We start from the raw sequence: 138,681 nt of genomic DNA on the forward strand, positions 1-138,681 counted from the left end.
GTCATTGGCGGGGGAGGGGAGGGAAGCCATCCTGAGCCAGGGGGGAGGGGCCTGGTGCTGGGTCAGGGGCACCGAGTCTGAATGGCCACCTTGTAGCCACCTCTAAGGAAGAGAAGGCAGTGCCCCCGGGGGGTTTGAAGGAAGGGAACAGAAGGCCAAGCCCGACCCTAAAACGCTAGCTGTGTATCCTCCCAACGGAACAGAAACCGGAGAGTGGCCCCCGGCTGAGTCCAGTGGACAAGATGGGTGGACCCCACAAAGCAGTTTTAAACGTTTAGTTAATGTTTTTGTTCATCGGGAGGAGCACTGGTTTTCCTGTCGAGCATCTGAGAGGCAGGACTTCCCCCTGACTTTTCTGGGAGAGGGTGCTTTCCTGTTCCTTTTCATTTTTCTCGAAAAGGGAAGCTGGGACAGCTGCCGAGTGTGGGCATTTTGTGGTCGCAGAGGCGCTGCCGCCGTGTCATTGTGGGCCCCGGGAGAGCTAAGGCAGTGTGGTTCCCCCACACTATTCTCTCCCGACAAAGAGGAGCGTTTCTCAAAGTGGGTTCCTCGGAACACAGATCCCACGGCGTGTTTCTGAGAAATCAAACTCCGTGGTCTGATGGGGTTCGAGGGATGCCACGTGACGACCATGTTATATGGTGACTCACGGTGCCCGTTACCATAGTAAGTCCTGCAGGAAGGGACGTTGTTTAACTTCGTTTAAAATAATCTTTTTTGATCCCAGAACTCTTCTTGGCAGAAAACCAATGAATACAGAAGACAGTTTGACAACTCGTCTTAGCCTTTCGTCTGGAGTCATCCTGCTGGGCAGGGGGCAGAGAGGTGGGACCTCTGTGGATATCCCAGAAATGTCCCGGCCTGAGGACTGACCAAGCCCCGCCCCCCCCATCCCCGCCAACCCCACAGCCCCTCGCGACCGGCTGAGGCGACCGCTCTGCCCTCGAGGATGAGCTACCAGCCTCTGCCCTTGGGGATGAGCTACCAGGCATCGTTGTTTTTTTGTTAATCCTCACCTGAGGAACTTCTTTCCCATTGATTTTTAGAGAGAGAAAAAAAAAACACATTGATGTGAGAGAGGCACATCGATTGGTTGCCTCCCACACGTGCCCTGACCAGGGCCAGGGCTTGAACCTGCAACCCAGGTACGTGCCCTTGACCAGGAATTGAACCCGAGACCCTTCGGTTCATGGGCTGACGTTCTAACCATTGAGCCCACCTGCCAGGGCGGGCTACCAGACATCTTTACCCCACGGGAGGGGACCAGGCAAGGCGCGTGCAGGGATCGGCTGGTGACCGGCTGGTGTGTGTGTTGGGGAGATGAGGGAGGCGTATGGAAGCCAGAGCAGGGAGGTCCAACATGTGCTGAAGCGTTTGGTTTACGGGAAGGGCGGTCGGAGCCCCCCCAGAGCACACCGCCCGCTACAAACCTCCGGGACCGCCGCCCGGGACCCGCTGTGGGAGGAGGGTCCCGTCTGAGATCTCTTCTTGCTGTCCCCCTTCGGGGGAGATGGGGGCATTTTATGATCCTCTCTTTGCCTTTTGCTGAGGTGGGGGGGGAACTCTCTTTCTGAGGGAGAAGTGTGGTCCCGTGTTGTGTTTTGTGGTGTCTGCAGGCTGAGAAAACTTAACACCTGCATAGCAGTGTGACCATCAACTTTTTAAAAATACATATACTTTTACTGATGTCAGAGAGGAAGGGAGAGGGGGAGAGAGAGAGAGAGAAACATCAACATCAACGATGAGAGAGAATCATGGATCGGCTGCCTCCTGCATGCTCCCCCCCCCCCCCGCCACTGCCACCACTGGGGATGGAGCCCACAACCCGGCCATGTGCCCTGACTGGGAATTGAATTGTGACCTCCTGGTTCATAGGTTGACACTCAACCACTGAGCCACACTGGCCGGGCTGATGACCAGCTTTTCAGGTGGGATGGGACCTGCCTCATTGGCCCACATGCCCATCGGACAACCAGAGCAGGGCCCCAGCTTCCTTGCGACCAGGCAGCCACATGCTCACGGCGCCACGTCTTCCGCCCCCGATGCCAGGTGCCACCTGACCCCGGGGCGTCCTTCATCTCCCTGCCTTCCCTTCCTCTAGGAGCTGGTGGGCGAGGTTTTCAGAGAAACGCTCAGCGAGGAGGAGGAGGAAGACTTTCGACTGGAAGGTACTGGACTGCATTGCTTTCTTCCCAGCGGGCAGGGCGGAGGGGATGGGCCGTCTGGTCTACCACATGCCCGGCACACCCTCCAGAAACCTGTGGTCCAGGAGGAGGGCAGGACTCTGGGGCGGAGGGCTGAGGAGCAAGAGGGAAGTGTGGCTCCCACAGTCCAGGCCCAGAGTGGAGCCAGGCCACGTGGGTCCCCGTCCGGCCCTGCCGTGTGGCCGCTGTGGGGCCTCGGATGGGCTGTTCGACCTCAGCTGCCCCGGAGGGAGTGAGCGCAGTGGCTCCTCACGGGCCCCACCCACAGCGTCAGGCTTGCAGTGAGCGCTCCCTCCCGGAGCTGTGCTGGTCCCCCTTCTCCGCTCGTCCCCTCACCTGGAGCACACGCGTGTGGGCACTCCCTTCCCCCCTCTCCTCCCCTCCCGCCTCCCCTCCCGCCTCTCCGCTGTCACGCCTCCTTTCCTCCAGGGGAAGCACCGCGTTGAAGAAGGAACTAGGACCTAGAGGAGGGGTTGGACGGGGTTGTCGGTGGTCAGGTTGTTCGGCCCCTTCCTTCGAACGAAGGCTCACACAGGAGCCCGGGCCGTAAAGCGGCGGGAGCGGGCGCAGACACCCGTCACGTCGAGAAAGCACGTTAACCTTGACGGAGCAAGGCCGCCGGGCACCGCTCTGTACGTCCCTGTGCACACGTGTGGATGCTCATGTGTGTGCTGCCGTGTGGCTAGAGGCCTAGACAGACCAGAGCAGCCGCTCCCGGGCGCGGGAGAGAGGGGTGCAGGGGACCGTGGCGTTAGCTGTGACCCACGCGTTAACTTTTACGAGAATGCCACCCCAGATTCCTTGGGAAACGAAGGGTGAAAGACGGCGTTAAACGGGGGGACACAGAAGTAAGTAAAGCCAGGAGAGTGGCTGCTCTGGCTGCTGCCCGAGGGAGACTGGGGCTGTGGCTCTCTGGCGCCCGCCCCCGGGCAGGGGACCGGCTGTGACCCGCAGGCCACTGCACAGCAGGCAGGTGCTGTGGTTCTGGCCGCGGGGATGCACCCACCTGGCCCGGCGCGGGTGGGGGTGGGAGGCTGTGGGTGTCCCTCTGCGCGCTGGCCAGGGAGAGCTCGCGGAATCCTGAATCTCTCCTTTGTCTTCCTGTTGGCCAAGTTCACTGCCTCTTGGCGGGCTGGAGGGCTGCGCACGGGAGGAAGAAAAGGCCATCTGAGGCAGGAAGATGAAAAGAAGCCTTTAGCCATCCCGGGAGAGGCTGGCTTTCGCTCCCGCGTTGTTATGTAAAGCCGGCCCTAATCCAGCGTCTTAGCCGCCTTAACCGGCCAGCTGGGAGCACGCACATGGGGTGGGAGATTAAGGCCGGACCGGGTGCGCAGGGCCGGGCTGCGGAGTTCCTTTTGAACTGTGGGGAGAAAAAAGTCCACATCGAACCCAAGCCCCAGCCGGTGGGGTGTGGCAGGGGCGGCACGCGGCTCGAATGGGGCGCAGGGTGGGGGGTGATGCTCTAACCACGGAGCACACCGGCCAGCTCAGGTCCACCTTTCTTGATGACGGACCCATGGCGGTTTGGTCATTTCCTTGTCCAGTTCAGGCAAAGCCTCTTTTCAAAGCCTCTCCCAGTCAGGTGACCCTCCCCCTCCGCCACCAGGCCGGGTGTATGTTCCCCTCCAGCCCTGGGCCAGTCCACCCAGACGCCCGGGGGGAGGGCTCAGCCATCCATTGCGCTGCACAGCCCTGGGCGGGCCTCTAGTCCCCTCACGTGGAGCTGGAAAGCTGAGGATGGAGAGGGGTGGAACCTGTCAAGGTCACACAGCCGACCGAGGACAGAGTCCCGGCCGCGGAGTCCTCATTCCGGTACCGACTGAGCACCTGAGGCGGGTGGGGGCCCTGGAGTCTGAGACAGGGAGGCGCTCGCTGGAGAGCAGCAGGGACTCCCACTGTCCCCCGACGGAGGGGGCAGGTGGGCCGGGCGCTGGCTCCTCTCCCGCAGCTCAGAGCCATCGCCCCCTGCACCCCGCAGGCCCTGGAGGCCCGGGTTCGGCCCCACGGCAGCTCCGCTCAGGTCCCCTCTTCCTGCAGCCCCGCCTGCACCACGGAGACTGCCGCCGTCACATCCCGGGAGGCGTCCCTAGTTTCAGGTGGCTCGGCGTCAGGTTTGAAAAGCTGAATTTCATCACCGGTTCCAACTTGGGTGGGGGTCGGGGAGGGGGAAAGGGACATGATATTTTTAGCCCAAAGAAGGCTTTTTCCCCTCTCTCTCTGTCCCTGCCCTGGCGTGGCCCCCTCCCTCCCTGAACAGACGTCCCTTCTCAGTCCGATTTGAACGTCACGGCCAGAAGCCATGCACCTGATGCTGCAAGGAGAGAAAAAGGCCAAAGCTTTGGTTGGGAGGGTTTCTCCCCCGCTTTTTTCTTTTAAATTTATATTTTTATTGATTTCAGAGAGGAAGGGCAAGGGAGAGAGATACAGCAACATCAATGACGGGAGAATCATTGATCGGCTGCCTTCTGCGCGCCCCCCTACTGGGGATCAAACCCGCAACCCGGGACTCGAACCAGCAGCCTCCTGGGTGATGGTTGGTGCTCAGTCACTGGGCCACGCTGGCCTGCTGCTCTCGTTTCCTGTTGGTGATGATGACGAGAGCTGGATAGTGCCACAGGCTCTGGGCTACCCACTGGGGCACCCGCCGCTGAAGGAGGGGCCAGTTAGCTGAGTAACGGCTACCACGGTGTGATACGGGCTCCCTGCACAGGAACCCTAACCTCGTTCTGGGGGGCATGGAGGCGTGCTTCTCGGAGGTGGGGAGGCCCAAGCCGAGGACCCGAAGGATGAGCAGGAATCGGAGAGACAGAGTGTTCGGGGGGGGGGGGGTCACAGTGTGAGGGTGGGGCAGGGCAGGAGATGCAGAGCAGTTCCAGGGAGGGATGCGCTGAGCGGCAGTCATGGGCGGGCGTTCCTTTTTAGAAGGGAAATGGCTTGGCCAAGTTGCTTTTAAAAGATGTTTTTATTGATTTCAGAGAGAGAGGAAGGGAGAGGGAGAGGGAGAGAGAAACATCCACGATGAGAGAGAATCGTGGATCGGCTGCCTCCTGCACGCCCCACGCTGGGGATGGAGCCCGCAACTAGGGCAGGTGCCCCGACCGGGAATCAAACCCTGACCTCCTGGGTCATAGGTCGGTGCTCAACCACTGAGCCACACCGGGCTCGAGTTTGCTCTTTAAGCTCAGTCTCTCCCTTTGTCAAACGTGAGCAGCGACACACCCTGCGTGGCGTTAGTGAGGGGAGCCGGGGGAATAATGTGTGTTCCCACTCACTTCGCCGGGTCCGGGGTACAGCCCTCGGCCGGGCAGATCCCTGCGTCTCGGGGACCCTCGCTTCCCGGGGAGAGCCTCCTGCCCAGAGCGCAAGAAACCATTTGGCCCGGAATGCACACACAATCCCTTTCTCTTTTTACACGCAGCAGATTAGCCGCCTAATTATATTTGGCATCGGCTAATATTAAAGCTCATCTGCCTCCCCTCCAACAGCTGCTGTCGGGGGGCTGGGGAGTCAGAAACATCCCGGCAATCCACCCCGAGATGGAAATATTTGTGGCCGATAATCTGTGCGAGGACCATTAAGAAGGGGCGGTGGATACGCTCGGGCGAGGGTGCGGAGTCCAGCGAGGAGGCCGTGCCTGTGTTAAATCTGACATCGTGCTGAGCGCACGCCAGGCAGCTAGGCCCGGAGAGGTGCCCGCCATGCCTCGCAGTGTCCCGGGCATTTCTGGTCTCCGCTGGGGCTGATGTAGTCACTACCCTGTGTTCTAATTTTGCGTCTTCTTGCAAAGTTCAATGTCAACCAGGCCTTTCTGGATTGTTACAGTAAGCCGGCCTTTGCTGTACCATTCAGGGTCTAGATTTAAATATATATACTAGTATATATGTATTTTTTTATTGATTTCAGAGAGGAAGGGAGAGGGAAATAGAAACATCAATGATGAGAGAGAATCATTGATCAACTGCCTCCTGCACGCTCTCTCCTGGGCATGGAGCCTGCATCCCAGGCGTGTGCCCTGACCGGGAATCGAACCGTGACCTCCTGTTTCCTAGGTCGACGCTCACCCACTGAGCCACGCCAGCCTGGCTAGACGGGATGCGTTTGGACAGCATCCTGCTAGGGACAAATAGCGTTTGTGCAAATCAGGAGCAGGGGCCCCTCCTCACCCTCTTCACGACACCTTCGCCATCTGTTCCAAAAATGTCCTCGCCACCCACAGATGTACGCCGCCCAGCACGGGCATACGCTCCTAGAGCGGTACCGTGCACGGCCTGCTTGGCACAGCCAGGCTCCCGATGCCCCCAGAAGACTGCCCCCGAGCGAGGCGAGGGAGGAAGAGCCCAGAGGTGCTCGTCCTGCAGAGGAGGGAGGGGGGTGCGGCCGGTCTCTCTCACTTCGCAGCCTCCCTCTTCCCGTGCTATTAGGTGGTGCCAGCTGTCAGCACCTGGTGCTGGGTTGGCCGTGCCACTCCGCACCCTCCTGCTCCCCAGGCCGCCGCTGTTTGCCAGGGTAAACAGTCCCCGAAAGTGGCCGTGGCTCTCCCAGCCCGCCGTCCCCAATGAGCCCGGGCCTCCTTTCCTGGGGCCCACGGGTGGGGTGCCGGATGAGTGTTTAAACCCGGATCAGAGTAGCCACCGTCCTCTCTGTCCCCAGTGTCCCCAGCACTCCTCTCTCGCTCTGCCTCCCCAGCCCCTCCCTTTTTTAAACGGGGGTGGGGGGGGGGCGGGGTGGTAGGGGAGAGGGAAGAGGCTGTCTTTGATCTCCGTGGAGGAAAAAAGTCTGTTCTGTTCAGGCTTTTGGCTAACACAACAAACAGTGTTTAAAATTTAACTTTGCTTAATTAATTAGTAATTCTGTTTAATGCTGTCTGATCTCCCTCCAAAAGGTATTCTGAAGCCTGAGAAGGGAACATCAAAGGGAGCGGGTGAGGATGGTCAAGTAACGCATTTAATCTGGCAGTTGCTGGGGGTGGAGCGATGCCAGGCTGCAGGAGGGAGGGTGGGGAAGCATCATCGGTAAACACAGCAGCTCGGCTCCGGCTCCGCTCCTCGCGGCGGCCGGGAGTGAGGAGGGACCGAATGAGGAGGGACGGGGAGCCGTTTTGGAAGAAAAGGGCGGCGTGGCTCCGTGGGTGAGCGTCGACCTAGGAACCAGGAGGTCACGGTTCCATTCCCGGTCAGGGCACAGGCCCGGGTTGCGGGCTCGATCCCCAGTAGGGGGCGTGCAGGAGGCAGCCGATCTATGATGCTTCTCTCTCATAGATGTTTCTCTCTCTCCCCCTCTCCCTTCCTCTCTCTGAAGTCAATAAAAACATATTTAAAATATTTAGAAAAAGCAAAGGAGCCTCACCCGCTGCACCAGACTCCTCTGAGCCGAGGGCGGGCTTGAAGGAGGCGGCGGGGACATTTCTGTCCATGGCTGCCATGCATGGCTGGGCAGGCGGTGCGCGCACCAGGGTTCCCAGCGGAGCAGGTGAGCAGCAGGTGGAGCCGGGTGCCCGGTGCGGGTGAAGGCTGCGTTCGCCTGCAGCGCGGGTCGCAGACTTCTCTGTAAAGGGCCAGGAGAGTACGCGTTTTTGGCTCCGTGGACCAGACCGTCTCTGTGGCAACTACTGGACTCTGCCATTGTGGAGGGAAGCAGCCATACACAGTGTGTGTCCGAGCGACTGTGTCCCAATAAAACTTCATTTATGCCAACAGGAGGCGGCAGGTTTTGGCTCATGGGGGCGTGGTTTGCCAGTCCAGCGCTCCGTCACCCAGGGGAATCCAGAGGCAAGACAGGCTTTGCTTTTCTCCTGCTCTGTCCCTTTCCTTCCTTCCCCTCCGACTTCCTCCTCTTTCACATGAGCAGTATCTCCTGTTGCGGCTGTGCCTGGCAATTGAAGCGTGATCAGACTCCCCCTGAAATGAGGCCCCCCAAGAGATCATCTCTGGGAAAACATGTCCCTGAGCTGCACAAGGAGCAAGAGGCAGAGAATGGGCTCAGAGCCTGGTGCCAAAGCCTATCTCCAGGCTAGTTTTCTTCACTGAGGTTGGACCCTGGCAGCCTGTGGTAGGCACCGTTCTCCCTCCTCCAGGCCACCCGTGAGCCAAATGATGGATGGTGGATGCATGGATGGTGGATGGATGGATGGAAGGATGGATGGATGCTAGATGGATGGATGGAAGGATGGATGGATGGTAGATGGATGGTGGATGGATGGATGGAAGGATGGATGGATGGTAGTTGGATGGTGGATGGATGGATGGAAGGATGGATGGATGGTAGTTGGATGGTGGATGGATGGATGGAAGGATGGATGGATGGTGGATGGATGGATGGTGGATGGATGGATGGTGGGTGGATGGATGGTGGGTGGATGGATGGAAGGATGGATGGATGGCAGATGGATGGTGGATGGATGGATGGAAGGATGGATGGATGGTAGTTGGATGGTGGATGGATGGATGGAAGGATGGATGGATGGTGGATGGATGGATGGTGGGTGGATGGATGGTGGGTGGATGGATGGAAGGATGGATGGATGGCAGATGGATGGTGGATGCATGGATGGATGGTAGATGGAAGGATGGATGATGGATGGTAGGTGGGTGGATGGATGGATGGATGGATGGATGGTGGATGGATGGATGGATGGATGGATATAGATGAAGGATGGATGGATGGATGGATGGATGGGGAGGTGGGTGGAGGGCGATTTGTTCTGCACAGGGATGGCTGGGGGCGGGTGCTGGTTTGGCCTCGTTTGGTTCCAGTGGGTCCATGTGGAAGTAGAAGCATGACCCCTGAGTCCCGCCCCTGACCCTGGCCTTGGGGTCTGCAAGGCTTTGATCGGTGGGTTCTGTGACACCCGCCTTCTCTAGCCATTGGGTAGGGGGCAGTGAGAGGGTGAAAGGCCATCTTTGGGGGCGCTGCCTGTCCTTGTTCCTGGCCCCCAGGGCCCCAGGGCAGGATGGCTCCCAGTCCTCCTACCCTTGTGTGCCCGGCCCCTGCTGGGAAGGACCCCCTCCAGGGGTGTGTGGGTGGTTTTCTGAGCCAGGATGGGATGAGGCCCTGCTGGTGAAGGGAGGACAAGCCAGGCCACTCTGATCTGCAGAGAAGACGCGCAGCGGGGGAGGGGCGGGAGGGACGTCGCCGGGAGAGGGGAAGGAGGAGAGGCAGGGGAGGACCTGACGGAGGACAGGCTGTTTCTGCTCGGAGGGGAGGAGGGGGCCCCAGAGGAGAGAGCGGGACAGAGGTTTCTTTTCTTTGGGTTTTATCAAGTGGAACTTGAAAGGCAACATTGAACCTGAAGGTGGTTTTCTGATAACTTCCCTTTGAACTTGAAGTTTGGTCCCGATAAGTCTGGCCGGCTTACATCTCCAGCCAGGACCTCCGCGCAGGAGGCAGCGGCTTTGAAGATGGAGCTGGCCTGTTTCTCTTTCTTCCTTTCCTTTTTCTCCTCTGCAGCCCCCACCCCGCCCTCCGGAGTGGTGTGTGTGTGTGTGTGTGTGTGTGTGTGTGTGTCGGGGGATGGGGGGGTGAATAAAGGATGTTGCAGGTCATGATAGCAGCGTGTCCCCCGTGGGCAGAGCGTGGGTGTGCCCTGGAAGGGGCCCCCTGGAGCAGCTGGACAGCCCTGGAGGGCAAAGCAGCTTTGACTCCAGCAGGTGGGCCAGGGGGGCAGGGAGGGGCCCCAGCACGAAGCCTCACGCGTCCTCCCTTGCCTCCCCCACAGTGGCCCTGCCCCCCGAGAAGACCGACGGGCTGGCCAGTGGAGATGAGAAGAGGATGGAGAAGCTGAGCGAGTCCTGCCCGGGCTCCAAGAAGCAGCTGAAACTGGAAGTAAGTTCCCTTCCTGGCGCTGGGCCTGGAGTGAAGGGTTTTCTCTTCTCGGTGGTGCTCCTCCTCCTCCTCCTCCTCTTCCTCTTCCTCTTCTTCGTCTTCGTCTTCTTCCTTAAAATATATTTCTATTGATTTCAGAGAGGAAGGGAGAGGGAGAGAGAGATGGAAACATCCATGATGAGAGAGAATCATGGATCGGCTGCCTCCTGCACGCCCCACACTGGGGATCAAGCCTGCAACCCGGGCACGTGCCCTTGACTGGAATTGAACCTGGGACCATTCAGGCCGCAGGCCGGCGCTCTATCTGCTGAGCCACACTGGCTAGGCTCGGTGGTGCTTTTTGAGGAGGAAGCTGAGGCCTGGCCCGATGTGGAGGCCGCTCACCTCCTGCGTGGACAGGAGAGGGAAGGCCCAGGTCTGGACGTCCCACACCCTTGGGAGCCCGAGGGGGCCTGTTTCTGGAGGGGCAGCTGCCTGCCCGGACTGTTTGTGGTCCCTGGAGAGGGCTCACCTGGAGGTGGGGGGTGGCAATAGCTGCTCAACCTGCCTCTGAACTTCAAACCCGGGCTTCCTGTGGAGCTAGTCAGAGGGGCCCGGGAGGGGGAGTCAGTTAAACTCTATGTGTGCATGCATGAGTGCGTGGGCATGCATGTGTGTGTGTGTGTGAGCACATGTGCGCATACGTGTGTAGTAAGTGTGTGGGCGAGCACGTGCGCACATATGTGCAGGTGTGTATGTGTGAGCACGTGCATGTGTACATGCAGGTGTGTGCGCCTGCGTTTGTGAGTGTGTGTGTGTGTAGGGGTGTGTGAGCATGTGTGCACATGTGTGCAGGTGTGCATTTGTGTGGGCATGCATGCATGTGTGTGCAGGTGTGTGCATGCCTGTCTAGGTGTGCGTGTGTGAGTGCGTGTGTGCGGGGTGAGGGCTGTGCCGCCTGAAGCAGTTCCTCAGAGCAGAGCGGGCACTTGGCAGGTATCAGACGGACATGTCACAACTGAGGGAAGAGCGGCTTTGAGCTCAGCGTGGCTGCCAGAGCGGCGGGAGGAGCTGGCTGTGCGCGGCAGAGGCTGGGGGCAGGGCACGGCGCCTGGCCACGCTTTCTCCAGTGGCCGGGGGCCAGTGCCACCCGCGTGGGGCTGAGCCTGTCCGCATGCCCCGCCGGCCGGGGCAGGACGAGGAACAGGGTGGTCTGGGCCTCTCTGCTTGTTTTCAGAGAACCTCGTGGATCAGAAAGGCCCTTTCCGGACTCCCTCTCCCCGTCAGCGTCCTTCCTAGAACGCCCTGGTGGTCAGCCGGCCCCGCACGCTTCCCCCAGCGGCAGAGCTCTCACGCCCGCTCAGGGTCCCCGTGCTTAGACTCCTCGGGTGGGAGAGCAGTATGACGTCACTGTATTAGGAATCATTACAAAGAGGAGCAGCTACTAGCATTCATCGGGCTTTGCTGTGTGCCAGCCAGTTTCCACACTTGTTTCCAGCTCCCCAAAGCAGACCCCGAGACAAGGGTCCGGGGGTGATCCCCGGGAGCAGGGAAGGAGGGGAGCCGACGAAGGTTAAGGGCAGGTGAGGCTCAGTCCCACAGGTGCCCTCAGATTTGTCCTCTGGAGAGGCGTGGAGGCTGGGGTACCATCCACCACTCGCCCCCCACGCTGGGCACGCCGTCCCTGGCTTTTCCTTCCGGCTGTCCTCGACACAGAAGCCGGGGGCTGGAGGTGGGAGGTCGGGACTTGTCTCCCACGGCTATGAGCACCGAGGGCGGAGGGCCAGGCCAGTGACTGCTCCCGACAAGGCTATGAGGGCGACACCATCGCTTCCGTAACTTACACAGGGAAACTGGGGTGCAGGGAAGCCGTGCCCAGGCGGAGGGCACGCAGCTGTGGAGGGCCGCGTGGGCTGCCACCTGAAGTTGGCTGGGCCTTTAGTTCTTTGTGCCCACCCCTCTCCTGCCTTTTGGTCAGGTGGCCACCCTGGGAGCCGCAACACGGCTTCCCAAGTTACTGTGCCCTGTGTGTGTGTGTGCGCGTGCACGCGTGTGCATGTGCGTGCAAGCAGGTGCAGGTGTGCACAGGCTGCACATGTGCATAGGTGTGCATGAGTGTAGGCGCATGCACGTGTGCAGGTGTGAGTGCATGCAGACATGTATGTGTGTGTCTATGCATGTGTGTGTGTGTAGGCATGTGGGCAGGGTAGCTTCTACCTCTGGGTTCAAGCTCAGTCTTCCCAAGGCCACAGAGCCCTCTCTCAGACCCTCCCCCGGTGTCCCTTAGCCTGTGAGGACCCAGGCCTGTCTGGCACCCATACGGGCATCTCTCCTCAGGCCAAGCCTTCCTGCCCAGCCTGGCTGCTCTCCCTGGCCTGTCACATCTTGGTCATTACTCTGCAGTGGGAGGGGCAGCCCCGTGGCCTGGCCTCCAGGCGTTCCAGCCGCTGGGTGACAGCGCGCCGTGTGCTGTCTGTCTGTCCGTCTGTCCAGGAGCTGCAGTGTGACGTGTCCGTGGAGGAGGACAGCCGGCAGGAGTGGACCTTCACCCTGTATGACTTTGACAACAACGGGAAGGTCACCCGCGAGGTGAGTGTGCCCGCCTGACCCCTGGCCATGGGCCGTGCCCTGGGGCACAGGGGGTGCTGGTCCTGTGCCAGGTGACTGCCCGTCCCCTCTGCGAAGGCAGGGCCTGTCCCTGCAGGTGAACTGAAGCAGGAGGGTGCAGGGAGCGGGTGTGGTGGGAACCAGGCTAGGCAGGTGCTGAGCCCCGAGGCCTGCTGGGAAACGGCTTGTCTCAAACAGGCAGCTCCCACAATGCTGGTCTGGCCCCGGATGTTCTGGCCCAGCCCCGCAGAGGGCTTGGGTAAAAGTTAAATTAGCGCAGGCAGGAAAAGTGGAAGTAGATCAAGGGGACTCCATCAGAATGTAAACGCGGTGCCCCCGAGGACAGGACCTGCGGAGTGCAGGGCAGCCTGCGGGATGCAGGAAACATTTGCAATCCTCGATCTGATACAGGAATAACAGCCAGAATACTGTGTATGGAGAATGCCTAAAATGTCACATAGGAAATGAAGTAATTCTATCAAAAATGGGCAAAGGACTTGAATAGACTTTTCTCCAAAGAATATGTACCAATGGCCAATCCGCACATGAAAAGCTGCTCAGCGTCACCGATCATCAGGGAAATGCAAGTCGAAACCACCATGAGACCCCACCTCACACCACGAGGATGGCTGCTCTACAGACAAACAAAAAACAGCAAGTGTTACCCGGCTGGCGTGGCTCAGTGGTTGAGCGTCAGCCTATGAACCAGGAGGTCAGGGTTCGATTCCCAGTCAGGGCACATGCCCAGGTTGTGGACTCCATCCCCAATGGGGGGTGTGCAGGAGGCAGCCGATCCATGATTCTCTCTCATCATGGATGTTTCTCTCTCCCTTTCCCTTCCTCTCTGAAATCAATAATTATATATATATATATATATATATATATATATATATATATATATATATTTATTTATTTTTTAAGAGAGAAAATAAAGTAAGTGTTGTCGGGCAAGTGGCAAATTTGGGACCCTGTGCACTGTTGCTGGGGATGTCAAATGGCGCAACTGCTGAGAGAAGCAGCATGAGGGTCCTCAAAGCATGATACACAGAACCCCCATGGGACCCAGCCCCCCACTTCTCAGTATGTGTCCCCCGACATTGAAAAGAATGGTCCTGAAGAGATAGATGCCTGTACATCCACGTTCATAGCTCCATCAGCCACAACAGCCCCAGCGTGGACACAAGCCAAGTGCCCGTCGGCCGATCAGGATAAACCCACGGCGGGCTGCACCTGCCGTGGAATATTACTCAGCCTTGAAAAAGGGAGGGGATCCTGGATCTGCTGGCTGATCCTCGAGGACATTATGCCAAGTGCAACGAGCCAGCCACTGACGGACAGATGCCGTGTGATTCTGCTCATAAGAGTTGCCCACAGGAGTCAGACACATAGACAGTGTAGAATGCAGGTTGCCAAGGGCAGGGGGATGAGGGGGATAGGGAATTGAGAAGAAAAATGAGTTGCCAGTATCAGAGGTTCTGGAGATTTAACAGGAGGCTGGACCTGGCTCCTCGGAGATGCTCTCAGCCTGTGTGGCCCTCGGGCGGCCGCCTGCTGTGGGCGGGGCCAGCACACACCTGCCTGGCCAGGGCGGTGCTTGCGGGTGGGGGTGACGGGACGGCCCAGTCTGTCTGTGTCCGGGCAGGGTCGCTGGGCAGGTCATTGCCACCCGAGGCTGTGGCCCGGAGAGCGCACATCCCCGCTGCAGACACGCTGTGCCTAAGGCCGCGCGGTTTCTGCTTCCCTCCTGCCGCCAGGACATCACCAGCCTGCTGCACACCATCTACGAGGTGGTGGACTCCTCCGTCAACCACTCCCCGACGTCCAGCAAGACGCTGCGGGTGAAGCTCACCGTGGCCCCCGATGGGAGCCAGGGCAAGAAGAGCATCCTTCTCAACCACCCCGGTGAGGGGCGGGCGCTGGGAGCTACCCTGGGGGCAGGTGGGGTTGTGGCAGGTCCTTGAGGGGGTGGGGTTTGGGTGGAGAGAGGATTCCAGGTGGAAGGCCCGAGGGAGCACAGCCCCGAGGGAGCACAGCGCGGCTGGGCAGGCGTGTGGCCGGCAGCCTGGGCAGAGGCTGTGTTGTGTTGTGTTGTGTTGTGTTGTGTTGTGTTGTGTTGCGTTGCGTTGCTTTGTGTTGTGATGGGTGGGCCGGCTGTGGAGCACAGCCCTGCAGTGTGGGGAGGAGCTGAGCAGGACCGGTGGCTGTGAGACCCCTGGGTCTGGCCCTGGCTCTGAGAAGCCTGGCCACCGAGCCATTGGGCAGCTGCTGGGGCCAGCAGCTTGGAAAACCTGGGCAGGACCCGGAGGCTGGCCGGGACAGGATCGAGCTGCTCACCGGGCTGTGTCTGGGGCGGGACTCAGACCTGCAGAGCACCAGGCCCAGGGCGGAGACCAAGCCGGCGGAGGAGCTGCGAAGCTGGGACAAGAAGCAGCGAGCCCCCCTCAGGTACGGCGGGCAGGGGCGGGCCGGGCAGCCCAGGGCACCTGAGCACGGTTAAGCACCAGCTGTGTACTGCGTCTGAGGGATCCCGAGCAGGAGGCTTCCCTCTGCACTCTCTTCAGGGGCAGTGATTTCAGGCGACAGGCTCACAAAGTTTGATTTTTAACTGAGTACTGCCCGACTGGCGGTTGACCTATGAACCAGGAGGTTGCGGTTGATTCCCCGTCAGGGCACAGGCCCGGGTTGCGGGCTCCATCCCCAGGAGGGGGCGTGCAGGAGGCAGCCGATCCATGATTCTCTCTCATCATGGATGTTTCTCTCTCTCTCTCCCTTCCTCTCTGGAATCAATAAAAAAAATTTTTTAAATTAAAAAAATAACTGAATGCAGGTCTACATTGCTCTCTCCAAACGCTTTAGGCCAGAGACGTTTGGCATTTGGCGTTTGCTGGTTTGCACAGGTGCTCAGGGTGTATTCCTTACGTGTGATTTTGGGGTCTGGGCGGCACCTTGGGGTTTTGCACGTTGGTGTTTCTGCGGGCAGAGGTACGAGGACCCACACCAGGTGGCATAAAGACCATGGCTGCCCTCTCCTCGCTTAGGGCCGGCGTGGCTGCCCAGGGGGTTAGGAGAAGCCCTTGCTTTCAGGCACTGGGGCTTCGGGACTGCGCACGAGGCCCTCCTGAGGCTGCAGTCCCTTCCCCGGTGCTGGTTCTTTAACTTCCAGGAGGGAAGGAGGAGCGGTGGGAGGGGAAAGGGGCTGCTTAGGAAGCATGGAGCACAGGGCAGTGAAGCGCAGGGCTGTCTGAGACAGGAGGTACGCTGATTCCTAAGTGAACATGGAAGGGAAGGTCTGGACTTTGAGAAGCAGCAGCACAGGGAACAGAGAGAAGGGGGACGCAGGGGGCTCAGCGTGTGTGGGCAGGGGCTGACGATCACAGGTACCTGGGCTGGCTGCAGGTGGGGGGCTCTGCTGGGGAGAGGGGGGCGGGAGGGGGGACGTGCAGATCACCGTGGCCCTGTGGGAGGAAGGTGGCCTCCGGCGGCGCCTCTTGCCCCGCCCTTCCATGCACACACAGGGAAGGCCCGCTCGGGGCCCTGGGCTCTGGGGCAGGTGCCAGCCTCAAGTCCCCCGGCTGGGAGGCTTCTGCCGCCCACACCCCCTAGGGAGCAGGCGGGAGCTAGGCTACCTGTCTGGGGTATGCGGCAGGCACACTTGAAGTCTGGCTTTGGGGCACCCTTATGTGTCGACCAGTAACCCCTGACCCTGCTTTGGGCCTGTTCCTCCAAGGAAGCCCAGGGAGGCCAGGGAGGGGCTGTCTCCATGGACCACTTCCTCCCTCACACCCTCCCCAGGACCAGAGGGAAATCAGCAAAGGGTCCAGGAGGATTTGCCCCGTGGTTTCCCAGGAAGCTGTGGGGCTGTCCCCTCCCTGCCTGCCCCCACCCCAGCGCCCCTGGCCAGCACCCGTCACTCACTTGCCTTCCTGTGACAGGTTCCAGGGGGACAGCCATCTGGAGCAGCCGGGCTGCTACCACCATTGCGTGGATGAGAACATTGAGAGGAGAAACCACTATTTAGACCTCGCTGGGATAGAGAACTACACGTCCCAGTTCGGGCCTGGTAAGGCGGGCTGAGGCGGGCGTGGCCAGGCCGGCAGGTGCGTCAGGCGGGTAGTGGTCACCGTCCCCCCTGGGCTGGGGGAAGGCACGGCTTGGATGGGACAGGTTCCAGATGTTTTTGGAGGCGATGACATTAAAAACCTTAAAACAAAGTAAAGGAATGCCTAGCTGGCGTGGCTCCGTGGCTGAGCATTGACTCATGAACCAAGGGGTCGCTGGTTCGATTCCCGGTCAGGGCACATGCCCAGGTTGTGGATTCAATCCCCGATTGTGCAGGAGGCAGCCGGTCCATGATTCTCTCTTGTTGATGTTTCTATCTCTCTCTCCCTCTCCCTTCCTCTTTCTCTAAAAATCAATAAAAGTATATTTAAAAAAATAATTAACACAGGCACAAAGCGAACCAAATCAGAGTATCTGAGGGCTTATAACACAGTGAAGACCAGTCGTCCCACACCCACCCTGCCCTCCTGCCCTGCGCCCCTCTCCGCCCAGGGAGGACCCCACTTCCCTAGCTCTGTCTGTATCAGCTCTCGTCCCAGCTCTCGCTGAGACCAATGAGAACGGAGCTCAGGTAACTTCACCCCGCCCCCTCCATGCTGGTTTTCTGGGGTTACTTTGGAAGTTGAGGAACAGGCCTGCAGGTCTCCTTCACGCCCCACGACCCCAGATGGGCACCCTCTCTGCCTCCCTCTCGTTCGCAGCTCTCCCTAGAGCGGGGAATTCCGTTTAAAGACCCCACACAGACACAGTTCTTCCCACTTAGCAGATGGCAGGGCTCCACTGCAGAGCGCTGTCCCCCGAGGCCAGGAGGAGGCGGGGACGACGGGACTCTGATAAAGAATAGCCGGCCTTCCTCAGTCTCGGCGAACCGGGCTTAAGGTGATTTGTGGGGCACAGTGCAGCGCCGCGCACAGTAGGTGCTCATGAAATACCTGTTGCATTGCTTCCTAGGCTCCCCGTCCGCGGCCCAGAAGTCAGAACTGCCCCCCCGCACCTCCAACCCCACACGGTCTCGCTCCCACGAGCCCGAAGCCGTCCACGCGCCCCACCGAAAGCCCCCAGGCGCAGACCCAGGCTCCTCCCACGGCCTTGACACCCCGTTCGCCAAGGTCCCGGAGGCCCAGCAGCGGCTCCGGGGCGCCCAGGATGGGAGCAAGCACTTTGTGAGGTCCCCCAAGGCCCAGGGCAGGAACGTGGGCGTGGGCCACGCGGCCAGAGGGGCAAGAAGCAAACCCCCCGTGGGACCCGCCGTCCCCGCGGTGTCCCCGTCCGCCCACCTGGCCGCCAACCCGGGCCTCCCCCCCACCCTGGCACCCCTCGGGCACAGGAAGCACAGGCACCGAGCCAGGGAGGGCCAGCAGGGGTGCCGGGCCCTGCACGCCCCGCTGGCGGGCGTGCAGGGCCCGGGCCGGGACCACCTGCGGGAGCTGCCCGCGCCCGCCGCGGTGGCGCACGACGGCCAGGCCGGCCAGGCGGTCCAGAGACATGAGCACCACCACCACCACGAGCACCACCACCATTACCACCACTTCTACCAGACATAGGCCCCGGCTGCCGCCACGCCAAGGACCTCCCCCCCCCCCCCGCCTTCTTATTCTATTAATTATTGTTATGATGACTATTGTTATTAATAATTATTGTTACTCCACTAATATTCAGCTAGCCTCCGTGTAGAAGATGTATGGACACACAGGACTAAACCTTATTTATATGCCGTGGGGACTGCGTCACTCACCCGAGACGGGGCTCCGGCCTCCCTCGGGTTCCCAGCTGTGGTTTCTCGCAGGCCCACGCCCTTCCCAGCCCCCTGCCCCTCCCCCGGAGCCATGGGCCGGAGCCCTGCCACGCCCCCATGGCTCCCAGGAGGGCACCCTTTCCGCCGGCTCCCAGAGACCCTCGAAATCTCTCCGAGAAGATACACAGCTGCTACCTCTTAGTATTATTCCCGTTTCCTTCTGCCCTGGACTGATGGCAACGCGCCCCGAGGTTCTCCGCGGACAGCGGGCCGCTGGGCTGCCTCCGGCTGTTGTGTGTGTGTCCCAGCCCAGAGCCTGCGCTGTCCTTCCTGCGGGATGTTCCCAGTGCGGTCACGCTCGCCCACCCGGAACGCGGCCGTCTTCTCTGCCCGCACAACCCGAAGACACGCGTCTCCGCTCCCTCCTCCTCCTCGCTTTAGAAAGATACGCACACAGTTAAAGACTGCCCCGAAACCAGACTCCTCGTTCTGGAAACCTCCGAGAGGGAACCGGCCACATCAGCCATCGTGGCTTCCCCAGGCCGGGCAGCGGGGGAAGATGCGGGAACCTCGAGTTCTCCCCTCGGCAAAAATCCACGCGGCCCGATGCGGTTCCCTGACGGCTCTGTATCTATAGCTAGACGCCACCTGTCCATGTCGATGTATCTTTCTATAAATATACACTCTCAGGTACCTTCCCCGTGTGCCCGAGTCCCTGCTTCACTTCCCCAGACCCCTCTGAGCCCAGACGTGGCCCTGCACACCTCCTGCTGGGGCCACGGTCCATCGGATGCGAACAGCTGCTCATCTGTCCTCGGGGGGTCTCTTCTGTGGTTCAGGGTCTGACAGGTTTGGACAGGCCTGCTGGGGCTCAGGAGCTGGGGTGTGTGTGTGTGGCGGGGACAGTGGCCAGAGCTGGCCCCAGGAGCAAGCTTTTGTCTGATGGGGGCCTGGAGGGGCCAGAAAAGGACCGCTCTCCACCCGTCGGGACACTCACATGGCGCTGGTTGAGGAGAGTTTATTTTTTTTTTAAATATATTTTATTGATTTTTTTCCAGAGAGGAAGGGAGAGGGATAGAGAGCCAGAAACATCAATGAGAGAGGAACATCGATCAGCTGCCTCCTGCACACCCCCACTAGGGATGTGCCTGCAACCAAGGTACATGCCCCTGACCGGAATCGAACCTGGGACCCTCCAGTCCGCAGGCCGATGCTTTATCCACTGAGCCAAACTGGTCAGGGCGAGGAGAGTTTAATAAAGGAGAGAGCCACACCGTGCGGGCAAAGCCAGGAGTGCAGGATCCAGGCAAGCTCTGGGGTGTCACTCCCAGGCCTGCAGGGGGTGGAGAAGGTGAGCGATGCCGCCAGCCTGTGGGGACCCTGCAGGGACCTGGCATCCGGGCCTCCCTCTCCTGCCCGCCCTGCGTCCTGTTGTGCTGAAGCCATGGGGAGATGGAGCGTGGGGAAGCTGCTAATGGGGGTCCCCCTGCAGGCAGGCGGGTGTCCTTCCCGGGGAGAGAAGAGAGTGGAGAGTGAGCCCAGCTGCCTGCCTGTCTGCTGCTTGGTCGCCCAGCTGCCACCCCCTTTCCCAGAGCCTCTGGTTTGGATTCAATGTGGTCGGAAAGGGGTTCTTTTTGAAAATACTAGGCTTAGTTGTCACCAAATGATTGGGTTAGTGCCGGTGCGCCTGGCAGTGGATTAATACCGTTCATCCTCAGGACAACCCTCGGAGGCAGCCAGTGGCAGCTCGGGGAGCTGGAGCGCAGAGAGGTTGAGTAACTCACCTGAGATCACACAGCAGGTGGCAGAGCTGGGGCTCTAGTCTTCCCCGCCGCCCCTGAACCACTGCGTCTGGGCCTCTGACAGTCAGTGTCCAACACAAACTGATGGGAATGTAACCAAAGCAGGGAAGGCAGGGAGGAGGGAGGAGGGAGTCCCCCCGCCCCCCAAGGTGCTTTGTCACGGTGTGGGTGCTGCCAGCTCTCTGGACCTCCAACCAAGTGAGAAAGGATCTTACACTAGGCCCGTGGTCGGCAAACTGCGGCTTGCGAGCCACATGTGGCTCTTTGGCCCCTTGAGTGTGGCTCTTCCTAAGCCTTAGGAGCACCCTAATTAAGTTAATAACAATGTACCCACCTATATAGTTTAAGTTTAAAAAATTTGGCTCTCAAAAGAAATTTCAATCGTTGTCCTGTTGATATTTGGCTCTGTTGACTAATGAGTTTGCCCACCACTGCACTAGGCGAATCCCAGAAGAATATTCTGATTGGCTGGGCCCAGAGCCTGTGCCCATCCCTGGACCAATCAGCGTGGCCCACTGGGGTCACATGGCCAACCTGTGGCAAGGGGGCGGGGTCTGCGCCAGGAAGGAGAGGAAGGATGCTGAGCAGACAGGAGCTCCTGGTGCCCCGGCCCAGAGTTGCTGCAACCATGGCAACGAACCAGGAACGGTCCGCACAGGGAGCCTCTGTGGCCTGGTGGCCGTGGGGCGGCTCCTCGGCCCCTGCGAGGAGGTCCCACGCTGCCCGCCCCAGCCCCACAGCTGTCAGGCATCTATTTATTGGTCACTGGGATTTATTTAAAATCACTTTTAGAAATAGTGGCGCGTACAGATAAAAGACCAAAGGATCCAAAAAGCTGTGCCGGGAAAAGGACCTGCTTTCGGCCTCTCTGACTCCCTTCCGGGCACCTTCCAGGGCCGCCCGCGTGGCCTGGTGGCCGGGAGCACAGACTCGGGGGCCAGGCCGCCTGGATTCAAAGCCTCTCTGACTGCTCCACGCGGGATTCTGTGCCTCTCGAGCCTCCGTTTCCCCTTTGGGAAAGGGGATCAGAGAAGACTTACCCCACAGAGTTGTGGTGAGAATTCACTGCGCTAACGCTGTGGCTGGCCCTTGGGAGCACATAACAGTGCTCGCTGCCACTATTGACAAGAATAAATGCATCTATAGACCATATCTCCCCATTTAGAGTTTGTTAACTTTTTAAAAAGACTATTTTTTCCCCCCGAGCCGTTTTAGGTTTGTAACAAAATGGAGAGGAAGGTACCGTGTCCTGATATCCCCCTCCTCCCACTCATGCACAGTCTCCCCATTGTCAACTTCACTCACCGGAGTGGTGCCTTTTAAAAATATATATTCTTACTGACTTCAGAGGGGAAGGGAGAAGGAGAGAGCGAGAGAAACATCAATGGTGAGAGGGAATCACCAATTGGCTGCCTCCCGCATGCCCCCCACTGGGGATCGAGCCTGCAACCTGGGCCTGTGCCCTTGACCAGAATCGAACCCTTCAGTCCACAGGCTGATGCTCTACCCACTGAGCCAAACTGGCTAGAGCCAGAGTGGCACTTTTTTTTTTTTTTTGCCAAGAATGAACCTACATGGATACATCACAATCACCCAAATCCACAGTTTGCCTTGGGGCTCACTGCCGGTGTTCGTTGGAAATTCCATGGGTAGTGACATGTATCCATCATTATAATATCACACAGACTATTTTCACTAAATACCCTCCGCCTATTCATCTCCCCCTTACCCCCACTATAGTTCATTTTAAAAATATTTCTAACACGATTTGGAGCAGAAAACATTGTGTCACAGCGACTCTGACCTCCCCCCCGGCTTTACAAGAGCGGACCTTTTGCAATGTTTATTTCAGATCTATTTTTAAGGAGGAAAACATGGCAGTCACCGCCTAATCCCCCGGCCGGGCCCACGCCTTTATTTTTACCCGAGCGGGAGCATAGCGCTCATGCTCAGGCCTGGTCTCTGTGACCTCCTGTCTTTGGAGACCTGGCTCCCCCGGGCGGGCCGTGCAGCTCGGGCCCCTTCTCTAGAACAGCTGCTTGGACTCGGGGAGGCGGCCCCACCCCTCCCTGCAGGCATGTGGGGCTCACCCTGGGCCTGGCAGGGCCCTGTGCCTGGCTTGCCTCGGTGCCCACCAGCAGGAGCCCCTACAATAGAGTTCAACAGCACGTGACTTCCGTTTGGATGCTGTTGTTGATGGCCCCTGGAAGCTGCACACGGGATTTAGAAGTTGAAGGAAGAGAGAGAAATGGAGGGGGGACTACAGCAGTCAGCAGTGCTCCTTGGGGAGGCTCTGAGCACATTTCCCTGCAGGCTGGGGTGGGGAGGCTTTGTTTTGTTTGCAAATCGACCCCGACACCCCCTCATCCCCCACCCCCACCCCGTTCTAGAGCCTGGGCCTGGCCCCCAGCTCTGAGCACCAGCTCGTTGAGTTGAGGCCTGAGCAGTTGTTAGGGAGACTGGACTCGTGCCTCGCCCACCTGCACACAAGCACTCGCTGGTGCCCGGATGCTCCGTTTCTGCTGACCTGCCACTGGGCACCGAGGTGGCCCGGGGTGTTCAGGTGAGGTCTGTAGCTGCCATGGCCCACTCTCACCTCCTGGGGGCCTGGGGTGCGTGCACTCCCCACCCAGCGATGCTAATTACACGTTTTGGCAAAGGAAACAGCGGGGAGCAGTTTCTTTAGCGCCCACACCCCCCTTTCTCCGTGTTTAGATGTCAGATCATTACAGGCTGGAGGGGGGGCTTCCTCGCGGGGCAGGGGCCAGAGGCTGCCTGCGCCCCAAGTGCCATTTCTGCCAGGCGCCGGCACTCATAACGGCTCCTGGGAGACCTGTCCGCGCTCGGGAAGGAGAGGGACCCCGAGACGAGCTTCGTGGGCTGGGACCCCTCCCCCAGACCCCTCTGTCCATCTCCAGACCCCTCTGTCCATCCGCCCTTTCAAATATTTACTGATCAACTACTATGTGTCAGGAGCCATGCTCAGCACTAAACGAAACGGACCCCCTCCCTACCTGCCTTCACAGAGCTTTCAGCCCAGTGTGTGTGTGGGGGGGGGGAGAGGGAGGGCAGCTGTCACGCAAAAATTACATTGCTACCAACTGTGACCACTTCTGGGGATGAGGAGGAACTAGCCAGGTGAAAAGCGAAAGGAAGCAGCTGGTGCAAAGGCCCTGAGGTGGGAGGTGGGCGGGCCATCGGATGAACTGACCACCCGGAGGCCAGTGAGGCCGAGCGCGGACAGCAAGGCGGGGGAGCCCAGGTGAGCAGAGCCTGGGGGGGAGGGGGGAGGTGGGCAGGGGAGAGTCTGTGCATCGCTCTGGGGGAAACATCAAGAAGTTGGAGGGTCAACAGGGCGGGGGCGGGACAGGACGGGACCGCCTGGCCACTGAGTGGAGAAGGGGCTGGCAGCAGTGGCCTGGCGAGCGGGCGCCCAGGGGTGGCCTGTCGGGTAGAAGTTGCTGATGACATTCCTGCCCATAAACCTGCTCAGGACCCCGGGGATCAGCAATGCCTTCCCCGCTGCTGAATAAGCGGGAAGTGGGGGGAGGCACCGCAGTGAAGCTGGAAGGAGCGGGAGGACAAAGGCAGAGAGAACGCCGCCTCGATTTCCTCCCCGAATCGGAAATGCCAGGAGAGGAGAGGGAGGCGGCACGATATTGACTGAAACGCGGGGGACTGAACAGGCCCTGCGTTCCCCCTGGGTGCTCCGCTCCCCACAGCCGGCCCGGGACCTTTGAAGTCGGGCGGGCCCAGTGGGGAGCGGGCTCCAGGCGGAGACAAGATGCTCAGGGGGCGGGGCGGGGGCCGGCGGCCGGGCTCTAGGAGGCCTGCTCCAGCCCAAAGAAAGGCAAATCCAATGATAATGTACATCTGTTTCAGGGAATTTATAAGCTTTGAACATTTTTTATGGGCAGATAAGTGGGTCCTTTTCTTACCATAACTTAGGACTTCAAAGCGGAGTGTGTGGATAATGCAAATTGCTGAAATAGGAGGTTTTCCCTAACAAAGAGGTTTCCAAAAAAGACGAGGAAGAGAAAGGGAGAAGGGGAGAGAGACACAGGAGGCTAATTGATGCCGTGCCTTTTATGTGCGCGACACAACCGGGCGGGCATTGATTTTTATGAAATAAGGAAGGGACGGCGGGCGGGGAGGAGGAGGCCAGGAGGCGGGAGTGGGGGCTGGGACCGGGGCCCCGAAGGTCAGGCCAGGCTGTGGGTCAGCCCTGGGGACACGGTCCCCTCCTTCTCGGAGCCCTCGCCCTTAAAGGGGAAGACAGATAAATGGACACAGGGGACACTTCTGAGCCAGCCAAGGCCCTGTCGGCCCAGGACCTGGTCCATCCAAGCGAGGCCCTAGGGGGCTTAGGGGCCGGGTGGAGCCCCGAGGCCTGGGGACTCAGGAAAACTCCTCCAGGCATGATGCTGACAGGCGGGGGCGGGGGGGGGGGCGGGGGCATGCCAGGTGGGGAGACAGCTGGGTCAGGAGCCCTGCGTTCTGCCTCTGCTACCTGCTCACCGGCCCCCTGAGCGTTTCTGCCTCCCCTGCTCCCCCACCAGCAAGTAGCCTGTGAGCTCCTGGAGGGCAGGGACACAGTCAACACTCAATATGTGCCTGTTGAATGAATGATTGAATGAATGAATGATTGAATGAATGATTGAATGAATGAATGATTGAATGAATGATTGAATGAATGAATGATTGAATGAATGATTGAATGAATGAATGATTGAATGAATGATTGAATGAATGATTGAATGAATGAATGATTGAATGAATGATTGAATGATGAATGGCTGAATGAATTAATGATGGGATGGGATGAATGAATGAACGGACGGCATGGAGGGTCACGCAGCTCTGTCTTTTCCCTATGTCCGTGTCTGCAGCGGGAGACTCGGACGGGAAGGGGGGTAGGGTGTGTTTGCACCTCGCGCCCTGCGGTTGACCCCAGCATGCCTTCTGCGCCACGCGCTTGGTCTAAGCCAGTCTTGTGTCTTCAGCGCACAGTGTGGTTTTAGTGCTCACGAGTGTTTGAGCTTGTAAGGCTTCCTGGGCATCCCACATGCCGGCTTTACTCTGATAGGTTCTTTTTTTCTCCCCTCCCCTCCCCTCCCCCCCTCTTCTTCCTCTTCCTCACCTTCAACCAATTCAGAGAGGTGAAGGCGTTCTCTAGGGCTAGTTTTGGCTCCTCTAAGCCAGTGCTCCCCCGCTGTCCGTTCCACAGCCTCTCTCGGTTCTTCCCAGCACACCCGCGAGCCCCCCCCCCCCCCCCCATCGCCACTTCCCGCTTGCCCTGCAGTAGCCCTTGGCTCGCTCTCCACCCCTCTCAGCGGTCCAACCCCTCTATTCCGTGCCTCTGGGGCTCTGCCTGCTTCCCCCCCCCCCCCCCCCCAACAAACTCTACAGTCAGCGGAGGGCTCAGGATCAAGGGCTCGGGGGCAGAGGGACAATAGTCGTTATTACCAGCTTCCATGGACGATGGTCCCTAAACCCAGCGGGCCTTTCAGCTGTTCCCTCTCTCAACCCTGAGACTGTGCTCTGTGATGGGGAGCACATCCTCGTCCCCACGCCCGCTGCCCTCCGTTCTGGGCCCAGGCGGCTAGCTGCTCCTGTCTCCATTCTCCCTTCTTCCTGGTACTGGAAACTCGCCTGACAGTATGTTTTGATGGACTTTTGAGGGAGAGAGGAAGGGAGGGAGCTGCCAGGGGCTGCCACAGAGTCCAGGCGGGCTCGGGACTGTGGGGATGGGGAGGGTGGTGGGGACGGGTCTCTGCCTGCCAGGGCCCTCTGGGAGGCTACGCGCCAAAGGCTCCCTGGACGCCATGTTCCCTTTAGGCAAAGCGCTGCCCATGTAGGCCTCACAGCAGCTTGACATGCTCGGTTTTCCATTGTGTCCATTTCACAGATGAGGACGGTAAGGCCGGGCGCTGATGTAAGTCTCCCTCCCGCTCTCCCTCCCCTTCTTCCCTGAGCATCTCCGATCCCCCGACACGGGCTGCGGTGGGCGTCGCACTCGCTCCCCTCCCACTGGTGGAAGGAGGTCACGTGGCCGAGCCCAAAGGCGATGGGGACGGAGGGCACCCTCGTGCTCAGGGCGCGAGGAGAGTGACATCCACAGGACAACAGTGCCCCCTGCGCGCGCACTCAGGGCGACTCCCCGTCCTGACAGGTAGACTCTGAGTCTGCGTCCCAGCCTGGCCGCCCTCCGCTCTGCCACCTTGAGGACAGCATTTCCCTCCGTGGGTCTCGGGGTCCCCATCCAGGCACTGGGGTCAGGGACACCGCACGTCACTGGCTGTGGGACTGGAGGGTGGTCCCCAGGGCTGCTGGCAGGGACGCCAAAGATGCTGACCCTTTCCCCTACCTCCTTTCCATCCCCCCCCCCCCCAACACACACACACACACTGATTAGATCCAGTTCCATCTGACCTGGGCCCGGCCAGACCAGCTTCCGTGGATGGCAGCGTCCACCACCATCCCCGGCCCCTTGCCCCTCAGACACCCCATGGGACGTGGAACGCTCTGGAGGCCCGAAGAGGCTTCCTGTCTCGTGGGCTGGCAGGGGGAGGGGGGTTGGGGGGCTGGATTGGCCAGGGGCCAGGCAGGCCTTCCCAGGAGCAGGCAGCCCCGCGTCAGGTGCCCTTTGCCACGGGTGGGTGGGCCGGTGGCTTCGGATGCAGGGCTTCGGGAAGGAGACAATTCCTGATAACACAGAAGAGGTGATTAGGCGAGTGCAGGCTCGTTGGGCTGGTTGGGAAACGATCATTAATAGGCATCCGTTGTATTTTTAGAAGTTGTGCGGGGCGTGGGTGCGGGGCCACCTCAAACACAGTGACGCCCTGCCTGGTGCGGGCCGGAGGGTCCTCGCCGCCCGACGGAGGGAGCGTGGCAGGGCTGCGGGAGGATGAAAGGTGTCCTCCCTGGTGCCCTCCCTTCGCGACATCCCTTCAGAGACTATGCTTATCGCTGGTCCTTTCATCTTCGCTCCACTCGCATGTGGCTCCGCTGATTAAACCCCCTCCTGGTTGCAATCAGCGCCTGGCGGCCAGGTTTCCCCTGGAGGCAGAGGTGGCCTCACGGTCCCGTGGGGGAACTGCAACCACATCTACATCTGCTCGGCTGTGGGGGAGGGGCTGGGGGCTGACCTGGCCTCTCCCCGGAGCTGGCCCTTCTGGAAGGACTGGAGCCGGAGCCGGGATGCCTCAGAGGTGCTGCTGGGCTGTTGTCTTCAGGGGATCGCGGCCAGGCCGGCTGACCTGGGCTGTGGCTGGGAGGGGGGGCTCTCAGACCCCCATTTAAAAAAAAAATTAACAATATATTTGTATTGATTTCAGAGAGGAAGGGAGAGGGGGAGAGGAATAGAAACATCCATGATGAGAGAGAATCACGGATCGGATGCCTCCTGCACGCCCCACACTGGGGATCGAGCCCGAAACCCGGGAATCCAACCCTGACCTCCTGGTTCAATAGGTCGACGCTCAACCACTGAGCCACACCGGCCGGGCTCAGACCCACTCCTTATAGAAGGCGGAAGAGAGGGAGGAGAACCCTGAGGAGCCACCCCAGGCAGGGAGAAGGAGACGGGTCGATGGAATCCTGGCTCCTCTGCCCCGGGCCGCGAGGCTGCACCAACCTGAGACCCTGTGATTGGGTGACTCGTTAGTCTCCTGTTATGCCCATTGCACAGAGGGGAGCACCGAGGCTCACTCGAGGCTGGAGAGCGGGCAAGTGGGAAAGGAAGTGATGCTGTAAGGGGGCGGGTGCAGGGATGAGGCCGCGGCACTGCGCTGAGGGGCCGCCCAGGCGCCCAAGGACTGGGAGCGTGTCTGTCCTGATCGCGGTGGCAGACCCCACGCTGACACGGTGCCCGGATCTCAGTCGTCCTCGTAGGTGTTTGTGAGGGAAGGAGTGATCCGTGGAGGGTGGCGAGTGGACCACAGCTGGGGTGCCCAGCAGGTGGACAGCAGAGTTGCTATTGGTCACCAACTCTCCCCGCCATGTGACAGGGCCACGTGGCTGGTCCTGGCCAATGGGCTGCGCATGGCAGTGAGGGGCGGCTCTTCTTGGCCAATGGGCTGCAGGTGGCAGTGAGGGGGCGGATGGTTCTGGCCAATGGGCTGCAGACGGCTCTTCTTGGCCAATGAGCTGCAGGTGGCAGTGAGGGGGAGGATGGTTCTGGCCAATGGGCTGCACAGGGCAGTGAAGGGCGGCTCTTCTTGGCCAATGAGCTGCAGGTGGAAGTGAGGGGGCGGATGGTTCTGGCCAATGGGCTGCACGTGGCAGTGACTGGGAGGAGGGTTTAGGAGCCTGAGCATGTCTCTCCAGCCTCGTCTGCCCCTGAAGCCAGGAGTAAGTCAGTGTCTGAGCACTCAGCCCCCTCTCCCCGTTGTGTGGAGGGGTGTGTGTGTGTGTGGGGGGGGTGTGGGGGTGGGGAGTGGGGGCGGTGAGGGGGGTGGGGGGTGGTAAGCGGGAACGTGTGTCAGGGCGAGGCCGGGCGAGGAGAGTGCAGTGTCAGAGGTCCCGGTCCCCGTCCCCGCTGCCTCAGTCCCTGGGCCTGTAAAATGGGGCTGCAGGTTCCAGGAGGGCGACATAGGCTGCAGGAGTCGCAGGGCGTCAGGACTGGGACTCCTCCCTCTGGACTGTCGCTGGAATGGAGAGCTACCCACGCAGGGACCACCCAGGGTGTGGCAGCCTGTGTCCCCTCCAGGCTGTGCCTCCTCACAGAGAGGACTCCAGGGCCGGTGTGCGATGAGCCGGAAGGGGCTGGACTCGTCCTGGAAATGTGTGAGCGGAGAAAGCCGCGCTGGCCCAGTCCTTGCGGGCACCGTGGGCAGCGAGGCCCAAACACACGTTCCAATGATCAGACGTGATCACCGCACAGCCATGTTTTGTCCTGATGAGAGAAAAGCCTCAACTCCACATGCTAAGCCAGGAAAGGGAGTTTGTTGCTCCCACCTTCAGGTACGGTTTGATCCAGGAGCTCCAGCTCATGGGACTCTGCGTCTGTCCCTTTCTGCCCCCACCTTGGGCTCTAGTCCCTCAGTCCCTCTCCGCAAGCTCCCTGGCCGCCCCAGTCGGTGCCCAGGATTGCTTCTTGGTGGTTCTGATGGGCTCCTGCCCACCTTGCAGCCCATCGCTGGGGCCGGGAGAGTCCCCGACTCCACTCTGCCAGGTCTGAGTCCCACACACAGCCCATGCCTGGGGCTGGAGTCAGCACCCCCAGAACCAGATGAGGGTGGAGGAAGGGTGGGCACCCTAAAGTGAAACTGGGGCCTCTGCCAGAAGAAGGGGAAGTGCATGCTGGGAGGCCCACCCAACCCATGGCAGCTCCTGGCGCCGAATGATCAGCCTGCCCGCCCAGCCCCCCCCCCCCCCCTCCACTCCTGCCTGCAGTCTCTACCCTTATCTCTAAACCCTCCCCACCTTGGATCCTAAAGGCCACCCAGCCCAGGACGCCTGGGGTCCTCCCGCCCCAGGAGGAGGGAAGGGGGGGCAGCCACACTCTCTCATTAGTCTCTCCGACGTCTCTTGTCACCCATCAGGGGAACACGCAAGGCCTTTGATCACAGCACGAGGAGAGAGAGGATTAAAACGCAGCCTGTGAGCATCTGCCCAGCGCCAGGCAGGGAGGCCGTCCACAGCCGCTTTCAAAGCAAAACCCTGGTTTCCAGGCTCCCGGCTTGCTTGTCTGAGGGCGGCTCAGGGGCCGCCTGCAGCTCGGGTTTAAATGGGCCAAGGAGCCCTGAGGTTGGGGAGGCTTCCCCAAGGGGCTTGGGGGACGGGGGTTTCTGGGGGGAAGTCGCAGCCCAGACCTTGAGTCTCAGGAATTGGGGCTGTTGAAGCTGAATGGCCAGCGGGTCCTGTGGCCTTGCCTCCTGTCCCCCGCCTCACCCCACCCGCCCCCCAATCTCCCCTTCTGCTCCTCAGAAGCGATTTGGGGGAGGCAGGGCACAGGATCTGCCTGCTTCAAGGGGTGCTGTGGGACAAGCAGCAGTTCTTTGTTGAGGGCCTTTCATCGGCCGGGCACCAGGACAGGCTGTGGGTGTAATTCACGGGGGGCATGGGGGTGGGTGCGGGGGGGGGATGAAAATGTGGGGAGGCTGTTCGGGAAGCATCGCAGATGCCAGCGTGCACGAACCCTTCAGGGAGGGGGGCCTGTCCAGCCGCAGAGGTCAACCGCCCATGACCCCACCCTGCCAGCCACTCTTCCAGGTGACAAGGCCCCGCATGGGTGGTTCTGAGACCAAGGGGGCTGGGCAGGGTGGGGGGTGGGCAGGGCAGGAGGTTGGATTTGCCAATAAGAGCGAGCTAGTGGCCCAGCCCGTGGCTCAGTGGGTGAGCAGTGACCTATGAACCAGGAGGTCGAGGCTCGATTCCGGGTCAGGGCACATGCCCGGGTTGTGGGCTCCATCCCCAATGTGGGGCCTGCAGGAGGCAGCCGGTCCATGATTCTCTCTCATCATGGATGTTTCTATCTCTCCCTCTCCCTTCCTCTCTGAAATCAATAAATTTTAAGATAAAAAAAATCTGTAAAAATTTTTTTAATGGTTAAAAATCCAAAATGTATATAGATACCAAACAACCTGCTTCCTCCGGTCGGCTAGACCGCAGTGCGGCCGCTTTCACTCACCCCAGCGTGTGGGATTCATCCCTTCACGCTGCATGAGCACAGGCCGTTTTCAGGGCTGTATACTATTCCTCCGGGCCTAGTGGTCGGCAAACTCATTAGTCAACCGAGCCAAATATCAACAGTACAACGATTGAAATTTCTTTTGAGAGCCAAATCTTTTAAACTTAAACTCTATAGGTAGGTACATTGTTATTAACTTAATTAGGGTGCTCCTGAGGCTTAGGAAGAGCCACACTCAAGGGGCCAAAGAGCCGCGTGTGGCTCGCGAGCCGCAGTTTGCGACCACAGTGTGCTTATCCGTCTCCTGGTCGGTGGGCCTTGGGGTTGTTCCCAGTTGGGGGCTGTTGTTGGACGTGGTCCTGCTCTGAGATTCTAGTTGGGGCTTTGGGGTGAGGTCCGCGCGTCTCTCTGTGGGGTACCTTCCTAGGAGTGGGAGTGCCGGGCCCTCCTAGAGTCCCCCATGTCCGGCTTCAGGAGAGGGTGGCCGCGTGCTTGTCCCAAGTGGTTGTACCAATTGGCGCTCTAATGAGCAAGGGGGGCTTCTCCCTTCTTTCCCTCCCGCTCCCCTCTCCCTCTTCCAACCCGCGCTTCACCCACAGTCTGCAGAGGGCTCGGGTGTGGGAAGGTGAAAACGAGTCCAGGTGTGCGGCCAGGAGTCCCGTCCCCTCCCCCACTCCGGTGAGCAGATGGATGGGGGTCCCCCTCCCCCGCACCATCTGGGTCCTAGAAGCTGGGAGGTGGGGGGAGGTCTTGGGAGGAGTGCGATGCGGTGGCGCTCTGGGCACCCAGCTCCCTCCTGTTGGAAAAAGAGCCCTCCCCCATAAGGAGGGAGGTTTAAGCAAGCCCCCCTCCCCCCACCCCTCCCCCCTTGGGAGCCAGCGGGTCGCACAGGGGAGGCTGCGTGCCCCCTGGGCTATTTTTACGCGCCCTATTTTGTTGGGGTTTCACGGGCTCCTCTCTGATCGCCGAGGAGGCGGAGCGGGTGGCAGCGCGGAGGCCTCCTTCCGCCCCTGGGGGGCCTCCGGGCTGCGGGGCAGAGGCTGGGGGAACAGACACCCAGGCGGGGAGGTCCCGAACCCCAAGTCCCGGTCGCCGGGGACCCCGGCCAACACTGGCAGTGGCGGGGTGGGAGAGGTTCAGGGGACAGGGAAGCATCCGCGCCTTCCCAGCAAAGCTTTCCAACTTCCAGCGTTATTTCCGGCCGCTTTGAACGGCTTTTCAAAGTCTTCTTTTCTCTTTCGGGAAAGGCTGGGTCCCCCGTTTCATTCCCTCGCTCCGCGCCGCCCGCGGAGCCTCCAGGGCGGCAGCGCCCTCTGCCGGTCGCTTTTCAAACCCGAGGAACCGGTCCATAGACGCCGCCTCCCTCCAGCAGCGCCGGATGCAAAGGGGAAGAGAAACGTCTTTGTAACCTTAACGGCGACAGAAATGACCAGCCAGCCTGTGAAACTGACCAGGAACGAGGAAATGCACAATAAACCTCGGCGTTTGCTGCTTGGTTGCTTGAAATAAGGAAACGGGAACATTACAAGCCGGTTAACCCAACCAGGGCCATGAAGCCAGAAGGACACAATGAAAGCAATAGCCATAGCAGGGAAGGATGCTGTGTTGCAGGGACTTGCTGACGGCATGCTGATACAATGTAACCGCACTGTAACTTTTCATACTCGGGTACACGTTAATGGTGGAGACATTTCTCTAACTCTAAGATGACCCCCCATGTAAACTGCGGGCTCTGGCTGATCATGTGCCAGGGTAGTTTCATCAAATGGAACCTCTCAGGCGGGGACGTTGCTAATGGGGGAGGTTATGCATGTGGGGGACAGGGGGTCAATAGGAAACCTCTGCACCTTTTCCTTAATTCTGCTGTGAACCCAAAACTGCTCTAAGAAAGTCTATTACATCTACAGAGCAGGCTACAAAGCCGTGTGCGACCTGTTCCTGTTGTAGGCAGGGCGAGCTGATGGTGGTTGCTGTGCTGTGGGGCGGGGGGGGGGGGGGGGGGGGGGCTGCCCTGCCCAGAAAAGGACTTGTGGGTGCTCCCTGCATCCCCTCCAGATGAAAGCTTCACCAGACCCCGAGGGGGCCTCTGGGGTTGCAGAGAAGGGAGCATGGGAGCCCGGCCATCTTGTCACCAGGAGGAGAGAGACGGCAAAGCCCAGGAAAGCAGAAGTGACACAGAGAAAGTGAAAGTGAGGAAGAGGCTTCAAGCTGGTCTGCTCCCAACAGGCTTTCTGTCTCCTGACACTAAAGGGTCTGTGTGCCCTGAACTCAGGCCCCCCACCCCCCCGGGCCATTCACTTTGAGCCTCTTACTGGAGGAGGCACAGATGTGGCTTGTTAGGCGTCTCTCTCTGGGCACCTGGAACCTTCCTCTCAGCGGGCTCAGCCAGGGTAGGGGCTGCCTCCTTTCTGGGCCCCGTCCTGGGTCCCCAGGGATGGAAGAGGTTCCTGCCTCAACATTGCCTTTCTGCTTCCCCTCTGCCTACAGTTCTCCCCTCCCCAGGCTGCCGTGGCCGCCTCCTTAGCTTCCCTGGTGGCTCCCGCTATACCTCCTCCTCCTCCGAGAAGCCCTCCCTGACCACTTGGCTGAGGGATTATTGTGTCTGCTCCACTGCGGCTCGCATCGCTGTGATGTGGACACCCCACTCTGTCCTGGAGCTGCCCTGTCTATGTGACCTTGAGGGAGTCCCCTCTCCAAGCCTCAGTTTCCCCACCTGTAAACGGACACAAGTGAAGAGACCTTAAAGCAGTGGTTCTCAACCTTCTGGCCCTTTAAAACAGTTCCTCATGTTTTTACCCCCAACCATAAAATTATTTTCGTTGCTACTTCATAACTGTAATTTTGCTATTGTAAACAATATGTAATTATATATGTGTTTTCCGATGGTCTTAGGCGACCCCTGTGAAAGGGTCGTTCAACCGCCAAAGGGGTTGCGACCCACATGTTGAGAACCACTGCCTTAACGGGTGCCTCAGGGTGAGAGGGCCAAGGACATCCCAGCCCTCTCCTCAGCTCCCTGACTCTCCTGCTCTGCTCATCGTTGGCTGTGTGACCTTGGGCAAGTCACTTAACCGCTCTGGGTGTCTGTGTCCTGCCTGTTAAATGGGATAAGGACTCCTCCCAGGCAGAGCTGGACGGGCAGTGGCGGGGGGAGCCCTGGGCACCCAGTACAGAGGTGGCCACTGACATGCCGTTTCCCACCGTGGCTTGGGGGAGGCATCCCAGGCACAGGTCTCAGGGCATGTCTAACCCCCACCCCCACCCCGGGGGGCCACAGGGCAGGAGAGAGAGGCTGCTGGAGCAGGCTGCTGTCTGAAGGAGCCCCCAGCCCCTGGGGAGAGGGCCCAGAGCGGCTGCCAGGTGCAAGTGAGCTGGCCTGGGCTACCAGCTGCAGGTTCCTGGCCCTGGGTTGGGCCAGGTGTGTGGGAGGGGCCTATATGTGTGGGAGGAGCCTATGTGTGTGGGAGGGGCCTAAGCGTGTGGGCGGAGCCTAGGGGTGGGGGGGGGCGGGCCTGGGAGGCAGGAAGGCAGGGCGAAGACAGGCCAAGGCACCTCTGCGTCAGGCACCTCTGCTTCACGTTAACTTGCCTACATGGCGGGCCTCCTGCTTGCACCTGCGCAGACAGGAATCACTTGTGAAGAGGGGGAGGGAGCTTGTCACCTGCAGATTCTGACTCAGCGGGTCCGGGTGGGGCCTGACATTGGGCATTGCTGACCCGCTCCCGGAGAGGCCGATGGTTCTGATCCCAGGCCCGGGGTTGTGGTGGGCCATGCGGAAGGCTCCCTGGAGACGGTGGCACAAGGAGCGGAAGGACTTGTTCCAGGACCTAAGAAGTGCGTGGGTCCGTGACTTCTCCAGCAACAGGGAGCCGCTGGGAGGAGCCGCTGGGAGGAGACGGCCCCTGTGGGTCCTCCCAGGCCCTCGGACGCCGGTGAGGGAGGAAGACCGTGGCCAGAAGCCCCGGAGACCGACGGGCCACCGCTGCCAAACACCTGGGAGGGCGGCGCCGAGTGCCACCAGGAGAGGCAGGTGGGCAGCCCTTTAGGAAACCTGGGTGAGTCCATTCCCTGCGCCCTGCCTTAGGGGTCCTGATGGGGAGCTCCCTGACATGCTTTTGTAGGTCCCCTCCACCCGTTATTAGGTTTTTTAAAAGCCTCTCTCTACTGCACGCATGCACCGAATATGTGTGATTTTGAGGTGCACACGACCCCCGCATCCGGCCTCCCCCTCTGCACTGGCCTGGTCCGAGGCTGACTTCCTTTGGAGAGAGTCGGCTCTCACGGTGCCAGGTGCCTGCCCCAGCCCCCCCTCCCCCCCCCACTTTGCCAAGACCTCCCTGTGGAAGAAGTTAGGCCACGGGGTGTGTATCCAGACCCAAAACCTGCAGTGCAGATTCTAGAAGATTCCCCACGCCCACCGGTGTCCCATTAGACTCACGTGTCCCTCATTCGTTGTCCCTCTGCACCCAGCGGGCTGATGCCACCTGGACCTTGACATCCGGGGCCAACTCTTAGCTCGCCCAGCTGGCTGCCCGAATCTTCTACTAACACCCCCTCCCCAACCCCTGTTGGGCATTCTTTCTTTCTGAAAAATATATTTTTATTGATTACAGAGAGGAAGGGAGAGGGAGAGACAGAAACATCCATGATGAGAGAGAATCATGGGTCGGCTGCCTCCTGCACGGCCCCTACTGGGGATCGAGCCTGCAACCTGGGCCTGTGCCCTGATTGGGAATCGAACCCTAACCTCCCGGGTTCACAGGTTGAGGCTCCATCACTGAGCCACGCGGCCCCCGGGGCTGGGTTTGTGGTTTTGAGATCAAGTGAGCCAGGCATCTAAGGGACACAGGACACAGCAGAGGCTCCAAGGACTCCGGAGGGGAGGGGAGGGGGGCTCAGCTGGACACAGCTGGGGAAGTGGAGGACGACAAGTGGCCCCACGTGGCTCTTCCATCCAAGAGGCGCCCCAGCAGCCCGCAGAGCCATGGCGATCCCAGGTCTGCAGCTCGCGGCTCAGCCCAGATACTCGCGGACGGCCAGCTCCTTGAGGGTGAGGCCCCGCGGGCCGGGCTTGCGCAGCTGGCTGGCCTCCAGCCGCTCCTGCAGCGACACGAAGTCCTTGCCCAGCGCGTAGGCCAGGCGCACCATGGCGTCCAGCAGCGGCGCGTAGTAGCGGTGGCCCTCCCGCGCCCGCAGCCGCTCCAGCGCCCGCTCGCCCGCCGCGAAGGCCTCCAGGGGGCGCTCGAGCTCCCGGTGGCACACGAGCGCGGCGCACAGGGCGGGCACCACGGCGGCCGGGCAGTGGCCGGTGAGCTTCTCCTGCAGCGGCAGCACGCGGCCCAGCAGCTCCAGCGCCCGCACGTACTGGCCGGCGCGCAGGCAGCCGAAGGCCTCGCGCAGCTCGGGCCGCGTCAGGAAGTCGATGAACTCGCGCGAGCGGCGCACGCAGCGGATGGCGTGCAGCTGGCGCAGGTAGTCGCGGAAGGCCCGCGTGCGCGCCGCGATCAGCCCGGGCGCCAGGTTGCCCAGCAGCTGCTTCTTGGGGAAGGCCACGTCCTCGATCTCCTCCGGGAACGCCCGCGCCAGGCCGCGCTGCAGCGTCTGGAAGTCGGAGTAGCGCCGCTCCAGGACGGCCTTGGTGCTGTCGAAGCTGCCCGTCTGGATGACCACGATTTGGTACATCTGGGGGGGGAGGGGGGGAGAGAGAGAGAGAGAGAGAGAGAGAGAGAGAGAGAGAGAGAGAGAGATGGCCTCGGAGTGCATCCCAAGGAGGGTTTGCACTGCCAGAGCGAGCCTGGCGACGGGAAGAATGATGATCGGGATTTAAAGCACACCCTGAAAATGCGCGCTTTTTTTTTTTGTAATCTGTTCATCTTCAACCCGAGCAGCGGTTCTCAACCTGTGGGTCGCGACCCCCTTGCGGGCCGAACGACCTTTTCACAGGGGTCGCCTAAGACCATCGGAAAACATATAGAATTACATATTGTCTTTGTGATTAATCACTGTGCTTTCATTATGTTCGATGTGTCACAATGAAAATACATCCTGCATATCCGATATTTACAGGACGATTCATAACAGTAGCAACATGACAGTGATGAAGTAGCAATGAAAATAATTTGGTGTTTGGGGGTCACCACAGCATGAGGAACTGTATTAAAGGGTCTTGGCATTAGGAAGGTTGAGAACCACTGTTTTAGAGAGAGTGGAAGAGAGAGGGAAAGACAGAGAGAAACATCCATGTCCATTGGGTGCCTTCGCACGTGCTCGGAGGAGCTGCGCCAAAGGTGAGGCCCTTCTGGGGTCAGTGAGGTCTCTCCCAACACAAGCTGATATCCACTGTGACCTCAGCTCCCCCCGCCAGAGCTGTCCCACCAGGAAATTTTTTTTTAAATCCTCACTGGAGGATATTTTTCCCATTGATTTTTAGAGAGAGTGGGAAGGAGGGAGAGAAAGAGAAACATCGATGTGAGAGAGAGACATCAGCTGGTTGCCTCCTATCTGTGCCCTGATTGAACCTGCAACCCCCGCACGTGCCTTTGACTGGGAATCAAACCTGAGACCTTCCAGTGCTCAGGCCGATGTCTGCCCACTGAGCCACACCGGCCCAGCCACGATCGCCTTCTCTTTACCGCAGGGGCCTGGCTTTCCTGTTGGAGGCTTTTTCCTAGAGAAGCATCTATGTAGTGTCTTCCAAGAAGTGACCCATTTTAAAGGAAACTCCTAGGTAAGTGCAGTGTCACTGATACAGGGATGTGGCAACACGGCGCGGGGACCCAGATGCCCAAGCCCAGGTCACGTGGGACAAAGGGTTCGCTCCTCGTGGGGATCGGGGGCCGTGGCTCACAGGCCTCCGGGCCTCACGCAGCTCGCACGTGCCCAGCGCGCCATCTTGCTCTTTGGCCCTGCTCCCCAGCATCTCCCCAGCAGACCTGCGGGTGCGTGTGTGTGAGCCCGCAGACCCGCCCCGTTGCTTACCACAAACCTGGACAGCCTCTCCTCCTGGATGCGGGCCGAGGAGATCTCGAAGAGCAGCTTCACGGGCTTCCAGCTGCCCTTCTCGCCCCGCCAGTACTCCTGCAGCTCCCGCGTGGTCATGCTGGAGTGGGCGCTCGGGCTGCCGGCCGCGTCTGCAAGAACAGCACCCCTAGGCCTTGGACCAGGCCCATGCACGTGGGGGCCAGGCCTGTGGGGGGGTGTCCCTGGGTCTGCCTGGGTCTGTCTGAATGGGACATGGGGTTCCCAGAAGAGCTGCGACTCCCCCTGCCCCCATCCCCCCAAGAACAGGGCGAGCTGGGCATCAGCCCGACCCTGGGCCCCACCTGGCTGAACCCATCCTGCCCCGGATGGGACGGATGACCTGAAGTGGCCCCTCCTCCCCAGGCGGCTCTGGTTGCAAAATGCAACGTGTGTCACAGGCTCCACTTCCGGCCTGCAGGTGGGCCCCTGCGGCCGGGTCCGTGTCCCCTGCGGGATGGGCCGAGCTAAGGGAGGTGCCCTGCTGTCTCCTGGCTTCTGCTGAGGTGCCCACATGTGTGTTTCAGTGTCTTCCCACCTCCATTCCCCTGACCACACCCCGTGCCTCTGCTTACCGGAGTCCCCTTCAGGTCCTGGAGGCGGGAGGCCAGGGCCGGCGGTGGGCGCTTCCATGAGTCCTGCCCACCCGGGGCTCCCGGGGTGCGGGGCACTTGCCATGCTCCGGGCTGCCAGGGGGACAAGAGAGAACAGTGAGAGCTACTCGGGGTGGGGCCCTGGTGGGTCCTGGGAGGCCTAGGCCCGTCTCCTGGTCCCCACGGCTCGTCCTCCGCTGCCCATCCAGCTGTCTGGCCACTGCCGGATGCCAAACCAGGGCCCAAGGCTGAGCTGTCCTGCCTTCTTGTTAGGATCCTCATGTTATCCATTGCTCTGAATTTTTTATTTAATTTAATTTATTTTTTTCAATATATTTTTATTGATTTCAGAGAGGAAGGGAGAGGGAGAGAGAGAAACATCAATGATGAGAGAGAATCACTGATTGGCTGCCTCCTGCATGCCCCCTACTGGGGATGGAGTCCGCAACCCGGGCATGTGCCCTGACTGGGAATCAAACCTGCAACCCTTGGATGCCCAGGACGACACTCCAACCAACTGAGCCACACCGGCCAGGGCCACCGACCACTTCTTCCCCCACTTCCTAGTCCCCCAGGTTCTCACACCCACTGTCTTATTCACTGCCCCCCAAACCTGTCGGGACTCCCAGGAACAGAGGAGGGCTGGCCCAAGGTCCCATGGCTGGGGAGTGTGTGAGGCCCTGGCGGAGCCTCTGGCCGCAGCGCCCGCTCCCCCCCTCCGCGGGAATCTGGGGCGGAGGATCGTGGGACCTCCGCTTTATGGTGAAGGAACCGAGACTTCAGAGCAGTCGGTGGTGGGCAGGGCCTGAGGTGGGACAGAAGGAAGCCTGCCTGGCTTCAGGGTCCCCTCCACCTGCTGCGGGGGGGGGGAGAAGGGGGAGGCAGCAGGGTGCCTGGTTGCGCGGGTTGGTTTATGCAGTAACCCCTGTGGATGACATGACCGGGTGCCTGGCACGTTCCTTACCTTCTCTGTGCCTCAGTTTCCTTTATACAAACAGAACCCACTCCCTGAGGCTGGTGTTCATGGGCAGCATCCACTCAGGCCCCCCTGGCCCCCCCCTCCCCCCCCGCACTGTCTAACAGTCCCTCTCATTATCTGACATGCGATAGGTGCTTCGAGAACTAATTGAGAAATAAACGACTCTTAAGGTAGAAGTTGGAGCAGCATTGTAAACGTCTAAGGCAGGTTAGAAAAAGGGACAAATGAACACATTAGCAGGGATTCAAAACACGAAGGGTGCAGGTGGCCTGGGTCTGCGGGTGGGGCCTGGGGTGGGGCTGGGCTTGAGCTCTGGCCTGTCCAACTCCAGGCCTGGCTGCACCCTGTGCTCCTGTGGCCTGGACAGAGGGGGGGCCACGCTGCTGGAACTGTCCCCACTGCCATCGCAGCCTCCTCGGGGGAGGGGTGCTGGGGGCTTGGAGAAAGCAGACTCCCTGGCTCCCAGCACCAGAGTCCAGTCTGGCAGGCCTGGGGGTGGGCCCTGGACTCCCCAAGTCACCCAGAACGAGGCTGGTGCAGGGGTTCCCTGGCACCACCGTTTGAGAAACACATATTCCCCGGGTCCAAGAGGGGCTGCAGAAGCGCCTGGCACTTCCGAAGGAACTGAGGCCGCGGAGGGTTGAGGAGCGGCTCCCTGGGCTGTCCCAAGGTGCACCGAGGCTGCCACCCACCCCTCTCGGGCCACCCTTCCCCCAACAGGTACTGAGGGTGGGTCCCGGGCTGCCCGGCTCAGACCCCCGGGGGGCAGAGGGGCACTAAGTGTGGGATCCGACACTGACCTCTGACCTGCGGCTTCTGGCCCCGTGCGTGTCCAGGGGTCCGGGAGGGGTGTCATGGGGCCCCCTTCAGCTCTGCATTCGGGCTCCGGGCCGTGACTTTGCTAAGTTCCCTGTTTGAAAACAGGAACTAGGCTGTGGGGCCTGCTCCGGGCGCCCCAGCCCATTGGCTGCTGAGGAGGGGCTCGTGGGGCGCCCGGGCAGGGGAGCAGAAACCCCTGCGGGTTCGAGTGGGGCCTCGCTGCCCGCAGCCTTGCAGTGGCCTGGCTGTCCTTCCGAGCCCCCCACAACCACTGGCCTTCGAACCTTAGCTCCCAAAGCTCTTTTATTTTTAAATCCTCACCCGAGGATATTTTCCCATTGATGCTTAGGGAGAGTGGAAGGGAGGGGGAGAGACAGAGAAACATCGATGTGAGAGAGACACATTGATTGGTTGCCTCCTGCACCAGCCCTGACCGGGACCCGGCCGTGAGAGGTACATACCCTTGACCGGAATCAAATCAAACCCGGGTCCCTTTGGTCCTCAGGCCGACGCTCTATCCACTGAGCCAAACCGGCCAGGGCTCCCAAACCTTCGTGTTTGCTGTCCTATCCTACGAGCTAGGCTTGGACAGATGGGGAAACGGAGGCTAAGAGCACAGAGCTGGGGGGACCAGAGTCAGTGTGGGGTGTGGAAGGAGGGGGGGCGGATCGCCGTCCCTCGTGGCCCGTTTCTCTGGGCAACGCCGCAGCCCGCACTCCGGACAGAAGGCACCAGAGAGGCCGGAGCCCTGGGGAGTAGGGGGGTTCCTGGCCACCGGTGTTGCGGCCTCGAGGGCGGGAGGCGGGGGCAGGACGCAGACTACAACCTGGGAGTCCACTCCGTGCCTCCCCTGACGCCGTCCCTCCCCACCCGAGGCAGCCGTCACCCTGATTCCCCCGGGTCCCCGTCCTTGCTCTTCTTAGTGAACCACCTGGGGACAGACCCCGAACAATCGCTGCATTTTGCTCACGTTTGGGGTTTTCTTTTTTTTTTTTCTTTTTTAAAATATATTTTATTGATTTTTTACAGAGAGGAAGGGAGAGAGATAGAGAGTTAGAAACATCGATGAGAGAGAATCATCGATCAGCTGCCTCCTGCACATCTCCTACTGGGGATGTGCCCGCAACCCAGGTACATGCCCTTGACCGGAATCGAACCTGGGACCTCTCAGTCCGCAGGCCGACGCTCTATCCACTGAGCCAAACAGGTTTCGGCTGGGGTTTTCTATACATTGAGCCATGCGTACGATTTGGATGCCTTTGCGTCTGATTTCTTCCACTGGACACGTATGTGACTGGGAGTCCTGCGTGTTGGTGTGTAGCTGGGGTTCTGTGATGTTTATCTGCTCCGTCGCTTCAATGCCTCCTCCTTTGGCCGCGTTTTGGCCTGTGGCTGCCCATTTGGGTTGTTCCATCACTTTCGGTGCTGCTGGGACCCTTCTGCCACGTGCACGCGAGAGCCCGTGTTTGATTGGGGTGAAATGACGGGGTCTTACGGGATGGATAGCTGCAGCTCGACTGGACTGTGTCAAACCCGAACGGCGGTATCAGGCTGCATCCCCACCGCGGTGCATGGGCGTCCCGGGTGCCCCACATCCTCGCTGGCACTTGCCGTGCTCGGCCTCTCATTTAGCCGTTCTCCTGGCCACAGGGGGTGGGGGTGGGGGGGCAGGCGGTGGCACCTCGCTGTGGTTTTCCGTTGCATCCTCTCCTGACCAGTGGTGCTGAGCATCTTTTCCCGGGCTGTTGCCATCTTTCTATCCCCTTTGGTGAGGTGTCCATTCAAGTCCATGGCTCACTATTTTTGTTAATTCTCACCCGAGGATACTTTTTTCCATTTATTTTTAGAGAGAGTAGGGGGGGAGAGAAACATCGATGTGAGGGAGCCACATCAACCCTTTGCCTCCTGCAGGTGCCCCGTCCAGGGCCAGGGACTCAACCTGCAACCCAGGTTCGTGCCCTTGACCGGGAATCGAACCCGTGACCCTTTGGTGCCAGGGCCAGTGCTCTAACCACTTACCCACACTGCCCAGAGCCATGGCTCACCTTTTGGTTGGATGATTTTTCTTTCTGGTCTGCTTTGTCCAAGGGGCGTTTCCTGCAGTCTGTGCCTTGACCTGCTAGCGGGTGAGCCCTGGAGGGCAGGGCCGCACCTCATCAACTCTATCTTGCCCGCAGATGGTCCGCTGAGCCGGGGGCGGGGGTCCCGGGGTCGGTGTGGAGTGAGGTCGAGCTCGCTCTCCCCTCCCTCCTTGGCCCTGCCCCGTAGCTCCCCAGTCCCCCCACCCGCCCCCCACCTGGACTGAACCTGCGAGATGCCAGGTAGACAGACAGCCCTTCCCTGCCATCCTGCGAGCCTCGCACCCACAGCCAGCAGCCCCGGCAGAGCATGGGAGTCACTGCTTCCTCTGTGGGGGCAGGAGGCGCTCTGTGGAACCCCGGACGCAGGGGTCTGGCCGGGCAGGAGGAGCCAGCTGGCCCAGGTGACCGCCAGGAGCTGCCTTCTCAGCAGCACGGATGGGGGTGAGGAGCTCCCCGTGTCTAGGCAGGCAGGCCCCATTGTCCTGAGGGGGGAAGGACTGGGTGGGCCCCCCTGGAGTGCTGGGGCCAGGTGGTGAGGAGGGGCACCGAGGGGTCCCGGGGCGTCAGGTAATGGAAGGCCGGCATCTTGGAGTCCAGGTGGCTCTTCTAGAATTCAAACTGCTTGGACCCTCGCGGCTTCTCCCGGCATTCGGGGTAATCCAGGCCCCACCTGCGCCTGGCTCCCTACCCCCCCCCCCGCCCCCCCCCCTACACACTGCGTGTGGTCCCCCTGCGAGCATCACTTACACTCAGCAGTGTGGGCACTGCCTTCTGGCCTCAGACACGCCCAGCCCGTCCCTGGCACCTCCTGCAGCCGCGGTGCCCTCTCTTGCTTCCTCTGCGCCTCGCTCTCATTTTCAGCATGCAGCGTGCTTGTCTCACCCTTGGCAGCCTCCCTGGCCCCTCTGTCCAGACCTGCATTGTTTGCCTATGTGTTCGCTTTTTCATTGCTGGTCTCCCACACCCGGAAGGCGGGGCTCCGTGTTGGCGGTCTGTCCCTACAGCAGTACCTGCCATGGTGCTGTGGGTGCTGGGTAGTTGCTGTGTGCATGAAGGAATGAGAACTTGCGCAAATGAATGAATGAATGAATGAATGAATGAATGCATGGGTGGGTGACGCAGAGGGTGGCGATCAGGGCTGGGCTCCAGCTCAGCCCTGACTCACTGGGTGCCCGGGGAGTAGCCGCCGCCCCTCTCTGCGTGTCAGCTTCCCGAATTGCAACATGAGGTAATTGAGGATCCTCCTTGCGCCATTGAGCAAGCAACGGGAAACGGTACACTGCCGCTCCCCACCCCCCAGGCGTCTCCCAGTTGGGAACCCCAACACTCACACACTTTTTGGGGGTAAATGCAACAAGAATTGATCACTGACAGCTGCGCCTCCACAGGCCTGGCATCGAAAACCCAAGCCAGCGAGGTGTGGGTAGTCATGTCAGCTTTATGTCTCCTCACTGGGCATGCACACCTAAGCCTTTGAAAAATCCTAGTGGTTTTTCCACCATCTGACCCAGCAGTTCCCCACCCAGGTATTTGTCCAAAGAAAATGAAAACACGAACTCAAAAGGATGCCATGCCTATATGGGTGAGAGACTGACACCCAAGACAGCAAATAGGAAAGTCCATAGCGTGCGGTGAGCAGATAACCGCTATGGAGAAAAACGCACCATCAGCCAGGGACAGAGGGAGCCATGTAAGTGTCTAGAGGAAGAGCATTCCAGGCAGAGAACAGCGGATGCAAAGGCCAGCGGTGGTGGCGCATCTGGCACAGCCCAGGAGCAGCAGGCGGCCAGTGTGGTGGCACAGAGCAAATGAGGGTGAGTGTGAGGAGGGGGCTCCCGAGGGCACGGGGTGCAAACGGCCATCCTAAAGCCCCTCCTTGGCCTTTGCTCTGAAAGGGAGACCCTGGAGGGATTGACGCAGAGGAGCGACGCATACCCAGACTTTTATTTTTAAACAGGTTCGCATTGCTGCTGTTGGGAGCCTGGCCAATGGCTAGGACCCCCTGCCGTCGCCCAGGTAAGAGAGGCCAGGGCTTGGGACTCCGGTGGGCATGGAGGTCTGGCAAGAAGTGGCTGTGTTCTGGGTGTATTTTGCAGGTCAAGCTGGAAAACTTCCTACCAGGTGGGCTGTGGGGGATGCAAGATGAGTTGGCAAAGTTTTCCAGGTGCTCTCTCAGCCCCCCCCCCCCCCCCGGCCCTCCACAATATATTTTTATTGATTTCAGAGAGGAAGGGAGAGGGAGAGAGATAGAAACATAAGTGATGAGAGAATCGTGCATCGGCTGCCTCCTGCATGCCCCACGTGGGGGATGAAGCTGGCAACCCCGGCATGTGCCCTGACGGGGAATCGAACCGGGACCTCCTGGTTCATAGGTCGATGCTCAACCACTGAGCCACGCTGGCCGGGCCCCTGTCAGTTTTCTTAAGCGATTTCCTATTGTGGGGCATTTAGGAGGCTTCTAGCTTGTCGCTGGGGTAGTTTCAGTCCTTCTAATGCAGCATTTCCCAACCCCAACCTACTGAGTGCTACCTGAGAGGAATTCACCTGGAGGCAGTGTGTGTGTGTGTGTGTGTGTGTGTGTGTGTGTGTTGATTAGAGCCTGAACTTTGGCGCCAGGTGCCTGGGGACGAACCCCAGCTCTGCTGTCACTACTTGGGCAGGTTAATTCATTTTTCTGTGCCTCCGTTTCTTCATTGATGAGTTAGGGGTAATGATAGCCAATGCCCCGGAGATGGGATTAACTGAGTTGGTGTATGTGAAGCCTGGCCCATAATAACTATGTGAATGTCAGTTCTTTTCCTTTCAATTGACTTTAGATTTTAACATCTCCAAACACAAAGTATTTTAAGAGGAACGCTTATATTCACGCCGGACTGGAGAACTGGTGGCGCTGGCTGGGGACAGTAGGACGTTCTGGGCAGTGTCAGGTGTGCGAGCCCTGTCGGTACCGCCCCTGGACCCTCGCCTCCACGCACACAGCGGGACAGAGAAACACGACAAAAGAGGGCGCACCTGCCATGGAACCCACCCCACTCCCCAAAGCGCTGTTCCCGGCCTTCACAATACCAAGGCTGGCTGACCCCTCCGGGGGCACTGTATTCTGTCACCCAGAGCTTTCCTGGCTTCTGTTTCACAGGGGTGTGTGTGTGTGTGTGTGTGTGTGTGTGTGTGTGAGAGAGAGAGAGAGAGAGAGAGAGAGAGAGAGAGAGAGAGATGGCGGAGGGGGGCTTGTCCTGGGAGACGCTCTGGTTCCCTCCAGTTGAAAGGTGGCCCAGAAAGGGGGACACACAGGGCCAGGGCCACGCAGCCAGGTGGCCCAGCCCTGCAGGCAGCGGGCAAGACTCAGCAGAGCTGGGGAGGCGGGCCCAGCGGGGGTGGAGGCGCTGGAAGGAGGGGCGTGGTCGGCGCCGGTGGGCGTGGGTGAGCGCGGGAAGGGGCGTGGTCTGCGCGGGGTAGGCGTGGCGAGCGCGGGCAGGGGGCGTGGCGGGCCCGACGTGGGTTGGGCTGAGTGCAGGAGCCTTGGGATCCTCCAGACGTGGCCCCAACCAATTAGAGGAGGAATCGGGGCGCCCCCCGCCTCCCCGAGCTGCGTGCTCCACGGCCTGGCGCCGGGAGAGGGCGGGCGCCGAGGGTCTCGCCCGCAGGACTCAGACGCTGGTTCCTGAGCCCTTCTGGCCGCCGCGGGGCTGAGGAAGGGCTGCCTCGGTTTCCCCTGGGGGGTCCCGGGATCTGAATGGAAGGTAGGTAGCTGGAAAGGGGGCTTCCGGAGGTTGGGGAGCCCCCTGGCGGACTGTGACTCCAGGAGAAGAGGGGGCTTGGGGACACGGGTAGAACTTCTGGGCCCCGAGAGCCTTTGAGATCCAGAGAGGCGGTGATCTGGGGGCGGGGTCTGTGTGTATGTGGGGGGAGCCCCTGGGGTGCGAAGTCCTCAGGCTCTGGCGCCCCGGGCCGGAGGAGGCCAGGCTTCAGGTCCCAGCGGGGGCTCCTCGCTCCTCTCTGCCGGCCTGTTTCCCCGTCTGTTCCACGCCTGCCTGTGAGTGGTGAGTGCCCGGACGATCCTCGTTGCTGCTGGCGTTTAAAGCAGCGAGAGCAGTGGAGGCCCCTTAGGGAGAGAGTGATGGGGGTGGGGGGCGGAGAGCGGGGAGAACGGGAAGGGGTCCCACCAGGGAGCTCGGGGGCTCCCCGCACAGGACCCAGCCAAGGGGGCAGAAAGAGCGCCCAGGGAGGAAATTCAGAGCGTTGGGGCGCCTTGGAGGCCAGGAGGCAGGGGCTTCCAGGGGGAGGGGGGAGCCATGAGGACACATGCCTTTGGCCGAGCGAGCGGGATGAGGGCTGAGGACCAAGCAATGCGGGGGCTCACTCTGAGGTCAGGGGTGACCAGGACAAAAGCTGTTTTGGGGGGTAGGGGAGACCCGATTGGAAGGGCTGGAGTGGTCAGTCAGGACAGCAGACAAGGAGTCCTGCTGTGAAAGGGCCGGAGAGATAGGACTGGACCCAGAAGGGGTGAAGTTAGGGTCTGTTTGCACCCCAAGAGAAGCTGGTGAAGGGGACCAGGAGGGGAGGTGGCTGCAGGAGGGAGGGAGGCGGGGCCCCAGCTGAGGTCCAGGACAGCCCCCCTCCCTGTTCCTGAGGGCCCAGCCGCTGGGATTTCATCACTGAAGCAGATCAGCTGCCCGAGGCCCCGGGGACCCAGGCTGGCTGTGGTCTCAGGAAGGAGGGAGGCGCAGGGCCTGGGCCTGGGTTTGGGGATTAGGGAGGGCCTGCCCCTTTTCCACGTTTCAGCGTGGAAATGCGCTTTCCTCTGAATGGCTGGGCCTCACCTTCCTCGAGGAAAAACTATGACAACGCCAAAGGGGTAGGAGCTGAGGCGGAGAAGAAAAGGCAGTGAGGACGCACAGCTGTATTTAGCCTGAAGCGGGGAAGCCTGAGCAGGTGCTAACAGGGCAGGAGGCAGGATTTTAGGGACAGTTTTTATCAAATAGGTGATGGGCGGAGATCTGTTGTGTGTTTTTTTTTTTATTATTGTCTCCCAATTGACGGGGGAAACTTAAGCTAGACATAACGAGGAGCTTCCTGAGCTGCTCCGTGAGGACAGCAACAAGGCCAGGTCCTCCCTCCTGGATGTTTGAGACGAAACAGCAATGCCTGCTGGCAGACGGGGCACTGGTCAAATTGGTCCTCGGGGAATCTCCCTGCTCGGATGTTTCTGGAACAGGGCCTGGGCGGAGATGGGACTTCCCAGCTGCTGGTAGGAGGGCAGAGTGACAAATGCGATGGCCTTGCCCTGCCCTCCCTCCCCCCCCCCCCCCCCCCCGGTATGCACAGAGTCCTGATATCCCTAGTTGGGCACGTGTGGCTCAGGCATCCATCAGCTGCCCCAGACTCTGTCCTCAGGAAGGGCCCTGCCTGTCTGTCCCCTGGTGGGTGAGCACGCCCGTGGGCGTGTCTCGGTTCCTCTGGGGTTTGTCCGTGCGGGTCACGTGGCTGCACAAGGCTTTCTGCCAGGACTGCCCAGCATCACTTCGTTCTGCCCAACTGGCTGGCCGACACTGGCTTCCGGCCCATCCGTTTGGGGTTTCCCCTGGCAGCTCGAGACCTGCCGGTCCTGTGTCACCTGGCCGGGCTGTTCCTGCTCGAGGCCGGCCCGAGCTGCTGGGCCCTGCCTCTACCCACACCTGCTCAGCTTTTTTAAAAGTATTTTTCCATTGACTTTTTTAGAGAGTGAAAGGGATGGGGTTAGACAGAGAGAGAGAGAGACAGCAATGTGAGAGACACATGGATCAGTTGCCTCTCTCATGTGCCTGGGTCTCCTCACCCCGCGGGCACAGGCTTCTGGTTGGAGGCTGCTCCGTCCCCTCACCGTGGCGGGCGTGTGCCGGCGGGCACAGACGGTCCCAGGCTTGCCCCTCCCCGTGTGGGATTTTGATTCATGACCATCTTGCTCTGAGCCCAGAGCAGGCCGTGGACAGAGGGGTGACGGGCACACAATGCTCGGTGCTGAGGGCGGCGAGGCCCCGGGGCAGGGGGCGAGGGATCAGTGCACCGTGAGCTTTGACACCACTTGGTCTGCACCGTGACTTTTGCTTCGCTGCGTTTCGGCTCTTTACAGCAGTGTTCTGGCTCTGCCTGTTGGGGGAGCAGAGGGTTCCCTGCACAGGCATGGTGGGGGGACCCCAACTCTAAGGGAATTAAAGGCATGCTTCTGGAACCCTTGTGCAGGCCACCCAGCCTCTCTGTGCCTTAGTTTTGCCATCTGTCAAATGGGGCTGACCATAGCATCGACTTCAGAGCGGACGGAAGGAGTAAATGAATTCCCGCAGGAAACTGCCTACAATGGTGCCTGGTGCATAGTAGGTGCTTAATGAACGTCAGCTGTTATTGAAGGGGGAGCTGCTGTGGCCAGAACCCAGCCAGTATGGGGGAGCCGTCTGTCGCCGCCTCAGAGAGAATTAATTTCTGGATCCCTTGGGGGCCATTGCTCTTCCTGTTGGCTCAGATGAAGCATGGATAGGGGAGCTCGATTGAACTCCCACCCACTTCAAACCCTCTGCGGGTCCTTTCTTGCCTTCGCTGGGCCTCAGCTTGTGCATCTGTGCAATGGGGAACTTGGATTGGGGAATGTCCGAGGGCAGAACCATGGCAGGCTTGGCCGCGGGTGGGCTGGCCGGCCCCTCCCCTGCCCCTGCCCCGCACGCCTGCCTCTGACCGCCTCTCCTCCGCAGGCCATGACATGTGCACGCAGGAAGCTTTCCAAGCCCAGAGGAGCCGGCTGGTGGGGCTGCTGGGCTCGGGGTCCCTGGAGGCCTTCGAGAGCGTCCTGGACTGGCTGCTCTCCTGGGACGTGCTGTCCTGGGAGGAATATGAGGGCCTGCAGGTCCTGGGCCAGCCCCTCTCCCACTCGGCCAGGCGCCTCCTGGACACCGTGTGGAATAAGGGGGCTTGGGGCTGTGAGCAGCTCCTGGCGGCGGTGCAGGAGGCGCAGGCCGACGGCCGGTCCCCCGCGCCGCGAGGCCATTGGGACCCCCACTCCCCCCACCCGGCCCGGGACCTGCAGTGCCACCGGCCAGCCATCGTCCGGAGACTCTACAGCCACGTGGAGGGCCTGCTGGACCTGGCGCAGGCGCGGGGCTTCCTCAGCCCGTATGAATGTGATGAAATCAGGCTGCCCATCTTCACGTCATCCCAGCGGGTAAGGCGCCTGCTTCTTGCGCCGTCAGCATTCTCTGGAACAGGGGCTGCTCAGTCACCAGACTCTCTGGTCTCCGTGCAGCCAGTCCCAGGGGGAGCCGTGGGCCTGGGGGTCCCCTGAGGAGGGGGCCAGGCGGGGAGAAGTTGGTGCATTAAAATATATATATATATATATATATATATATATATATATATATATATGTTTTTATTGACTTCAGAGAGGAAGGGAGAGAGAGAGAGAGAGAGAGAGAGAGAGAGAGAGAGAGAGAATCAATGATGAGAGAGAATCATGGATCGGCTGCCTCCTGCACGCCCCCCGCTGGGGACTGAGACCTCTACCTGGGCCTGTGCCCTGAAGAGCAATTGAACTGTGACCTCTTGGTTCGTAGGTTGATGCTTAACCACTGAGCCACGCTGGCTGGGCAATGGCTGTCTGTTTTCAGTGAACAGCTCAACAGATCATAACAATTCCTTAAATTAAATCTGTATTTAATGATGCATATAAGCACACTAAGTCCTGATATGGATTAAATGCCACCTCGGGTTTCTGATATGGGATTGTGCTGCATGATTTCATATGTGACGGTGTGAACATAGGTGTTCCCATCACCCCGGGGCAGAAGTAGGGTGTTACGAGGACCTGTGCCCGTCCTCAGTGACAGCTGCTGGCGGCAACCGCAAGCCGGACTCTGTGTGAGTCATTGCTTTGCTTTCACTATGGTTTTAGTGCCTGACAAAACCAGGCCCCGACACCCTATCCCAGTGGTCGGCGAACTCATGAGTCAACAGAGCCAAATATCAACAGTGCTTCTTCAAAATAGACTCGCCCAGGCCAAAAACCGACTTCTGCGCATGGGCCACGAAGTTTCAATCGCACTGTACACGCGCCCGCACGTGGTATTTTGTGGAAGAGCCACACTCAAGGGGCCAAAGAGCCACACTCAAGGGGCCAAAGAGCCGCATGTGGCTCGCGAGCCGCAGTTTGCCGACCACGGCCCTATCCTTTCGTTTTGAAAAACAGAGTCGCGAGCACACATACAGTTGTGGGAGGGAAGGGCAGTGCTGCCTTTCCTTTGGGGATGAGGCTCCCAGGAGCGGGGGTTGGGGGGAGCTCAGGGTCTCGGGGACAGGGTCTGGCTTCACCTTCTCTGGGAGCCATAAGGGCCCTTCTGGGATTCCGGGGGGCCAGGTCATTAGTGAGCCCTGTACATACAGGGTTCCCTGTGCTGGGGGGCCGTGTGAGTCAGGGGCCGGATGTCCTTTTTTAAAAAAAATTATTGTTGTTGTTGAGAGAATTACAGATGCCCCCCATTGCCCCCCGCTTTGTCCCCCTCCACTGGCTCCTGCCCCAGCCTGGCCTTTACCGCACTATCGCCTGTGTCCATGGGCTGTGCGTGTGTGCATGTAAGTTCTCTGGTTAACCTCTCCCACCCCCTTTTGTCTGAGATCTGTCCGTCTGTTCCATGCTTCTGTCTCTGGACCTATTTTGGGGCAGTTAATCCTCACCTGAGGATATTTTTTCCATTGATTGATTGATAGAGAGAGACAGAGAGAAACATCAATGCGAGAGAGACGCACTGATTGGTTCCCTCCCACATGTGTCCTGACCGGAGCTGGGAATCAAACCCGCTACCTTTTAGTGAAGAGGCCAACGCTCTAACCACTAAGCACCACCGGCCGGGGCTGGACCGACTTTGCTTTTTGTGACCCGTTTGGTTTGTCCGTTTATCTTATTTTAAAGTTATCCACTCTTTTAGTGGCTGCCTGTCTGCAATGAGCAATCCGTTATTGGAGAGGGGACCCGAGTGGGTGTGTGCATCTCGCCGCCCGATGGTGGTGGGAACATCTGTATTTATTTATTGATTGATTTATTAAATATATTTTATTGATTTTTTACAGAGAGGAAGGGAGAGGGATCGAGAGTTAGAAACATCAATGATGAGAGAGAAACATCGATCAGCTGCCTCCTGCACACCCCCTACTGGAGATGTGCCCGCAACCAAGGTACATGCCCTTGGCCGGAATCGAACCCGGGACCCTTCAGTCCGCAGGCCGACGCTCTATCCACTGAGCCACACCGGCCAGGGCCGTGGTGGGCGCATCTGTAAACCCGCGCTGCCGAGTGGCTGCTCTCCTGGCTTGTGCGGTGCGGGAGGAGATGCCTGTGACCTCCCCACACACCTCCACCGCCTCCTGGAGAAGGAACGACGTCCGCTTCCCCCACAGGCGCGGAGGCTCCTGGACCTGGCCGCGGGGAAGGCCAACGGGCTGGCCGCCTTCCTCCTACAGCGCGCGCAGGAGCTGCCGGGCCCGCTCGCCCTCTCTCTCGAAGGTACGTCCCTGCTCCTCTCAGTCCGTCCGCCACGGAGGGCGGGGCTGTGTGCGGGCATCAGTTAGAACCCCACCTCCTGGCTGGGGGGCTCCCTGAGACGCAGTGTCCTTCCTCATCTTGAGGGTAACTCCGCCCCCGTGTCACCGGGCTCTTGGGGGATGAACGGGATCCATGTGGGCGATATCACTATTATGGTATTAGCGCTTCTTATTTCCTGAGCGGCCAGGGGAGCTGCTGTGTGTGGCGGGCTGACTACCCGCGCCCCTCACCAGCCGAGCCCTCATGAGGTGCGCCAAGGAGATACGGGCACACGTTGGCACAGGGCTGGTCTCTCCTTCAGTTTTAAATGGGCTTTTCAGTCCCCGTTGACAGACAGTGGGGCCTGAGTTTCAGGTGTGCCCTGCAGTGATCAGACGTCCCCAGCCCTTACGTGGGGCTGGAACCTCTTGATCTCTGCGAGGCAGCCACCGACGCTCAGAAACCCGAGAACAAGTGGATTTAGATAAGGGGGCGGCTCTCAGGGCACAGGTCACGGCCCCGCAGGCACCCTGCCCGGTGCTGTGTTTACAGTCTCCGTGTGGCTTCTCTGCTGTGCAGATGTGGAGCCTGGGGCGGGCGGTGCAGAGCGGGCAGGCGAGGGTGGGTCTGGCTTCCGTCGGTGTGGGTCTCGTTTTGGAAGTTTGCCACGGGTCAGGCATTCTTCTAAACTCCATTTGATCTTGTTTCCTCCTGAAACGATCTTAGAAGATGGGGATTGTTCCCATGTTCACAGATGAGACTACCGAGGCCAGAAAAGTGGCTCGCCCAAGCTCGGGGGGGGCCCCAGGCTTCCAGGTCTCAAGCTCAGGTGTGTCTGACTTCAGAAATCAGGCTCCTCAGCCCTCACACCTTCTGCTTCCCTTTAGAAAGACCCTGCTGAGCCGAGTGATCCAGCTGGGCTGGGTGGTGCAGGGACTCCCCTAGGCTGCTTGGGGTTCGAATGCAGGCCCCCCCACCCCATCCTCCTCCTTCTCCTCTTCCTCCTCTTTTTAATCCTCACCCGAGAATATTTTCCCCATTACTTTTTAGAGAGAGAGGAAGGGAGGGAAGGAGGGAGAGGGAGAGAAAGAGAGAAACATTGATGTGAGAGAGACACATCGATTGACTGCCTCCTGCCTGACCCCAACCAGGGATCTAACTGGCAACCCAGATACATGCCCTTGACCAGGAATCGAACCCACGAACTCTCGGTGCTTGGGCCGGCGCTCTAACCCCTGAGCCACACCGGCCAGGGTACAACGCGGGCCTTCTGACCCAGCCTAGCGCTCGTCTCCTCGGCCGCTCTCCCCGATGTCGCTGGTAATGAGAGAACTGACGAGGGTCTTCTGAGCACTTGTTTTGTGTCGAGCGCTGCATGAAGGTCTTGACCTGAAGTATCTTCACGGATCCACATAAAAACCCTCGGAGGCAGGGGCCATGGCCGCCTCTCCCACTTCCCAGGGGAGTAAACCGAGGGCGAGGAAGGTGGGGTGACCGTCCTCAAAGTCCACGGCTTGTGGCTGAAGAGCCCGCTGGCTCTTGTCTCCCACGTGTGAGGCCACCTGTCAGGCCACCCCGCCCCACGCAGCCCCCCCTCCGCGCCGGTGCCCCCGCTCAGCCTCCTCCTCTGCCTTCCAGACGCCGCGTGTCAGAAGTACGCGTCCAAGCTGCGGACCACGGTCTCGGCCCAGTCGCGCTTCCTGAGCTCCTACGACGGGGCGGAGAACCTGTGCCTGGAGGACATCTACACGGAGAACGCCCTGGAGCTGCGGACGGAGGCGGGCGCCCCGCAGACCAGCCCTGCCCCCCTGGGCCTGGACGCCCTCTTCGGCTCCGGGGGCCGCCTCAACGCTGACGCGGACACCGTGCTGGTGGTGGGCGAGGCGGGCAGCGGCAAGAGCACGCTCCTGCAGCGGCTGCACCTGCTGTGGGCGTCGGGGCGGGATTTCCAGGACTTCCTCTTCGTCTTCCCCTTCAGCTGCCGGCAGCTGCAGCGCCTGGCCAAGCCCCTGTCCGTGCGCGCCCTGCTCTTCCAGCACTGCTGCTGGCCCGACCTCGGCCAGGAGGAAGTGTTCCAGTTCCTCCTCTCCCACCCCGAGCGCGTCCTCCTCACCTTCGATGGCTTTGACGAGTTCAGGTTCAGGTTCACGGACAGCGAGCGGCACTGCTCCCCGACCGAGCCCACGTCTGTGCAGAACCTGCTCTTCAACCTCCTGCAGGGCAACCTGCTCAAGAACGCCCGCAAGCTGCTGACCAGCCGCCCGGACGCCGTGTCCGCCGGCCTCCGCCGCTACGTGCGGGCCGAGCTCCACCTCAGGGGCTTCTCGGAGGACGGCATCGAGCTGTACCTGCGGAAGCGCCACCGCGAGCCGGGCCTGGCCGACCGCCTCGTCCGCCTGCTCAGGGCCACCTCGGCCCTGCACGGCTTGTGCCACCTGCCCGTCTTTGCCTGGATGGTGTCCAAATGCCACCAAGAGCTGCTGCTGCAGGGCGGGGGGTCCCCGCGGACCACCACGGACATGTACCTGCTGATCCTGCAGCATTTCCTGCTCCACGCCTCCCCACCGGACGCGGCCCCCCACGGCCCGGGGCCCGGCCTGCTCCAGGGCAGGCTCCCCACCCTCCTGCACCTGGGCCGCCTGGCTCTCTGGGGCCTGGGCGTGAGCTGCTACGTGTTCTCGGCCAAGCAGCTCCAGGCGGCGCACGTGGACGGGGCGGACGTTTCCCTCGGCTTCCTGGTGCATGCCAAAAGCGTGGCGCCCGGGAGCCCGCCGCCCCTGGAGTTCCTGCACATCACCTTCCAGTGCTTCTTTGCTGCCTTCTACCTGGCGCTCAGCGCCGACGTGAGGCCCTCCTCGCTCAGACACCTCTTCAACTGCCGCCCCACGGGGAGCTCGCCGCTGGCCCGGCTGCTGCCCGCGCTGTGCGTGCAGGGCCCGCCGAGCGAGGAGGGCGGCGTGGAGGCCTGGCTGCAGCAGGCCGAGCGGCACAACCTCCAGATCACGGCCGCCTTCCTGGCAGGGCTGCTGTCCAGGGAGCACCGGGGCCTGCTGGCCGAGTGCCAGGCGTCCGAGAAGGCTCTGCTGCGGCGCCAGGCCTGTGCCCGCCGGTGTCTGGCCCGCAGCCTCCGCAAGCACTTCTGCTCCATCCCGCCGGCCCTGCCCGGTGAGGCCAAGAGCATGCACGCCCTGCCCGGCTTCCTCTGGCTGGTCCGCAGCCTGTACGAGCTGCGGGAGGAGCGGCTGGCGCGCAAGGCTGTGCGGGGCCTGGACGTGGGGCACCTCAAGCTGACCTTCTGCAGCGTGGGCCCTGCCGAGTGCGCCGCCCTGGCCTTCGTGCTGCGCCACCTCCGGCGGCCCGTGGCCCTGCAGCTGGACCACAACTCGGTGGGCGACATCGGCGTGGAGCAGCTGCTGCCCTGCCTGGGCGTCTGCAAGGCTCTGTAGTGAGTGTCCTGGGCCATGCTGGTGGGTGAGGTGAGGATGGCGTCACCGTGCAGGTGCAGGTGTGGGGGCACCTGTGAGGATCCCGGTGGTCAGGCCCAGCCCCAGCCTGCAGCCTCTCTGTACAGCCCCGGCCGGGTCCTTCCTCCAGTCTGGGCCTTCGTTTATGTTATTATTTTAAAATGTTTTTTTTAATTGATTTCAGAGAGGAAGGGAGAGGGAAAGAGAGATGGAAACATCAATGATGAGAGAGAATCATTGATTGCACGCCCCTCACTGGGGATCGAGCCTGCAACCCCGGGCCTGTGCCCCGACCGGGAATGGAACCGCGACTCCTGGTTCAGAGGTCGACGCTCAACCACTGAGCCACGCTGCCGGGCTATTTTATTTTTTATATTTATTTCAGGTGCACAGCATCGTGGTAAAACACTCATATAATTTACATATAATTAATTTACATATATCACACTATTTACATACAATTTGCATGTATTACATATAATTCCTGCTGGGCCTGGGCCTTTGTTTAAATCTATGACAACGATCACCCTAACTCATAGGACAGCCTGGTGATGGGCACTGTGCCACACACTCCCCAGAGCAACCTCTGAGCCGCACAGCCACCCCGGCTGTCGCAGAGACGTTCTTCTCCCCATCAGCCTACACCTGAGGCTCAGAGACGTGACGTGACTTGTCCAGGCTCGCCTGGGAAGTGGCAGAGCCGGGAGACACAAGCCCCACCCCCGTGGTTCTGAGTTCCCGTTCCCTCCTGGCAGCCTGGCAGTGGACGGCTCCAGAGGCCCCCTGACCACCTGGACGCCCCTTGCAACATCGTTCACCGTAGATGCCTGTGTCAGCAACTGCTCCAAATCACGGGTGACTTGTGCCCCATCAGAGACTTTAAAATCCTGACCAGACGGGAATTCTGGGGCCCCAGAGGGACCTGACTGTGGAATTCCACCTGAGCTTTTTCTATATCTACATATGTATCTATCTACCTATATATTTAATTGATTTCAGAGAGGAAGGGAGAGGGGGAGAGAGATAGGAACACCGATGATGAGAGAGAATCATGGATCAGCTGCCTCCTGCATGCTCCACAATGGCGATCGAGCCCGCACCCAGGCCTGTGCCCTGACCGGGAATCAGACTGTGACCTCCTGATTCAAAGGTCAATGCTCAACCACTGAGCCCCGCCGGCCAGGCCGCCTGAGCTTTTGTTCCTCATGTAGCGCTGGCTCTGGACGAGGCTTTGGCGTCACCCTCGCCGCCTCCAGTACCATCTGAGGGTGAGTTCCCCTTTGGAAGGTCACTACCCTGGCCCTGTGGGCCTCTCTCCCCATCTTGGGCCGGATGAGCGCAGAGGGTGTGCCCCTGTCTGACGGCCAGCGTGATGCAGGCTCCCCAGCCTGCCTTCCTGCCTTGGGAGGGGATGTCCTGCCCCTATTCTAGCCTCTCAGAAAGCAGAAGTTGGGTCTTAACGCCGACGTCCACTCACGGCCTCCCAGGCGGCCTCACGGGGCCCTCATCCAGGGACCAACCTCTCCTGGAACCCATGAGGCCGCCATACCTTCTCGGCCGAAGCTGGAGACATCTTTCTCTTTCTTTCATTTTTTTTTTTTTTAAAAATATATTTTTATTGATTCAGAGAGGAAAGGAGGGAGAGAGAGAAACATCAGTGATGAGAGAGAATCATGGACCGGCTGCTTCCCGCTCGCCCCACACTGGGATTGACCCCGCAACCCCACATGTGCCCTGACTGGGAATCGAACCGGGACTTCATGGTTCATAGGTCGACACCCAATCCCTGAGCCACGCTGGCTGGGTAGAGCTTTTTAATTTGTGGACCAAACACACAGATCCCTGAGCGGTGACCTTCATTCCTTAGGTAGGATCCGTGAGCCTCAGTTTATAAATGGGATCTAATAACATACATAGATCACACAGAGTTAACATGTCATGATTATACTTGCGCAAGTCAACGTTGATTTTTAAATTGCCAGTGCATGTCATATGTACTGGCCGGTTGGTCGGACGGTCGGCCACTTAGCCTTTTATATATACAGACTAGATCTTTGTTGGCGGTTAATTTGCATATCTCGCTGATTAGCCAATGGGAGGCGTAGCGAAGGTACGGTTAATTTCAAGCTTTGTCTATTATTAGATAGGATTATTATTATTTTTCCACCTCAGAACCTTCTAGGAGGCCCCTCTGACGGCCGTTTCCCTTCCCCAAGGTCCGTGACTCCCCGAGGAGCCCAGTGTTCTTTAGCAGGAGCGCTGGGTCCCCCGTTCCTGAGCCGTCCCCCACACCGTGCATGACGTGGGCAGCTGGCCAGGGATGGGGGAGTCTGGCCTCCTGGGGGGCTCCATCTTGGCAGCGTTTCTCGAAGCGCAGATGCTGGCGCTTTGGGGATGAGCGAACGTCCCTTTTGAGGTCTGGTTCGTTTCTTCCCCCTTTCCTGAGCTCCATTTTCAAGTTGATTTGCTTGGTGTTTTGCAGCCTGAGAGATAATAACATCTCGGACCGCGGCCTGTGCACGCTTGCCGAGCACGCCCTGCGCTGTGAGGAGCTGCAGAAGCTCGCGTGAGTCGGGCTGGGCCACAGGCTGGGCCAGGTCCCAGGAGCGGCTGGGAGCTGGGGCGGGCTGGGCGGGCGTTTGCGTGGCTGAAGGGTGCAGGTGCCTCCTGTCCTGGGGGAACGGGCTGCCCTGGGTTTGGGGGGGTCACTGTCCGCCATGTCTGGTCTCCATGTCTCTCTTTTGAACTTTCCAGTTTATTCAACAACAAGCTGACGGACGGCTGTGCCCAGGCCCTGGCGCGGCTACTGGAGTGCCGGCAGAATTTCCTGGCACTGAGGTGAGCCTGGCTCCCCCCACAGCTCCGTCCGCCCGGGCTCGGCCCCTGCTGGGTGCGTGACTCCTGCCGAATACAGAGGGAGGGGAGCAGGGTTTTGCTAGTGCTGTGACCTCCCAGCAAACCCTGGGCGTGCTGGGCTGAGGACTGACCCGGGAGGAAAGTGTGACAGTGAGTCACCTCGCTCCCCTGGGAAACCACCTGCTGGGACCTCTGCCTCCTGTGGCTCCTGTCTGTGCCCTCCCCCCCCACCCCCCACCGCTCTGCCCCTCCTGTCCCTGTGCTGGTGGAGAATGGAGTCTCAGAAGCCATAGGCAGGCCCCCAGCACGGATAGCACACACACATCCTGCAGGCAGGGCAGACTCCCACATGGATAGCACACACGCATCCTGCAGGCAGGACAGGCTCCCACATGGATAGCACACATGCATCCTGCAGGCAGGACAGGCTCCCACATGGATAGCACACACGCATCCTGTAGGCGGGGTAGGGTCCCACATGGATAGCACACATGCATCCTGCAGGCAGGGCAGCTCCCACATGGAGAGCACATACGCATCCTGCAGGCAGGGCAGCTCCCACATGGATAGCACACACGCATCCTGCAGGCAGGGCAGGCTCCCACATGGATAGCACACACGCATCCTGCAGGCAGGGCAGGCTCCCACATGGATAGCACACACGCATCCTGCAGGCAGGGCAGCTCCCACATGGAGAGCACACACGCATCCTGCAGGCAGGGCAGCTCCCACATGGATAGCACACACGCATCCTGCAGGCAGGGCAGGCTCCCACATGGAGAGCACACACGCATCCTCCAGGCGGGGCAGCTCCCACATGGATAGCACACACGCATCCTGCAGGCGGGGCAGCTCCCACATGGATAGCACACACGCATCCTGCAGGCAGGGCAGCTCCCACATGGAGAGCACACACGCATCCTGCAGGCAGGGCAGGCTCCCACATGGATAGCACACACGCATCCTGCAGGCAGGGCAGGCTCCCACATGGATAGCACACACGCATCCTGCAGGCAGGGCAGCTCCCACATGGATAGCACACACGCATCCTGCAGGCAGGTGCCCAAGGCGTCTGTCCAGGCGCCTCTGTCCAGGCTGCACTGTCCCCAGCAGACCCGCCTCCCCGTGCCTTGCTCTCCCAGCCTCCGCTCCTTCCCTCCAGGCTGGGGAACAACCACATCACCGAGGCGGGGGCCCAGGTGCTGGCCCGGGGGCTCAGGGCCAACTCGTCGCTGCAGTTCCTGGGGTAGGTTGGGGTCTGGGCTTGGGGCCTGTGGAGGGGTCTGGGGCCGGGGAAGCTCCTGAGCCTGAAGGCCCCGTGGGCAGCCCGGGCTCTGGTGGGGGGGCAAGTGGGGAGCCAGTAGCCGTCCTTGGCTGCCTGGCACTTGCTTTCCCCCCAGTAAACAGGAAGCTGAGGACAGCAGGGTGGGGGGAGGGCAGTGCCCGCGAGGTGGCAGGAAGCTCAGGTCCTTGCTTCTCACCTCAGTCTGTGCCTGGGAACCAGCGGGGCTTTGAAGCAGCCCTGGCCGGGGCCCCTCCGCAGACCAGTTAGGGGAGCCCCCTAAGGGCAGGGCCCCGGAATCAGTCACGTTCGAAAGCTCCCGGAGGAGGTGCCGATGGAGGAGAGAGAAGGACGCGGGGGAGGCTGGCGGCTGGACCAGGCCCTTCGGAGCTCCTGCTGGCGGGAGGCTCGCCAGGCCTGCGGCGAGGGGAGGGGCGTCTGACAGGCTGGGGTGCAGAGCTCCACAGGCCCCGGGCCCCGGAGTGGAGCCGCCTGTGTGCGGAACGGGGCCACACCCCCCGGCAGGTCCAGGCACTTGTGGGCACAGCTCCCAGGAAGCTGATCTGACCTAAATGCCAACCATGGGGATTGCTGTGGGGAGTGAGTTCCCCGGCCCCGAGGGTGTGCGTGGGGTGGGCCTCTGCCGTCCTGTAAGTCTGCTGTAAAGCAGCCGAAAAGTCAGAGGGAAAAGTTTGGCCGTCCCAACGGAGGCAGGCCCGCCTGGCTGGGAGCCGGGAGCCCCACTGAGACCCTTCTGGGATTGGGGGGCCGGTGCTGCCCCCGGGCGGGCTGCGGAGAGGGAGGAGCCACTGGAGCACACAGCCTGGCTGGAGCACAGGGCACGTCCGCCCTGACACTGCGGACTCTGCTGGCCTTTTCAGGTTCTGGGGCAACGAGGTGGGGGACAAGGGGGCGCAGGCCTTGGCGGAAGCCCTGAGCGACCACCAGAGCTTGAGATGGCTCAGGTAAGCTTCCGTGTCTGTCCTGCCGTCCTCCTGGGGAGCCGGCATGAGGAGGGGGGAGCCGGGCCAGTTCCGAAGGTCTCAGAACTTCATTTTTAACCCCCCCGCCGCCCCGCCCCGTGCTGGGCAGAGGGATGAGAGGGAGAGGCCAGAGGGTTTGGAGTCTGGACACTGGAGTCTTTCTGGGTGACTTTGGAGCGGCCCCTTCTCCTCTCAAGGGTCTTGCTTCCCTGTCTGTAAGTTGGAGGTCTTGGGATGGATCAAATATTAAAAAAAAATTCTCACCAGAGGATATTTTTTCAATTGATTTCTGGAGAGAGAGTGGGAGGGAGGAAGGAAGGAGAGAGAGAGAGAGAGAGAGAGAGAGAGAGAGAGAGAGAGAGAGAAACGTTGATGTGAGAGACACATCGATTGGTTGCCTGGGCTTGGTGGAAAAGAATGCGATAATCAGTTATTGATTGATGTCTAGAATGGAGCAGAGTGGGAAGTGGGGCTGTGTGTGTGTGTATGTATGTGTGTGCATGCATATGTGTGGTGTGTATATGTGTGGTGTGTGTGTGTATGTGTGGTGTGTATGTATATATGTGTGGGGTGTGTGTGTATGTATGTGTGTATATATATGTGTGTGTATTGTGTGTGTATGCATATGTGTGGTGTATGTGTATGTATATGTGGTGTGTGTATGTATGTGTGTGCATGCATATGTGTGGTGTGTATATGTGTGGTGTGTGTATGTATATGTGGTGTGTGTGTATGTGTGGTGTGTATGTATATATGTGTGGGGTGTGTGTGTATGTATGTGTGTATATATGTGTGCGGGGTGTGTGTGTATGTGTGTGTATGCATATGTGTGGTGTGTGTGTATGTATATGTGCTGTGTGTGTATGTGTGGTGTGTATGTGTACATGTGTGGTGTGTGTGTATGTATGTGTGGGGTGTGTGTGTATGTATATGTGTGGTGTGTATATGTGTGGTGTGTGTGTATATGTGGTGTGTATGTATATATGTGTGGGGTGTGTGTGTATGTATGTGTGTATATATATATATGTGTGTATTGTGTGTGTATGCATATGTGTGGTGTATGTGTATGTATGTGTGGTGTGTGTATGTATGTGTGTGCATGCATATGTGTGGTGTGTATATGTGTGGTGTGTGTGTATGTATATGTGGTGTGTGTGTATGTGTGGTGTGTATGTGTATATGTGTGGTGTGTGTGTATGTATGTGGTGTGTGTGTGTGTGTGTATGTGTGGTGTGTGTGTGTGTATGTGTGTGTGTGTGTGGTGTGTGTGTGTATGTGTGTGCCACGCATCCTGGCTTAGCTTATCTCCCAGGCCCCTCCCCGCTCTGACCCGTTCTTGTTCCCTGATGGCATCCAGCCTGGTGGGGAACCGCATTGGCAGTGTGGGTGCCCAAGCCTTAGCCTCGATGCTGGAGAAGAACATGGCACTGGAGGAACTCTGGTGAGTTTGGGGGAGTCTTGGCTCTGGGGGGCAGAGGCCAGCCTCTCTTCATTCCCTGGCCTCGTTGGGGAAGCAGCCGTGCGGACGAGACAAAGGTCTATGATGGAGTGATTGCTTGATTGCACTCATCTCTCAGTGTCCTGGCGAACGAAGCTTACCGAGTCGGCATAGAGGTGCTTGTCCCCCCTTTTTTTAAAAAAAAATTAAATATATTTTTATTGATTTCAGAGAGGGAGAGAGAGAAGCATCAGTGATGAGAGAGAATCGTCAATCGGCTGCCTCCCACTCACCCCCCTACTGGGGATGGAGCCCGCAACCCGGGAATTGAACTGTGACCTCCTGGTTCATAGGTCGATGCTCAACCACTGAGCCACACAGGCCGGGCGAGGTGCTCGCTCTTCTTACTGAGCTGCACCGTGGGTTCCTTGGTGTGTGTACTGCCTCCAGGGGGCCTCCCGGGTGAGAGCACGGATTCCGGAATCAAGGGGCTGAGCTGCAAGGCCGGCTGTGATCAGAGGCCAGTTCAGTGCATAGTTCGTTTTCTCCAACTAGAAACACGTTTGTAAAAATTAAACGAGGCGATGCCCGGGACGAGCTTAGTAAGTGCTTCACACACGCTCCCCTGTCACAGTGCCGGTGTGGCCGCTGTTGCCGCCGCCGCCGCACCCGCCATAGCCACCTGTGACGTCACTACTGACAGCGGCCCATCATGTCAGTGGCCAGAGCGCAGTGTGTGTGTGTGTGTGTGTGTGTGTGTGGAGTTGAAAGATGGACCGTGAATCATACAGGCAGGACCCATCTGAAGCGGATTCCAGGTTTTCCATCCGTCAGTTGCCACCAGCTTAGCCTCCTTATGACGCATCCTGGGCGGCCCCATGTTCTCTCAGGCAGATGAGTCGCTGATTCATCCAGGAAGCAGAAGGGACCAGGACCTCAGGCAGCGCCACAGAGTGGAGGTGGGGTGGGCCATGGCTGTCGGTAGGGCTCGCTGGCTCTGCCCACGGACCAGGGATTCTGTCCTGCCGGGGTTTGGCCACCTGGAACTTTTTGGGAGAGGGGTGCCTCTCTGCCAGTGCGTCAGTTATGATTCCGTGGGCTGCAGGTGAGGGAGAGCCTCCCCTACGGTGGCTCCAACCGGGAGAGGACTCCGTTTTCCACCTACAGGCGTCCCGGAGGCAGGCGGCGCAGGGCCGGTGGGTGGCCACAGGCCAGAGGGGCTCTGGACTCTCTCTCTGTCCCATCACATCCTCCGCCTGTGGCTTCACCCTCAAGGTCGGTTGCCTCATGACCACAAGAGGGCTGCAGCACCTCCAACATTCCGTGTGCATTCCAGGATGCAGTCTACTTTTCCAGGGAGGGCCAAGGCACGGGCCGGCTGGGTCTCTCCCCTTTTGAGAGCATTCCCAGGGGCCCATCGGCCATGGCCACGGGGAGGTCTCTTGGCCGGCCCTGGCTGCAGTGGAGTGGGAATTGGGAGTTTTGTTGTTGTTTGTTGGACCAAGCACATGGCTGCCCCTAATGAAATGAGACTTCCATTCATAAGAAAAAAAGAGAAGGCCAGCTGGTGTGGCTCAGTGGTTGAGCATCGACCTAGGAACCAGGAAGTCAGGGTTTGATTCTCAGTCAGGGCACAGGCCCAGGCTGCCAGCTCGATCCCCAGTGCGGGGCGTGCAGGAGGCAGCCGATCCATGATTCTCTCTCATTGTTGATGTTTCTCTCTATCTCTTGCTCTCTCCCTCTCCCTTCCTCTCTGAAACCAATAAAAATATATTAAAAAAAGAAAAGAAAAAAGAAAGAGGAAATGGATATTGAGTCCCTGGGACATGAGGGGACCTCTTACGTCCTGGAGAATTTGGGGACATTCTCTCCCCAAAATGTCCCTGGGACGGAGCCCCCCACACCTGCCTTCTCTGCTCTTACTTTATTTTCAAGTGTGGATTGGGGGTGTTGGCCTTGCTAAGTGGGGGGACCCAGCTCCTCTCCAGCGACCTCCCCTTCCATGACGACTGTTCCCGCCTCGACAGAGCCCTCTCTCCTCTTGTCCTCAGCCTGGAGGAGAACCAGCTCGGAGACGAAGGCGTCTGCTCTCTCGCCGAAGGGCTCAGGAGAAATCCCAGCTTGAAAGTCCTCAAGTAAGGGGCCCGCACAGGCCTGAGCGGCGGGGAGGGGCGCTCTGAACCAGAGACCCGGGCAGGGGCCCCACCTGGCTACCTCCCAGCAGGCAGCCTGGCGGAACCGGCTGGTATTGCTGCGGGGGGGTCCCCCAAAACGCAGGCAGGGACTGCAAGGCCAGGCGGGCCCAGCAAACCCTGGTGACAGAGCCGTGAAGGGCGGCAGGAAGGGAAGGGAAGATAACGGTGACGGTGTGTCCCCAAGTCTGGGATCCCCGAGGCGTCTCGGGCTCCATCCGCTGGTGCCGGGCTGTGGGGTGCTGCCCGTCCGCCTCATGTAGACGTGAGCATCTTCCGCGGTCGGCAGCAAGGTCTCGGGCGGGAACGGGGCCTTCCCAGCGAGCAGCCGTCGGAGCGGGAGGTGGGAGCTGAGGGGACACAGCTGGTTGCCGGCAGCAGGTGCCACGGCCCCCCATCTCCAGGCCTCTCTGGCCCAGGCGAGAGGCGTCTCATGATGTCACCTCCAGGGTGTCTCTCGTGTGAGGCGGGCAGGCGCGCTTGCTCTTTCGTGGGTGCGTGCGTCCGTGCCTGTGTGGACACGAGAATGTTCCGCCCCCACCCCCCCTTCCCTGGTGCCAGGCGCTCGCTGAGGCACGGAGGGCATCGCGATGGCTCCTTTCGCTGGAGGGGGGCGCTTTCCCTGGCAAGTGAGGCCGAGGGAAGCAGACGCGGCCTCTGGGAGAGCACTGCTTTGCCCACATGCCCGCTGCTCTGGGGACGCTGTGTGTGTCGCTTTGAGGGGCCGGGCAGTTGCCAAATATTTGGGGAAATCGCTTCCGCTCATTACGGGGGGAAGTGGCTGGGAGCCCGGTGCAGCTGGGATGTGCCTGGTGGGTCACCTGGCCTCGAGGACAGGGATACCGGTGGCCTTGCCCCCTCCATCCCGGACCCGGTGTGGGGGAGGGGGCGCTGTGCTCTCTCATGGCCACGGACTTGCCCAGTCAGCCCCGAGGGAGGCCAGGCCGTGCACCAGGGGCTGTCCCACCCTGCCTTGGCGTGGCTTATCATTCAGCGTCTCTAAGCGATACCCCCCTCTGGGTTCCCCATAGAAAGACGCCTACATCTTTCTTGTAACCACACTGCCAAGCGTTGGTTGAGTGTGGGCCGTGGACCAATGCCTGGGTTTGGACCCGCCCCACCAGCCCCGGCTCTGCCCCTTGGATGAGGGCCCGGCCACGCAGGGGTGAACGGGGATGACTATCGGGCCCGCCCCTCAGGGTCTGAGTGGGAGAGGGTGGAGGTAACAGCGGGCACACAGTAGGACTCCACCCGGTGGGCTGTTATTACTCATGGCATGGCCTCGGCGTCCGTTTCTGAGAAGTCGCCGCCGTGGTGGAGGGCGTGGAGGCAGGGGGGGAGGTGATTTGACTAGCTGAGCTATGAGAAGGGCAGGGTTATGAGAAGGACAGGATGGGGAACCCGTGCCTCTTCCCCCCCCATCCCCCCGGCCCTGACAGCCTGACACCTCCCTTCCCCATCCCTAACCTGTCTCCCAAGACCCCCGAGATGAAATGTCCCTGTTCATTGATTCTTTTTTTATGAATTCTCCCCCAAGGATGTTTTCCCACTGATTTTTAGAGAGAGTGGAAGAGAGAGGGAGAGACAGAGAGAAACATTGATGTGAGAGAGACACATCGATTGGTTGCCTCCTGCACGAGTCCCGACCAGGACCAGGGCCTGGTCCGGGGAGGAGCCTGCAACCAAGGTACATGCTCTTGATGGGAATCAAACCCGGGACCCTTGGGTCCGCAGGCCAACGCTCTATCCCCTGAGCCAAACTGGCTGGGGCCATTGATTCTTTTCCACCCGTTAAGTACGGTGCCACGCGGTTCAGAACAAACCGTCCTTTAATTCTGATCCTTCGTGAGGTGGACACTCCTTTAGGTCCATGTCAGAGGGGAGGAAGGTGGGACTCATGTGCTTGAGATCAGAAAGGAAGTTGGACCGGGACCCAGGAAGTCTGGCACTGAGATGCTTGTACTAGCCACCCTGCTTAGCACCTTCCTGAGGGCGCAGCCCGAGTCAGATCAACGAACCTGGTGTGGGGGAGAGAGCCGCCGTCTCACCGTTGGCCCCGCGCCTCTATGGGGAGCTCCCTGGGCATCTCAGCAGGAAGAGGTGTGAGGAGGGGTGGCGGGCGGCTTTAGCAGGCCGGCCAACTCCCAACGCCTCCTGCGACAGGACAGGCCCACGGGGACACCCGAGCATCCGGGAAGCTCACCGGTGCCTCTTCCTCTGCAGGCTGTCCAACAACTGCGTCACCTACCGAGGCGCGGAAGCCCTCCTGCGGGCCCTGGAGAGGAATGACACCATCCAGGAAGTCTGGTAAGTGCCCTGGGCAGGCCTCTCTCCCTCTCCGAGCCTCGTTTTTCCAATCTGTGAAATGGGGCGAGGGGAGAGGGGAGCTTGAGACTTTCTAAGTTCTCACATTCAGTGGCTTTCTGCACGTGGCGATGTCGTTCTTTGTCTGGGAGAGACGCCTTCATGTCTCTGAGGAGGGACCCATTGTTTTATTTTAAAACCATGAGTATTTATTTGGAACAGCTGTGTTGTAGGCAGGCGTATGGGAAGAGTAACAGAGGAGTCAGGCCGGTGTGGCTCAGTGGTTGAGCATCGACCTAGGAACAGGGAGGTCAGGGTTCAATTCCCGGCTGGGTCCCATGCCTGGGTTGCAGCCTCAGTCCCCTGTAGGGAGCATGTGGGAGGCAACTGATCAATGATCCTCTCTCATCACTGATGTTTCTCTCTCTCTCTCCTTCTCTCTTCCTCTCTGAGATCAATAAAAACATATATTTTTTAAAAAGTGCATGGGATATACTGACCATGACAGCTTAGCATAGCCCGCCTTAAACATGCTCAGGACGCGTCCACTAGCCTCCAGGCAGGCACGCTCTTCCCGCTGCCCAGCATCCCGCGAGGCCATCGAGCCACAGCCGCTGGCCCGGGAGAAGATCGCATTCAAAGTGCGGCTTCCCCTGAACGCCTGTCGCGTTTGCACCGTCGTGAAGTCAAAAAATCATGTCGAACCGTTGTAAGGTGGGGCCCGTCTGTATTTTAAAGCTCGGAGATTCCCTCATAAAAACCTATACTTCAGCCCTAGCCGGTCTGACTCCGTGGTTGGAGTGTCAGCCCGAGGACTGAAAGGTTCTGGGTTCGATTCTGGTTAAGGCCCCGTACCTCGATCCCCAGCCCCGGTTGGGGCGTGTGTGGGAGGCAACCAATCAATGTGTCTCTCTCACATCGATGTTTGTCTCTCCCCCTCTCTTCCACTCTCTCTAAAAGTCAATAGAAAAAATATCGTCAGGTGAGGATGAACAAAATAAACATATCTATACTTCAGGGTTTTCTCTAAAAAAAATAAATAAAAAGGAAAAAAAAAAGAAGCTGGTCGGTACCTCTGAACCCCCAGTGAAAGTGCCAGGAATGAAACAGAGTAGGGGAAGGACAGACCCCACTTCGCCGGCCCTGCTGACTCACGCCCGCCACGCCCGCTGCCCGCACCAGGCCCCCGGCCTGCGGTCCCTCACCGCCTCCTCCCTGGGAGCTGGCGGCCCTGCTCTCAAGGGACAGACTCTCCCCTCCCTCGAAACCCACGTCAAGGCAGCCACGGCAGGTATCAAATGGCGAAGTTAAAAATAACGATCCTCAAAGCGGCGTGTGGTGGAGAGCGTGTCTCTGTCCGAGCGGTCATCCCCGGGGCCGTGAGGTCCGCAGGGCCCAGGCACACGCAAGGAGGGGTGTGCATTGTTTTTGTTTTGAAGTCATTGCACAGCCCTCGGGAATGTCACGCTCTGTGTCCGGGGCGAGCAGGCCCACGTCAGGCGGATATTTTAAGGGTTCTGATGCGATTTGCTTCCCGCTGCTGCAGCTGGGGACGTGCTCCCTGCGCCTGGACTGCTCTGCTGCCGCCAACGGAGAGCGGCGGGCCGGCCGGGGCCAGCGGGGACTCTGGGCCGCCCCCGAGCGCTGTGCCATCACCCCTAGGGGCGCGTGAGCTGCCCCCGCCAACGCGGGGCAAAACCAGCAGACTTCCCTCCCCGGGAGCCAGCGTTACCAGCTTTTAAAAAAAGTTTATTTTATTTAAAAACCCTGAAGTATATAGACTTTTATGGGGGGAATCTCCTAGTTGTAAAATACAGACGGGCCCCGCCTTACAACGGCTCAACATGATTTTTCGACTTCACGACGGTGCAAACGTCACAGGCGTTCAGGGGAAGCCACACTTTGAATGCGATCTTCTCCGGGGCCAGCGGCTGTGGTGTGATGCCCTCGAGGGATGCTGGCCAGTGGGGAGAGGGTGCCCGCCCGGAGGCTGTGGGGCCGCGGGGGCAGGCCGTGGCTTTAGGGGTTCCGCTTCCGTCGTGGGAAAGCGATGCCGGGGTTCCGCCCTCACTCCGCCCTCTCTTTGCTTTGTCCCCCGAAGGCTCCGGGGAAACGCCTTCTCTCAGGAGGAAATGGAGACGCTGGGCCCCAGGGACACCAGGCTCCTGCTGTGATGTCTCCGGCCGAGGATCCCCTCGGTGTGTGTGAGAGCAGCCGGGCGGCCCCGGGGGCTGGATGACACCTGCGGCCGCCCGCCCGCCCGCCCGCCCGTCCGGACGGAGCCCTGTCCTGCCCAGGCCAGCTCAGCAGCGACCTTTGTTCTGGCACAGAAGGGGCATCCGTGCCCTCGGAGTGGACGTCTCCACGGTCCCCGTGGGCCACCGAGTTCTTCCCACGCTTCGCGGCTGCAGAGAGGAGCAGCCCTCCGTGTGGCGGGGCGGCCACCGGCGGATGCAGCGCGTCAGGGGGCCCACGAAGGCTGCCGAGAGCCTATTGGTGGGGACCTGGATCCCCGTGAGGAGCCCCTTCCCACGCCTCTCACAATGGGGGCCGGGGGTGTTCGGGGAGAAACTCTCTTTTTTTGGTATATGTTGCTGTTGATTAAAGAGAGAGGAAGGGAGAGGGAGAGAGAAACATCAATGATGAGAATCATCCATCGGCTGCCTCTTGCACGCCCCCTACTGGGGGCACAGTGCAACCGGACCTGTGCCTGGCTGGGAATGGAACTGGTGACCTCTTGGTTCCTGGGTCAGCGCTCAACCACTGAGCCACACCGGCTGGGCGAGGCAATTGGTTTTTGCCAGATGCTCCGGGATGTGAAGTCACGGATGAAAAGTTTACAGAAGCAAATCAGAGCCGCTTCCTCACCAAGCCGACGCTCTCCGCTCTCCGGGGTTTCCCGAAGGGCGCACAGAGCCTTTGTGAGCCGGCAGGTGCCGTGCACGCGTGATTATGCTCAACAGCGTTGCTCGTGGAAACTGGTTACTATTTATACACCTCTTTATTTTATTCTCCCAAGTTTATATTTTTATTAAAAAAAGACGCGTGAGAAAACTCTGGCTTCCCCCAAGCTGTCTTCGTCGCGACCGAATGTGTGTTTTGTCCTGTCCCTGCAGCTTGTCAAGGATTAAAGCAACGCTATGTTTCCGACCAGGTGAGTTATTGCTGCAGGCGAAAGCAAGTCTTAGAAAACAGCCTCGCCATCCAAGCAGACTGGGCTCCGGCCTGGCAGAGCCTAACCCGGCATGACGTGCTGAGCTGTGCCGGACCCTCCGGGGCCGCGGCGAAAGGCCCCCGGGCCCCCCTCCGTGCCCTCCATGTGGCTCCGGGCGCCTTTTAACCGGAGAAGGAGGGAGACGATTGGGCACAGCAGTCCCCTGCCAGCCTCCGCTGGGTGGGCCGAGGGGGAAGAATTCTGAGCTGCGGTTAATGAGCAGGGGCGCAGGTGGCTGCTCACCAGCGAGAAACCCGCTCCTTTGGAAGGTTCCGTGCGCCGGGCTCATTAGCGGGGCTCCTGTGTGTCTGCGGTTCTCCGGGCTGGTGGCCGTGGCTCTGCCCTGACCGTGGTTGCTGACAGAGGAGACCAGGAGGGAGAGAGGGTGGGTCTGCTTTCTCTCGACCAGCGCACACAGCAGCCTCTTCACGCATCTTGGGTTGGGAATGCATCTTCCTGTTTTTCTTTTGTTGTTAATCCTCACCCGAGGATATTTTTTCCATGGATTTTTCTTAGAGAGGGAGGGAGGGAGGGAGGGAGGAAGAGAGAAACATCCATGTGAGAGAGACACATCGATTGGTTGCCTCCTGCACACACCCCAACCGGGGCCTGGGATGGAGGTATAGGCCCTTGACCTGGAATTGAGCCCGTGACCTTTTGGGGTGTGAGTTGATGCTCTAACCACTGAGCAACACCAGTGAATCTGAGTGTCTCTCCCTCCCCGCTCCCTCCCAAAAAGGGAGAGCAGGGCCAAATGCATCTTCCCTCATTTCAGTTGCAATCATATCAGCCAGGCATCTTGGGACGATCGGTGGGTGGACAAAGGAGACACAGTTCCCGTCTCCCAGGCAGTTGTGGGGAGGAGGGGGGAGGGAGAGGGAGAGGCAGGGGACAGGTGACCAGGCGACAAGCAGTACAGAGACCCTGTCGTGGGAAGGAGCTTGGTCTGTGTGGTTGGCTAAGTAATGGCCCCTGAAGGTCCTAATCCCGGGACACGTGAATGTTGCTTAGATGGCGAACGGGACTGTAACGATGCGATGAAGTTAGGGGTCTTGCGATGAGGAGAGCCTCTTGGATGATCTGGACAGACCCCCAAACGCAGCCAGAGAGAGAGGCCAAGGGAGTCTGACCCACGAGAACAAGACAGTGTGGCCGCTGACGTAAGATGCTCCCCGGCTGGCCTTGAAGGTGGAGGAAGGGACCCTGGGCCGAGGGATGCAGCTCTAGAGGCCGGAAAAGGCCAGGACACACTTGTCCCTGGAATCGCTGGGCACGTCCAGCCTTGCCACCCTTTTGGGACCGTGGCCTCCGGGACTGCAAGAGAATAAATCCGTGCCATGGTAAGCCACCGAGTTCGTGGCATTCTGTTGCAGCAGCCACGGGAAACTCACACCGTATGTCTGAGACGAGCTGAAGGTGGAGGGTAGCCAGATGGGATTGAAGAGGTAGGTAGGACCAGTCGCAAAGGACCTCGCTGGCCAAGGTCAGGAGCTGGGGCTTGACCTTAGAATAACCGCAGGCCACTGGAGAGTTCTAAGCAGGGGAGAAGTGACCCAGTGATATTTAAAGAGGACCTCCCTTGCCCCAGGGTGGAGTAGGGGCTGGAATGCATGGGGCTGGGAGCAAGGGGGAGAGGAAGTGGGGAGACCGCCTGGGAGCTATTGCAGGTAAGCGGTGGTGGGCCCGCCGGAGGTGGCCTCCATGGGGATGGAGAGGAGATGGATTTCAGAGGTTAGACGGCCAAGGGTTTACAAATGGCCTGGATGAGGAGGAGGAGGAGGAGGGAAAGGGAGGAATCCAGATGACTCCTAGGTTTTGGACTGGGAGACGAGAGGCCACAGGTCGGAAACAAACGTGGAAGTAGGTGGGGCTTGCGCTTGGAACTGTCAAGTCTGAGACACCCGAGGGGAGAAGTCAGGTGAAGACCTCAGGTCACGTGCAGGTCTGGACCCTGTGGGAGAGGTCACGGCCACGTAGGACAGCCGGGGCGTCCTCAGCATCAAGAGGGGCGAGGGGTCCTTGGGCCTGGAGGGCATGACCCAGGGGGAGACTGTGGAGAAAGAGGAGCCGGAGAGGGCTCAGGGAAGACGGGTCCTGAGAACCCGGTGTGCGATTGCTGTCAGGGCTCCGAGAAGAAGGTTCCTAACTTTGAAACATCCAGCAGGTCCACGCACAGCGTTCGGGGCCCGTGCAGGCCGCTCACGAGGGAGGACTCTTCGTCTGAGAGTTCTCGGATGGGGAGGTCACCTGAAAGGCGGGTGCCGGGGGCCAGTGGCTTACCCAGGGGTAGGCAGAGGCCTCCTTGTGGCTAAGGAGACGTCATTCTTACATGTAGAAAACGAGGTGGCAGACAGGAGAATTTTTTTAATGTATATTTTAAAAATATATATTTTTATTGATTTCAGAGAGGAAGGGAGCAGGAGAGAGAGACAGACACATCAGCGATGAGAGAGAATCATGGATCCACTGCCTCGTGCGAGCACTCTACTGGGGATCCAGCCTGCCACTGGGCATGTGCCCTGACCCTGAATCAAACCAGGACCTCCTGGGCTCCTGGGTCATAGGTTGATGCTCAACCACTGAGCCACGCCGGCCAAGATGGAGAATGTTTTAAAAGAGCTTTAGACTTTCATCATATTCACCATCATCCTAGAGCGGGGGGAAAAAATGTGAATCTGAGTGTCTTCTCCCCCCACACCCCCCCACCACCCCCCCAGCACCAAAAACAGATGCCGCAATGAGTACACCCCCAGAAGAGTGGGCGGTAGCCTCGGTTCCAAGCGGGCTGAGTTGAGACCACAGTGTCATTTCACTATTGCACCAACACGTCTGTGGGAGCCTCCCTCCCCACGCGGGATGCTGCAGCCCAGTGGGCGAAGCGCACAGCCATCGGGGCACAGCCATCGGGCATGCACCTGGCAAGGGAACGCAGGGCCTCAGGCCCCGGCTGGCAGGTCCCAGGGGAAGGGCAAGGTCACCAACGCCTTTGGGGACCGGCCTGGGCAGTTTCCCCTGGAGAATTACGTGGGGGCGGGCCTACCGCTGTGCAGACTGGCAATCAAGATCTTTGGCTTCCCCCTTTTTGGCTCTAAATGTAATCCCCTCTATCATCATTTCCAGAACTACCCACAAATCCTATCTCCTAAGCATTGCTGCTCCTCCATCAGCCACCCTGAAAATCCTTCTGACAAGAGCTCCACACCCCCCTCTTTTTTTTTAAACTTGGAACAACTTCTTTCTTGACATTTTCAGCCTCACACCCCCCTCCTCTCAACCGCTCACCCCCACCCCCAGGAAACAAGGAGCTCCTTGGGGGAGGGGGGTCCCTTGACCCCATGGCTGCATTGGTCTCCTCACGTGTCCAGGCAGCCATTACCAGTGGGGAGGAGATGGTGATTAAGATAAGCCCTGGCTATCGGCCTGGCTTGGAAGAATATCTCTCTGATGAAGCCAACACCGAATACCCTGTGATTCAGGGGACGTGCTACAGGAGGACTGACCCCCTGCTGGTAGGAAGAAAGCCCAGCGGCTCCAAACACCATCATCACCGAGGACGCCAAGATGCCCTCGTCCAGGCGTGGCAAACTCAAGTGCCTCAGAGCCAGTAATTAATGTCAGTGACAGAAGTATGCCAGGGGGAACAATAGGGAGTGGTGAGGGGTGTGGCAAAGGGAGGAAGGGGGAGTGTCGCCCTGTCCAAAGGGACTTAACATCTTTCGCTCCCACTCCACGTCCTCTTTGGTCTTACTGTGTGGGTCAGGCAAAAAAGGTCTTCAGGCAGAATTTTTCTTTTTTAAAATCTTTATTGATGTCAGGGAGGAAGGGAGAGGGAGAGAGAGAGATAGAAACATCAATGACGAGAGAGAATCATTGATGGGCTGCCTCCTGCACATCCCCAACTGAGGATCGAGCCCGAAACCCAGGCATGTGCCCTGATGGGAATCGAAGGGCAACCTCCCAGTTCATAGGTTGATGCTTAACCACTGAGCCACACGGGCCGGGCCGAGCAGAACTTCTCTCGTAGACAGCCAGACTGTGACCTCTGACCCCTCCGACTCTATGGGAGAATCTGGACCTAGAAGGAGAATGGTGTCACCTAAGGCCACACTGCAAGCAGGACTGTGGCTTCCTATTTCATTGTTTTCTAGGCAGTGTGGCCATGGAGCTTGGGAGACAGGATAAGGGTGGACTAGGGAGGCACGAGCATGGATTGAGGCTTAGGTTTTCAAAAGACGTCCATTTCATTCTAGATGCTTATGTCAAGGGACATGGGTGGCCTGTGTACTGGGACTGTGAGTAATCACTCGTGTGACTTCTTTTATGTACTCACTGGTTTCAATCCCCTCGATCTTCAGAGAGATCACTTTCCACGGGGGAAATTTCCCCTCTCACAATTAAACACACACACACACACACACACACACACACACACACCCCTCTTCCTCCCTCACTATTAATCACCTTCTCCTATAATTGGTACTTAGAATGTCAAAGGAGAAGGAATTAATTAACAGGAGTATCCAGTGCCGCAAAGCATGCTGCAAGGCCCTGGGACTGATTATAAAAAGCACTTCCTTAAATATTTTGAGCGCTTTTGGGAATCACAAACCTCCCTTGTAATTGAGAGATCCTTAACTACACCCCAAGTCCTGGCTGGTGGCCAGAGGGCGCAGAGCTGAGTGAGGCGGCGTGCGGATACCCCGTCCTCAGCACCTCAAGGAGAACTCTTTCCCACCTGGGAGAGGTGGCCACCCGGGTTCAGAAACGGCACAGGTCCCAGGAAGAGGTCTGACATGACTGAGCGCCTGCTGTGCATTTCACAACACTCCTTGCAAGACAGGTGTTACGATGATCTCCACTTTACAGATGCGGACATGGAGGCTCAGCGTGGTTGTGAGTTCCCCCTGCCACGCGTCTCCTTATTGAAAGCGCAAAGGATTCACACTTCGGTTTGATTCCAAAGCTTTGCTATTGGAACCCTGAGATGCTATTCCCAGCCCTCCTCTGGACTGCTCTCTACCCACAGCCCCAAACTCAGCCTGCAAGTGTTTTGACAGCTAAGCCTACTGCCAGAACCCGAGCATGGGAGGTGGAGCCCGGGAAGCACGACGCCCCGCCCCCGATCAGGTGTCAGCCAATGGGGTCGCGTAACCCAGAGTCTTCCGTCCAATCCCCGCCCTCATCCTCCGGGGCCCCTCCCCTTCCCTCCACTTTCCCTTTGGCTCCACCGAGCTTGACGGAGCGGAAAGTCCCGACAGACCGCTCCGGGTCTGCAGCCATTGGAGGAAGGTCTGTCACTGGGAGACCCAATCAGAGCATGCGCAAGAACGCACTTCGGGCTGTGATTGGTCAGCGCGGCGGTTGCGCCCTCCGCCCCCGCTCTCTCCCGCCCCCTCCAGTGCTTCGGAGGCGGGGCAGGTGGGGGCGGGCCCAGGTAGCAGGTTCGGCTGCGCGGGGGCCGGGCGTCGGAGGTAAATACTGGGGCGGTGGGCGCTGGGCGTCAGGACCGGTCCGGGACGCGGGCGAACCAGGCCGGGGAAGGGGCGCCGCCCCGCTGTCCGAGGTGAGTGAGCGAGGGGGCGGGTGAACCGGCGAGCGGTGGACAGCCGGGGCCTCTCGGGCGCCCCTCCCCGGCCCCTGGATGCCTCGGAGGGGCCGTGGCCGTGACCATCGGGCCCTCGGCGCTGCCCGTTAGCTGCCCCGGCCCCGAGCCGGTCCGGCCCGCGGGACACCGAGCCCGCTGACGTCAGCCCGGCTTCCCCTCGCCCGGGGCTTCCCCACCCCCCGGGCCTTCCCGAGAGGGCTCCCGAGTGGTGGTGGGCCCCTGGCCGCCCCGCCGGGACCCCCAGGGAAGACAGGACTTGGAGCGGGAGCCGCGCAGGAGCCCCTCTCCCCCTGGGACCCCGTGTTTACAAATGGGGAAACCGAGGCACGGGCCGCCGGCCGGCTCCTGACCGCCCGGGCTGGCCTCGGGAGCCCCCGGCTGTGCCATCCCCCTCGGCGGGGTGGCGCGTCTCGCATCTGTCGGTCCATAGGTGTCGGGGTGTCTGTGGCTTCCGTCCAGGAAGAGCAGCCGGGGTTCGGGCCTCGCTGATGGCGTGTTCTGCTTTTCCTTTCAGTTTCCCCGTTCCCAGGGAGAGGATGGTCTCTGCCCGGCCCGGGTTCTTTGGCTGACAGGTGCACCCCGTTGAATGAAACAAGGTACACTTTCCTTTTCCTTCCTGTTTACTATCATTTTTTTTTCAACCATCTGCTGAGCTGGGTCAGCTGCCCGGTTATTCACGTCCTTGGCATCTTTTCTGTCCCACCCCGTGGCCCTGGCATGATTTAGAGCGGTTGTCACCTTCCAGCCACCAAGCCTCACAGCCTCCCGGTCCCCATCATCCCTGCCCCCCCAGGGGACCTAGCTGAGGCGCATCCCCCCACCTTGCTGTCCCGTTCGGGCTAATGGGGATCTTCATAAGGTTGTCCCTTTTGCAGCCCTCGGCTCCCGGAGAAAACCCCAGGCCTCGAGAGAGGGTGGGTGTTCATTCACGTCTTGGTTTTTCCATCCACCCCCTCATGTCCCAAGTAGACTGAATGGCCCTAAGAATGCAGCTGCCAAGTTCCCACTGGGTGGTGGGTGGATTGAAACTAGAATATTAGCACTGGGACAAAATGGTTGGCTGGAAATCCTGGCGGAAGTTCAGGTACTATGAACGCCGACTACATCCAGAACGTTCTCTGCCGTTCGGGGACAGATTTTTACGGAGTTCTGGCGAAGGAGCCTCCTCCGGGGGGTGACTCTTGTGAAGAGCCGTGAAGACCAGGGCCCTGGTCGTATAAACCATCAGACGCTCAGCCGCAGCGGTTGCATGTGCCTGCGCCCTGCCTCGGCTGTGATTTCGTTTGCTTTGAGGAAGTCTTCCGTGCAAGACGAGAGAAAGGAGTAATTATCTTACTCATCAAACTGTTAATGTTTTGTTCTGACTGTCACACCACGTTTTTCAGTCTGTCGAGGTCTTTTCAATAGTTACGCGGAATCCATAGGCACCAGTCACCGCGCGAGAATCTAGGAAGCCAGTTTCAAATGAACCCCAAAGAAGTGGTTTTCGTAATTGTGAAATAGTCCTTATTTTTTTTTTTAAATAATATAACTAACAACGAGGAGGTGTAAACATTGGCCGTGACTTCATTATGAATTAGAGCTATTTTCCAGAGAATTAGGTAAAAATCATTAAAATACTCCCAGCTCCAGAATCTCTTTCTTTCTTTTTACCTGGAACAATAGTAAAAGGAGGGAATGGAATTTTGGTTTTCACTGTTATCGTTTGAGTTAACCAAGTCATTCATTCATTTTGCACGCCCTCAACGCCTGCCATATTGTCAGGCGCGGGTTGGGGGATCAGAAATACAAACGTGAAGGACCTGGGGAATTCACAGTCTGGAAGTTCACTCTAGTGCAAGCATGTCAAAGTTGAGGCCCGCGGGCCGCGTGCCTTGTTTATTTGGCCCGAGGTAGACTTTGAGTTTGACATGCTTGCTCTAGTGAGACCGCAGGAGTCCTTGTTTTTCTTCCATGAATTTCCAGGTGTGGGGGCCAGGTATGTTTTTTAACCTTATAAATCCCAGTTGTTTTAGGGACTGAACACTTGCCTGCTTGGGCCACAAGTTCATCCATGAGGAAGAGTAAAGCTGACTGTCTCTTTTCTCATCATCAAATCTCTCTATTTCAGTTCTTTAGCTGTTTGGGAATATAACAGCTTGTTGTTTTAATGAGAGATATTCTTTCTTAAAATGGTCATTATTCTAGCTATCCAGAAGCTTTTGGAAAACGTCCCATGGTCTTTTCTTTCTTTGGTCTTCACCCTGACCTTCTTCCCTCGGCCTTGTACGTTAGGGGCAGTATTTCAGCGTGGCCATTTTTATTCTGGCTTAGAGAGCCTCCTGAGGTTTTAGAGCAAGTCCCGATGGCTCAGGAGATGCAAACTGGTCTTGAATGAGATCTGTCTTTGTTTTCTTTAGTGAAGTTCTCTGGACAATTATAACCTGATAACCTGAGAATCAAAGTGGCGCAGTATGTTCTGGAGAGTTAACCACTATCAGTTTTTTGTTGCTAAGGCTGTTCAGTTGTACTAGGATTATCTTTAGAACAAGGTACTTCTGACCTGTAATATTTGCGTATAAAACTTCTTGATCACCTTTTTATTGCACTGATAGGAGACTGGTAAATATTTGCGTCTCCCAACCCTCATCTCAGTTTAATGACTTTGTTTTAATATAATTAAATTCTCCTTTACTCAGGACTCAGACTGTCAGCAAGCTCAGATAACCAGATATAGTTTCCAATCTTTGTGACCTTGAACTGTTTCTCATCTCGAATGTTGTCAAAAGCAAGGCCTTCTGTTCAATATGGTTTTGAGCTTAACTACATTTTGTATTCCAGTTCTTTGGTGATCTTCATTTAGTACCTACAGTAATTATCAGGCTGCTTGCAGTCCCTCAGTTCTTCAGCCTGAAATCAGTGCAATGGTATTTAGATGAACCAGTTGTGGCCTATTAACCCTCAAAGTGAAGTGTCCTATTAGAGGCGGTTAAGCAATGAGACCTGAAAGGCAGGCAGAGAACGCAAGTGAAGGCGGCCATCCTAGCTTACAAAGTCTGTATTTTTCAGGGTCCAACACTGAAAATACTAAAACACTAAAAATACTAAAACACTAAAAATACTAAACAAACGGACAGACCCCCTTCAGCGATAAAGAACTCACTGACTACATGACGCAAATCTTTCCACATCATCTCCAGTCAGTTTTCCCTGCTGGGGTGTCTTAAGACTTGATTGCTGTTCTACATACACCAGTGAAAGGAGAATGTTGGCATTATATTCTTTCTGACGAGACGGAAAGTCTCTTTATTGGCAGATTTCTGCAGTAATGCCGTTATATTGATCCGTTCAAGATCACGAAGCGCATCAGCGTGTATAACTCTAGACCACAGCTAAAGTTCCCCATTCAACTCTCTCTGATGATCAGTTGCAATGAAGAGAATCAATTTTTAATATGATAGTTCCTAACCTATTCTTTCTTAATGTATTCTCTCTGAAAGAAGAAAGACCACATGCTTTGTGGTTTTGGAGGATGCTTCTTAAATATTTTATAACTTTTGCTTTGGCTGCTCTAATCTTCTGCTGTGGAGTCTCGGCTGACGCGCACTGGTGCTAACGCAAGTTAGAAAGGCGGCACTGCCCCTTCTGGAGTTCGCTGTGAAACGTGGTTCGTGGTAACTCTTGTTAAAGTGTCCTCAGCCTTTTTAAACCAAAGCATTAAGTTCAATTTTACCAGGGACTGTGTCTTAAATGATTTGTAGAAAATACTTTCAATAAAATTCACTTAAAATATAGTATCCTAATGCAGTCACAGAGTAATTTAGTTCAGTCTTAGTAATAGTACATTGGCACTGATGGTTTTATTTTAAATTGGGACATGAATTGTTAAGCTAGGGAGCCAGTAGAGTAGGTGCTGTTGGCATATAGTAATTATTAAGACTCAAGAAGTCCTTAATTTTACTATTTGAAGGTATAATTTTTAGAAATTAAAAAAATTTCTTTTCAAAATAGAATTGCCATACTTAAAAAATTTTTGTGTGTTGGGGGGTGTGCCAAAATATCTGGATCCCTGTTACAGAGAACAGAAGAAGGGCTCACATTTCACAGGTTGCTGTTGGACCAGCTCAGCCCCTGGGAGCCACCCGGTGCCCATGCAGGTTAACATCCCACCACCTGGCTCCCGAGAGTGACTGGAAGCAGCAAGGCCGTGGCAGGAGGCCTGTGCACGCTGCAGGAGGCCGCGGGAGGTGGCTGGGGGCAAGGGACGACGGCCGTCTGTCCATCTGTAGAAGCAGACACAGCTCAGGCGCACGGCCTGAATAGGGCCTGCTCCGAAGCAGCAGACGCCTCTGCCCTTTGGGAGTCTCAGATCACCCTTTATGCTCATACGGGTAATTCGATGGGCAAGGAAAATAGTGCTATTTCCTTGTTGAATGAAGGCTTTGGGTGGCTGCTGGGGTCGCCCCTAGGGGTTTTGTTTATTTGGTGCCAAGATCCGGTGTCCACAGGTGTCTTATGTAAGTGGCAGATATAAATGGACGCTCTTCCTGCTGAAGTAGACAGCGCCCTCAAGTGGAATAAAGACAAACACATGATCAAAAAAGAAAAGGAAAAGGGAGAGAAGCAGCCATGCTCCCCGGCCCGGCCTCACCTTGTTGCGCAGACAGCTCAGTGCTGTTGCTGAGGGTGCGGACTCCCTGCCTCGCCCGGCTTGTAGAGGGGCGGGCTTTTGACTACTTATCGTTATAGATGCCTCGTTACCCTGCAGCGCATCCTAAAGGAAATGCTGTCCTGTGCATAGATGTGCCAGATTCCTTAATCATTAAGTGATGAAACCTAAAATCCGGTTCTTTAGTTTTAGGAGGGTTTGCGTTTTAATTCCAAGAACAAAAGGGTGAATATGATAGTGCTATCAGCTGCCACTGTTACCTGGGACAATGGAAATGGAGACCTGTCAGAGGGGAGGGAATAAATACCGTATGTAGACACCACAGAGCCCATTCATGCGACAGGGAATCGATCGGAACTATTGTTGGCAGTAAGACAATGAATTAAAATGATGGGTTAAAGTCCTAATTTGAATTAATGAAATTGTATGGTTTTTAATCATCAATTAGAGTTGAGTAGGCTATTTTAATTTCAAAAGATTAGTATACTTGAAACATTTAAAATGAAAATTGGAAACTGAAAATCATCTTTTGTGTATTCCTTTCTAGTATACACAGTTAGGTATAAAAACATGTATATTGCTACTATATGGCTATATTTCCTTGGTATGTAGTCCAAGTTTTGATGTCTGCAGAACTGATTTTTTTCAGATATCTTTAATATAATCAGAGTTGCTGTATCTGATGATTTTGATTGTGAGAAATTAAATGATAACTATGATTAATATGATTAACATTTGCCTACCGAATGTACAAGATAAGGAAATGAAACAGTCAGAGAGAAAATGTTCCGTTATCAAAATATGGCACATAGATAAATGAATTGTGGCTCAGGATGTGATTTTATGATACTTGATTGAGAAAAGATGTTGAACATAATAGTTATGATGGATAACTTTTTACATAAACTAGGTATACATACAGAAATAATAGTTTATTTGATTTATGTTATTTTTGTCCAAATACAGCAGCTATCCATTTACGTTAGGCAGTTTCTATTGAAAGTGCTACTTTTTAAAGTTTAGAAATGTAAGGATATGCCTATAGGGTCATCTTTTACTTAGAATTTGATTTTACAAACACCAGTGCCTTGAAAACAAACATTATTATATTGTCCTTGAAGATACTTTACAATCGGATCTCTTTAGTGAAATATGTAAAATTACAGTGCGTACAAATAATATGTCTTTTAACCGTTTTAGGTATTTTGGGGGGAATTTTATTTGTGGTGTCTTCCTGGTTGAGTGAGGTTTTAAAGCTTTTAACCTGAGTTCCGGCGCATGCAGAGCGAAGAGCTCCCTTCTGTCCTCCTCCAGGCTTTGTGTTTCCCTGTCATTCTGCAGCATGGACACCACGCTGCCCACACCATGCTTGCGGACGGCCAGTGAATTTATGTTTTGCGGTTTCGCCACAAACATCGTCGTTCCGCTTTTCTTGAGTTAATATTTTGGAGTTAATGTCACAATGAGTTCAGGCTTATGGGGCCAAGAAAAAGTTACTTCACCCTACTGGGAAGAGCGGATTTTCTACCTGCTCATCCAGGAATACAGCGTGACCGACAAGCAAACCCAGAAGGTCCTCAAAGTCCCCAAGGGGGCGATCGGGCAGTATGTCCAAGACCGCGCTGTGGGCCACTCCAGGGTCCCGTCGGCCAAAGGCAAGAAGAATCAGATCGGCTTGAGAATCCTGGAGCAGCCGCACGCGGTGCTCTTCGTGGACGAGAAGGACGTGGTGGAGATCAATGAGAAGCACACGGAGCTGCTCCTGGCCATCACCAACTGCGAGGAGAGGCTCGTCCTGCTGGACAGCAAAACCAGGTTGAGCAAGGGCCTCCACGTCGACGTGGGCAGCCGCGTGAAGGTGCAGCTGAGGCCCGGGGAGGAAAAGTTCCCCGGGGTCGTGCGCTTCCGGGGCCCCCTGCTAGCAGAGAGGACCGTGTCTGGAATATTCTTCGGAGTAGAGTTACTGGTGAGTGTGAGAGACCATGTTCGTGGGCCGTGTGTGTGTGTGTGTGTGTGTGTGTGTATCTGTATGCATGCATGCATTTTTCCCCTTTAAATACCAAATGTCTGCCCTTTCCAGAATTTTTACTGTTTATAATCCTGAGAATTTACTTCCTGGTGATAAATTGAGATGATGCCACAACTGATGTGTTGGAAGCTTTAAAAACAACTTCCTCCTGCAGTAGGAAATGCAAACAGATCATGCAGTTGTTGAAGACGTGCATATCTCAGAATTAAAAAAAAAGTTAGTATTGATTTCAGAGAGGAAGGGAGAGGGAGAGAGAGAGAAACATCAATGATGAGAGAGAATCATGGATCGGCTGCCTCCTGGGGATTGAGCCTGTGACCCTGGGCATGTGTCCTAAACAGGGAATTGAACCGTGACCTCCTGGTTCATGGGTTGATGTTCAACCACTGAGCTATACCAGCGAGGCAGAAATTTTAATATTGTCTGTGTTGAAAGGGAACTCTACTGATTGTACACTAATTAATCACATCAGAAAATGGTTAGTTATCTTGTGACATTACCATCTGTAGCTTTCTCAGCTTTTCTTACTGTGTGTTAGTAAGTGATGGAATTTGGAGAAAAGATTTTTTTCTGAATACATTGTGGCAACGTAAACTTGCTGATCGTTGTTCCTGTTAGTTATGTGAAAGTCATCTTGGAACTTCTTTCTACTGAAAAGAGAACCAAGAACTCGTGATAGGTTTTCAAAATGAATATCAATTCTTGAGAACTTAAATGTCGGTACATTTTTGACAGTCTTACAAATAGAATTTCAGGCCTTGTTTCTCCTTGATTTAATGGTCTAAAGCAGTGCGGGTGAAGCAGTGGGAGATCTGAATCCCAGCTATGCCGGTTACTAGCTGGGTTGCCAGGTTACTAACCAAGCTACTTCTATAAGTCGGCTTCCTCGCCTATCAAATAGCACCCAACTTACGGGGTTTTAGTGATACATCAATTCAGGACGTAGCATGCAGCTGGCACATAGTGTGTGCTCAATAAATGGAGCTCGCGTTACCGTTATTTTAAAGTCAAATTTTCTTTCTAAGACAATATTATTGCTCAAATGACAAGGTAGAATTCATCCTGCTCTCTCATAGTAGAATTACAATTTGAAATGAAGTAGTTTTATTTCAGCACCAGATACAGCTTCTTCCTTATTTTCTTAAAAACACCCTAAATTCAGTAGCAATGCTAATAATTCTGTTCCTTCTATGTGTCATTTAGAAATTTTTCAGTGATTTCCCGGAACTCCCCAGAGCGGATATTTTTTTCTTACGGGTTATCTCTGTCTATCTGTTTGTCTGTCGATCGATCGATCTATCTTTTTTCCTTTAAAAATAACCACAAAAAACCAGGAAGAAGGTCGTGGCCAGGGCTTCACGGACGGGGTCTACCAGGGGAAGCAGCTCTTCCAGTGTGAGGAGGACTGCGGCGTGTTTGTGGCCTTGGACAAGCTAGAAGTCGTAGACGAGGATGACAACGGATTGGAAAGTGACTACGCAGGTCCAGGGGATGCAGCGCCGATGGATTTCCCTCCTCTGGAAATAAACTCGAGGGTTTCTCTGAAAATCGGAGAAGGCTTAGAGTCTGGCACGGTTATCTTCTGTGGCACTTTGCCGGGAAAAGAAAACTTAGGCTATTTCGTTGGTGTGGACATGGTAAGTAAGAAGCTCTTGGGTTACATGATCTCCCTGGATATGGCTATTAGTTCTGTGACCCATTTAGGTGCCGATTAGATGCTTTGAATACCAGGTTTCAAATGGACTAATTTGGAGTAATGTAAAGAGCAGGTTCTAATTGATCGCTGGTAAAGGAGCATTGATATGGGACGGGAGACTAGATAGAGAATTGCATGTCCTCTTCTTATCAGTTTGAATAAACTAAAATGACATTTCCCGTCTTTAAATTTGCTGTATGATAGCTGACCAGTAGACAGAAAACACACCAAAATATATTACATAATACCTTATTTTTCTTTATTTTGAAAAGGTGGTGTGTTTTTTTTTTTTTTCGGGGGGGGGGGTTCTATTTCTCTTTCTTTAATATTTTGCAAAATTGTATTGGCTGGCCTGATTTTAATGAGTAGTGTAAAAATCACCCATGGAGAATACCTGGCTAGAGGAATAGCCCTTGCTCTAGAGGAAGAGACAATTGGAGTATTTTCTGACGATATAACTCACTCAAAAAAAAATTAAACAAAAATTTTTTACCGTGACAAAATACACATGACATACCATTTACCATCTTAACCATTTTCATGTGTCCAGGTCAGCGGCAGTAAGCACATCCACATTGCGCATACATCGCCCCATCCATCTCCAGAACTTTCTCGTCATCCCAAACTGGAACTCCATCCCCCTTAAACAGTAACTCCCCACACTCACTCCCTGCAGCCGGCGTTCCCTTGGTAACCTCTATTCTACTTCCTGTCTCCGGGAATTTGCCGATTCTAGGTACCTCGTAGTAGTGCGTCACACCGTGTTTGGTTTTTGTTTGTCTCTCTCATTTTTCATGTCCCCTACACCGCTATTTGTTAGTAATGGCACATTCCAATTCAGTGAGTTGAATGAGACCCATGGGATTCAGAGGAGGAGGAGAAAAGGCTGAGAACATTTGTGTCACAGATTGAAAATATGGACAAGAATTTGTTAGATATAAAGGAAGAAATTCATACAGAGTTCTGACACACTAGCCCAGCTGTGGGCAAACTACGGCCCACGGCCGGATCCGGCCCGTTTGAAATGAATAAAACTAAAAAAGAAAAAGACCGTCCCCTTTTATGTAATGATGTTTACTTTGAATTTATATTAGTTCACACAAACACTCCATCCATGCTTTTGTTCCGGCCCTCCGGTCCAGTTTAAGAACCCATTGTGGCCCTCGAGTCAGAAAGTTTGCCCATCCCTGCACTAGCCTGTGTGAGGAGCGGATGTGAGAAACAGACTCTGTACTCACAATGCTCGCGGCGATTACTCCTCCCTATTCAGGTGTGCTTGTTGGTGGGGTATGAATGCTGGGGCCTAAGTTTCTCTTATCCTGTGCTGGGAAATTCTAGGAAATTCCCCTCCACAGCCCTTAGACAAACATGACTGTGCTGTTTAGACCAACATTTAGTGGATATTTAACATGAACAAAGTTAGAGCCAGATCAAACCCGTGGGTCCCTCGGGAGAACTAACAGTTAAGCACGCCTTCACACCTTTCTTCTTTTTAAAAAAATACATTTTTATTGATTTCAGAGAGAGAGGAAGGGAGAGGGATAGAGAGATAGAAACATCAATGATGAGAAAGACTCATTGATCACCTGCCTCCTGCACGCCCCTACTGGGGATCGAGCCTGCAACCCCTGCATGTGCCCTGACCGGGAATCGACCCGGTGACCTCTTGGTTCCTGGTCCACACTCAACCACTGAGCCACATCAGCCGGGCCAAACCATTATTCTTTACATACTGAATATTAATTTAGAGGAAAGACGGTGAGCTGGGTGAAGGGAGGTTGGAGAAGGAGGGCAGCTGGTCAGTGGGTTCGTCTCCCTTTGCTTCAGGTCACTGGGGCCTCAAACTTGGCAAAAGCCGGGGAGGCCTTGCCCTCCTTAGCTGGCAGTCTGGGCCTCGCCTGGCTCACTGGGGCAGGCTGCCTAACGGTTAGACCCTCCCGCCCCCCGCCTCTCCCCTGCCTCTCCCCTGCCTGTGTCCGTGCTTGGCTGGCTGTGCGAGCATCCTTCTAACCCCTCTCGGGCATTCCTGGAAAGGCGCGTCCTGGCACCGCACTCTCCTCAGTTCCTCGTGTCCCGGTGGCATTTAGCGTGTCGTACACACGGGTGCTCAGCGTGGTTCTCTGGCTGGCCCAAAGAAACAGTTAACCGTGACAGTGTGAGCGGGTGGGGGAATCTTTTATGGAACCTGCAGGCTGTGATCTTGAAGTTGGTCTGTCACTTCACTTCCAGGATAACCCCATCGGCAACTGGGACGGCAGGTTCGACGGCGTGCCGCTCTGCAGCTTTGCGAGCGTGGAGAGCACGCTCCTCCTGCACATCAACGACATCATCCCAGGTCTGTGCCTTCCGTTTCCGGAGGAAGTGGGTGGCGTTGGAAGGATGTGCTTTGTTATGAGGGTGCAAATACAAGCTTCGAGGTGCATTGTTGGAGCTTTTATAAAATTGGGAATTGCTATTCAATAGACTGTGCTTTCTTACCCCCACATGAAAACAAGACGGACAGCGTTTTCTCTCCAAGGATATGTGAGCGCGGGTGCCATTCACCTTTCCTCACCTGTCCATTCTGCGTGTGTGTGTGTGTGTGTGTGCGTGTGTGTGCGTGTGTGTGTGTGGGGGGGGGACGGGGGGATTGTTTCTGATACCAGAGGAGTCAGAAATGTGATAAAGTGCTACCCGCTTAAGGGAGAGCCTGGTTGAAACTAGAAACCTAAGCAGAAGTTGGTCATTTAATCTAGTCTAATGGGCAGGGGCAAGGCGGGAGGCCCAGGTGGGCCCTGTCGGTTTGAGACGCTGTGATTGATCAGGCTTCCTGCCTCTGCAGTCGGCAATAGCTCACTCAGCTCTACGTCTTTAAAAAATCCCAACAGTCCTTTATTTCACCCAAACAAGTCGAACCTGATGGCCGCTGTCAGCTGTTGGGTACACCCCTCCCGGCGGCTGCCCCGCAGCACCGTCCTGCTCCTGGTAGATTTCCAGGCATCGCCAGCCCGCCGGTCAGATGCTCACTGTACACTGACAGGCGGCGGGCGGGCGACTTACTGAGCGTATGCCATCGGGATAAAATGCCAGGAGGCCTGCGTGCAGCAGCCACAAGTGCCCGAACCCCGAATTAGATGACTTAGACTCTTTTGCATTCTTGACAGACTTACCAGGTAGGTCTGAATTGTCCCCGTTTTGCTGATAAAAAACACGGGGGCTTAGATCGGGCCCGAGGGGACCACAATTGACCTGGGTGAAGTCCAGACCGGTCAGATCCGAAAGCTCCGTTCACGGGGCCTCCTCACTCCATCCTGTGTGTACACGTGGGCTGTGGAGACCAGCCTGGAAAAATATACTTCGCGGCCTCGCTCGTGTGCTCGAGATGCTGTTTCCATGGAGATGTATTTTGTCTCTAATTCTATGGAAGCTAAATTTTACTGGAACAAGGATGACAAGTGAGCAAGCGGTTTGTTTGCTCCCAGTGCTTTTCCATCTCTGCTAACTCTGACACAGAACACTGCGAGTCCCCCCTGGTCATCTCAGGCCTCGGCTTCTTCTGTAAACACGGAGGGGCCGACACTGGATGGTCCTGAGGGTCCTTCTGCCTGCACGGTCCGGCCTCCCTTTCCTGTTGGCTGACGGTGTGAAATGCTTGTTTGGCGGCGTTAGGAACGCTTTCTACGTTGGACTGGAGCTTTACGGCGAGAGCACATAGTTGGAGGCATTGAAGTGACAGCTGCTTCTCCGTTTTACTTTGGAAAGTCTGATACACTCTGACCTTGATTTCTCTGCAATCAGTTCTTACTTTCCTGTAAATGGGCTTTCTAGCGATTTCCCTGCTTCTCTTTGGAGCCCGGGTTGCACTCATAGGCGAGCATACATGTGGTCAGACTGTACCCAGGAATATTTAATTGACCTTCTCAAGCCTGTTTATGGAAAGAACATAATTTATGATCTGGTAAATCGCAGTGCTTTTTAATGGCGCGATACATGCTTATGTTCAGCAGGCAGTTTTGTAAAAGGCCATTCGTTCCTTCAAACACGGTCAGCCCGCACTCAGGCTTCCGGCGGGGGCTGAGGTCTAGTACGAACAAGGCATGAAGCTGCCCACTCGGAGCCTTCATCCCCCGAGTGCGGGCGGACGGGACGCAGTAGACACAGGGCCAGTTAGATGTGCGCGGTGGGGAGTGGGAAGCGAGGTGAGGGGAAGGCAGTGCTGGGCCTGGGCGGAGGGGCGGAAGGCGAGTACATTTTCTAGAAGTTGGAGCATTTAGCTGAGTTGTACTTGGGGTGTATTATCGTGTAGTAATTCCGCTTCAGAATACAGCACTGATTCTGACACTTTTGATGGCCTTTAATCATTTGTAAAACTATTGTGCAAATACTGCTTCTTTGTTGGGAAGAGCCTTTTGTTGCTCTGTCATTATTTGCTGGTTGTTTTTCTTCTGTGAGGGTTTGCTTTTACCATTAAAGATCGTGTTTTCCCGTTTCAGATAGCGTGACCTCGGAGAGGAGGCCTCCCAAGCTGGCGTTTGCATCAAGAGGCGCTGGGGACAAAGGTTCCTCCAGTCACAACAAACCAAAGGTGACAGGTATGGATGACCAGAGCGCAGTGCTCAGCTGTAACTGGGCGGCCGCCTGCCCTTGGCCTTGAGAAGAGGCTCAGGTGTTAGCCTGCCAGGCGGAGAGACTTGCTCCGTTCAGCTGGTTTTAGTCATTTCCTGACATTTTTTATGGATGGTGTTGACCAAGCCAAGGGTTCCAACCCATTTTGGTTGGAGAAGCGTTTCCGGCGAGGACCCGTGTCTTGCTGGTCCGTATCCGCTGGCTTCTGGAACTCCCTGCTCGCGACATTTGTACCTTGTTTAGAGGTGCAGCTGTACAAACGAATCATTCAGGGCGGGCAAACATAGTTCTGTAGTTGTGAGCGCGTGGAACACAGTTGATTCTTCTGTTATTGTTGATTAATGATGGCATTATTTGTCACCTGGACGACAGTGAGCTGTGTTTGCCCTCCCTGCATGTGGCTAAGATGCCACAGGGATAAGTACACTAGAGGCTAGCTGTGTGGCTCTCACTAACTAGATGTGCACAAATGAAATTCCAGGCTGCTAAGCAAACAGTTTGTTCCTCTTCCAGAAGCTCCCCCAAAATAGATGCGGAGTTCTTAGCTCTTTCTGTCAGCTGCCACATATTTCATAGATGTATGGATGGTAGTTACATAAGCTGAAGAGCTCATTTAAAAAGCTGTAAGAACTTTTGCTAACTCCGAAGTGGGTTAGGGGAAGAATATTTTCTCCTCGGTCACCTAGTGAACAAAACTATTTTGGCTCATTTGAAGGAAATTGTGCTTGAGAAATATTTTATCTGACGTTGGACCTTGGGATACTTAGAATGAAACAGACTGTATAGGTGATAGTATTCTTTGTGCTAACCTTTAGGTCTAGATACGGTGGCTCAAACACGTGGCCCTCACTTACATAAATAGCCTAAGTATTCTCGTAAGACGTGTTGCTTATGTTGCAGCAGACCTGGCTGTAGGCATAAGCGCGGAGCTGGCTGCTGTGAATGGAGGGAAAGCCAGGTGTTGTCTGGTTGCTGGCATCTGCAGCAGCCCTCTCGGTGCTGGGGCGGGTCCTGTCTTAAATGTCTGAGGCATAGCAACACCTACCCTTTCTGACGGCGAGTGAATCTACGATGTAGGAAATAGCGCAGCTTCACTCTCTCCGGAACCAGAGACTCTCAGCCAGGAATCCGCTGCCCAACGGTTCCAAATGCTTAAACCTTGAATTTTTAAAACTGAATTTGTTCAACATTTGAAGGTTCCCTCCTTCTGAGAGCAACTCTTCTAAATATTAGAGGCTAAATCTGTGAGCCCACGGGTTTGGCAGATGAAATTGGGGAATGGTGATGTTGACATTCGGATATAAGCCAGTACATGAGATGATTAAAAAACATTTTCTAAAAGCAGTTTGTTTAAAAATGTATATGGTTTTCTTTAAACTTACTTGTTTCCCCTCCTACGTTGAGTCTTGGTTGGAAGAGTCTTTCAGGTTCTTCCAAAATGGTTACCAGAGTTTGAAAAGCCGCCGGCGCTGCTGAAGCCGGGTCCGTGGGCATCGATGGGCTGTGTACAGAGTTAACACCACGCGCGTGTTTATTTCAGCGATGGAAACGCTTCCACACCAGATTGCCTTTGTGTTTAAAAGGAGCTTTTCTTGTTCCATAGGCTCTACCTCAGACCCTGGAAGTAGAAACCGATCGGAATTATTTTATACCTTAAATGGGTCTTCTGTGGACTCACAGCTGCCACCCAAGTCAAAAAACACGTGGTACATCGATGAAGGTAATCCCAGCCTTACTCAGCAGAGAGGAATGGCGTCGCCACCCAGAGCTGCAGTTTGGGGAAACTGAATGAGTAATATTGCTGAACTGAAATATTGTGCACAGCTTGAACTGCACGGCTGAGATTGGTAAAACTTTTAGAAAATGTATTAGCCGCTGTTCTCTTGGCCCAGCGGACCTGCGGGTAGCAGGTCTCTAGAATCAGTGAGTCATTTAAAGACCTCTCCATCGGGTCTTCGTCTCTTTAACACACGCCCTTTGAAAACCCTTCCTTCCCGTGGTTCTGGGCCATCGTGTTCTCCTGGTTCCTCCTTTTCTTCGTCTGTTCAACACGTGTGTTTGGGTGCTTACCATGTGCCAGGCATTCTTCTTGGCGCCGGGGTTACATGTGAGAAATAGGCTTGGTCCTCGCCCTGGCGGTGTTTACGATCAGGTTGTTAAAGTAGATCAGGGTGGTCAGCGATCAGACGCAGGTAGAGTTGCAGCGGTGGGGACGGGGGAGGTGCGTGGCTGTGCGTGAGGCCTGACTTGACTTGGGGCTCAGGCTGTTTCCCCAGGAAGTGACAGGCGCTAGATTCACCGAGCGGTGCGGTGGGTGAAGGGAAGCGTGAGGAGGGCCTTGCAGGCGGAGGGAACAGCGTGTGGGAAGCTTCGTGGGCAATGGAGCCTGGGGTTCAAGGGCGAAAGAGCCAGAGCAGCCAGAACAGAGGGGCCTAACTCTCCTGGGAAGGCACCAGGCCCAGGGCACGTGAGGCCTGGCCCTAGTGGAAGGCACAGGAAGCCCCAGAAGGGCTTGCAGCGAGGCGTGACCCGACCAGGCTTCCGTTTTGAAAGGCTCACCCTTGCTGCAGCGTGGGCAGGGGTCGGAGCAGGCGTGTGTGAACGCCTGGGTCCGGGATGGCTGCTGGGGCTCGGTCCTGGATGGTGGGAGCGGGGGCGGGGCTGCTGGGGAAGAGCTGGGAGCGGGTGGCTCTGAGCCATGTGGGAGGGAGTTGACAGGACTCCCGGAGAGTCTGGGCGTGAGAGCTGAGGAGGAGAGATGTCGTGCCGACTCCGTGGTTTCTGGTTTGCACCCTTGGGTGATTGTGGAGGAAGGCGAGGGGTTGCTTTTGACTCTGAGGGTTGGAGGGCCTTTTAGACTCCAGGGGTGACTTGTCACACAGCCAGTTGGAGATACAGATCTGGGGCTTCGAAGAGAGGGACGAGCTGGAGAGATGGAGCTGTAGGCTGCCTTCATGCATGTGGCGATCGAAGTCCCAGGATAGTGTCGTAAGGAGAGAGTGGATGGAGGGTGCGGGCGAAGGCTGAGCCTCGAGGAATTTAATGACTGGAAGGTATCATTCTCTCCACTCTCTCCTCTGAGCCTCCAGCATCTTTAATTTAATCTTTCTCTTCTGTGTTTTTTTTTTAAATTAGAGTTCTGTAAGTTTGCATATGTAGACTCCTAGTTCTGCATATTTTGAGCTTTATATACAAGGAATTGGACTGTATGTATCTGTGTAGTTTCCCTTCTCAACATCAGGTCCGTAAGATTCCTCCCAGTTCTGGTGATGAGTATAATTTTTCATCGCCGCATAGTATTCCATCCCATTAGGTTTCTTCTTTTTGCCTTTTTTTTTTTTTTTTTTTTTTTTTTTTACTGATTTATAGACCTTTTCTAAATTCCAATCCTTTGTCAGATACAAGGATGGAAGAAATTTCTCCTTGTTTGGGCTCATATTTTCAGTCACTGTGATGCCTCTTACTGAACAAGCAGCTCTTCATTTTCACGTGACCATGTTTGTCCGTCTTTTCCGTTGCTGTGTGTAGACCAGCGATGGCGAACCTTTTGAGCTCAGCGTGTCAGCATTTTGGAAAACCCCAACTGAACTCTGGTGCCGTGTCACATACAGAAATTTTTCATATTTGCAACCATAGCAAAACAAAGACTTACATTTGTGATATTTATTTTATATATTTAAATGCCATTTAACAAGGAAAAATCAACCAAAAAAATGAGTTCGCGTGTCGCCTCTGACACGTGTGTCACAGGTTCGCCATCACTGGTGTATACTCACATTTAAGACCTTTCTCTCCAACCTACCATCGTAAGAACACTCCCCTCCTGTCTCCCCAGAAGTCACAGGTTTGCCGTTCACGCTGTTTCTGAGCCACTGGGAGTGACTTCGGGTGGAGCGTGGGTGACTGGTGGTCCGCACTACGCTCCTCCTTCCCCACCGGCCGCAGTGCCGCCGGCAGCTTTCGGCTTCGGGTCTCTCTACTGTGTTTTCTCCCTCATTCATTTCTGTTTTTATTCAAAATTTCCTTTTCACTACTTTTTGGTTCTTCTGGCTTCTTCAGTTGTATGCTGAGGTCATTGATATCATCTTTCTTTTTTCTAAAATAAATGATTAAGTCCGTACATTTCCTTGAAGGTCTGACTTTAGACATGCCCCACGGATGTTGGTTTTCTCTGTCTTTTTCTTTACTTTAAACACTTACACCAGTTTCCTTTGGTCCATTTGTTACAGAGAAGCATCTTTCTTAAATGTCGTGGCGTCTTTTGTGGTGGTTTCTACCGTCACTGCGCCATGGACAGGGAGGAGAACCCGTCCCACCCTGATCAATACTAGATGTTTATGGATTGGACAGCGGGGTGGCGTTTACTGGGGTGGAAACGGGGAGGCGGGCGGAGGCTGAAGACGTGGTGAGGAGACATGGGGGCTGTGTGCGGTGACGGCCCGCCAGGGGGCGGGCGGCAGTGGGGCCCCGTGTGCGGGCACCTGCGGGGCGGTGGGGCCTGCCTACCACCCTGCGATGCGCTCCTCTAACCGAGAACGCCTCTCTGTAGTTGCCGAGGACTCTGCCAAGTCGCTTACGGAGCTGCCTCCAGAGCTGGGACAGGCGTCGCCCCCTCTGCAGCCCCCGACCATGAACTCGCTGTCCAGCGAGAACCGATTCCACTCCTTACCCTTCAGCCTGACCAAGGTGCCCAATGCCAACGGCACCATCGGCCACAGCCCGCTCTCCCTGTCCGTCCAGTCGGTGATGGGCGAGCTGAACACCACGCCCGTCCCGGACAGCCCGCCCGTGGCCGCGTCCCCCGGGAGCTGCCACGGGCTGGAGGTGGGCTCGCTGGCGGAAGTCAAGGAGAACCCTCCTTTCTACGGGGTGATCCGCTGGATCGGGCAGCCGCCGGGCCTCAGCGACGTCCTCGCCGGGCTGGAGCTGGTAACGTCCCCGTCCGGAAGCGCCCCCTCTGCTAGCGGGACGGGCGGGTCTCCCCTGCTCCGCGCTTTGCTGAAATGTATGTTCAGTCACGTGAGAGCAGTTTTACTCCCGTGTCGCCTGACTTCCCCTGCCACCCAGTGACCTCTGGTCACCTGTTCCGAAGTGACAGCTGATCAGCGGCCGGGAGTGGATGTTTAGGCGCATTCTGTGAAACAGGACGCGAGGGAAGCAGCCCCTGATCAGCCCGTTTTCCTTCCCGGCCTCCCTCCCCAGTCAGCTCTAAGGTCCGCATCACTGGCTGTAGATTCATCCCCATTTTAAGAAATCTTTTGAGGTCTTCGCCAGAAGGAGAGGTTTTCCCTTTGGAGATTAGGAAAGTGTATCGCTTGACATTTCATAATCGGAAGAGGAGAATTGAGCGCGTTTAGCTTTATTTAGTTGGGGGTCTGTGGTATCTGCATGCTCGTTAATGCTGCTTTTGGGGGGGGAGTTGGTAAAATGAACAGCCTCTCCCCCCTTCCCCCTCCCCCCCCCACACGCGGAGTTTTAATGTTTTAGGAAAAGGTGCAGGAAGGTCAGTTAGCGGGGGAAGGTTCCACATGGATTCTGAGGGGACCAGTGAGGGCTTCGTGCCAGATTAAGGAGCGAATTTCTGAAATCGTTAGCTGTGGGCCGCAATGCTGATGAGCCAGCCTTTTCCGGAGGGGTCCTCAGTACAGGTGGGGTGCGGGGTTCCGGGAAAGGGCGCAGGCACACAGCCTTAGTTCTTGGCACGCTACCCCTGCACGAGGCAGTGAGGCCTGGGCCCATCTCTCCCCCAGGAGGACGAGTGCACGGGCTGCACAGATGGCACCTTCCGGGGCACCCGCTACTTCACCTGCGCCCTGAAGAAGGCCCTCTTCGTCAAGCTGAAGAGCTGCCGGCCCGACTCGAGGTTCGCGTCCCTGCAGCCGGTGTCCAACCAGATCGAGCGCTGCAACTCCCTAGGTACCTTCCCTCCCTGCGTCTGCAGGGCCGGTCTGACCTCAGCCGCGGGCAGGAGACGGCGGGGCCGTGGCAGGCGGCGGGGCCGTGGCAGGCGGCGGGGGCCGTGGCAGGCGGCGGGGGCCGTGGCAGGCGGCGGGGGCCGTGGCAGGCGGCGGGGCCGTGGCAGGCGGCGGGGCCGTGGCAGGCGGCGGGGCCGTGACAGATGTGTGCCTTACAGCCTTCATCAGGCCTCTGAAGCGGTCAGAGTTGTTGCCTGGTGTGTAAGGAAGCTACAGTTATCCTAAGCGGGGACGTTTAAGGAAAGGAAAAGCCAGGCAAACGCGTTGGAGACTTAGGAAGTGAAAATCGTGGGATTTATTTCTGTCTTCCCGTGGACGACAGGCATGTGGTTTTCAACAGCCCGGGAGGTAGATGTGTGCGTTTGGGGCACGACTCCCTGCTCAGCCTCGTTCCGGGGCGTCGGTGAGCGTGTGCTGTCAGCAGTGCACGAGTCCGCGCCTGGCACGCAGGCAGCGCTCACAGCGGCGGCTCAGCGGGCTCCACGCAGGGCGGAGCGCGTCCCCGTGGCGGCGGCGGCTCCCGGGCCGCCCCTCCCGGGTGACCGTGGGGAGCATTCCGGGGCCAGGCAGGCCGCGCAGGAAAACCCTCCTAGAAACGCTTCTCATGCGGCTGAGATAGAACCTCGGAATTTCTGTTTCTTTTCCACCTTGAAAGGACACATCTTCAGACAATGAAGTATTTGGGGAACAAAATACCTTGCGTGGCAGCTGCTTTTTCGCATTAACTCCTTCGTATTCTGCAGCGATTTCTAACTTGTGGAGGCAGTGAGGCTGGAAATGCGCAGTAACAGTAACCCCGACCTACCCTTACCTTAGCTTTGAGCTGAGAAACAAATTTTGCCTCAAAATACAAAGGAGTATTTTAAGTGCAGACATATACAGGGAAGCCTGTGGCCAGAGTCTAAAAGAATGACCGTTTCCACTCTGTTTTCTTCTTTTCAGCCTTCGGAGGCTACCTGAGTGAGGTCGTGGAAGAGAATACCCCACCGAGAATGGAAAAGGAGGGCTTGGAGATCATGATGGGCAAGAAGAAAGGCATCCAGGGCCATTACAACTCTTGTTACCTGGACTCGACCTTATTCTGGTACGTTCACAGTGAACCCCGGAGGAATAGAGCGCCCTGGGCAGTGAGTGAGTGTGTGTGTGTGTGTGTGTGTGTGTGTGTGTGAGAGAGAGAGAGAGAGAGAGAGAGAGAGGGAGAGAGGGAGAGACTGCTCACTGCCTTTGCGTAGAGCGACTGGGTGTCGCACCTGAGACGGAGGGAGGCTTGCGTTTCATTATGTGCGGCCTGTACTCCCTGGGAGCCGTGCTTTGGGACCCGTATCATGGAAAGCACGGATTTCTCCTGTTTGTTCCCCAGACGCGGCGGCTTGTTCTTCACATCCTCTTCAGGGTGTGTTTCTCGAAATGGTAGTGGGTTTTCAGCGCGAGGACAAATCCTGTCTGTGTTTTGCAGCTTGTTTGCCTTCAGTTCCGTTCTGGACACCGTGCTGCTTAGGCCCAAGGACAAGGACGACGTGGAGTATTACAGCGAGACGCAGGAGCTGCTGCGGACGGAGATCGTCAACCCGCTGCGGATGTGAGTAGGCCGTTGTTGCTGCCTGAGCGCGGCGTCCTAGCGGCTGTTTCTTGGTAAAGTTACTAGTTTCCGCCTGGTTTTTATTTAATACGAAATGGGTGGGATTTATTTTCTTGATGGAGTTTTAATGATGTGGGTAGCCTTTGGTCCTGGTACTGCCTCTGCTCATGTAACTTTGGATCTGGCCGAGGTGTGGCATGCAGCGTGTGTCCCGGAGCGTGGGCCCAGTGGGGGACGGCGCCACGGGCAGCAAGGCAGGAGGCTCCTCTCTCCTCACAGAACCGAGTGCAGCCGCGGCAGTCACTGTGCCTCTCAGTCCAAATGATCCTCCGGCTGCTTAAGCCTGATTTCATTGGGGAGGAAAGGAGCCAAGGGGAGTTTTATTGGTTGGGTAGTGAGTGCTCGTGCATTCTTTATCTCTGCAGCCGACATATAGTGAGCACCTAGCACTTAACATAAAAAATTTAAAAAAGATCAGCCAGGTCTGAGTGGCCCTTGGGCAGCCCACAGCGGCCCCTCGCGTCTCTTCTGCAGCCGCTGGAGTAAGAGTTTGTCGTGGATGGACGGTGTGGAATGCACCCTGTGCTCAGACAGACATGAGCGAAAGTGTCACATGACGATGGCGGGTTTGAGAGCACATTTTAGATTTTCAGTGTCTTAGCACCACCCTTTGCCCTGCCTCCTGGTGGCTGTCTCACGCTTTAATACTAAAAGGACGCTCTCTCTCTCTCAAAGTTACATATTCAGTTCTATAAAGTTAGCTCTGATTTCTTAAGCAAATAGCATTAACCAGTCATCATAAAATCAAAGTATTTTTTTTTTGTATTAGTATGTGGTAGTTATTTTTAGGGTATAATAGTGTCTGAGATAATTCTCATTCCAGATTCTTAACTTTTCAAACTCACCCCCGTAAAGCAATAAAAATGAAAAAAAATTAGCCTGTAAGTGTATTTTTCAAAATAATTGTCTAGCCTATTGATTTATGACATGCTGAAGTTATATAAAGAATTTGTGATTATCAAAATATGTTCTATGAATTGAATGTGTGTGCCAGTATTAATTCATATTTTTACTAACATAGATATGGATATGTGTGTGCCACAAAGATTATGAAACTGAGGAAAATACTTGAAAAAGTTGGGGCTGCGTCAGGATTTACCTCTGAAGAGAAAGGTGACTGTCTTCCCTCCCAGGACCTGCCCTAAGATGACCTGGCGCCCTGCCACGTGACGGCCCTGCAGCGCGGGGAGGAGGTTTTAAACAGACACGTCCGTGCGGTGTACAATTGTCTCCCCTTTTATTTTTAATTTTTATTATTTTTTAAATATATACTTTTATTGATTTCAGAGAGGAAGGGAGAGGAGAGGGAGATAAAAACACTAACGATGAGAGAGAATCATTGATCGGCTGCCTCCTGCACATCCCACACTGGGGATCAAGCCCGCAACCCAGCATGTGCCCTGACCAGGAATTGAACCTTGACCTCCTGGTTTGTAGGTCGACGCTCAACCACTGAGCCACGCCGGCCGGACTGCTCCCCCTTTTAAAATGCTGTCTCTCTTCTAAAGGGAGTGGCAATATGGAAGAGAGGGCTCCGTGAGCAGCGGGCGGGCTGTAGGCAGGCGGTGGGTATCCGGGAGTGTTCCTTCCCAGCGTTCCCATCCAGGGCCCATTGGACCCCTCTCCCCGGGAGGGTGGTCGGCTCAGCCACACCGTCCCATGGAGCCTCCTGCCGCCAAGGGTGACGTTACGGTCAGAGTCAGCGTTTTGTCTGTTCGTGGCTGCTGGCTTTCCTCCGAGATGCAGCTCCTGACTCTGAACGTGCTCACAGCATGTTGGAACTAGCGGTAATGCTTAGAGACTTGGTAATTATTTAAGTGTCAGGAAAATACAAGGCCGTACTTCAGGCTTCATTCCACTGACCTGAAACCCCTCAAAAGAAATTAAAATTATGTCATCATGCGTGAATGATTATACCTTTTCAAATGCAAGAATATCATAACAAAGTTAGAACTTAATATTTTATCATATCCTTTGTATTTTTAGTTAGGAAACCATGAGAACTGTGCTTTCAATTGAAATAAGATTGACTTTGAAACTGGATTCAGTATAGGTAGATGGCTGTTATAGAAAATGGAATGATTTAAAAGTTTGGCAGGGACTTATTTGATATTTTATTTTCTCCTAGATCCTGAAGAATTCTTGAATATCTTGTTTCATCATATTTTAAGGGTGGAACCATTGTTAAAAATAAGGTAACGTTCATGTTTTTATAGATGCCCTGGAAAAGAAACATCTTGTCCCCTCTGCCATCGGCTGCTGACGAGGCCCTCAGGGGTTACGTCACATCCGTGCGTTAGGGTCTCCACGGGCTCCGTCCCACAGGCCCATTAATTCCCACCGTCGTCTTCTCTGCAGCACTAACTTCTTCACTCAGGGACGCATTGAATAAAAACAGAATCCCGAGACCTGGACGAATGGATGGCTGGGGAGAGAGACGTTTAGTTATTTTATCTAAGTTACTGCCTTTGCCCCGTTGGTCTGATGTCGGAAGTTGCACCATCAAATGCGTAGTTTTCTGTTCTCCGACACTATTAGAGCCATTCACGTTGTGATGTAAGCATTTCACAAGGAAACTCTGGGGTTTTCTTTCAGGTCAGCAGGTCAAAAAGTACAAGATTGTTACTTCTATCAAATTTTTATGGAAAAAAATGAGAAAGTTGGCGTTCCTACAATCCAACAGCTGCTGGAATGGTCTTTCATCAACAGCAGCCTGAAGTTCGCAGAGGTCAGTGGGCGTGGCTGGTGTTTTATAGGGAAGTTCTGACCGGGAGTCAAACCCTGACCTCCTGGTTCACAGGTCGGCGCTCAGCCCCTGAGCCCCGCAGGCCGGGCGCGCAGGGAAAGTTCCCCAGCGCTTTGATTCTAAAACACTCCCCTTTCCAGGCCCCGTCATGCCTGATCATCCAGATGCCTCGCTTTGGGAAGGACTTTAAGCTGTTTAAGAAGATCTTCCCTTCCCTGGAGCTGAACATCACAGACCTGCTGGAGGACAGTGAGTGGGAACGCTGTGTGCTCTGCTGGCTCCTCAGAGAGTCCGCAGGGCGCCCTCCACTGCGGGGGGAGCGGGTGCAGGCCTTCCGCAGGCCTCCATGTCTGTGCCGCCGGGAGTGCGCGGCGAGAGTGCATTCTGAGAACATTGCCAGAGATGCCATGTGTATTTTCACGCGCACAGGTTCCCTGGTGCCTGAGTAAGAGTTAGAAGCAATTTGCATGTGACCAAGGGGCGAGCTGTTAAATGAATTACAGTGTATCCGTCCTGTGTTAGAAGACCCGTTGTGTGAAAGTGATGATGTGACGTTAAGTAAAAGGTCATGTCGATATTTTGTAAAGAAGAGCTATAAACACACACACACACAGCATTGTACATATGCAGATGTAAAGGCTGGAGAAAGGAGCTGTGAACACACACACACACACACACACACAGCATTGTATACGTGCAGATATAAAGGCTCGGGGAAAGGAGCTGTGGACACACACACACACACACACACAGCATTGTACATATGCAGATGTAAAGGCTGGAGAAAGGAGCTGTGGACACACACACACACACACACACACACACAGCATTGTACATATGCAGATGTAAAGGCTGGAGAAAGGAGCTGTGGACACACACACACACACACACACAGAATTGTACACATGCAGATATAAAGGCTCGGGGAAAGGAGTTGTGGACACACACACACACACACACACAGCATTATACACGTGCAGATGTAAAGGCTGGGGAAAGGAGCTGTGGGCACACACACACACACACAGCACTGTACACGTGCAGATGTAAAGGCGGGAGAAAGGAGCTGTGGACACACACACACACACACACACACACACAGAGCATTGTACACGTGCAGATGTAAAGGCCGGGGAAAGGAGCTGTGGGCACAGGAGCTGTGGACGTGCGAGGCGGGAGGATGGAGCCGTGCCCGTGCTGTGCCAGTGGCCTCTCTCGCTCACTGAAGCGGGATGCTGTCAGCTTACCTGTGCCGCCTGCATCGGTGAAAGTCCTTCAATAGACTCTTCATAGTTCGGGGAAGCGCCCTAGAACATATTAATTTAAAAAATTGTCATTTGGTCAGAGAAATTTTTAAAGTTATCCTGAATCCATGGAAATCCAATTTAAAGCTTAAGGGGGTGGGGAGGGAGAGCCTGTTTTGAGCTTAAGGTTTTAATCTTTTTCATGAAAGAGTGCATTTTAAAGGCCCCCCCCCCCGCCCCAGCCCCCCGACAGTGCCGCATCTGCGGAGGGCTGGCCGTGTACGAGTGCCGCGAGTGCTACGAGGACCCCGACATCGCGGCCGGGACCATCAAGCAGTTCTGCAAGGACTGCAACACCCAGGTGAGCCCCCCGCGGCCGCACGCACTCCGCAGGCGGCGGGCTCGGAGGAGTTCTCGACTCATCACGAGCGCCCGCAAGTTCACGGTCAGGGGGCCGGGTGCCTGCCCGTGTGCACCTGGCAGACTCCCGTGAGGACTGGGTTGCGGGCCCGGGAGGAGTCAGGCGAGGGAGTGGAGCCATCACCAGCCTCCCTGAGCCCGGCTCGTGCTGCTCCGTGTAGGTGCACCTGCACCCCAAGAGGCTGAACCACAAGTTTAACCCGGTGTCCCTGCCCAAAGACCTGCCCGACCGGGAGTGGCGGCACAGCTGCGTCCCCTGCCAGACGATGGAGCTGTTCGCCGTGCTCTGCATCGAGACCAGCCACTACGTGGCCTTCGTCAAGTACGGCCGGGACGACTCCGCCTGGCTCTTCTTCGACAGCATGGCCGACCGGGATGGTAACCACTACTCTCAGCTCCCGTGGGGCTGCGTCCCGTCCGCAGGGACAGTGTGGGGAGGCCCCCAGGGACAGTGGGTGACAGCATGGCCGACCGGGACGGTAACCGCTCACTCTCAGCTCCCGTGGGGCTGCGTCCCGTCCGCGGGGACAGTGTGGGGAGGCCCCCAGGGACAGCGGGTGACAGCATGGCCGACCGGGACGGTAACCGCTCACTCTCAGCTCCCGTGGGGCTGCGTCCCGTCCGCGGGGACAGTGTGGGGAGGCCCCCAGGGACAGCGGGCAACAGCATGGCCGACTGGGACGGTAGCCACTACTCTCAGCTCCTGTGGGGCCGCGTCCGTGGGGACAGTGTGGGGAGGCCCCAGGGACAGCGGGTGAGGGTCTGAGGCCTGGGCTGCACTCGCGGCCCTGCTGCTAAAGGGCGATGCTGTGCTGCCCCCCAGGCAGGGGCGCCCCTGACGGAAGACCCTGAGCTTCTGTCAGCCGAGGGGCTTCCTTCGCAGCTTCGTCCTCTCGGGGCCCAGGCTCCTCATTTCTGCACGAGCCTGGTCGCCGGGTGTTGAGGGCCCCGGGCCAGGCTCTGTGGGAAGGATATGGGGGTGCGGGAGCAGTTACATGGAAGGAGAGAGAGTGCTCATTCCACTAGATCGCCCCCCGCCCCCTGCAGGGTCATGACAAGGGGCGTGCGTGTCGGGCAGCTGAGCGCTGTGCGTCTGTCTGTATCATTATCGCCCACTGAGCACAGGGGGCGCGGGGAGGCGGGTGTGGGCTTTGCTCAGGCTGTGTCCTCTCGCCAGTTTTCTTCACTCTTGGCCCCAGAATCCCTTCAGAAATAAAACAAAATGATAACACCGTTGAGAGCAAAAGAGGCTTTAACTTCTAGGAATCAGAAGTGAAGTCAGTCCAGATGCTGGCAGTTCCCCCTCCCTGGGCTGCAGGTGTGAGATGGCGCGGGCGGCGGGCAGCAGCGGGTGGAGAACTTGACCCTGAGCCGCGCTCTTCCTGTCCACAGGTGGTCAGAACGGCTTCAACATCCCTCAGGTGACCCCGTGCCCTGAGGTCCGGGAGTACCTGAAGATGTCGCCGGAGGACCTGCACTCCCTGGACACGCGGCGCATCCAGGGCTGTGCGCGCAGGCTGCTGTGCGACGCGTACATGTGCATGTACCAGAGCCCCACCATGAGCCTGTACAAGTAGCGGCAGGTGCAGAGCCGCCCCGACGGCCTGCCGTGCGCCCGGGGCTCCGCCCGCGTCCCTGGCGGCAGGGGGGGTCGCCGTGGGAGGACCCGCCAGAGAAGAGCTGCTCTGTTCCTGGAGTCTCTGATGAGAAGCGTGTGCACGCCGGCGTTTAAGATCTAAATGAAGTTATTAAAGCGGAAGCTTTAAGTCCAGTGCGGTGATCACGTGATGTCTTTGGAAGCACATCGTCCTACTTGTGCCCGTTTCAGACCTCTTCTCGTCCACCGAGAATGTAAATAAACGTGTCTTCTTTACGGACCAAGGATATGAAATCGCTGTCCTTTGTAGCTAACGGTTGCCGTGAGGAAGAAATGTTTGGTGTTGTTAAGAGACGGCTTTCCATCGGCTATTAAAGTTGTGTTGAGTTGATGCGTGCGTTTTTTTTCGGGCTGATCGATCGGCCCGTCGCCTCGGCGTCCCCGTCAGCGCCCCGTGCTGCTGAAGGGGTCGGAACAGTGCCACCTCCCCAGGTGGGGCGGTCCTGTTTGTTCTGGGGTTGACATACATGAGTGGTTCTGTCACAAAGCGTCCATTTTTGAGTGACGTTCATGGGGGACTAGCGTGTACAGCCGTCGGCGCTCCTCAGCGTGGCGACTGGCTGCCGGCAGCGCTGTCCTGAGGCTGTTCTATGGCGTGGGGCACGGGTTATTCAAGGCCTGGAGTGACAGGTGTCACCCTGCACAGATCCGTGGCCATAGGAGATGAACTTGGCCTAAGGCGTGGCTCAGTGACACACCCTGGAGAGATGCATGAGGTACCCAACCTCTGCCACGCGAGTGGACTGCCCAGCGCTCGGGTCTGATCACCGGGCAGCCTGCCCCTCACCGTGTTCAGCTGATCTCAGTTGAAGTAAGGACAGTTTTATTTACACGGTAGCAGCAGCTTTATCCTCCCGATTAAAGGAGCAGAAAATGGTGTTTTCGTAGCCAATGCGCATGGTGTGTGTCTAGACAACAGTGGGTGTTGTGGACTAGCCCGTGGCTCGTGGGTGTCTGTGCTGTGGCGTGTGCCGTGGTGTGTGCCGTGGCGTGTGCCGTGGCGTGTGCCGTGGTGTGTGCCGTGGCGTGCGTGTGCTCCGAGCATGGTTTCCTGGAATGCTTCCTAGCCATGCAGAAGGACAGAAGAGCTGTCCTGTGCATGTAACATGTGATTACATAAAACAATGTCCAGAAGTGACGGGAATCTTCTCAGACCTGCAGGTGTTTTTAAAAGGCAGGTCTACCCTGTGGTCTCATCATTCCACTTGCCAATACTCATTAGCTTCATCAGCCATAAGGGTGTACCAAAGTTCCCCCACCTTGTAATTTTCTCATTTTTGAATGAACGCACGTAACTTTTGCATGCAGGTTTGTGGAAAGCTTGGGTAGGTGCTGAGATGGATACTAGATTGGGGTGCGGAGCCCTGGGTGGCAGGGTGACGTTGCTGGAGGCGGGGCCGGGAGGAGAGCCAGTAGGAGCCGCACGGGAGCACATAGCATTCCTGTCGCACAGGTGCCAGCGACAGCAGTCCCTGAGCCCAGCCCAGGCGCTGCCAGCAGTGGCGCGGGCCAGCCCCAGCCCACGCCGCTTGTCAATAACATTTCCCCGGGACACGCGTGCTTTAACACTGCAGTGTCACAGCCGGGCAGTTGTGACGGACACTGACGTCCCGCACAGCCTGAAATGCTTGCTCTCCGGTCCTTACGGAATTGGCTGGCCCCTGGCCTAGGTCACTGTCAAATGTAAAACGATTAGGAAGCCATGAGTTTTAAATATGACTTGCTTATTCAGAGCTTTGCCATAGAACTTATTTAATTGGGAGCGAATATCATTTAACTTTAATAATTGGAAGTGAATATCATTCGCAAGCTGGCTCACACCATTCCTGACAGCTTATCAGCTGGCGCTGGTGAGCCAGGGGGATGGTCTGAAACGCGCCCGAGGCATCGGGGCCGGCTCTTCAGCGGAGGGTGCGCTGGGGTCTCTCGCCCCGGACGGACGCAGGGACTCCATTTTCTTAGCACAGGGATCAGTGCCTGGCGCACAGCAGGTGCTCAAATATTTGCTGAGTCAGAGAAGGAAATTTCAGCCTTTAAGGAAAGTATTTTTATTGATTTCATAGCGGAGGGTGGGGGAGAGAGAGAGAGAGAGAGAGAGCATCAATGGTGAGAGAGAAGCACCTGGGCATGTGCCCTGACCTGGAATTGAACTGTGACCTCCTGGTCCATGGGTCAGCGCTCCACCACTGAGCCACGCCAGCCAGGCAACTTTCAGCCTCTTTTGCATAGAGCCCTGCCCGCTCACTGCTGTGGGTGTGGCCAGAATGACTTCCCGGCCCCACATCTTGTCCGAGGTCCCAGCCTCTGGGCCCCCACGGTTCCTCTCAGAAGTGGAGACATTGCAGCTCTTGCTCATCAGGATTTAGAACTGGAAACCGTGTTTGCATGTGCATGGTTTGCGTGTGCATGGTTTGCGTGTGCACGGTTTGCGTGTGCACGGTTTGCGTGTGCACGGTTTGCGAGGTGCAAGTGTAACCGTGTCTCCTCCCAGGACCTGACCTTCTGGTCACACTCAAGTCTTTAGATCGCCTTTTCCCCCGATTTTTTTGAAAAGGCCTCCCATCCTTCTGGCGCAGCATCGCCATCGTGTGGCCATGACAGGTTACGGCCACGTCATAGATCTTGGCTCCAGGCTGCAACCAGCCACCACTGGCTCCCAGGTTCCGGAAGCAGCAGGTGATGCTTGAAAGCAAATGCGGCAGATTTTAAAGTGCATCCAGGAGGCTCGACACTTCCTCTGAGTCACTTCAGGGCAGCGGGGGTGCGGGCGGGGAGGGGGGTGTCGCCCCGCCTGCCTGTGTGTCCTTTCCTCCATCTCCCTCCACCTTGAGCTTGCGGGCTCCCTCCACAAAGGTGTTTCAGGCGAGGTAGCGCCATCTGCTGGGCGCACGCCGTCGGGTCGGTGTGCGGTGGGCTCAGGATGCGCAGAGGAAGGAAGGACAAACCCACAGCTCCTGGGAGGACAGCAGGCGCACAGCAGGCCCCGGGGGCGTGGGAACCCACCTCTGGTGTGAGCCCCCTACGGTGCTGGCCCCTGCGGGGAGCCGGCAGGGCCTGAGGATGCACACCAGCCCCCCTCTCCTCAGTGTCCCCTGAAGAGTGGTCTTTGGGCCCCTCCTCGGAGACATGGGGGTGAGCTCAGAGCCTCCCCGAGTACAGGACCCCCCCTCACAGGGCCCTGGCACTGCATCCTCACCTCCCCAGTGGCTCTTGTGCACACCCCGTCCGGGAACCCCCGCCCTCGGTGGGAAAGACTCTTCTCTTCCAGCAAAGCCCAGAGGGCGCAGGCCTTCGGGTGAGGCTGACACAAGGCGCTGTGTGTGCGAGCCAGAGCGGGAGACGTGCCCAAGTCCTGGCTCCCACCTTTGCTCGCCGCGCCGTGTGGATGAAGTGATGACAGACCCAAAGCCCACCCCACAGGTGCTCACACGGAGGGCTGCTGCGGTCACCCCTTTTCCCCAGCGCTCCCACTCCCTGCACCCCGGCTCCTAGGCAGGGGGGCAGGAGGGAGGCCAGTCCCCTCCCATCCCGAGGCTCAGCCACAACCTGCACTGAGAAGGTTCCAGAACCGGAGGCCACTGCCTTCCTGCCTGAGCGGCCTCTCTCTGAGCCTCAGTTCCTCCAGCCCTGATACAAACGGGGTGTCCCAGCCAGCTCGGACCTGCAGGGGCCCTCTGCTGGCCTGGCCAGCGCTGCTCAGGTTAGAGCGGTGGCCCATGCCCCCAAGGGTCTGGATTCGATTCCCGGTCAAGGCCATGTACCTGGGTTGCAGGTTCGATTCCCAGCCCGTGCAGGAAGCAACCAATTGATGTGTCTCTCACACCAATGTTTCTCTCTCTCTCTTTCCCTCCCTCCCTCCCTCCCACTCTCTCTAAAAATCAATGGGAAAGATAGCCTCAGGGGAGGATTAACAAAACAAACCACAGGCCCTCACTGCTGTATGACACCCCCTGTGGCCCGTGTGAGGGTGTGAGGTCTGGTGGGTGCAGACCCTCCTTGGACCACCGACTTCCCTGGTGGGCTCCTCCCCCGCCCCCCGGCCCTAGACCAGTGGTCAGCAAACCGCGGCTCGCGAGCCACATGCGGCTCCTTGGCCCCTTGAGTGTGGCTCTTCCACAAAATACCATGTGCGGGCAGCTCGTACAGTGCGAAGTTGACTTAAAACTTTAATAAAGTTTATTAAGTTGATTTTAGGGAACGTTGTGGAGTGAGAGAAGATGGAGTGTTGAGGGTTGAGAAAGGTATGTTGAGACTCACCTGCTGACCCAGCGTGGACATGCAGCCCAGCCGCTCAGGAGCCCGGAGCCTGGGGTGCGGGGCCACCCACGGTTTCCTCTCTCAGGCCCCCGCCGTCCAGGAGGGGGAGTGTCCACTCATGGGCAGGCCACCTCCCCTCGGCCCCCGAGCCCGCCTACATCCTCCGTGACACCAGCCCCACCTGGGCCAGTGGAGCCTGGCCGTCGGGGCTCCTGGGAGACTCTCTCTCTTGGGTCCTTGTTTCTCCGTGTGTCCCAGCCCCCCAGTCCTCAAGGTCACGTGCCTGGAGGGCCAGGCGGGCAACGGAAGAGAGAGAAAGGGTCGGTGCGGGGCAGGGAGTGGGCGAGGCAGCCCCATGGCCTCTGATTCCTCAGCCAGAAACTTTCAGGAGACGCGAGCTCTCTGAATGTACACGATTCTGGCAAAAATTGAATTCCGTTTGTCTGTCCCTGGCTTATCTCCGACAGGCAGCCTGTGTTTCTTCCGCCCGGGGCCTGGGCCGCTGGAGGGAAACTCAGAACCGCTCCCTCCCCAGCCACCAGCCGCCCCTCGGGCCCCTTTGTCGTCCGAGCCTGGCCCTGGGGCGCCCGGGCCCCCCTCTGAAGTTCTGCTCAGATGCCTTTTGAGCGAGTCCACTGTCAGGAACGGACAGGGCGAAGGGCCCGGCGTCGTGTCTTTAGCTGTAACTGTCCCGATTAATGACGGGTTGAAGGAGCGCACGTCGGGGCCCCCGGAAGAGCGTCCGCGCGGCTGCGAGGCCCCGGCAGCTGCTGCGGGAAGCGGGGCCCGGGCAGGGGGAGAGCTAGTTATTCATAAATTACTCCCATCGTCGGAGACCCCTCTTTAGACAAATTAGCAGGGGATACATAATCAACTCTAACTGTATAATTTATAATAATTGATCTCGTTTTGACTGACCACTCGTCGCTTCCCGAATACCCTCGGAAGAAAAATTGCCCTATTAGGGTAAGTTTAATCCTCAACATAGCTAATGAATCCTATTACTTTAAGGTCATATTTGAAGCTTTTGTTAATTGTCAGAACCATTTTAAATTGATTAGAGTTAAATTAAATCAATGTAATGTTTAGAAAAACAATATTTCTAATGGATGAGGCCGGGCTGACCTCAAATAAACATATTTATCAACCGATTCCTGGTGACGAGAAGGGGAACAGCTGGGCCCATACTTCACGTTTGTCTATAATATGGGAAATGTCACCAGGCAATTAGTTATGTCAGGTAATGAATGGGGAGCATGGGGACTTCCTTATGGCCGCTGGGGTGGGTGGGGGTAGAAGGTTCCAGACCCGGCCTCTCACCTCCCGATGGCTGTCCCTTCCCCCAACCCCCGCACAGGGCTCCCCGCATCTCATTCCCATATCCCCCAGAGCTCACCTGGCCCACGGCGGCTCCAGCCCCGCCCCTCCCTCTCCCTGCGCCAGGAGCTGCGATGCTACCCCTTGGCCTGGTCCATGCCTATTCCTCCCACCACCCCCTGGGCTTTGCTAGGGCGTCACCGCCTCCAGGAGGCCTTCCCTGATACACCCAGGCTCCATCAAGTCCCCCGAGCATGGGTTCTCTGGACAGCCCAGGTACCTGCCCCAGCTGTCACATGACATGAGTGTGACTAGCGGGTGGCCGTCGGGCTCCTGCACCAGGTTGCTGGCTCTGTGGGAGCAGCCCTGTTGCTTTACTTAGGTCTGGGGCGCGGGGGCTGGGGGGGCAGGAGCCCTTGGCACCTGCCTACGAACAGCTCCCGTGGGCCAGCCACACACCCTGGCATTTCTCTAGGAAACCCTCTGGGAAGAGCTGGGAGGGCGCATCCCCCCAAGGTTACAACTCGGGAGGGTGTGGTCGGTTTCCCAAAGGGACGGGGAGGACTTCCTCTTTAGTATTTAGTTTGGGGCGGTGAGAACGTCAAGATGCCATCACGCAGCCCGAACACACACCCCGATTCTGTATTCTCTCCCAGTTTCTTCTTGCCCTGCCCATGCCCACTTCCACAATAAGGTTCATTCCAGGCACATTAGCAGGTGGCGTGTTACATTAGATACGTCCAAGTGCCTTGCAAACCGCTTTCCCCCGGGCACGTGGCACGGGCTGAAGAATATTTCATTCGGTTTACGGCAGGTGCCTTGGTTGCAGGCTCGATCCTCGGCCCCCGAGTGCTTGTGGAGGCACCCAATCCATATGTCTCTCTCACATCGATGTTTCTCTCTCCGTCTCTCCCTCCCCCTAAAAAAAAATCAATGGAAAAATACCCTCAGATGAGGATTAACAACAACAAAAAAGTGTACAGTTCAGCGAGTTTTGACAATACAGTCACGTGACAGGCACGATTGGGGGAGGGAGGATATAGAACATTTCCCCCCAAACCAGTTCCCTCGTATGTTTCCGCACTCAGTGCACGCCCAGCCCCTCGTTTCGGGCAGCAGCTGGTTATGTGTCTGTTCGTACAGCATTGCCCTTTCTCGAATAGCAGAGAAAGGGCGCACGGATGGGCCCGGCGCCTTCCCTCCCCGGAACGCCTCGCGAGCCGTCGCCCCGTGGCCGCACTCGGCGAGGGGTCGTCCCTCCCGCCGCTCAGCAGCGCTCCGTCCAGCCGCGCACTGGTTAACAGAGTTCGGGGTTGTTCTAGTCGAGGCCAATGTCAACAGCGCTGCCGCGGGCCTGTGAACAGAGGGCCTTCTGTGGCCATGTTTCCGTTTCTCTCGGGGAAATGCCTCGCCGTGGGGTGGCTGAGTCATAGGTAAGTGTCTGTAGAGCTTTATCACAGGCCGCGCCTTGCCCACCGCCGCGGGGCCGCCGGTGTCCGGCGCTGCAGCCGCCCCCCGCCCGCCCCAGTTCCCATCAGCAGTTCTTCTTCTTTTATGAAATATATTGTTATTGATTTCAGAGAGGAAGGGAGAGGGAGAGAGAGAGAGAAACATCAGTGATGAGAGAGCATCACCACCTCCCACTGGGGATCGAGCCCACAACCCGGGCATGTGCCCTTGACTGGTATAGAGCCCAGGACCCTTCAGTCCACAGGCCGGCAAGCTACCCACTGAGCCACACCAGCTAGGGCCTGTCGGAAGTTCTTTAAGGACCCATCACGGCGAGCATTTTCTCATGGACTTATTTGCCAACGTTTATCTTTCTTGGTGTAGTATCTGTTCAGATTTTCCCCCCATTTTAAAATTGGATTCCTTGTCTTATTATTGAGTTCTGAGAGCGTTCTTTATAGATTCTAGATACAAGACTTTTATACACACACACACACACACACATATTTAAATATATTTTTATTGATTTCAGAGAGGAAGGGAGAGGGAGAGAGATAGAAACATCAGTGATGAGGGAGAATCATTGATGGGTGCCTCCTGCACGCCCCACACTGGGGATCGAGCCCACAACCTGGGCATGTGCCCTGACTGGGAATCGAACCGTGACCTCCGGGTTCAGGGTGATGCTAAATCACTGAGCCGTGCCAGCTGGGCTCCATATATTTTCTTATATTACCCCCACTGATCCCCACCATCAAGGAGCCTTTTCGACTTTATTTCCTAAAGCCCCCGCCCCCCCCCACCGCCCCGGCATTTAAAATGCAGATAGATATGCTGTGTCTGTGTCTGCCCCATGGCTCTCTGAGGGCCCCCCCAAATGTAACATTAAGATGCTTTCAGTCCCCCGAGAACCGACTTTTGCCCCCTCGATGGTGACATCGCCTCCGTTGAAAATATTTAGCAAATATTTTCTCCCGATCGGTGGCTTGTCCTTCCATGTTCTTAGCCGTGTCTTCTGAAGAGCGGTTTTCCATTTTGACGACGGTGCACGCCTCTTGTTTTCTACCTAAGAGTCACACGTCTACACCCAGGTTGCACACATGTCTTCTGTTTTCTTCTAGTCGTTTTCTCTTTTTATCTCTCAGGCTTATGATCTGTTTCAAGTTAATTTTTGCATACCGTCCAAAGTAAGGGTGAAGGTCCCTTCTCTTTGTAAAGGAAATGCCCTTTCTAGTGCCTCGTTGCAAATAGTATTATTTCCCCGCTCAATGACCTGGGCACCTCGGCAAAAAAAATAAAAAAAATTGACCATTCTGTGCGGGTCTATTTCTGAACTCTTCGATCCATTGATCTGACTATCATTATGCAAATACCACCCCGCCATGGTTACAGGAGGCAGCTTCATAGTGCGGGTGAAATTAGTATGATTCCCGCACGGTTTGCTCTTGTTTTTCAAAACTGTTTCAGCTCCTCTAGGTCCTTCATTTTCCCTCCTGTGGGGGCCCTGACGGGGGTACGCCAGAGGTTCCAGGCCCACTCGCCAGACCCACGCGTGCAGGCGAGGACACGGCGGCAGGACTATGTTAAAGGCCCCTTTGCCCTACGCGTGTGGGAGGGCAGTGACTCAGCAGCAGCCATATAGGAGCTGTGCAGGTGCACCCCTGTGCAGCCTGCTGACGGTAATGCAGAACGGGCACCCCTCATTGGCGCGAGGCCTCGTTGGAGCGTGTCTATGAGGCGCCCCCGACCGGCCGGGGTCCGGCTGCTCTGCCTGTCATGCCTGCTGTCACCCTCGTGTCTTCCAGTCCCCTGCACCCACAGGGGCCGCGGCCCTGGCTGGGGAACTGGCCCCCGACACAGACACGTTGAGCCGATTGAGGATCTGCCTGACCATGTCCACACGGAGCCTGTGGGAGCCGTGGTCGGAATGGAGTGGACTGCGTGCAGACGTCTGGGAGAAGTGGCCTGGGGCAACGCCGAGGCTTCGGGTCCATGGACATGGTCTGTCTCCGCCTTTATTTTGGCCTTGAACGTTTTTTTCTTTCAGCCACACTTCATCGTTTTCAGCCCGCGAACTCCGCGCGGAGAGCGCTGGATTCACCCGTCACTCTCTCATCATGTTGGGAGTGATGGTTATGGAACTTTAAAATTTCAAATTCCCATTGTTCAGTGGTTCTCCACCTTCTGGCCCTTTAAATACAGCTCCTCATGTTGTGAGGACCCCCAACCATAACATTATTTTCGTGGCTATTTCACCACTGTCATGTTGCTACTGTGATGAATCGTCATGTAAACATCTGATATGCGGGATGGTCTTAGGCGACCCCTGTGAAAGGGTCGTTCGACCGCCAACAGGGGTTGCGACCCACAGGTTGAGAACCGCTGCCATTGTTTATTTCCAGCACACAGAAATAGAACTGATTATTATTATTATTTTGTATTGGTCTTGCATTTGGTGACTGTGCTAAACTCACATATCAGTTCTAATTGCTTTTGGTAGATTCTGTGGTAGGAAAAAAAAAAATCTGTGTCTGGGGTAGATTTTTTTCTTTCGTAGATGATCATGTAACTGTGGACAAAACAGTTTTATCTCTCCCTTTCCAAGGTACAGTGCTTATTTCTTATTTTTCCTTGTTTCTATTGCATTCCTTGTTCCACTGCGGGAACTCCAGGACTGACTGTATGATTCAAAATGGGGTTTAGTCTTTTAACAACATCATCCGGGCATTTGTCATCACGGACTTGGTGACTAACCTCATGACTGATTTTATGATTCAAAATACGCTTTCATCTTTTACCCACATCACCCTGGTATGTTTGTTACAAGGGTGATAGTGGTGCTACAGGGTGAGTTTAAAACACACACACACACACACACACACACACACACAGACACCCCTAAACACCAGTCCCCTGGCTGGAGGATGGAGGGATCCATTTATTCTGAAGAAGAACCAACCACCACCCTAACGCCTGCTCTGAGAAGCACCGCAGGGGGCGGGAAGGCGTTCCCTGTCGTGGTCAGGCTGTGCTTCCCAAGGAGGCAGCGTGTCCTCTCCTGGGACAGTTCCCGTGAGTTATGCAAGCTCTGCAGGAGATGGGTCTTCAGGATGCGGGTGTCTCCTCCCAGAGCCCTTTTCTGGGCCCAGCAGCCGGGGTAGGCTGGTAACCACCCACAGCTGCGGCTCCTCCGGAGAACGGCCCTCAGCTGATGGGAGGTGCGTGGCCCCAGCGCAGCAAGGGCGGCTGCTACCAGGGCCTGGCTGGTCGGGGTGCAGAGGACCTTGGCGTCCAGGGGGCCGGCTGTGGTGTGAGTCATACCCCGAGCTCCCCTCCATCGCGTGGTGCAGGCAGCCTGCCCTTGGCTGCGGCCCCCTCCTCGCCCGGCCCCCCGCTCCTCTCCTGTCTCCCTGAATCCTGGCGGGCAATCGTGTGCACCTGAATCCTTGCCGCGGACCCGGCTTCCAGGGAACCTGGGCTGGAAGACTCGGTCCCAGGAGCGGTCCCAGGGAGTCGAGGGGTGGGATACTGACACAACTCTTTATGCATTTATTATTATTTTTTAAAGTATGCTTTTACTGATTTCAGAGAGGAAGGGAGAGGGAGAGAGAGAGAGAAACACCAATGATGAGAGAGGACCATGGACCGGCTGCCTCCTGCACACCCCACACGGGATGGAGCTCCCAACCCGGGCCTGTGCCCCGAGCGGGAATCGAACCGTGACCTCCTGGCTCATAGGTCGATGCTCAGCCACTGGGCCCTGTCGGCAGGGCTGTTACTTCTCTTTTAAACATGGCTTCTCTTTTCGGGGCGTTGGGCAGGAAGGCGGGGAGAGGGGAGTGTCGAGGTTTCCTCCCGACCCTGGGGTTCTGTGTGTGCGTTTTTCTTAGCTGTGTCCCCAGGGTGACCGGCAGAGCCGGGGGAGGGGGGGTGGGAGAGTCGAAGGTGCAGGGAAGAGGGGGTAACTGAGGGAGGGCGGTCCCTGGGGGAGCCTGAGGGGCTGGCCCGAAGGTGGGGGTGGGGCTGGGTTAGGCAGGCAGCCGGCCGAGGGCAGGCACAGGTGCAGGCGTGTGCACAGGGCTGGCGGGGGGCATGAGCTGTGTTCTCCTGTGTTCCTCGTGTTCTGTGGGGTGCAGGGTGTGATGTGATCGTGGGGACAGGGGGAGGGCGGAGGAGAGGAGCCGGGTCTGGAGAGGGGACGTGTGAAACCATCGCTGTGGAGCGTGTGGAGGGAGCCCATGGGGAGCCAGCTGCCTGCCCAGCCCCCAGGGGCCGCCCTGGCCGGGCCTAGGCCATTCTGGGCGGGTGCTGGTCTGGACGCTGGAGAACGGGGCAGGCCCCGCTAACCCTGCCTATTGGGGTTCTCTTTGCAGACCCAGAGGCCCAGGACTCACAGGTCTGGGTTCGAGACCTCCCGCAACCTCGAGGAAGCTGTGGGTTCGAGACCTCACGTGACATCGCGGAAACCGTGGGACCCGGAAGCTTTTCGCTCTGAGCCCCGCGCTCTCCTGTCTGAAGGTAACGGCGACATCGGCCTCAGGGGGTGGCGGGACACGTTCAAGAATCGGGGGGCCCTGCAATGAGCTGGGTTGTGATGATTCGTGCGGCTGCAGCGTTCCTTCCTGCTCCGGCGGCATTGCTCAGGCCGGGGAAAGTGGGGGGGGGGGGGGGGTGAGAGGGCTGATGGTGTCACCCTCACCCATTGGCCCTTGTGTCCACCCGCTGTGAGGCCCTCTCCCCAATTCGGGGTGTCCCCTTAACTCTGTGCAATTTCTTGAACAAAATGTCCAATTTCTTTTTTAAAAAAATATATATTTTTATTGATTTTAGAGAGAGGGAGGGAGAGAGAGAGAGAGAAACATCCATGGTGAGAATCATGGATCGGGTGCCTCCTGCCCGCCCCACCCTGGGACGGAGCCCGTAAGCAGGCATGCGCCCTGACCGGGAACGGAACCCTGACCTCCCGGTTCATGGTTCGGAAAATGTCCAACTTCTTTTCTTTCCTCCGCTCACGGATGAGGGCTGACATCAGCCACCTACGTGTCGGGGACAGGGCCTTAGACAGTCGGTGTGGGAAGGACACGGGGGGCTCCCTGCTGGCGCGCTCACCGCTCCCTGGCCCCGGCGTCGGCTTCTGTGTGGTGGCATCTGGGCCGGTCCCTTTGGAAGGTGGCCTAAGCAGGTTGACCCCAGGTCGAAGACCAGGCCTTGGAAATGGCATTTCTGTTCAGACATAGGCTCCTCCCCGAGGCGAACCAGGCAGCCTCAGACCCCCGTCCCCCCAGCCGGGCAGGTGCCTGTGGAGGGCACCCGGGGCTGCCCCCACCCCGGGCGGGATCTTGCTGAGCCGCGGTGACAGGGCCTTGTCTGCTTTGGGCACAAGTCACCGTATCCATAGCAACTCGCTCCCATCGTCCTTTATGCTGGGAGAGGCCTCCAGGGTGAGCTGCCGGGGTGGGCCCCGTGCGGGCATTGCCGGGGGCGTCTGCAAACTTCTCGCATCAGGAAAGTAGCTGGTCCAACAGGCGTCGGTGCCGGGGCAGGGAGACGGGCTGCGGACGGCCCAGTGCGCGAGCCGGGCCCGAGCCCACGCCGGACCCCGTGGGACGCCCCGAGAGTCCGAACAGAAAGCCGGTCCTCACCAGAGGAGGGCCCACCGGTGCCCGGGGCGGGCCAGGTGGAGCACTTCCATGTCTGATTCCTACTCTCCCCCACTTCCTCTTTCCCCCCTTTTCAAAAGCTCCCCCCCCAAAACGTGTGATTTCATATGCATGCATGAAACAGATTGCACAGCTGAATAGCTTTTCTTAAAACCTGGACATTCCCCAAGAAGAAGTTTGCCAGCACCACAATGCCGCTTTCTTCCCGAACAATGGCCGGCTGACGGGCACATTGGAAATGCGGGCGTGTGTGTGGGGGGGGGTGGCTTTTTTATTTTTTTATTCCACTGTTCATCCTTCGAGCTGATAAACAGCCACAATGGCAAACAGCTGGGACAGGAAAACATTCGCGTTTGTGTTTTCAGAGCGAGAAAGAACCCCGGTCGGTGCGGGCCAGATCCCCGTCTGCCGCCCGGGGCGAGCGGCTCCGGGGGAGGGAAGATGCTATCCATATTTCTCATCAAACATTCCATATTTATTAACGTGCAGCTGGTGCATTGTATTCCGAGGGTGGGTGTTGGGGGGGGGTCCCCCACCCCCGCACCATCCGCCTCTCCTCCGAAGTGTCTTGTCTAGCGGCGGGTATTGTTCTCGCACTGACATTACTTTATAAGAATCCGGAGCCCCGCGCGTCTGACGGGCCGCGTGGAGGCCATTGTTCCCGGAGCTCGCCGAGTGTCCTGTCGTCTTTGCAAACCCTCTGAGCCTGGGTGTGCAGGTTGGGGTGGCGGGGGGAGGCGGTGGGGGGGACGACGGAGGTGTTTTTCGGCAGGTGCCGTGGGGGCGCTGTCTGTGGGGGCGCCCGTCCCTTTGCTGCCACCCCACCTCCCTCCCACACGCGGGGGTCCCTCCTGTGAAGGCCGCGCCCCCTGCCCACGGGTCCCCGTCCTTCCCGACGACGGGGGAGCACATTTCCTTTGATGCTTATTGCCATGGAGCTGGCCGCGCTTTTCACGGGAGCAAGGGTGGCTTCTGTTCATTAGCGGGGGAGGCCCACCTTGTCCATTTCCATCGCGCGCCGGCGCGAGCGGTCACTTTATCATCATTTGTCAGCGCCCGACAGGCCTTACTCAGCGCCGATTCCTCCGGGGCCGCCGTTCCCGCCGCCGTCACTTCATCGGCTTTGCGGCCGCAGCCCCGCTCCCGTGTGTAACTGTCTAATAGATCCCCTCGCCTTCTTGCTGGTCACACGTTAAGTGAGAGAGAACATGAGACACCAGGCAGGCCACACCTCCTGCCACCGCCAGCCCCACCTGGGACCGCGTCCCATCCGCCTTTGCAAACCCAGTTGGACTGAGCCAGGGAGGGAATCAGCCTCCTCAAGCTTGGAGCCAAGACTTCCAATGGTCTTATGGCCTCACAATAAGTTAGCGGGGGAGGTGGAGGGGCTCTGGGCGGGGCGTTGGGGGTCCATGGCTGCTGGGGTCCGGCCGTGGCTTCAGGCTTCCCGTCCGTTTCCTGAGGGGAGCGAGTAGGAGGTCAAGATTCTCACACTCAGATTCACGCTGGGGCCAGGCAGCATAGGGGTGAGCTAGTGGGCCGGGTGGGGACTGTGGCGAGCTGGAGGGCACCCGCCCGCTCCCTGCAGCCCAGAGCTGCCGTGAGTGGATGCGGGGCCCGTGGACGCGGAGGTGCGGGTTTTTTAAGGGGAACTGGGATTCTGGGTTTTTATGTCAGCTGTTTTAAGTTCCAGTGTTGGCACGGAACTGAAAGCATTTTTAAAAAACCATCTGTTGATAACATCAAATGTTGGCCGGCTTTGTCGATGAGGCGGCGATTACCGACAGCTAACTTCACTGAGTGTTTGTCACACACGGGGGTCGGTTTCGGACAGGGGTCACCCTCACGGCAGTGCTTCCCAGGCGAGGGCGTGGGCGCGCCGTGAGTCACCTGCCCGCGGTCACTGTCCTTGCCGCTCACGGGCCCGGGCGGTACCCCCGGGAACTCGGAGTCCTGCTGGCAGGCACGCAGGCCGGTGTGGGAAATGCAGCGACTTATTTCCCTGCTCCATTCAAGTCAACCTCTGCTGCCCCTTAAAACACACACACACCTGTTTCCTGGGATTTCCCACCTGGGGTGGTGATCTCGGGGTTCCCGGAAATGACCGTGTTAGTTTCTGAGTCGCAGGTAGGTGGCTTGGCGTGGGGTTTCCCAACTTAACGGAACCCCGCAGCGCTGACTAAGGTGGGCTGAGCGGTGGGAGGTGCCCGCCGCCTGCTCCAGGCTGTGGCTCAGCCCTGGGCCTGCTGATGTGAAAATTCTGAGATCCCGAATAAACATTTGTGGGAGGAAAGCTGGGGGAAATAAAGATTTGAGTGTCGGGTGTTTGACCCTTTTTACGCCATCAGCACCTATAGATGCTTTAAGATCATTTTTCGTGAGAATTTTCAGCTGAAAATATTCAAGAACACCCGAATAATGGGTAATATACTTATTTTTATAATATTCATTGCAAATTGACTTTTTAAATTAAATTCAAACTATCGTGGCGTGTGGGATGGTTTCTGTTTCGGACGCGTGGCAGTTAACTGGTTGAACAAGGATTCTTTTTCTCTTTTCTTTTTTTTTTTTTTGATCACTGCCTCTTTAATTCTTTTCTGTCATTGCCTCTGGTTGTCATTTTTTGCACATACGCTCACAGACACCTGTGGTTCAACACACACCTGAGCACGTACAGTGCTTACATGTGGACTAACACACATGTGCACACTTACACGGACCCAGTAGATACATGTGTGGGTGTGTGAATGCACACACGTGTGGTTCAGTGTGTAGGTGTGCATACACACGTGGTTCAGTACACAGATGCGTACACACTTGCCTGTGGTTCGTCCTAACATGTGTATGTGCTTGGCGGGGTTCAGACATACCCAGGGAGTGGGGGTCTCACTGTCCCCCGAGTGACCCCCCCCATCCTGCCTGGGCCTCGAAGTGAGGAGAGAAGTTCTCTTACGCTGGCGTGGGGAGGGGGAGGGGGCGCCTCCTGTTGGGAGTGGCTCCCATCCCTCACCTGAGTCAGGATCCCAGGCCGCCCCCGATGGTTGACATCGGCTGATCCCCAGCGTCCCTGGAAGGCGGGGGTCAGGGTCAGGGGTCAGTGTGACATTCCCAGGAGCGCCGTTGGCTGTGCAGGTCCGCCCCGTGAGTCCGTCAGGGAAGACCTGGCCCACCCTTGCGGTGGGCGGCTGAAGGGGCGTGTGGGTTTTTCTGGGGTGCCATGTGGAGTCTGACCCCATCGTGCGTGTCCTTTGTGCACGAGTGTGCGTGTGCACGCCTACCATGCAGTGGGCGCCCGCACAGGTGTGCAGGCCGCTGTGGACGCCTGGGGGAGGAACGCTTGCTCCCCCCTTGTACCTGTGCGGGTGCACTGCGCCCTCTGCTGGCCGGGCCAGGGCACAGCGGCAGCGTCTGGCTGACCAGGTCCCCCACCTGAGCCCCAGGTCAGCAGGCTGGCGGGGGAAGCGAGGCGGTCAGAGCCTTGTGGACTCGGGGCCTTTCACCTCCCACCCAGACTCGCATTTCACTCCAGGGGCTTCGCGGGGTCCCTGTCCTTTGGTAAAGAGGTGGCGGCTACTCGGGCAGGTGGCAGGAGATGCTGTGAGACGCCCCTGGACGTTGGCGTGTGGTGTGTGGGGAGCAGAGGGGGGATCTGTCTGTCTAAACTCACTTCACATACAAGGTGGGGAACCAAGGAGGTGGCGAGGGGAGAATGGCCAGTCGGGTAATCACGGAGAGGGTAACACTGGTCCGCGATGTGGTCAGAGCTCTACCTCCCGCCCCCCCCCCCATTTCTGTGCCTCTCACAGATACTCTCCAATCTCTGGGAGTCCGTATCTTCCATATGAAGGCCCACTTCCCAGATGATGTCACGGAGCTTAGCAATGCCACACCAGCCCCTGCAAGCGTCCACCGGAGGACCCGCGGTGTCTGCTTTTAAATGCCAGGCTCCGTGCTGCACAGCCCCCAGGACCCGGACCCCCTCGTGCTCCGTGGCCCCCGGCCGGCCTCCCGGGGCCTCCCTGCCTCTCGTGCTGTGGCCTCCTCCTCCAGGCTGGTGGCAAAGAAAACTTAGTCACCAGCGGGTCCTGCTCGGGACCCCAGCAGCCAGGCTGTCCACCCTTCTGTTGGGTGTTTGGGGAGAGCAAGCCCAACCTTTCCCAACACTCTGTCACTTCCTGGAGCAGAGAAGTTGGGAGCCGCCTCCGCCGGCCGGGCTGTCCGGCGTTCAAGGTTATCCAGATAGCGCGCGGCTCATTTGCATGGTGCGCGGAGCGCGCGTGGGCCGGGCGCGCAGATAAGGTCTGCGGGCCCACGCTGCGGTTGTCCAGGCATTATCACGGGCTTCCTTAAGCTGGGATGAATATGTAAATCGCTCGCCCGGGCCTCCCGGTCCCCCGGTCCTGGGGGCCGCCTCCGCCGCGGCAATTCCGAGGGTAAAATTGATTAATATTTGTTTTCAAAATGACACGCCGTGATGTATGGGCCCTTTTACAACTTAAATTAATACTTTAAAGAGATGAATGGTCTCTACAGAGGGTGTTAAAGTTCAAGCCCAGGGAATTTGCATATTTATATTGCAGACAACTGATAGTAATTGTGGGAACGGGCTGGAAGGCTGTTCGTTTGTCAATTTCAGCGGGGTGCGCTCCAGCCCGGACCTCATTAACTCCGCAGCCTCGGTGCCCCCGCCCCGCTGGACAGGGCTGGCGGCTGGGCACTCGGGGCCTGTGTCCAGGCCACAGTCCCACCTCCTGGTCCCCGGGAGGCGGAACCCCCTCTGGTCTGAGCACCTGTTTGGGGGGACAAACATACGGGGTGGAGGCGAGGGCAGGTGCCATGATGCTCGTGGAATCTCATCCAGGTGGAATCACACGGTCTTGGTCTTTTTGTACCTGGCTGATGTCACTCAGCATGGTGTCCTACCCGTGCGGTCCCAGGTGGACTGTTGGACCTCTCGGAGCCTCGACTTTCCTCCTCTGCAAAATGGGGAGAAGTCAGAGGTGGAATAAGGATCGAGTCGCATCACGCGGTCACAGTGTCTAGCAGTGGCGAGAGCTCCATAAACAGCCCATCGAGACCCTCTCCCACCCCCGGCCATGGCAGGGAGAGCTGCCGCCCGTGGGCCAGGCCAGCGGAGGATGGGGTGCTGATGGGAATCGCTCTGCTGGAGAGTCAGGGGAGGCCTGGTCCTTCTTCCCAGCCTCAATCCCAGGTTGAGAACCTTGGAACCAGCGAAGGCCCTCAGGTACCCTCACCGCTCATCCTCTCTTCTCTCTCTCACCAACTGCTTTCTCCCCGTCTCTTGTGGGGACTGCCAGTCCAGGGGCCCACCTCTCCGCCCCAGGCCAGATCACGTGCTTCCAGGCCTCCGTTCAGGAGACCTCGCCTGCCTGGGAGCAGGGATGGGTCCAGAACGGGGCCTGGGGTTCCTCAGCGTCAGTCCTCACCTACGGGCCCTCTGCTGGGAGAGGCGCGGGCTGCGCTCACCCTCACTCGCCCCCCGCACTCAGCACGGCCAGGGGTGCCTGTGAGGACGCTGCCTCCCCCTCTGGCTGGTGGTCCCCAGGGCTGGTCCCCTCCTGCGGCTCCCAAACCCCTTCTTGGTCCCATGCGGCCTCCCAGGCCCCCTCTCCTGACACCCAGGCACACGCCTGTGGGGGCGGCTGGTTGTGAGCGTCCCGGGACCCCTGCCTCTGGTTCTTTTCCCACTGCTCTGTCCTTCCTCGTGCGTCCTGCCCCAACCCCAGCTCGGCCACGTCCCCTCCAGAGGCAGGGGGCGGGGGTCAGCCTGGCCAGGAGTCCGTGGCCCGAGGAGGACATACAGCATCTCAAAGTGAAGGGCCCAGGGGCCGGGCTGCAGGGATGGAGCCCTGGCTTCATCGTGTCATTGGAAAGGGAAGGAGGAGCACCCAGCACTGAGGGCACTGGGTCAGCGCGGGCGGCAGTCAGCTGGGCGGGCGGGCGAGCGCTCTGAGTGTGCGACTGCCCCCCCCCTTACCTTAAAAACCTGAACAATGGGGCCGTGGAGGGGGTGTCGCTGCCCGGCCTCTGAGTCACCGCATACTCCCATGTGCTCAGCCACACGTCGTGTGAGTCATCCCCCGCGCGGGGTATTTTGGGACTGGGTGCTGTTTTCCTGACAATTGCAGAAAAGATCAAATATTACAGAGGTGATAAAAGGTACCGCAAATTCATATGACCCAGCTCAGTGCTCGTCCAGAACCGGGGCCTGGAAGGGAGCGGGGGTGTGAAGTCATCGCCCAAGGTTCTTTGGGGGGAGCGGGGGGGGGGGGTGGAGGGGATGGTGGGGACAGTTAAATGCTAAACACACCCCTTTCCGCTGTAGTCAGAATTCGGGGTGAGTCTGACATCTTTAAGGAGTCTTCTCAGGCCAAAGGCGGACCGTGTGGCATTGTGGTCCGGTTCCCGACGGCCCCTCCCTCAGCGGAGCTGTGCCTTCCAGACTCTCTGGTCTGTAGATGGGGTGTGTGGGGGGCAGGGTGTGGGTGGAAGTGGGGGTGGAGGGAACGGGCCCCCGGCTCCAGCCGGCAGTGAGCCCATAGCCGGGGAAAGGGCCGCGGCTGGTGCTTGTACTTTGATGAAGATTTAAAGGGAGTGGCCCTGGCTGGTGTGGCTCAGTGGATAGAGCGTCGGCCTGTGGACCCGACGGTCGGGGGTTTGATTCTGGTCAAGGGCACGGACCTCGGTTTCAGGGCCTCGTGCAGGAGGCAAACAATCGATGTGTTTCTCTGACATGGATGTTTCTCTCTGTCTTTCCCTCTCTCTTCCACTTTCTGGGAATCAATGGAAAAATATCCTCGGGTGAGGATTAAAAAAAAAAGAAAAGAAAAGAATGATGGGGAGTGGCCCTGCTGGTGTGGCTCAGTGGGTTGGGGGTGGTCCCCTGGACCGAGGTCGCTGGCTGGATTCCTGGTCGGGGCACATGGCCTGGGTTGCAGGCTCCATCCCTGGTAGGGGATGTGCAGGAGGCAGTGGATCCATGTTTCCCTCTCACGTCGATGTTTCTCTCTCTCTCCCTCTTCCTTCCTGGCTCTCTAAATTCAATAAGAAAAAATATATAAAAAGATTTATGGGGAATGCAGCGATGCCGAGTGGCTTATGGACCTCCACAATAATAGAGAAACTGAGTCACAGCGTGACAGGCTCCCCGGGAGTTGTGAGGGGGCCAGCCCCTAAACTAGGGGTGAGCATCACCTGCCCCGACCTGGATGTCCCCCCTGCTGCCACACTTCCTCTCTCCCGCCATTGCCGGCCAGTCAGTCATTTCCTCTTTGTGGGCCTCAGTCTCCCCACCTGTAACCTCAAACTAGATGAGGAGTCAAGTCCGATCCAGCCTGAATGCTCTCTGCCAGGCATCTGTTTATCCGGCTCCGGGGTCGCGGAGGTCGGGACCCCTGGCCCCTGGGAGGCCAGGTCCGCAGGGCACGGGGCAGTCCCAGGAGCAGGGCTCGGCCCAGGTACCCGGGTGCCAGCCTTCATTGCATTCGGCGCGCATGTCCGCCTCTCAGGCTGCGGGGCTGTCTCTTCCTATTAGTTTAACAAGCCCCGGGACTAATGAGATCGCTCTGTAATTGAACCTTTTCGCGGGCCCCTCGGTAATGAAATTATGCTAATTTGCATTCAGCGCCAGCAGGCGTCCGTCACGCGGGAGCAGCCGGTGGGGCGGCGGGAATGCGCGGCTAATTCTCCCCGAAATGAACAAACCTGGCGGGAGTATGACTTCATCTCCTGCCCCTTCCCCTGCCCCCTCCCCGCCTCTCCCGCTCTGTCCTTTGGTCCCTGGTGGGGTGGGGTGGGGCGGGCTGGGAGGGGCGCGGAGCACGGCCTCTCCACGGCGTGGCAGCACGGGCCCGGGAGCCGCGGGACGCTGCCCGGCCGCCTGTGCGCCTGGGAGGAGGCTGCGTCCCAGCACGTGTGCAGCCTGAGCGGGTGTCTGGGCGTGCAAACAGCTGCATGTGTGCGGGAGGCTGGGTGGGAGCCCGCCTGCAGGCATGGGAGGGCGTGTGCCTGTGCCAGTCGCATGACCCAGGGTGACAGCAGGCATCTGTGATGTCGGCTGGGAACGTGTGCCTGAGGGAGCCGGTGTGTGCACGCCTTTGTTGGCGAAGTTCCGCACCTGTTCGAGTGGGAACGGCTGCACACATCTGCGCCTGTCATTGTGTGCGTCTGTGTGTGCCGCAGACATAAGGACATTTGCGCCGGGTCCGGGGGTGTGGGCAGGCGACTGTGGGTGTGTGTCTGTGCGCAGGGCTGCGGGGGCCTGTGTCAGTATGGACGGGACGCCGGTGTGTGTGTGTGTGTGTGTGTGTGTGTGTGTGTGTGTGTGTGTGTGACAGGTGCCCGTGTGAATCTATGTCTTCGGCCACGTGTCTGGGCGCACCCGCTCTCCGGGGGTGCCCCGTGGCCTGGGAAGCGTGGCGCACAGTGAAGCTACGGAGAAACCACGGGAGGGAAGACGAGACCCCCTCCCGTTCGCTGGGCCCCAAGGAAGCCTCCTGGGCTCCCGGGTGAACCCGGAATAGCTGAGACTGATTTTCTGGCCCGGCTGCTGGATGGGGGCTGGGAGGAGTTTGATTTGATGTAGAAAGAGCTTGCTGTTCCTCGCTCACCTGAGACTGTGCAGTAAAAGCCGCTCTGGCTTCCTTGGGAAATATGGGGTCCCTGCGTGCCAGGGGGCCTGGATGGCGGGGGGGCAGTGGGCTGGGGGGAAGGAAGCCACTGAATGACCCCTGCCTGTCAGTCGCTCATCGTCCCCTTCGGGCCAGACTCTGCCTTCCCCGAGTCCCCGTTTTCCTGGCTGATGTGATTTCTGAGACCTTCCCAGCCGCGCCACGGCGCTAAGAACTGCGGCTTCGGTGCAGTGGCTCTTATCATGTGACAGAGAAACGCCTGGGCGCAAATGAGATCATTGATGTGCTAGTGTGCGTGCGCGCGCGCGCGTGTGTGTGTGTGTGTGTGTGTGTGTGTGTAACTGACGCACATGAAGGAACACAGCACGCAATGTCCAAATAATAACAAAGATGTGGTACTTTTTATTGTAAATTCCATAGAGTCCATCGATCCTCCCAGAATGCTTTCACCAAACTCTCCTGTTCATTAAGAACCTATGGTTGCAACTGACGAACGAGTGTCATTCAGAAAAGTGACACAACTAAAACATATGTCAAAACCTCATCCATCGCCCGGCCGGCATGGCTCAGGGGTTGAGTGTTGACCTGTGAAGTAGGAGGTCATGGTTTGAGTCCTGGTCCGGGTACATGCCCGGGTTGTGGGCTTGATCCCCCATAGGGGGCATGCAGGAGGCAGCCGATCAATGATTCTCTCTCCATACCCCTGCCATGCCAAGTTCAAGCTACCAGGTGATGTCACTGAACTTGGAGCTGTGAAGAGATGCACACAGCACCCAGGTATATGGTATTTTTACCATAAAGATATAATAGATGTAAATACCACAAGAGCACAGGTAATCCTATACAATAAAAGCCTAATATGCAAATCGACCAAAAGGCGGAATGACCCTTGGAACGTCCAGTCACTATGACACGCACTGACCACCAGGGGGCAGACTCTCAATGCAGGAGCTGCCCCCAGCCCACAGGCCCCAGGCCAGCCAAGGCGGGTGCCAGCGGGGGGCCTCCCGATCCCAGTCGTCCCACAGATGGGCCCTGATCGCCAGCCAGGCCTAGGGACCCTACCTGTGCATGAATTTCGTGCACCGGGCCTCTAGGAGTAAAATAATTAGTAAAAGTAAGTGATGAGTGTTTGAGGATTGTCTTTGTTTTCAGTACAATGTATTCAATTGTAAATGATATAATGTCATTGTTCCTCATATAATTTATTTCATTGTAAATCATATCGTTGCTCTGGCTGGAGCTATACCCGTGTTGAATAGAAGTGGTGGAAGCACTTGGTTTTTCCCGTAGGGGGGTGCTTTCCGTGTCTCGTTCACCATGCATTATGACGTCAGCTGCGAGTCTTTCATAAATGCCCGTTAGCGTGTCTAGTAACGGCCCTTGTCTTCCTGTTTGGGTTATGTCAAATGCTTTGCTTCCTGCATCAGTGAGATGGTTACATGTTCCTTTTCTTTCATTCTAGTAATGTGGCATATGATATCCACTGATTTCAAAAATATTTTTTTATTTGATGGTTTTAGAGAGAGAGGAAGGGAAAGAGAGAAACATCCATTTATTGTTCCACTTATGTATGCATTCATTGATTGTATGTGCCCAAACCCACAACTTTGGCGTATAGGGGCGATGGTCCAACCAATGGAGCTCCCTGGCCGGGGCCTATACCCACTGGTGTTTGAATGGTGAGCCACACGTGCATTAGTAGGATACGTCCCACGTGGCCGTGGTGGATAGTTCTTTAAATATACAGCTGGATTGGGTTTGCTTATATTTAGTTGAGGATTTTTGCATCTGTATTCATAAGACATATCAGTCTACAGTTTCTTCTTTTTGTTGCTAATCCTCTCCAAAGATATTTTTCTATTGGTTTTCAGAGAGAGTGGAAGGGAGGGTGGGGGGAGAGACACAGAGAGAAACATTGATGTGAGAGAGACACAGCCATTGGTTGCCTCCCATTTGTGCCCCCACCAGGGCTGAGAATCCTGCAGCCAAGGTACTTGCCCTTGACCGGGAATCAGACCCTCGAGCCTTAGGTCCACAGGCTGACGCTGTGACCACTGATCCAAACCGGCCGGGGCTATAGTTTTTTGCTTATATTTTTTTGTGTCTGACTTTGGTATCAGGGTAAGCGGACCCCAGCACAGCAAGGCCTTGTTCCCACCAGGGTTTGAACCCCATCTGCGGATGCCAGCCCGGGCTCTTCACCCACCCCAGGCCCCCAAGTTCTTTTAAAATGAGTTGACACCCCACAACTCACCCTCCAAGCATCCCCAGGGTTCCTCTGAAGCCCACAGGCCACCATGCTCTCCTGCAGAGCAAATTCCTCGTTTCGGCTTCTATAGGTTCATCAAGAACGGAGCATTGTGGGTACAGAGATTCTGTAGAGAGAGGGCTGTGTGTGTGTGTGTGTGTGTGTGTGTGTGTGTGTGTGTAAACTGACATTGAATTAGCCTTCATTTTAAGTCTCCATGCAGCAATTATGACTTCTGAATAGCAGTGCTTGCTACTGAGGCTGGTCGCCTAAGCAGGGCGCGTGATTGTTATAATTACTGTGTACCTAATGACGCCTAATGAAGAGCAATCGCACACAGAGCGCGCCGGCTGCGCAGCCTGGTGGTCCGGGCTCCGGAGCGGGTGCGGGGGTTCCGAGGCCTGCGTGGGGCTCTTAGGGAGACGCCAGGCTGCCTGTCTGCTGGAGACCGGGGCCTGCAGGGCGTGCGGGAAGAGAGAACTCCCAGAAAGCATGTGCTGGCACCCGCTCAGAGGCTGTGAGTGTGGCGGTGGCTGACCTGGGGCCATCCTTCTTCAGCCACTGACTTCGAGGTCGTCCATTCATGCTAATTCCAGGCCCCGTGGGGAGTCTGCTGGGGGAAGGCAGAAGTGGATAGCGCCGCACGGCCTGGGTGTGTGTGTGTGTGTGTGTGTGTGTGTGTTTATAAAAGCGATGCCTCATTTTTTTTTACAGCGGACTATGTGCCAAGCAGTTTCCATTCACTGTCTCACTTAATTCTCGCTACAGCCCCATTTTACAGATGGGGAAGTTGAGGCCCCAGGCTTTATTTGGATGGGAGGCAGCAAGCTACCGCCCGCGGGCCCAGTTCTGCCCTCCGTGCATTTGGGTAGTTAAAGCTTGATCGGAACCTGCCACACTCCTGGTGTCCTCATTGTCCCGGCTGCCCTGGGGTTGAGGGGTTGGGACGCAGGGTGCGTGGCCCTCAACGCTGAAAACATTTCCTCTCTGACCCTTTCTGGGAAAAGCCTGCCAACGTCAGGTTGGCTGCCAAGACAAAGAGCACACCCTCACTGTGAGATGCAGGAGCCCTTCTGGAAGCAAGACGCAGGGAGGAAGGTGCTCGCGTGGCCTGCTCTGTCTGCAGGGGTGGTTGACAGGTCGGCTCCCCCCTGCGTGGACGTTCCCGCCTCTCCACAGACCCAGAGCCTCCGACACGCGGGAAAGGGTGCAGCGTTGGTCCTGCCCTCACTTCCGCTGCCCTTGGCCTTGAACACCCCGACCAGACAAGAGCGCTGCTCCAATCCCCGGTGGCGGGGGCGGAGCCTCGAGGTAGGTCAGCCTCAGGCAGCGGTTCTCAACCTGTGGGTCACGACCCCTTTGGGGGTCAAACGACCCTTTCACAGGGGCCGCCTAAGACCATCGGAAAACACATCTATAATGACATGTTGTTTTTGTGATGAGTCACTATGCTTTAATGATGTCCAATTTGTAACAATGAAATCGGGGGTCACCCCAACAGGAGGCACTGTACTAAAGGGTCGCGGCCTTAGGAAGGTTGAGAACCACTGGCCTCAGAGGCTGGGAGGAGGGGCGTGGCCAGGGTTTCACCAGGTTCCTGGGGGTTCTGGGGCCCCTTGAGGTGACCAGCTCCCCATCTGCACTTCTCCCTGCGCTTAGCACAGCGTGGGTGCTGAGCACACGCCACAGTGCAGGCATCTGCGTGCCCGCCTCTACGTCTACCTGCTGGTTGGCTTGAGAACAACCGCAGACCACCGGGAGGCCGGCAGGGGGCAGCTGGCGAGGGGTGCGCGGAAAGCACGAGCCCTCCGGCCTGGGCATCTGGGAGGAAATACTGATAATCGTGTGGCCCCGATGATGACAGTTAGTACCAGGGACCCCGCACCCCCACCCAGGGCTGCCCTGGCCCTGCCCCGGCCCCTCCGCTCCCTCTCCAGCCCTCGCTCCCTGCGGCAGCGGGACCTGGCCTCCTGGTTAATGGGGTATTGTCCCTGCTCCGCAGGAACAAGGCGAGCTCAGCTGGCCTTCGTCACAGGTCACTTGCTTCAGACAAATCCGCAGGGACGGGCGGATGCTCCGAGGGGCGGGGGCGGGAGGCGCGGGCAGGGCTGCAGGTGCTGGGGGCTGTGACGGGCCGCAGCCCAGCGGGGTGGGTGAGTCCTGCTCACCGCATGACCCGGAACCCAAATGCTCAGGCTGTCTGGGGAACAGGTGTCCCCGGAAAGCAGGCTGCTCTCCCTCAGCCTCTGGCCACTGGGAGCCAGACACGTCTGCGTGGCGGGCGGTGTGTCCGTGCACCGGGGGTGTTTAGCATCCTCCTGGCTGCCACCCAGTAGAGGACAGCAGCGACCTCCCTCCCAGGCACCCCCAGGTGAGAACCACGGTCTTGGAGGAGGACTTGTGGTGTTTTCTGGAACCAATCTCATCGGCAGCCAGGCAGCACAGCTGGGCGGAGGGGACGGCTTAGGCCTGGCCGGAGAGCCTCCCGCCACTGGGCAGAGGACATGAGCCCCCGAGGAGAGATGAGGGGCAGCCCCTGTGAACCCCAAGGCATGGCTGCATGGGAGGTGGTGCGGGCTGCAGCTGTGCCCAGGGCTTCCTGGGGGAGGTGAGAAGTGGGCTGGCCCCGGGAGTGGGCTGGATTGGGGAGGGGAGGGGGGCACTTCTCCCAGGTGGTGGAGAAAGCCTGAGCAAAGGCCCTGGGGCATGCACCGTGTGTGGGACAGTGTGAGGATGAGCCTGGGCACAGGCTGGGCACCTGCCAGGGAAGGGAGTGGAAATAATAATAATAATAATAATAATAATAATAAAGTAATAATAGCAGCAAACAACTACCTTGACTTTGAGTACTGACCATGGGCCAGGTGTTTCAGGGCATCTCGCTTGCATCATCTCATCTCATTTCATCCTCAAAAAACTCTAAGGGAGATCAGATCACCATTCTCATCTCCCAGGTGAGGAAGCTGAGGCTCCAGGTGTCTGGTGTTGTCATGCAAAGGCCCAAGATTTTAAATCCAAAGTGATGGCTTCTTTTGAAATGTCAGGAGATTTGGCAAAACTGGGCCTCCATTCCTCCATTCCCCCATTCCTGCATAGCAACCATTGGCCAAGGTGCGTCTCCTGTGAGAGGGACATTTGCTCTTCAATTTACCACAAGCCCCACCAGTCCCTATCGCCTCCTGCACCCACATGGGCTTGCCCATGCACATTGCCCGTCTGCCCCATAGGCATTTGAGTTTGTAACCCTGGGGGGGGAAAGGGGCCACGAGGGAGAGTGGGGGTGGATGTGGGGGTGCAGGGAGAATGTAGTTCCCCCTTTCCCAGCTCTGGGGATAAGGACCCCAGCCTCCAGGCAGCCTGTGGAGGAAGTCTCCCCCCACCCCCGCCACCCATCTGTGATCTGTGCTCTATGCCCAGGCCTCCTGCTGAGAGAGCAGCTCAGCAGGGGAGGCCGAGGCAGGGGCACCCGTGGGGCCGCCTGGAGGAGACAGGGAAAATATTTCCCCAGGGGAAGCCAAACACGACTGTTTGTTTTCGTTGCTTAAATTATACGTGTTATTTATTTTTAAAGTGGCCTGTCATTATTGGTGAATGGGGAAGGCACCCGGCCTCCCAATGCAATCAAAATTTTGGATATTGCTGTGCAGTTATTAAGTAATGAGCTCTTCGTCTCCGGCAAATGCGCTGTGTGAAGCCCTCAGGGGCCGGGTTTTTCCTTATGGGGTAACTGCAGCCCAGGCGGAGGGGGTGCCTGGGTCCGGGAAAGGGGGCGGGGCTTCCAGACCCTCTGCATCCATTGTAGCTCACGCATCCGCTTGCATAGTCATTCAAAGTATGTAGTGGCTGCCTGTCCAGGCTCTGGGAGCAGAGCAGTGAGAGATACTATTGTAAATGACAAAGCCATCGCTTCCACGGTGCTTACTGTGGGGCCACGTCCGCATATCTTAACTCCTTGGATTATCCCAATTTTACCTGAGAAGTAAATGATGCCCACTTTACAGATAGGAAAACAGGCACAGAAAGGCACAAGAGACACAGGTGTCTTTGGTGAGGGAGACAGACAACGAACAGGGAATTTCAGGGCCGCGGAATCCCGGAGCAGGGTCCCTGATGGAGAGGCCGGGCGGGATCCGCGCCAGATGAGAGGGGCGGAGGCGGCCTCGGTGGGCAGGTGGTGGGGAGCGGGAGCCAAGCCCAGAGAGATTGGGCAGGAGAGGAGCTGGTGCCCAGGCCCTGAGGGGGAGTGAGCGTGGAGTCAGTGAAGAGACAGGAAGAAGGGGTGAGGGCAGAGGGGGTGTGGCTTTGCTGAGAAAGCCCAGTGCCCGCTGACTTCTCAATGGCTCCGTGATGGCCCTGGGCTGGCGGGGGGGGGGGGGGGGTGTCACCGGTGCCAAGGCAGGGGGTGAGGATGGCTGGAGGTGGGTCTCCCAGGGTGTAGATGGAACTCAGAGGTTTTTTTTTTTTGGTTTTTTTTTAAAAATATATTAATTGATTTCAGAGAGAGGGAGAGGGAAAGAGAGAGAAAAACATCTATGATGAGAGAGAATCATGGATCAGCTGCCTCCTGCACGCCCCACACTGGGGATGGAGCCCGCAACCCAGGCCTGTGCCCTGACCCAGAATGGAACCGTGACCTCGGGGTTCATAAGTCGATGCTCAACCACTGAGCCCCGCCGGCCGAGCTCAAGCTCCATGTTCAAGGCCACTAAGCAAACAGGAGGCAGAGCCAGGATTAGAATTTAGTTCTGGGTCTCCCTGTCCTTAACCACTGAGCAACACGGCCAGGGACCTTGTTCCACTCAGCAGGTGAGACTGGCTCCTTGAGAAATAAGGACCAGTGTGGGCACATGCGTGGTGCCAAGGGAGCGAACCCCGGAGGGGGGCCCTGGGGGCCGAGGGACGTCAAGGGAACGACTCCCCCGTGCAGCTGCCTCGAAGGAGAGGCCCCCCCCCCCACCCCCGAGGCCTGGCTGGGAGGCACTCTTGGCATCTCACGCTCCCTCCGTACTGCAAGGCCGGGCGGGGAGAAACACTCCATCTCGACGGAAATCATTTGTTTTGTTCCCCCTTCCCACTGGGCTCTCCCCGGAGACCCAGGTGCTAATGAAATCAAACGAAATGAAAATGGGTAAATTATTGCCAAGCTGTGAACACCTCCACGGGGCCACGCCTCGCTAGTTTCCAATACCACCCCACCGGCGGCCGCCGAGACGCCCGTAGTGCCGTCCCACGGGCGAGGCGGAGGGAGGGAGGGACAAAAGAGACAAGATATTCCATCAGGAGGTCGCCGACCCCGGCTTTCCTATAATTATAGCGCTGCGTCCTGGCCCGCTGGACTGATGGCTGAGCCTGTTGGCAAATTAGTGGTGGTGGCGGCAGGGGGTGTGTGTGGCTCCTGTGGGGTCAGGCGCCCAGGGTGGGGGAGGCGGGATGGATGGAGAGGAGAGGCTGAGGCTGGGAGCGGCCGATCATGGGGACTCAAGGCCGATACGTTTTCATTCAGGACCTGGGAGCCTGGCCCCCGCGGAGAGCAGGCTCCGGCCCGCACTGGCCCCTTGGCCTGGAATCGGGGTACCCGGACTCATCTGACTTACTTCCCTGGCTTTGCCTCAGCCTTTTCTGTCCTTGTCAGACGGGGAGTGAGACCATCCACTGTGGAAGGTTATTAACAGCCGCGTCTCTCCTCGCAGGGCACGCGCTCTCTGCGGTAAAATGACACATGGCATGTGCTCTCTGAGCCTTTATTCCTTTTTTTTTTTTTAAATATATATATTTATTGATTTCAGAGAGGAAGGGAGAGGGAGAGAGAGACAGAAACATCCTTGATGAGAGACAATCGTTGATCAGCTGCCTCCTGCATGCCCCACACTGGGGATCGAGCCTGCAACCTGGGCCTGTGCCCTTGACTGGAATCGAACCTGGGACCCTTCAGTCCACAGGCTGGTGCTCTATCCACTGAGCTATAACAGCTAGAACTCTGAGCCTTTATTCTAACACATGCTGTGAATTTTTAGCCCGTGTTGTTTGACACGGAGTATTGCTCCCCCCGATCACGTACGCGTTACGATGTTTTGCAGGATCTGCTCAGGGGCCAGGGGTCCGGGTGTTGTGGTTGAGCAGCCTGAGCCTACGACAGGTAGGAGGTGGTGGATGAGCACCCGGCCTCCTGCCCTCCGGTGGGGCAAGCTGTGAGGACGAGGCCGTCCTTCATGGCGCTGAGCCCGGCGCCCACAGCAGTAACCCGCTCACCAGTGGACCCGTGGTGGCTCCCTCCCAGGCCCCTCTCACTTCCCCACCCTCCCGTGCTTCCTGAGCTCATTCCTTTTTCTTTTTTAAAAATATGTTTTTGCCGAAACCGGTTTGGCTCAGTGGATAGAGCGTCGGCCTGCGGACTGAAAGGTCCCAGGTTCGATTCCGGTCAAGGGCATGTACCTGGGTTGTGGGCACATCCCCAGTGGGAGGTGTGCAGGAGGCAGCTGATCAATGTTTCTCTCTCATCGATGTTTCTAACTCTCTATCCCTCTCCCTTCCTCTCTGTAAAAAAATCAATAAAATATATTTTTTAAAAAATAAATAAAAAAATAAAAATATATTTTTATTGATTTCAGAGAGAGGAAGGGAGAGGGAGGGAGAGAGAGAGAGAAACATCACTGATGAGAGAAAATCAGGCATCGGCTGCCTCCTGCACGACCCCCACACTGAGGATCAAGCCCACAACCCGGGCCTGTGCCCTGACCAGGAATTGGACCGTGACCTCCTGGTTCATAGGTCGACACTCAACCACAAGCCACGCCGGCCGGGCCTAGTTTTTGATCCGGGTGCGGGGTGGCTGGGTGTGTTCATTCGTGAAAATTAAGCCATCTGTCCGCGTGGATTCGTGCGCCTCTATTGTGCCTGATATGCTTCGATTGATTTCTGTGTAAATATATTAACGCCATCCCCGCATACACCTGCTGGGGACATGCTGGGGCCACAAGCGAGGAGCGAGATGGCATCCGGGGAGCTGCATGAGCGAGCAAGGGTCTGCTGGCGGGAGTCGGAAGGGGACCCTGGGAGAGGCCTTCTCCAGCGTTTCATCAGGGCGCCAGGACATAGGCTGGAATAAGCAAGAATCCATTGAATCGGGGCACAGGATTTAATGCCCAGGGACACTCCCCAGGAGAGGGGGGCAAACGCACAGCCAGGGGGGCTTTTAGGCGCCGGGAGGAAGCCATGGCCGGTCGGAGAGGGAGCAGACGCCTGAGCGGCCCTGGGAGCTGGCAGAGGCGGGAAAAGGCCGAGGAAAGGGACTTGCACTGTTGTACGAGGCCAGAAGGCCCATGTTTCACTGGGGGGTCCAGAGGGCCCCCCCGTCATCAATGACCTTGGGACACATTGGTGAGAGGGAGGGGCACCAGCTCACTAAGAAACTCAGCGGACACTCCTCTGCAGACCAAGGATGCAGGTAGGCGAGCATGCCAGGTTGGCTCAGTGGATAGTGCGTCGGCCTGCACACTGAAGAGTCCCGGATTCGATTCCCAGTCAGGGCATGTGCCCTGGTTGCGGGCTCCACCCCCAGTGGGGGGCATGCAGGAGGCAGCCGGTCCATGACTCTTTCTCATCATTGACGTTTCTATCTCCTTCTCCCTCTCCCTCTCCCTCTGAAATCAATAAAAATATATTTAAAAAAACAGGAAAGGAAAAAAAAAAGGTTGCTGGTAGGAGAGGTGGCCGCAGACCGGGGCTTTGCTAACAGCCATGGGGTGGTGGGTGCCTGCGGTATCGGAGGCCGGGGGCTGCGATGATCATAATGACTCGCAAGGTCAGGAGGGCAGCCGTGGCGGCTTGACCTGCGGGAACGGAGAAGACGAATAACGGAACTGGTGTCCCCAGAGGCGAGATGGTCAGGCAGCCGATAGGGCCGAGGCTCAACGTCCACAGACAGCAGGGCAACCGCGGAGGGACAGGCCTAGGACCTTCCGCTTCCAGCCGAGATGGAGCAGCAGGTGTGAGGTTTGCTCTTGAGCCTGGACCAACCCCAAACGGACAAAACGTACGAAATGATGGTGTGTCAGGCACTGGACTTCGGGCCCTGAAGCAGAGCGGCCCCTGGGAAATGGGAGTGGGATGGGCTGCGCCCTGCGATTGCCCCAGCTCAGTACCCTGAGAGAGAGCGCAGGCCCCGGCCCAGGGCGGAGAGCTCAGGTGGACCCTGAGCTGAGAGGACGGAGTTGAGGGCAGACAGACGATGCGTTAGCTATTATAGCTGTAGTCCGTGTCTGCAGAATGTGAAGTGGTGATGGGAAAATTAGGTTAAAAGACCTGGACGCATTGTGACTGGGCGTGGACACGTGCAGCAGCCCTGGCGCAAGGAAGGTGTGATCACCAGCAGCCCCAGCCCCTCGGCAGCGAAGGGGGGAGGGGAGTCGGGCCGGCAAGGACGGAGGGGCTTTGAAAGGAGAGTGGAGGAGGGAGAGGACGGGGATCTCTGTGGTCAGGGCGCGTACGGGAGGCAACGACCATGTGTCACTCTCACATCGATGTCTCTCTCTCTCTCTCTCTCTCTCTCTCTCTCTCTCTCTCTTTCTCTCTCTCTCTCTCTCTCCCTCCTTCCCTCCCTCCCTTCAACTCTCTCTAAAAATCAATAGAAAAAGTATCCTAGGGTCAGGAGTAACCCAAACAAAGAGGCTTTGGAACACGCCAATATTCCACTTGTCAGAAGCGCCCACGTACGGCCCGCTGTCATTACAGAGGGACCCGGGACGCTGTGGCTGCCTGGCGCCCGCGGCCCACGCCAGCCTCGGCACAGTGGCAGAAGCACCTTCCACAACCCACCAGAGCCAGATGCAGGTGCCCCGGGGTGGGGTGGGGAGCCGCCATGCTGCCGCGTGGGCGTGGGGGTGACATCGCCCTGAGAAGCGTCTCCATGTCCCCCCCACCCCAGCGGGGCGTCTGTTTTCAGGTCGCAGGCTGCAGGCAGCAGCGCTGTGATGAACCCAGCAGGGGTGGGTGGCCGCCGCCTGCAGACGGTTTCTTGGAAGACGGAAGTCGTTAGATGCCAATGGAAACCTAGGATGCAGCATCCAACGCTGGAATAGTTACCTGCACCCTCGCGCGGGGCGAGCGATTGATAGCAGGATTGGTAATAACTTGATTGCAGTCATTGCGAAGGGGAATTGGAAGGTGGTTAGATTAGCAGGAAGCGGGCAATGAGTCGATGTGTCGGTGTGGAGCCACATTTTCTTAGAATTCAGTGGGAGTTTCTCCATGTTTGGTCTTTTTTTTTTCTTGGCCAGGGAAATGCAGAAATCGCTCTGCAAGTGGGGAATCCAGGAGCCAGAGTTCTAGGATTTCACCCAAAAATCCATCCAGAGAAACCAACGCCAGTTTCCTTTGGGGAAACCTCTGCGATTGGGGATCCTGGTGAATGATGTTGCCACACACTGATTGTTGCCACTGCAACAGCCCCTGCCGGCACCCGCTCCCCCATGAATGGTCCGGGAGTCGCCTGGGAACTGGAACCAGACGTGCTTGGAATTTCAAAGGGGATCCCTGAGGCCTGGCCCGCGGGGCTCCGTGGTTGAGTGTCGACCTAGGAACCAGGAGGTCAGGGTTCGATTCCTGGTCTGGGCACATGCCCGGGTTGCAGGCTCCATCCCCAGTGGGGGGCATGCAGGAGGCAGCCAATCCATGATTCTCTCTCATCATCGATGTCTCTTTCTCCCTCTCTGAAATCAATAAACATATATTTAAACAAACAAACAAAAAATGTCCCTGAGAGGGCGAGACCCTAGCGCTCTGATGGGTGAGAACCATCCGTCTGGAATGTGAGTGTCACAGAGTCGGGCAACGACTTTCCTCCTTCATCTCCGAACCCCCAGCGCTAGGACATGGCTCCGTGCCTAACAGTTGAGCTGAGTGAGTTGGTGGGAGTCACTACCCTGAGGGACCCACTGTGTGTCGTCCGTCCACCAGCTGTGTTTTAGGGGAAGCAGACCCAGGATCTCTGGGGTCACTTCCAGCTTAAGGAAGAACCAGCTCCCCGCGTCGCCTCGCGTGGGGGGCTCCAGGGGCCGGTGAGCCCGGGGAGGGGGCCCTCAGCACCCTGACGGGCTGTCAGTTTCCCATGCAGACGTGGAGGGGAAGTTTGCGGCCACGACAGGGCGCGATGCGAAGGAGATAAATCACCGTTACCCGCGGCCGGCTGACAGCAGTTTAAGCCTCTGCAATCATCGGGCCTGCGGGGAGGGCCTTTTATCTCACTAAATGCAGAGCGTGGAGCCGAAATTGGCAATCCCGCGGCCCGCGCCGGCGGCCGGGCTCTTTACATAAATATCCGCGAGCAGTGAGTAAATCCTGTTGACGAAATGTGATAAAACAAAGACGGTGTCAAATATGACCGCTCCCCCGGTGCGTCCCGGAGCCGCGTCCCACTCACTTATTACGCGCGGCTGAGATTATAAGGTTTGCTTTTATCTGTCAGAAATCAATATTTCAAACATCGGATAAAAGAGGAAATTGAACTGGGAATAGGCTGAAGTGCCGTAAAAACTACAAAGCACAATTATCAAAAAGTACTTACAGTGCTTAATAGGACACACAGATAAAAACGCTCAAATTAATGCGGGGGAGCCATAATGAGAACTTTCTGCGGCGCTTTCATCCCCGCGCGCGTCCTGTGAAGGCCGGCCGGGCCGTCGATACGGTTTCCCGTGTCTACGACGCCCCGAGGACCCCGGGCTGGGCGGGCGTGTGTTGGGAATGAGCCATTACGTATGATTGGTTAATATTTCAGTTTATTGGAGACGCATTATTTCGGATGGCGTGTTTAAGTTGTTGCGGTTTAAGCGTTACAAACAGTTATGACAAAAATAGATCTTGGAGTCCGCAGCCGGCGCGGCCGTGCTTTTAATAACCAGGAAATCGGATTTCCAGGAGCAGAGGAGTTGTGGGGAGACCTGGGAGGAAGTGGGGAGCGGCCCCCCCCGGGTCTCCCCTGGGCCCAGGAGGCATCCTGGAAAGTGGACGCGGTGTCTTTCGTTTCTAACCAGTGCTGCCTGGCTGTGCTGCTGGTTTCCCCCTGAAAGAGCAGAATGGTTCCCCTCGGGGATGCTGACCACCCTGGCGGGGTCCAGAGCGGAGGGCTCGCTTGGCGTCCTTCGAGGCCGGGGAGCAGCCGCCTTTTTCTGTAAAGAGCCAGAGAGCGCACGGTTTGGGATTTGCAGGTCAGGGGTCAAAATCAAGGATGATATATAGGCTCTTAGAGGAGGACCATTAGAAGAGACGAAGTGAACAGCAGTAGGGACGTGAGGGAAGGCCCGGGGCGAGGTGGGAATCGGGTGCAGGGGGCAATAGCAGGGAACAGGGGGATGTCGGTAATACTCTCAACAATAAAGGTTGAAGCCCGGCCGGCGTGGCTCAGGGGTTGAGCGTCGACCTGTGAACCAGGAGGTCAGGGTTTGATTCCCGGTCAGGGCACAGGCCCCGGTTGTGGGCTCCATCCCCAGTATGGGCTGTGCAGGAGGCAGCTGATCCATGACTCTCTCTCATCATTGATGTTTCTGTCTCCCTCTCCCTCTCCCTTCCTCTCTGAAATCAATAAAAATCTATATTTTTTAAAAAATTAAAAAAACATTTCTTTTTGCTTAAAAAAAAGGCAAAGTGGTTCTCAGCTGGGGAAGCAGGCAGGCTGCACAGAAGCAGGTGATGGCCCGTCTGTCTGTCCGTCCCTTTCCCATGGAAGTGGGCTCTCACATAACTTCAGCAACAGTCTGTTTTGTTCAAGGGCAGAGGCGGAGGAGAAAACCCACAGCCCCTCAGTGTGACCCAGGAGGCTGTGCCCTGTGTCCTGTGCCCTGTGCCCTGTGCCCGGTGCCTGGTGCCCTGTGCCCGGTGCCTGGTGCCCTGTGCCCGGTGCCCTGTGCCCGGTGCCTGGTGCCCTGTGCCCTGTGCCCGGTGCCCGGTGCCCTGTGCCCGGTGCCTGGTGCCCTGTGCCCGGTGCCCTGTGCCTGGTGCCTGGTGCCCTGTGCCCAGTGCCCTGTGCCTGGTGCCTGGCCCCCTGCCCCGCTGGCCCCCACCCCCTCACTGCCTCTCAGGTCTTGGTTGAAATGCCCCTCCTCAGTGCGGCCTCCTCCTCTGCCCCCGGGGCCCCCCCTCCGGCCCTGCAGGAGGAATCCGTTTCCTTGCTTTGTTCAGTTGTTTCTTGTCTGCCTTCTCCCCTCACAGGGCAAGGGTGGCATCTGATTTGTGACCTCTGTGTCCATCTGCCAAGAACAGAACAGTTCTGAAAAGAAAAACTTTTTTTTATAAAAAAATAAGTCTTTTATTGATTTTTATCTTATTTTTTCAGAGAGAGGAAGGGAAGGGGATAGAGATAGAAACATTGCTGATTGGTCGGCTGCCTCCTGCACGCCCCTTCCTGGGGATCGAACCCACCACCCGGGCATGTGCCTGACGGGGAATCGAACCACGACCTCTCGGTTCCTGGGTCAACGCTCAACCCCTGAGCCACGCCGGACGGGCCTGAATATGGTTTTCAGTTTCTGATTCAATGGACTCAGTTCAGCTTCACCAGGCTCGATAATGAGGCGCTGAGTGGAGGACTGGATGAATGAGTGAGTGAATGAATGAATGAATGAATGAAGCAAGGAACGGTAATTCATTATCTCTCCTGGGTTGCAAGTGGCAGAAACTGAAGTCAAACCAGGTCAGCTCGGAGGGGTGAGTCTGAGGAAAGCTGGGCAGTGAGGTACACGGAAGGACAGAGCGCGCCTGGGCCTCAGGACGGTTGGGCCAGGGGCTCACGCCGTCTGTCTCCCGTTATTCCAACAATGCGTCGTGCACCTGTTGGGCGCCCAGTGCACGCTGGGCACCCGCTGGGACCTGGGCAGACAGGAGCACAGAACCGACGGCCCTCCCTCCGATGGGCCGGCACCGGGCTTTGCTGTGTCCCGGGTTCGCTGTGTGTACGGCTTCCCCCGCCTGGGGAAGCAGAGCTGGCGCCCCGGGGATCTCTCCCAGCTGCATGGGGCCCTCTGGTTCCAGGTGCAGAGGGGTCGTGCGCCCACTCTGGGCCAGTCCCTCAGGGGCCGGGGGCGGCGTCCCACTGTGTGAACAGGAGCTGCGTCCATGGTGGTTAGCAGCTCCCTGTTCAAGGCAGAAAGAGGCGGATCCGTGAAGGCTCAGAGAGGGTGATTAACTTCCCAGAGGCCACACAGCTGGCGAGTGGGAGAGCTGGGATTTGAGCTCAAGTC

At 57.3% G+C, this 138,681-nt stretch overlaps 4 protein-coding genes across 5 annotated transcripts; 3 read left to right on the forward strand and 1 right to left on the reverse strand.

Moving 5' to 3' along the window:
• Positions 1-9,924: 9,924 nt before the first annotated feature.
• Positions 9,925-19,103, forward strand: NKD1 (NKD inhibitor of WNT signaling pathway 1). The gene is made up of 6 exons (XM_081108008.1): positions 9,925-10,025; positions 12,498-12,593; positions 14,366-14,513; positions 14,972-15,056; positions 16,544-16,671; positions 17,622-19,103. The coding sequence occupies exons 1-6, from the start codon at positions 9,972-9,974 to the stop codon at positions 18,212-18,214; spliced, it is 1,104 nt and encodes a 367-aa protein (XP_080964134.1). The 5' UTR covers positions 9,925-9,971; the 3' UTR covers positions 18,215-19,103.
• A 16,322-nt stretch (positions 19,104-35,425) lies between these two features.
• On the reverse strand, positions 35,426-40,341 carry SNX20 (sorting nexin 20). Its single transcript, XM_081106805.1, has 4 exons — positions 40,230-40,341; positions 38,433-38,543; positions 37,819-37,970; positions 35,426-36,522 (listed from the first exon to the last, which is right to left on the reverse strand). The coding sequence occupies exons 2-4, from the start codon at positions 38,533-38,535 to the stop codon at positions 35,854-35,856; spliced, it is 924 nt and encodes a 307-aa protein (XP_080962931.1). The 5' UTR covers positions 38,536-38,543; positions 40,230-40,341; the 3' UTR covers positions 35,426-35,853.
• Positions 40,342-49,059: 8,718 nt separating this feature from the next.
• On the forward strand, positions 49,060-69,527 carry NOD2 (nucleotide binding oligomerization domain containing 2; the record flags this gene model as incomplete). The annotated part of the gene is made up of 11 exons (XM_081107819.1): positions 49,060-49,518; positions 51,744-51,849; positions 53,506-55,312; positions 57,814-57,897; positions 58,086-58,169; positions 59,350-59,433; positions 60,351-60,434; positions 61,810-61,893; positions 63,942-64,025; positions 66,306-66,389; positions 68,488-69,527. 11 exons carry the CDS (start codon positions 49,060-49,062, stop codon positions 68,558-68,560), a joined length of 3,033 nt encoding a protein of 1,010 aa, XP_080963945.1. The 3' UTR covers positions 68,561-69,527.
• A 5,484-nt stretch (positions 69,528-75,011) lies between these two features.
• Positions 75,012-102,195, forward strand: CYLD (CYLD lysine 63 deubiquitinase). Of its 2 annotated transcripts, none has more exons than XM_081108547.1 (18): positions 75,012-75,163; positions 75,720-75,801; positions 81,168-81,819; positions 83,217-83,519; positions 85,808-85,913; positions 88,051-88,149; positions 89,787-89,903; positions 92,733-93,112; positions 93,934-94,099; positions 95,101-95,242; positions 95,615-95,737; positions 96,819-96,910; positions 97,926-97,992; positions 98,393-98,525; positions 98,684-98,792; positions 100,030-100,148; positions 100,369-100,585; positions 101,600-102,195. In XM_081108547.1, exons 3-18 carry the CDS (start codon positions 81,316-81,318, stop codon positions 101,782-101,784), a joined length of 2,862 nt encoding a protein of 953 aa, XP_080964673.1. In that variant the 5' UTR covers positions 75,012-75,163; positions 75,720-75,801; positions 81,168-81,315; the 3' UTR covers positions 101,785-102,195. The 2 variants fall into 2 exon arrangements, with proteins under 2 accessions (XP_080964673.1, XP_080964672.1); XM_081108546.1 differs by having other exon boundaries at positions 81,195-81,819.
• Positions 102,196-138,681: the final 36,486 nt, after the last annotated feature.

This window comes from Myotis nattereri, assembly GCF_964212035.1.
Source record: "Myotis nattereri genome assembly, chromosome: 15".
NCBI lineage: Eukaryota > Metazoa > Chordata > Mammalia > Chiroptera > Vespertilionidae > Myotis > Myotis nattereri.

Excerpts from the sequence above, each read along its gene's own strand:
- SNX20 (XM_081106805.1), bottom strand. The coding sequence starts at position 38,535 with ATGGCAAGTGCCCCGCACCCCGGGAGCCCCGGGTGGGCAGGACTCATG. Across the intron at positions 37,971-38,432 it reads AGGACCTGAAGGGGACTCCG|ACGCGGCCGGCAGCCCGAGC; the intron begins GTAAGCAGAGGC and ends CTGTTCTTGCAG. Across the intron at positions 36,523-37,818 it reads AGAGGCTGTCCAGGTTTGTG|ATGTACCAAATCGTGGTCAT; the intron begins GTAAGCAACGGG and ends CTCCCCCCCCAG.
- NKD1 (XM_081108008.1), top strand. The coding sequence starts at position 9,972 with ATGGAGAAGCTGAGCGAGTCCTGCCCGGGCTCCAAGAAGCAGCTGAAA. Across the intron at positions 15,057-16,543 it reads AAGCAGCGAGCCCCCCTCAG|GTTCCAGGGGGACAGCCATC; the intron begins GTACGGCGGGCA and ends TTCCTGTGACAG. Across the intron at positions 16,672-17,621 it reads CACGTCCCAGTTCGGGCCTG|GCTCCCCGTCCGCGGCCCAG; the intron begins GTAAGGCGGGCT and ends ATTGCTTCCTAG.
- CYLD (XM_081108547.1), top strand. The coding sequence starts at position 81,316 with ATGAGTTCAGGCTTATGGGGCCAAGAAAAAGTTACTTCACCCTACTGG. Across the intron at positions 89,904-92,732 it reads CACGTGGTACATCGATGAAG|TTGCCGAGGACTCTGCCAAG; the intron begins GTAATCCCAGCC and ends GCCTCTCTGTAG. Across the intron at positions 98,793-100,029 it reads CACAGACCTGCTGGAGGACA|CCCCCCGACAGTGCCGCATC; the intron begins GTGAGTGGGAAC and ends CCCCCGCCCCAG.